We start from the raw sequence: 121896 nt of genomic DNA, 5'->3' as shown, positions 1-121896 counted from the left end.
GGGAATTCAAACCCAGATTTAATTTTATTTTTTAAAAATAAAGAAAGGTAATGTTTCATGTGCAAATTTATGAAACAAAGTTACATTCTATAATATCCAGAAGGAAAAGACAATAATGGAAAAATAGCTCAATAAATCATGGCACACCCACTCAATGGACCGATACACTGTCATTAAAAATTTGTTGTGTGAGGGGTGCCTGGGTGGCTCAGACAGTTGGGCATCTGACTCTTGATATCGGCACAGGTCATGATCTCTCAGTTCGTGGCTCAAGCCCCACGTTGGCCTCCGCACTGACAGCGTGGAGTCTGCCTGGGACTCTCTCCCTCTCTTTCTGCCCCTTTCCCGCTCATGTGTGTCATGTGCACTCTCTCTCTCTCAAAAATGAATCAACTTAAGAAAAATTTGTGGTGTGAAGTCTATATGAGAACACAGAAAATGCAAACATTATAAGTGGGCAAAAGCAAGATACAAAGTTTAGTACTAAGTTTGAGCTCAGCTATGAAAAGATCACAAAACTTCACAGAAAAAGTCTGGAAGGAAACAGAAAAATGCCAACAATATGATAACCACTAAGGAGTGTTTTGAGTGATACCATGGTTGGATTGACATTTAGGAATTCCTTGGAGTCTCTGGGTGGGAACGTGATCCAAAAATGTGAGCCCAGAATAGGTAACATGAGTGGCTTTATTCAGTTCTCCTTTACCCCAAAAGATGAAAGGTAATTACACAGCAACTTGTCACAATCTACTTACTGCTTTTCTGTTTTTCTCCAAATCATGATCTTATCAGTTTCTATTAATATTTACTTAGTACCCATAACTAACTGAGCACGAACTATTATTTGCAGTGGACTCTGACATCTAAGGTGCCACCTATTATCTGGAAAACTTGGCATTTCTCACATCGGTGAGTTTAGTACAGCCCTCATTCACCCAAGCTGTTCACTAAGGTGCAGCCTCCCCCGGCCCTGACCGTCACGACCACCACATGTGAACATGACAGCAAACTTGAGTCGTTTCCAAAGTCGCTAAGATTTCCTTCCATCAGGGAGACTTATGTAGCTTCCAGGAAGGCCCCCTCTCCAGGGCGCTGGAGTTTTATTGTCAGTTCCAACTCTTTTCACCTTCTTCTCCCTCCACTTATGCCGAAAGCCTGGAGGAAAAGAAAAACAGCCACTTGTCACAAAAAGATTGGGGACCCCAGCTCTAGGATAATCTGACCCGTGTCCCATCTACGAGGCAATTACAAATTAGTGATATTAAAGGAACAGGAATACGGTCAATCACCTCCCATTGTTTGGAATGTGCACTAGAATAGAACTGAAAGTCCAGATTTTGAAATCTAAAGAGATCCAATCTCATTAGAAGCGCTAAGGCTGCACTGCCCGATACAACAGCAACAGTAGCCAAGTGGGGCTCTTGAGCCCTTGAAATGTGCTGATCCGAGCTGAGAGGTATTGTAAATGGCAAATTCACACTGGATTTCAGAAACTCAGTATGCAAAAAAAAAAAAAGAGAGAGGGAAAAGAAAAAAGAAAACAAACTCTCATTTAGAATTTTCTATATTGATTACATGTTGAAATGATAACATGTTAGATATATCAGTTACATTGATTAAATCATATATAATATTAAAATTAATTTCATTTGGGGTTTTTGGTTCATTTTTAAGTGTAGCTTTCAGAAAATGTTAAATTACATCTGTGCCTCACATTTGGGGATCACATTATATTTTTTTTTAATTTTTTTTTTTACATTTTTTATTTATTTTTGATAGAGGGAGAGACAGAGCACAAGTGGGGGAGGAGCAGAGAGAGAGAGGGAGACACAGAATCTGAAGCAGGCTCCAGGCTCTGAGCTGTCAGCACAGAGCCCAACATGGGGCTCGAACTCACAAACCGCAAGATCATGACCTGAGCCGAAGTCGGACACTCAAGCTACTGAGCCACCCAGGCGCCCCACATTATATTTTTTTAATGTTTATTTATTTTGAGAGAGAGAGAGAGAGAGAGAGAGAGAGAGAGAGAGAGAGAGAGAGAGAGAACGCATGCGCCTGCATGAGTAGGGAAGGGGCAGAGAGGGAGCCAGAGAATCCCAAGCAGGTTCTGAGCGCTCTCAACACAGAGCCCACCGCCGAGAAGGGGGGGCCATGAACTGTGAGATCATGACCTGAGCCAAGATCAAGAGTCAGACAAGTAACCAACTGAGCCCCCCGGGCGCCCCAATCACATTAGATTTCTATTAGATACGTGCTGTGCGAGATATATTGCCAGGTACCCCTTATACTCCTGTTTCTATAGAAAACATAACTAACACTTGCTGCTGGGCTTCTTTGTGGCCTAGCTGGTTAGGGGCAGTTCCCTCTTTTAATCGACATAGCAGCCCCACAAGGCACACACGAGTTTGCCTACTCACAGATGAGAAACCTGAGGCTCAGAGAAGTTCAGCAACTTGCCCGTGGCCATCCACTGATATATGGTAGAGTCAGGAGATCCAACACTGGATTATCGTTCAGGGAGTTACCCAGTTGCCAAGGCTTTTGTCTCTGCCATGACTTGAAGACCTATACAAGCAGAGGGAGCGATGCCAAACAAATGCAAGCAGATGAGTTCTCTAAAACTGCAATCGCTTTGCACAGACAAGCCTCAGTAAAAAATAAGACTACACCTTCCTAGTCCTAGATCCCATTTGACAAACATATGACTAGTGACAAGCAATACAGTATTGCCTTCCTGTTCAAGCTAACCGTAACTTGGAAAAAGGTGCGGAATGGGTGCTTTTGAAGAGCTAGGCTTTCCCATTCAAAAAAGGAAGATTCGTGTATTCGTCTAAACTTTCAGATGTGGCAGGAAGAAAAACTTGCTACTTAGCCCTATCATTTACAAATAAACAGTGCTGCTGTTATTTTTGGCCAGGTTTATAGATTCCATGAGAATGTTTAACACTATAAAATAATGGAAACTGATTACAGTAATTTATATTCCTAGGGATGAATAAGAGGTTTGGCTAATCCATATCTTCCTCTTCAAAACTCGGTATCGTCAGACAGCTTCATTGACTGCTCCAGTTTGTGGTTTGGATGTTGGGTTCACGGGTGTTCATTTTACCTATGTATTTATTTAAAGAGAGAGCCACGCATGGACCTGATATCTTGAGCCCAGGATTGTAATTCGGTTCTATGTAATGATGGCCCCCCTTCAAAAATAGTACAGTCGCAGCGTACTGATCAGGTTCTATAAATGCATGCTATCGATTTCCATAAACGCCTCAGCCCAATCAGGGGCTCAAAGATCCAGCCTCATTCTAGATACCATTCAGAATTGGGAAGTATCAGTTCCTTCTCCAGAGCACCCTTCCCTTTACGCTGTCTCCACTTAAGAAGTATCATCCTACTCAGCCTGAAAAGCTCTCCTTTGCTCCACACAGTTCCCCTTCCCAAGAAAATACAACTCTTCAGCATTCCATTCCCTCAAGACTCTGCTCTTTCCTAGCCATGACTCCAAGTTCAACCTTTAGGCACCATAGCCGAGGAGTTGGGTCAATATTTTGTGGTGTGGACCTTTGGGCATTCCTTGTGACAGCAGGCCTCCCATCACCTGTCCCCCCTGAGGAGTCGGATCGGCCCTAGATGCTGATAATCCCCACTGGGCCATCCCACAAGATTAGGCAGTTCTACTAGCACTGACAGCGTGGTCTTAGGCGAATTAGCTAACCTCTCTGAGCTTTGGTTTTCTCACCTGGGAAATGGGAGTGATAAGGCCTCCTTTAAAGATTTGTCGTGAGAGGTGGAGAAGGTACCCTCCCGGCCGGAAGAAGCTCTCAATTATGGGCGCTGTGGCTGATTCGAGGCATTCGAACGGGACAGCACAGCCTCGGAGACACCTGACCCCAAAGTTGCAGGCCTAGATCTGCCACGAAGTAGCTCTGTGGATTTGGGAAAATTGCTTCATCTTTCCATGCCCAATTCCTCCTATGTAAAATGAGAGGGCTGCACTTCAGCTGATCTCTAGAAAGAAGATCATGAGTCTCTGAGAAGAGCTCTAACTAAAATACTCAATTATTTATCAGTGCCCATGTAGTCACCTGCTACTATCTTTCATCGGGTACTAACTTATTCAACAGATCCTGAGGGAAGAGTGAGCACAAGCACTTTCCCAGAAAACAAGAGAAAATAATTGTGTGTTCCTTGAGGGAATAATTAACCTGAAGGGTAAAGGAAATGGTGAAGGGGGGGAACAACTACCCCCACTGTACAAATAAAAGCTATATTCGTGTTCAAAACCAAGTTCAGAACTCTGATATTATTCAGAGTGAGTTAATTATTGTGTGAGTCAGAGCTGTATTCTGTCTCCCCTTGTATAACTCCTTGTATAACCCTTTTCTTCTTTTATTCCTTTCCCTCTAATGACTTCATTCTTTCTGTGTGTGTGTGTGTGTGTGTGTGTGTGTGTGTGTGTGTGTGTGTGTGTTTCTTCTCAGGATTCCTATTGTTGCTCTGGTTTCAGCGACAAAGCCACTTTGGTCTTGAGTGAGTTTTATCTGGCTCTGTGGCCGCACGAAAGTGGAGGAGGCTGGACTCCTACACACACCTCGTAGTCGTGGTCAAGGAATTCCATGTGAATTATACGTAAGCTGAATTTCAGTAGACGATAAAAACCAGAGGAACGCTTTCTCTCACCGTTATTTGTACAGGTGCTGCCGAAGAGAGCATTCTCTCTTTGAACGGCAAGATTATTTGCACTTCCAACCTGGAGCAAGTCTTTGGCTCTATCAATAGCCTTTCTGGCTTTCCACACGGAAGAAGACTTAGCCGTATCCTCCCCTCAAGCTTCTCCGTCCAGTCACTTACCTAATATGCTCTTGTCCTCTGTCTGCTCATGGGACTCACCGCGCTCCATGAAGAACCACTGCATACACACTGCAGAACTGCTCTGACGTATCAAGTCACTCCGACTCCCTGGAGACACAAAATCTCTTCAACACTAGAATGAAAGGAAGAGAGAATGAGAGGGTGAGCTCACGGGTCCAGTCTCAGAATAACCAAGAAGGGAGACAGGGATGGCCGCAAGCAAGGAGCAGAGAGCTAAGAGAAAGAGGGAATGATTCCGGCCAGAGGTGACAAGCGTACAAGGAGATGCGGTTAAGGCCCTGCGGGTCTGGAGTCCTGTCTACCACCTACGCGTCTTTCTGGGAAGGCAAAGTACTGGTGCACGTGGGCGGTGGTGGCCGCGCAGCCTTCAGCCACTCCCGGCGGCAGTTTCCTGTCCGACTTCTCACCAGCACGTAGCTTTTCCTGAAGACCCTGTTCTCACTAACGTCTGCCAGAAACACTTAGAGAAGATGACCCCTTCCCTCCCCCACACCGAATTCATGCTAAGGTCACTGACCAACGATCTTCATGTCCAGGGGATACTTTTTAGTCCCTATTTTTCATGATCTCACAGTCACTCCGTCCTTTCTGAAAAAAAACTCACTTTTCCTTTCAGTTCATTGGCTCCACGCCCTCCTTGTTTTTTCCTTTGCTTTCTAGTCATTTCCACGTCTCTTTCTCTGACCTCTGCTCCTCTGCTTCCTTTGAGGTTCCTTAGAGCCCTTTCAGAGGCCCTCCTCTTACCGGCTTCTCCCTTCTTGGGCAATCTCCGCTGTCCCCAGAACGTCACTTACGGTTGAAATTCTAACTCCCCAGTTTAAATCTCCTGCCCCCGGGTACGCAAATGCCTACTTGACATTTCCACATGAATGTCTCAGTGACCCCCTCAGGTTATACATGTCCAAAGTCATACTCATGTTCTTCCCACCAAAATTCTTCTCTTCCAGCATGGTTCCCTTCCTTAGAAAATGGCAGTTCTGCTGACCAGGTTGCTTAAGTATGAACCTAGGCACCATCCCTAACACCTCCCTCTCTGTCACCTCTCACGCTCCATCAATCGCCAGATCTTTTGATTCTCTGACCTATATACCCATCTCTTAAACCCTTCTGCTTCCCTCCATCCCCACTGCCACCATCTTAACCAGGACTACCGTTACTTCTCACCCGGGCTGTTGCAGTATCCTTATAACTGGTCTCTTGCCATCTTCTGTTGCACCTCAGTCCCTTCTTTCATCCACTATAGCCTACGTGATCTTTAAGTATAAATGCGGAGGGGCGGGGGGTTGGCGCCTGGGTGGCTCAGTTGGTCGAGCGTCTGACTTCAACTCAGGTCACGATGTCACTTTTGATGAGTCCGAGCCCCACATCCGGCTCTGTGCTGACAGCTGACGACCTGGAATTCAGAACATGTCCCCATTTTCGTAAACTCTGCTTAGAATCCTTCAACACCTCAGGGCAGCTGGGTGGCTCGGTCGGTTAAGCATCTGACTTCGGCTCAGGTCATGATACCGCGTTTGCGGGTTCGAGCCCCGCTGACAGCTCAGAGCCTGGATCCTGCTTCAGATTCTGTGTCTCCCGCTCTCTCTGCCCCTCCCCTGCTCATGCTCTGTCTCGCCCTGTCTCAAAAATAAACATTAGAAAAAAACTTTTTAATAAAAATAAAACTGTAAATATGGGCATGCCACAATCCTTCAGCGGCCTACAAGGCCCTGTCTCGCCTAGCCCTAGTCACCCCTCCATCTCCTCTTGTACAGCACTAGCCCTTATTCTGTCGGCTCCAATGGCACTGGATTTCTCTTAACTCGTTAAAACACAATGCTTTGCCTGCCTACAGCTTTTGCATATGCTCTACCGATTGTCTGAAAGGCTCTTTCAACCTCAGAGTCTGCCTTAAACATCACATCCTCAGGAAAACCTTCCCTGACCATCCAGAAGAAAGAGCTCTCCTTTTAATCATTTGCATCGTACCATGCAGTACTTCATAGCACACTGCACACTTGAGGTTAATTAATAGCCATTTTGGTTTAATGCCGGTCTTCCTCCTGTGGCTCTAAGTTCCGTATCGGCAGAGCCCATGTCAGTTTGTCCACAAGGGAGGTCTCAGTTCCTAGCTGATGGTGGGCTCCCAATAAACTCTGTACAGTAACTGACTCTGAACACTCCTGCCTGCCATTACCCCTAACGCTTTCACCAAAGCACTCTCACTGAATTGAAAATAGCCTGTTGAATCCTCCTACATTAGCTTCCTGTGGCTGCTGTAACACATCACCACAAACTGAGTGACTTCAAACAGCACACGTTTATTCTCTTACACGTCTGGAGGTCAGAAGCCCTAAAATCAAGGAGTTAGCAGGGCTGCGTTCTTTCTGGAAGCTCTAAAGAGGAATCTATGGCTGGGCCTTTTCTGCCTTCTAGAGGCTTCCTGCATTCCTTGGCTCATGGCCTCACATCACTCCAACCTCTGCTTCCCTCATCATGTCTCCTTCTCGTCTCTCCGGCCTCTCTCCTATCAGAACCTTTGTAATGACACTGCGCCCATGCAGATAATCCAGAATCATCTCCCCATCTCAAGACCCTTAGCTTAATCATATCTGCAAAGTCCGTTTAGCCACGTGAAATAACCTATTCACAAGCTCTGGGGACAAGCAGATGGGCATCTATGCCTCAGAGGGTAAAATCTTTGCCGAGTTTTCTGGAAAAAATACTGAACTTTGCTACGAACTATCACCTACCATACACACTCTGTACACACCATGATATGGACCATATTACAACTCTTTCTCCTAGATCCCCTTGTAAATTAGCTTTGATTAGTATGTCCTTGAGGATGTACATATATTCCATAGTGCCTGCGTATACACAGTACTCAGGGATCCTTAGAATATCCTTCCAGATTTCTGTCCCTTTGGTGAGGAAGACAGAGCCAGAGCATGGGGAAGGAATAAAGCCGGCGAAGCAGCTGACGTGACCTTGCCTTGTTTGACCCCGGAGTCTCCCCTCCCGACTGTGAGTCTCCCTTCCAAGCTGTTGCTTCCTTGAGAAAATGGCTGAGGGGATGGTCACAAGCTGTCTCACGTGGAAGAGTCGCAGCAAGAAGCTGTGGCCGAACATTTTTAGACACATTTATAATCTGTCAGAAAGTACACAAATACTTGACAGGCAGTGTGGAAGCAAAAAGGGTGTCGTGAGCCAAATAATTTGCATCTTAAACACTTGACTTAACGGGTATGGAGATTCTGGAGGTGAGAAGGCCTGATCCCCAAGGTGCTACCTACAGACTGTTCACCTCAGACTTGGGGTGAGTGGAAACACTCAGCCTCAGGCGTGGTCCCGTCTTGTGTCACAGCTGCCCTTACGTGCTATCCTTGACCGTTATGGGAATCAAACAGAAGATGTTGCTTCTGGCAGCAGAGTGTCCTAAGAGTGAATCTCTTGTTCCCAACCGGAACAATCTGGTTTTTTGAGGAAGTAAAGACAGGTTTCTCTCTCTCTCTCTCTCTCTCTCTCTCTCTCTCTCTCTCTCTCTCATGGAATCTATTCCCCCTGGAGTAACCACATCTCAGCTCATTAATCCTTGGTCCCATCTAGACATTATTGCTTTATGGGCATTCTGGTTTCCCCCCAAGTTCTGATTATTTACCCACAAAAGATTTCCAAGGGGACAGGAAGCAATCGGTAACACTTGTTGTGTACTCTACTTACCTTTATCTATTCAAATAATAAACATCACTACTGAGAAAAGTTCTAGGTAAGTTGTTCTAAGTCACCTAACCCTGAGATGGACACACCTTTAGTGGAATCTAGTCATGATGTCTTATAGCTTGGAGGGTAGAGGTCATCTGGTCCACCCCCTCATTTTTGTAGATGAGGAAGCTGAGGTTATAGACACCTAAGGAAACTGTGTGAGGACACGCAGGTCAGGGTGTCGACAGTTTCATAAAGCCATAAAAAGTATCAACCAAGATTCTACCTCTCCAGTTGATAACAGTCATAGATATAGCTCCCATGTAATAAATTCAGTCACAGATATAGCTCCCATGTAATAAATTCAGTCTTTCACAGTTTTAAAGTTTGGTGATAACTCGACCCGAGCTAGGCCAAAGTTTACTTCAAACCTATGAAAGAAAATCTTACTAAGCAACTAATGGTCTAAAAAGGTCACAGAACATATAGTTTACCTATGTCTAGTAACAAACTAGTTAAAGGACGTTTGACTTTAACTACGCGCAACTGTACTTCTGATTTTACAACAAATCGTTAAAATGGGCTTTGCGAAACTTCAGCTTAGAATCATCTTGTCAATTATTTCATCCTCATTATATACTTGCAATTTTAAAAATTGTTTCTTTTACACAATGAGCTTGAGAACTTACATTGATCAAGCCTTATTATCCCTTTATGGACTCAGAGTTAGAAGGGTTTAACCGCAGGGCTGCAAAGCAAATCAGAAACTGTGTGACAAAGCCAACTCTTCCAGAACAACTGCCCTCATTCACCTTGAGTGAATCTTGGACACTTTGGCTTTGATGAATAGAGAGGGCGGAGTGTTCGGGAACTTGTTTTTCCCCACCAGTAATGATGCAGTACTTTTAATGGCAACCCCTATTTATACACATCAAAAAACCGCTTCAGATGAAAACTGACAAGTCACTACCAGGCACTAGGTCTTTCAGACGAAGTCCTTTGCCCTTCCTGCCTGCAACCCCACACCATTATCCCAGGCAGTTTGTGTCACTCAGCTCTCGGCAAAACAGCAAGTGTGAAAGGATTTGGATTAAACTCTGGACCCCTAGCAAGAGATTTAAGAAAAGTCCAATTTTTTCTTCATTGCAAAATTAAACTGATTCCTAGTGCAAAGTTCTTTCCCTCATTGAGGACAGGGAATGTTATCCAATGCTAGGTAGTTGTAAGAGAATCTGGCTTTGGGCTGGATCCCTGCATTGAAAAGACATTTTTCATGTTCCCTGTGATTTTATCTCCCTCTTCCTTCCCTTGTATCTAGGGTTGCCAGGTAAAACATACAGGGTGCCCAGTGGAAGGTGAGTTTCAGATAAACAACAAATTTTTACATATATATTAAAGTTTTTTATTTATTTTGAGAGAGAGAGAAAGAGAGAGAGGACACAAGCAGGGGAGGGGCAGAGAGAGAGGGAGAGAGGGAATCTCAAACAGGTTCCACGCTGTCAGTGAAGAGCCCAATGCCAGGCTCAATTTCACAAACCCTTGAGATCATGAATGGAGCTAAAATCAAGTATCAGACACTGCACCGATTGAGCCACCCAGGTGCCTCACCAACAAATATATTTTGAGTACAAGTATGTCCCATGTACTATTTGGAGCATATTTCTACTTTAAAAACCTATTTGTTGATTATATGAAATTCAAGTTTCAATGGGTGTCCTGTATTGATCATTTGTCTTTTTGGCTTTTTTTTTTTCTAAATGTGACAACCCTACCTGATTGTCCTCTTCCAACGCTGTTTTGTTCTTTCTCCTACAATTTTCTTCAATGGGCTTTCTTCCCAATCTCATTTACCTCTTTAAGGACAGTGGGTTTTTTTCTTTACCTTCTGCTCTTGTTTGGTGGTGGGGGGGGGGGGATTAGTGTTTAGTGATTTTGGATTGAGATGGGTAGTACCAGCCTTCTGTATGAAGGGGCTCAGAGCCACACATCAAGGAAGATTTGAATAGGGCCTGTGTGAAGCCATCTCTTGTGAAGTTCTGCCTTCACCACATACCCCTTGGAGTTAAGCATTGCCTTCTCTAACTGGTGCTTCCAAAACATCCCTGGGAAACATTAACACAAGTTACTAATAGCTTAGTAGAAGCGGTAGTAATGATTTTTAAATTTTGTCTCCGTCTAATTTATAAAGTCTTTCTTGGAAGTATAACATGCATACAGAAGTGGGTCCAGTCAGTAAGTGCACAGCTGGGGGTGCCGGTGTGGCTCAGTTGGTTAAGCGTCAGGTCACGATCTCACAGTTCGCGAGTTCGAGCCCCACTGTCAGTGCAGAGTCTGCTTGAGCTTCTCCCTCTCTCTCTGTGCCTCCCCCATTCACAAGCTCTCTGTCTCTCTCAAAACAAATAAATAAACTTAAAAAAAATGAGTGCACAACTGGATGAATTTTCCCAAAGGGAGTGTACTCAGGTAACCAGCACACAGATCAAGAAATACAACATTAGCAATAGCACTGCTAGCAATTTACCCAAGGGATACAGGAGTGCTGATGCATAAGGGCACTTGTACCCCAATGTTTACAGCAGCACTCTCAACAATAGCCAAATGATGGAAAGAGCCTAAATGTCCGTCAACTGATGAATGGATAAAGAAATTGTGGTTTATATACACAATGGAATACTACGTGGCAATGAGAAAGAATGAAATATGGCCTTTTGTAGCAACGTGTATGGAACTGGAGAGTGTGATGCTAAGTGAAATAAGTCAGGCAGAGAAAGACAGATACCGTATGTTTTCACTCTTATGTGGATCCTGAGAAACTTAACAGAAGACCATGGGGGAGGAGAAGGGGGAAAAATAAAGTTCCAGAGAGGGAAGGAGGCAAACCCTAAGAGACTCTTAAAAACTGAGAACCAACTGAGGGTTGATGGGGGGTGGGAGGGAGGAGAAAGTGGGTGATGGGCATTGAGGAGGGCACCTGTTGGGATGAGCCCTGGGTGTTGTATGGAAACCAATTTGACAATACATTTCATATTAAAAAAAGAAGGAAACATTGAAAAATGCCATTAAAAAAATAAATACAACATTAGAAGGGAAATCCTGTCACGTGCTACAATATGGAGGAAATTTGAGGACATGATACTATGTGAAATAAACCAGTCACCAAAGGATAAAGACTGCATGATTCCACCCATATAAGGTATCTAGAGTAGTCAAATATATAGAAATAGGAAGTAGAATGGCAATTACCAAGGGCACTGGAGAAATGAGGAGTTATTGTTTAATGGGTACAGAGTTTCAGTTTTACAAGATGAAAAAGTTCTAAAGATCTACTTCAAAACAATGTGAATATACTTAACACTACTGAACTGTACGCTTAGAGACAGCCAAGTTGGTAAATTTTACGATATGTATCTTTTACCACAATAAAACAAGAAACACAACATCACCAGCTCCCCCAGAAGCTCTTAAGCTCCTTTCCAGTCATCTCTGCCTGTCCAAGGTAACCACTATCCTCATCTCCGAAGACAGCCCATCTGCTCTAAAAAGATTCTAGAGTTAGTAAGAAAAAAGGTGTACCAGACCCCTTTCCTTCTGACGGGGAGACTCCTTCAAATCAGAAAAGGACCGGCCGAGAGCCTTAGGCTCGCTGCGGTGGGAGGTGCTGAGGGAAGAAAAGGGCACCCAAGAGAGAAGACACAAGCGCTGGAAACAAACACCAGCTACTTTGCGTTCTTGCCGAAGGTGAGCCCTGCATGTTCATTACGAGTTTATTCACTGACGACGCATTGTTTTTCATTTTCACTGTGTTGACAACATGATCTGTAGGTTCATATTAGGGTCCCGCTCAAAGTATGCATTTATTTTTTGTTACTGTGTGCACAGCACTAAGTGCTTATTTTCTTACCGGAGTGTTTATTGCCTCTACGTAAGGCATGAGACGAAACAGATGTGCTCGCTCCTGCCTGCCTCCGAATTCCTCACGGGCAAATTCTAAACTCAAGGAAATTTAGGCTCACTTCATTTTACAACAGTAAAAACTGATCCACTGGCCTTTTTGACTACGTCCTTTTCCAAGAGGTCACCAAATGTTCTGAAGAACGAATGGCAAAACTGTGAACTCTGATCAAGAAAATGGGTCGGGGCGCCTGGGTGGCTCAGTCGGTTAAGCGGCCGACTTCGGCTCGGGTCATGATCTTGCAGTCTGCGAGTTCGAGCCCCGCGTCAGGCTCTGTGCTGACAGCTCAGAGCCTGGAGCCTGTTTCAGATTCTGTGTCTCCCTCTCTCTGACCCTCCCCCGTTCGTGCTCTGTCTCTCTCTGTCTCAAAAATAAATAAACATTAAAAAAAATTAAAAAAAAAAAGGGTAAAATTCCGCAGACGATGGCTTTTTCTCATGATGGCTTTTTCTCATGATGGCTTTTTCTCATGATGGTCAGATGCCGCTGTGGGCAGTGGCAATAATGCCGATGGCTCAGCTGATGCCAGGAAGGAAAAATAAGGAAAATGGGTAAAATTGTTACTTTAGACCACAAATGGTAGTGACTGGGGCAGAGGTGAACAATTTGCTTATAGTATTGAAGCCAAGGGAATGCGATATCAGATGGTAGGAAGATATGCTGGGACCGTGGAAAAAGAAATGGCATTGCCATATCATGCTAAGGATTAGCCACTTAGATTAGTTATTGGGTCTCAGACCCAATGACTCCTTTAATAACACATACTCAGTAGCCCTCCTGTACTAACCTGAAATGAAACTCACAGGTGATACCACATACCCCTACGCATAACTGTAAAAATCAATCAACATAACGCCCTGATAGAAAGGGCAAATAAAAATAAGTAATTTATAATAAAATAACGTGCACCTCAAAATGTAAACTCAGGCACAGCAATACTAGAAGACAAAATAGAGGAGCCGAACGCTTACACTGTCATACCATCACTGTGAGTGACGGTGCAAGACAAAGACTGACACAGGTGTGCCCTAGTGGCAAAATCAGTTACCACCAATGTTGCTAAGACTTCCCAACATGGTGAACAACTTTTGGAGGGTTCGAAGCAAAACTAAATGCAAGCATCCTTGTGCTCTTGGAAACCTGGGTGCTTATTTTCATCAACATGACAGCTCAGCAGAATATCTCTGAAGGTCATGGTGCCTGGGTGGCTCAGTCAGTTAAGTGTCTGACTCGATTTCGACTCAGGTCATGATCTCAGCATCAGGAGATCAACCCCTGCATCAGGTTCCACACTGAATGTGGAGCCTGCTTAAGATTCTCCCTCTCTCTCCCTCTCTCTCTGCCCCTCCCCTGCTGTCATGTGCACTCTCTCTCTCTCTCTCTTAAAAAAAAAGATTTGCAGGTCATTCAGAACATGGGACAATTTCCAATTCTAGCATCTCTGGCCGGACCCTTTAGATTTCAACAGTGCTCCCCAATCACTGCAACAACAACAAAAACTACCACCATCTATTTCTAAAATCTATCCCCACCCCAGGACGATACCACCTCCCATTTAGTATCCCTGATTTAGAGTAAAACATTTTATTTGCAGAAGGATTTTTCAATTAATTTGTTTTTATTTTAGAACACGTGCGAGCAGGGGAGAGGGGCAGAGGGACAGTGAGAATCCCAAGCGGGTTCCACACTCAGCGCAGAGCCCGACAGTGGGGGCCGATCCCATGACCCTGGGATCATGACCTTAGCAGAAATCGAAAGTCGGACGCTCAACCGATTGAGCCACCCGGGAGTCCCACTGCAGAACCATTTTTAAAATCTTTAAATATATCACTGATAAAATGATCCGTTTCCTTAGCAATTCCCCCAATTGTGATTCACATTTTTTTTTTAAAAAATGATGTTGAAATTTACAGTCGCACCAAAAAAAGGAGTTTCCCAAGATCTGAGCCAGTTAGCTCATCAAGGGAGTCAATATATAAAATTACATAGCACTTTTTGGGGGGAACACCTACTTGGTCTTTTAGTCATTAAAATAACAGGTTGACAAAAGGAAAAAAGAGCAAAACCCTGCAGGTTGTCTCATCAAGAAAAGCAATTTAATGAGAAGGTGTCATACAGATGTAGGATAATAATAAATATTATAATTATTGTTTTGTCCCCCTTTTGCAGCTATTCTGTTCAGTTGTGTTTTTCAAAAATACTCAGTAATTATGAAACTTCTTTATTAGCAGCATAAATATAAATCAAAAATCCTGCACGCACTGTCAGTCCCAGTCTAGAGAGCACTGCCCTCAGGGTGGGTTTCACGAGTCTTGGGGCCAGCAGTGTGGCTGGAGCACCTGACTCTAGCTCAGAAAGCTCATTACACTCATCTCTTCCCAACTGTGCATCCAGCGATGTCAAGTTCACGGCCTGAAAGCAGCAGTGACGGAAGTATCAGCACAGAAATTGGCCGGCGCTGCAGATCAGGTCCACCACCACCACCCACACACCCTGAACTCCAGAGAGTTCTGTTAAACATTCACCAGACACCACTGCATGGGGCTGGCTCCCTGGAAAGAAATACCCGTCACAGAAGTACAAAACAAGATTTTGTTACATCCTCTTGGGAGACAACAGTCCATATTGGGCTCTCTAATGTTTCATCCAATTCTAGCAAAGTACCAAATGATGGCTCATAAATGACCAAGGAAACAAAGCTAAACAGAAATATCAATTCACTAGTATCCAAATATTTATTCAGTACTAACTATGTGCAAAACAGTCTTCTTAAATTCTTTCTGCAAAAAGGCAAGACAGACATTAAATAAGTACATAATATGCAATGGACCAATGTATATGCTGCCAATTTAAAGAGATAATTCAACAATGATGCTAATATTTTTTGTCTTTATCAAAGGGAATATTAATATTAAATGTGCATGGTGACAGGTATTAAACAAATATTGTCTTGTTTGATCTTCACAACCACACCGTAAGATAATCACTAGGTTGAGCCACATGAAATTGCCAACAGTGGACCAATTTTGACCTCTACAAATGGTAATTTCCACCTAAATCACTTTCTCTGTTTTATAGACAAGGAAGCCAAGATCCTACCACACCAACTTGTCCAATGTCAAACAGCTAGTAAGTGGCAAACCCAGGGTTCCTTGCAGACCAGAATGGCTCCAAAGCCCCTGTGCGCCCACCACACATGCTTCCCAAACGAAAGAAATGTTAAGCACACGTGACGTGCTGCACACATTGAAAGAAATCTTGTGGTTAAACTGTTTTGAAATAACTCATGGTAATAGAAATTAAATCAAGGACATGCGTTTTGCCACATAACTCAACACTGACTTCCTCGGTTTGTTAATCATAAACGATTAGAAATAATCATACTTGTTGATACGTTTGAGAGACTGAAAAAATATTCTAATAAAGATTGCAACCATTGTTTGACTTGTTCTTAAAAGCTCAAATTAATGTTTATACTTAAGAAATTCCACCAGTGTTCAATTTACACTTGAGAAATTAATGTTTAATTTGTACTTAACAAATGACTTTTTAAAAAATGCTGTGCAAATCATCAAAAGCCTTATATTCAGTGATTCTCAAACTGCTAAAATGATCAGAGCTTCAGAAAAGAATTACAGTCATAAATGTTTGAACCAGAGGGTATGGGCAGGAGTGTCTCAATTTTTAAAAATTGGAACACAGTAAAATCATGACACAAGACACACATGTGTATGGGTATGTATGTATATGTGTGTATATACATATACAATATATATTATAGCAATAATCACGCCTCAGATAAACCTCATTGGCTATGATACTGCCATATATATATATACATATATATATATATGTATATATATGTATATATATATATATGATCTATATAATTCAAACAAAAGTTTCTTGAAAATTTTTACTCTTGGTATGTGGTATTTTCTCTGATATGTTTTTTTCTTTTCTTTTTTTTTTTTTTTTTAGGTAGGCTCCATGTCAAATGTCGGGCTTGAATTCATGACCCTGAGATCAAGAGTCACCAGCTCCACCGACTTGGCCAGCCAGGTGCCTCTCCAATATTTTCTATCCTATCCCATTCCATTTCATTAAAAAATTCTGGCCACAACTTAGTATATCATTCTCACAATTCACTAATGTGTTGTGACCCCCCAGTTTGAAACACATTCTCTTAGAGATCTTTATTTTAGAGACCTCAACTACCTACATCCCCCATTTTATTCCTTTCCTTCTAGGTTACTGTGTTTTTTGCAACTACAGCTTTGAGCCCCCACTGACCAGCTTCTTTCCTTCCCTCCTTGAACAGATGCTTACAAATAACCTGCTACGTGCTATCGACTGGGCTAAGTGTGGTAGATGCAGTGTATTTATATTCACATCCTGGGATCCCAATGTCCATCCAATCATCCTGCGAATTAACAGCAGCTTCCAACCGTGCTTAGTGCTATCAAGGACAGGTTCCAAGAGAGGGGGATTTGGCCTCGTTAGGAAAGACTTCCTGAGAAAATGGTACTTGAGCTAAGATGTAAAGACCCGATCCAGTCTAATCTAATCTAGCCTATTCTGTTCTATTTCATTAAGAAAATGCTTATTTCCATCCCCCAATCTACTCTGAGCAACTACTAACTCTAAGTAGTAACTGTCTCCATTCACTTAGCGTGACATTTTCAAGGATCATCCAAGTTGCTGCACTGCGTGGATATACCGTATTTCGCTTATTCATTTGTCAGTTGATGGACGTCCGCATTGTTGCCACTTTGGGCTACTGAGTAATGCTACCGTGAGTTTTTGGGCACAAGTGTTTGTATGGGCATATGCTTTCATTTCTCTTGGGTATATACCTAAGCGTGAAATTGCTGGGTCATATAGTAACTCTAATTTTAACATTTTAAGAAACTGCCAAACTATTTGCTAAAGCAGCTGCACCATTTTACGTTCCCACTAGCAATGCGTGCGGGTTCCAATTTCTCCATATCCTTGCCAACACTTGTTTATTATCTGAATATTCGATTATAGCCATTCTAGTAGGTATGAAGTGGTATCTCATCGTACTTTTGGTTTGCATTTCCTTGATGGCTAATGATGTTGAGCATCTTTGCATGTGCTTATGGACCATGCGCATGTGTCATCTTTGGAGAAATATCTATTCAGATTCCTTGCCTATTTTTAAGTGGGTTACCTATCTTTTTATCATTGAGCAGTAAGAGTTATTTATACATTTTTCTTAAATATTTATTTTGAGACAGACCATGCGCGAGCAGAGGAGAGGCAGAGAGAGAAGTAGAGAGAGAATCCCAAGCAGGGTCGGCGCTGTCAGCACAAAGCCCGACATGGGGCTCAATCTGACAAACCATGTGATCATGACCTAAGCCGAAATCAAGAGTCAGATGTTTAATTGACTGGGCCACCCAAGGGCCCCAGTTATTTATACATTTTTTATACAAGTCTCATCACATAAGTTATTAGCAAATATTTTCTCCCATTCTGTTGCTTGTCTTTTCACTTTAAAAAGATTTTATTTTATTTTATTTTATTTTATTTTATTTTATTTTATTCATGTATTTAGAGAGCATAAGAACGCAAGCAAGGGAGAGGGGCAGAGGAAGAGGAAGAGAGAGAATCTTAAACAGCCTCCATGACCAGTGTGGAGCCTGACATGGGGCTCGATTCCATGACCCTGGAATCATGACCTGAGCTGAAATTAAGCTTGGGACACCTAACCGACTGAGTCATCCACGTGCCCCTTTAAAGATTTTATTTTTAAGTAGTCTCTCCATCCAACACGGGGCTCGAATTCACAATCCCGAGATCAAGAGTCACATGCTCTACCAACTGAGCCAGCCAGGCGCCCCATGTCTTTTCACTTTCTTGACGGTGTCCTTTGACACACCAAAGCTTTGATTTGATGAAATCAGATAAGACCCTATCTTACACCACATTTCTCTGATCACCTCTGCAACCATCACCTCCATTTTACCTCAGCAATGGGCCTTGACATCACCCAAAGCTGTGTGAACTCTGCTTTCTTAAACCCCAGTATTCTTCTCTCAGAGTAAAACCCTTTATCCTTCCAGCTTTCTCTCTACCTTGTGTCTGTCACATAAGCCCTGTAAACCCTCTGAGGCCTCCAATCCCCCAGCCTTCTGGTTTCTCCCTGTATGTCACACTCTTATCTTCCAACCTTCTCGCCTTCCGGTCTTTTCTTATCCAGCCTGGACTTGAGAACACAACACTACAAACTCTCCATTCCCTCCCTCCTCTACCCCACTGTCTATTTGCTACGCTTGTTCTGCAACCTCCAACCATATATCAATCCCTCCATCTGCCCTCTCTACTCCCGGTGCTCCTAGGCAGTGTTGAGAAAGTCACGCAACCTTATGTGTTAGAACCGCTCCTGATTCATGTTCTCCGATAGCTGCTGGGCTCTCGGAGCTGCCCTGCTGTCCTTTCATTTGACCCGCTTTTGCTTTCCTCTCCGATTCCCTGAGGTCAACTCTACTCCGCTCCCGTTCACTCGTGTCATTCCCACCGTGCTCTTCCTTGAACAAGCCAAGATCACTCCCATCTCCTTGGTGCTTGCTGCTCCTTTGCCTTAAACACTCTTCTACTAGGTCCTTGAGGGGCTGAAAACTTCTTGTCACTTAGGTCTCAGTTTAAATGTCACCTCAGGGCACCCGGGTGGCTCAGGCAGTTGAGCGTCCGACTTCAGCTCAGGTCATGATCTCGCAGTTCGTGAGTTCGAGCCCCGCGTCGGGCTCTGTGCTGACAGCTCGGAGCCTGGAGCCTGCTTCGGATTCTGTGTCTCCCTCTCTCTCTGCCCCTCCCCTGCTCACGCTCTGTTCTGTCTCTCAGAAATGAATGAACGTTAAAAAAAATAACAAAAATAAATAAATGTCACCTCTTCAGAGAGGCGTCTCCTATCTGCTCTTTCTACTGCTGCTGCCCTCCTGCCCTCCTCTCATTGCTATCACATACCCCTGATTCATTTTATTTTCTTCATCTGCACTGTCTGGAAAAATCTTACTCATGCTCCTAAAACCCTTCACTAGCTAGAGTCAGAGACTTGTTCCTCTGCGCCCTCATAATACCCTAGGTAGAACTTTCTTATGAACTGCTGTTATTTATGGACGACAGTTCTGCATTCCTCTTCTAGATGCCAAGCTCCTGGCAGACAGATGCTGTGTCTTACTCATCTTTGGCTCCTTCAAGGTGCCCCACACAGAGCAGGGTCTCAGTATATGCAGAGGAGAGGTATAGAAACTCATCTTGGCATGCCGGGGTGGCTCGGTCAGTTAGATGTCTGACTGTTGGTTTTGGCTCGGGTCATGATCTCACGGTTTGTGAGTTCGAGCCCCGCGTCAGGATCTGGGCTGACAGCTCAGAGCCTGGGACCTGCTTCAGATTCTGTGTCTCCCTCTCTCTCTGCCCCTCCCCACACTTGTGCTTCCCCCCCCCCAAATAAATAAACATTTAAAAAAAGATGATGTCTGATGTCCAACAAGAGATAATAACATAGAACGTGCTTATGCCATGATGAAAATTAAAACACAAAAGCTGCACATAGAAAGATAGAAAATAAACTAACATGTGATGCTGAGTTTCATTATGCAGAAGAAATATTGATGCCTTTCTTCTACTTCTCTGAATTCTAGTTTTCTGTGTATTTGCATTACTTTTATGCTGAAATGAGCTCTAATATTTTATTTCTAAGAAAGGACTACAGTCCCATTCTTTCTTTACTTCATACAACTTCAAATATTAATTGATTAATATGCTGGAAAAATGGAAGAATGCAGAGTCAGTGATTTATACAGCATCTCTCCACAAATTAATGAGAGAAAAAGACACATTACAGTAGTCCTAAAGTGAGGCTGGAGAACAAAACTAATTTCCTGTAGGCTCTGTACCATCGATATTGTATTTCAGATAGTTCTGTATTAGATCCTTGGAAATAGGGTAAATGACGCTAGCAGAAGTAGCATTTAAGTGGGGGGAGGGGCCCCTGGGTGACTCAGTGGGTTAAGCATCCGACTTCGGCTCAGGTCATGATCTCGCAGTTCGTGGGTTCGAGCCCCACATTGGGCTCTGTGCTGACAGCTCAGAGCCTGGAGCCTGCTTCGGATTCTGTGTCTCCCTCTCTCTCTGCCCCTCCCTTGCTTGCTCCGTGTCTCTCGAAAAATGAATAAACATGAAAAAAACATTTTAAATAAAAGAAATAAAATAAAACAGGGGAGACGAGTGGTGGTGCCTGGCTGGCTCAGTCAATAGAGCTTGTGACTCTTGATCTCAGGGTTGTAAATGTGAGCCCTATGTTGGGTGCAGAGATTACTTAAAAAAATTTTTTTTAAATGGAGGAGACTGTAGGTGAAGTCTCATTTAAATCAAGGTAGGTATGGTTCACTTTAAGGAAAGAAAAATACATGAAAATTCATAAATTTGGGTTTGTTTTATAAAAGGACTCACAAGAGAATTAGTTTGAGATCTAAATTCCCCTAATATATTTAAAACATGACGCCACTCACATAATCTATCAGAAAATAAATTTTCCAAGAGAAAGCTCATCTATGATTCAGGTACCAGAACAAGTACGTAATACAACACATCCCAGTCTAGCAAAGAAGTGGCAAAGTTCCTTAAGAATCATGCGAGGACTTTTAAAACTTGGATACGCCTTGTATCAAACAAGTTGGTTGGATAGAGGAGCCACTCCAGCCTGGTGTTAAGTTTGAGAATGAAACATTTATAGCAGAGTTAAACCTATTTAACAAAGGAGGAGAGCAGATTTTAACGAAACGGATAAAGCTAGGAGGATGTTTCAGTTTGGGGTCCCCCAGACCTGGGCGCTGACAGGAGGATTTCGGTGCCAACGGCTCTCGTGGGAGGTTTCAGGAGACATCGGTAGGGCAGTGGGGAAGGGAGGCAAGCAGCACAGTCCTGCTGGGGAACCCTGGGTGACCAGAGACACACTTCCGAGTCCCCCTGCCTGAGAAGCGAGGGCACTGTGTCCAGAGAGAGTCTCAGGCCTGAGCAGCACTGTTGACTGCTGGGAGCTGGGCAGGTGCGCGCGAAAACAGTAAACCCCGGCCGTGGCGAGCGGGGGAGCCAAGGGCTTCTGTGCTTTGGTGCTTTTTACAAAGTGGTTTTAGCGATTCACACTTCCGGTTCAAACTGCGCAAAGCAGACTTTCTACAAACCGTGTTCTTTCATTTTTTTGTGTGCCCAGAGTGCACGGGGGCTGCCCACATGCTGTTGCCGCCACATCCCCGTGTGCCGGCTCGGCCGCACTCCCTAGAGGGTTTTCCCAGGTGCCAGCAAGCTGAGGGCCTTGGTGCCCAAGCAGCTCATTCCAGTCCGACCTGTTGTCTGCGGTGGATGTGGTTCCAGGCGGAACACACAGCCCGCACTGCTGTTACAGCAGAAAGCCTGGAGTCTTCAAAGCACTGCTCTAAACAACCTGATTCACTTTTATACTTGTTGAACGTGTTCCCCAGGCAAGGCACAAAAGACCGAATGCAGTTAGTCACTCTAGAAGGGAAAGTGACAGTTTGCGATCCAAGAGGACTTTGTCTCCCCGTCTTCCTCCTCCCCCTCCTCCCCACACCCTCTTCCCTCCTAAGCAATTTTTAAGGTCCAAAGAATGACTGTAGAGTTCGTAATGTGCAGTTTACAGCATGAAAACACTTGGCAGAGGAAACAACAACAAAGTCAACGCCACCTTGCCCGTTGCGGCGGTTACATAATAAAAGGGCAACCTGCTGTCTCCGGCAGAGCTGGAGGAGGGCTGGGAAGAGAGCTCTGCACGCGCGGTGTCTGTGCCTTGGGGTAGGGAGGGGACACCCTTCCAGGTGTCGGAAGCCTTTGACATGGACAGCATCCGGGCCTCTCCTCCCTGAGCCATCACCTGGAACTAGGGCTGCTCCTATGACACCTCAGCGTGGTTTTTCAAAGGCATCCTCCCCTTCTTCCTGGAGCACACAGCCCCGTGCTGGGCCCTCTGCTTGGCAAGTGGGGCGTGGGCTGCATTTCAGTTCCTGCTCAGTGCCCTTGGTCAGGCGTCCGACTGAGTGCAGGGCACGGCCCACACAACGCACATGGGGACCGTCTCCAGGACTGGGAGAAACCTTGCCGGGCCTGGAGTAGGTCACCCCACCCCAGGTCAGTCCTACAGTTTACTCATCTCCCTTCTCTTTAAGTGTTTGCTTCAAGATCCTGAAAGATCATTCTTTCCACTTCAGAGGACAGCTCCTTATTCCTGCCTCAACGTGCTTCCTTTCTAAATTACCTGGAAACCCCTGACCCTCCATTTGTTAACCTACATCATTTGGCCTGCTGTATCAGCATTACCCGCCAAGGCTGTATCACTCTTTCCCCCACAAAGTGGCATTACTTTGTGGCAGGGTGTCTGGGGAGGTAAAGGAGGCAAACGGTCACATTTGCATACAGGGGGGTGTGGGGAAATTTGCCTAAGAAGCCCGGGTGCCTTCTGGGGGGAAGGTAACCCAGACCCAGCGCCGAGATTCCTTTCCCCAAACTGTGTTAGAGACCACATGACTTTACGACCTTAATAAAGGGCTACAGGCAGGGGAAAGGAGACACAGAGAGGGGGGCTGACTCTGTACCATCTAAAGGGAGAAAGAAAGCAGGATCTGGGTTCAGGATACAGCCACCACCAGACATGCGCTCACTGGGTTCTCCTGCCAGCAAACCACCACCCTCAGGAGGCGGCTGTGTAAACAAACCAGTAAGCTGCCCTTTCAACAGCTGGCCCCAGGGTTGCCAACCTCAGATAGAATCTGGGGACTCACGAAGCCCCTGTTGGAACCACTGGCTTCAGAGGTACACCAGACCTGTTGAGAGATACACGTGCAACAGAAGCTTCCTACCATGCCTCTTTCCCCACTTGCAGGAGGCCAGAATTCGGCTCACACCTGATTGGTGGAACCAAAATTACACAGCTGCCAAGCCGTCTGGGAAATGTAGTTTTTTTATTTATTAGCATCAGCTACACAAAAAGGCATGCTGAAAGGGGGCTCACTGAAATAGATGTTGAATAACCGTTCCCATCATGGCTCCCCTGTTTGAAAACGTTCCGTGGCTCTCCGTCTGGATCACCCTCTTGAGGGAAAGCAAGGCCTGGGTCTACGATACAACAGATTCCAGCAATAAATCCAGCTGAAGACTACAGACCCTGGGGAGACGGGGAGACTACAGACCCTGGGGAGTCGGGGAGATGTCACAAGATGTTCTTGGACCTTCTTGCACTCTAGTCATTTTCTGTGGACTGGAAAAAACCACTGTGACTTCTATACATGTGTTCACCTATGTTTCAAATACGGCAGCAGTGGTGATTCAAAAAATAGAAATCACATAAAAACCTTCCTCACAGATGCCCTGTTCCACACCCACAGACCGCACTCTGCCGGAATGGGAATGTTATCTCCCTCCTCTCTTGCCAATTCCTACCGATCGTCTGAGACTCAGCCCAGCCCACCATGTCCACGACCCTGGCAGGTGATTCTCTCTGACCTCCTCAGCCTGGGGTAAATAATTCTCCTCTGTTCTCTCTTTATATCCTGGTAAGTTATACTAATGATAATAATAAAATAAAAGCAAACCGTTATTGGCTCACTTGGTGCCAGGCTCCATGAGGTATGTAGTCTTATCACCCCATTTTACAGAGGAGGACACTGGGCCACAGAGAGGGTACATAACCTGCCCAAGATCGCATATTAGTCATGGCTGTGACTCAATCCCAGGCAGCAGTCTGGCTTCAGAGCCCACGTCCTTGGCCAGTACTCTCATTTCCTCTTATCCTACCTATTATTACACTGCCCACCCTGCTATTTATCTATCTATCCATCTATGTCTCAATCTGTGCCTCTGACTCCACAAACAGCCAATGTCTTTCTACGACGTTAAAATGGAAAGAGAGGGGCACCTGGGTGGCTCAGCCTGTTGAGCGTCCGACTTCGGCTCAGGTCACGATCTCGCGTTTTGGGAGTTCGAGCCCCACATCTGGCTTGCTGCTGCTGTCAGCACAGAGACTGCTTTGGATCCTCTGTCCCTCTCTCTCCGCCCCACCCCAGCTTGCACTCTTTCCAAAGTAAATAAAACATTTTAAAAATAAATAAAACGGAAAAAAGAAAAAGTCAAAAGTTTTTCCTCTCTTCCCAACACAATGAAAATTCCAGGACCAGGGGCGCCTGGGTGGCGCAGTCGGTTAAGCGTCTGACTTCAGCCAGGTCACGATCTCGCGGTCCGTGAGTTCGAGCCCCGCGTCAGGCCTGGAGCCTGTTTCCGATTCTGCCCCTCCCCCGTTCATGCTCTGTCTCTCTCTGTCCCAAAAAATAAATAAATGTTGAAAAAAAAATTTAAAAAAAGAAAATTCCAGGACCAGTGTCCAAATTGTTTGATCCTTCCTTCTCTCATCCTCCACTGTCTGTTAACATAGGGATGATTTTCTCCTTCAGCAGAGAATACCACACTAAATTACAGAGCAGACGATGAAATTGCTACCCTCAGCTCTCTTTTTTGCCTGTTTTCTCTAAAATAGATTCTTTCTGTTGGTTGTATAAATACAAGACAGAACCCACCACTGCTTTGCAATCATGTGGCCAAGTGTATCAGCAGCTCTGATCTCTGCTGGCACAGACCTCCTGGCCAGGATCCACTGAGCACTCCTCAGGACGGCATGAGGCTCCTGGGAACAGCATTCCCATGCAAACATTTATGAGAGTGATGTTGAACAGAGCTTGCCATTTCCCTGGGAATCAGAAGGTGTTTCCATATCTGTTTTTGCTTCTACTGTTTATCACCCTGTCTAACACTCAAGACACTTGCCCACAATTCCTATGCCTCGGTACCTGGGAGGCTATGCTCGTACTAACCAATTCGTCCTACTGTAAGTCCGACAGTAAGCTAGCCAGTCACTCCCTATACGGAGGGGTCAGCCACTCTGACACCCTGGAAGGGCCAACTTAGCCCAGACCCATCTCTCTTCTTGCTCAAACTCCTTTCTCTTCCTTTTCTACCTTAAGTGTTTGATCTCTACTAGCCCCCATTTGTTTGGGCTCATAAACCAGGCATTTCCCTTTCCCTCTTAAAGGTCACTTATAAAGAAACTCTCTTTAATCATCTTTTGAGTATGCTGTCCAGGCCCCTATACAGGGAAGTCCTCCCTAACTGAGAAGTGCTCTTCCAAAGGCTTGTGTCCTCTGCAGGAAACAGCCAGGGAACAAGCCGGATGGATCAGACATCGCAGCTTTGCATATCTCCCCTGTGTGATTTACACACCTGAGACCATCATTTCTTCCAGTAAGCACACTATTTTACCAAGGCACATCATCTGTAGGAGACATAAGAAAACATATCAAAGATGCTTCAGGGGTGACTTCTGTAACTCATTATTGTTTTAAGACATCTTAATTCCGATTCAGGCTGAATGACCTGACCACAACCATCTTAGAGAGAGTCGGTTCAATCTATAGAGAGAGTGACGTATTGTCAAAATAGTGTTGCACGAATCCTCTAAGGAGAGCCAAAAGAAAAACTAATGTGAACTACAATAATATTACGGAGTCAATGAGACGTGGCATTTAATCCACAGCTGATGCTGACACTGAGTGGCACACCCACAAACGCCAAAAAGAATTCGAGTTTAGAATACAGGTCCTCAGGGGCGCCTGGGTGGCTCAGTCGGTTGAGCGTCCGACTTCGGCTCAGGTCATGATCTCACAGCTCGTGAGTTCGAGCCCCACGTCGGGCTGTGCTGACAGCTCGGAGCCTGCAGCCTGCTTCAGATTCTGTGCCTCCCCATCTCTCTGCCCCAACCCACTCACATTCTGTCTCTGTCTCTCTCTCAAAAGTAAATAAACATCAAAAAAAAAAAAAAAGAATACAGGTCCTCAGCTCTGGCTGCACACTGGAATTACTTGGCTATTTAAAAAAAAAAAAAAAAAAAAAAAAAACGTCCATGTCCAGGCCACATCTCATGCCAATTCAATCAGAATCTTTGGGGGCGGGCCCCAAGCATTATCACATTTTAACCGCCCCCCTTCCCCAGGGATTCCAATATGCAGTCAAGTTGGAAAGCCACTGGTTCAGAACATCTGGCCTTTGCTCAGAACTACCTAGGCCCTCCTTTCCAGCTTCATCAAGTGTGTAGGGTGGGGAGAGGGCACCACATTGCTTGCCCATGCCATTCACCCATATACCAGCCCAACCTGCCAGCTGCCCACTCAACTACTGAAGGTGGAAACTCTAGGTATAGGTGACACTCGGCTGAGGGTTAAGGTTGGTATATATCAGAGCACCGAAAGCAGGAGAGACAAGGCACAAGCAGAAGAGACGTGAGCGTACTTTCGGCGGCAATCTGTGACATCTTTACTGGCCCTCCAAAGCGGGGGTGTTGGATTTGCCAATTTGACGTACTGCCACCTGACAGTCAACTGATAAAGAAAAAAAAACGTGGGGGGCAGAGGGCATGAAGGGAGCTTCTGAAGTGCTGCTCATGTTCTATTTCTTTTTTTTTTAAGTTTTATTTATTTATTTTGAGAGACACAAAGACAGTGTGAGCAGGGAGGGGCAGAGAGAGAGGGAGAGAGAGAATCTCAAGCAGGCTCCGCATTGTCAGCACAGAGCCCGACGCGGGGCTCAAACTCATGAAACCACGAGATCATGACCTGAGCTGAAACTGAGAGTCGGACACTTAACCGACTGAGCCACCCAGGCGCCCCACGGTCACGTTCTGTTTCTTGAGCAGGGTGCCGGTTACACGGCTATGTTCAGTTTGTGAAACAAGTCCACCTGTACATTTATGATATGTATGTGTGATGTATGTACATTGAGCTTTAGTAAAAACTTTAAAAGAGAGACCCTACTCTGATCATTGACAAAGGCCACAGATGCCGTCAAAAATAAAGAGCCCACCAGCCTGTTTACAGCAGTGAGTTTGATAAGAGCTCTATATTAGAAACCATCCAAACAGTAAGGACTTGGTTGAATAAATTAAGCGTCATCCATACATTGGGATACTATGTAGCTATTAAATTTTATGTTGTAGAAGACTATGTCATGACATGGAAAAATGGTCACAATCCATTTTACATTTTTTAAAAAGGTGGATGGGCCCAGACATATCTCCAAAGAAGACACAAAGATGACTGACAAATACATGAAAAGATGCTCACTCGTGATTAGGGAAATGCAAATCAAAACCACAATGAGATGTCACCTCAAACCTGTCAGAATGGCGAAAATCAACAACACAAGAAATAACAAGCATCGAAGATGTGGAGAAAAAGGAACACCCGTGCACTGTTGGTGGGAATGCAAACTGGTGCAGCCACTGTGAAAAACAGTATGGAGGTTCCTCAAAAAATTAAAAACAGAATTACCATAGGATCGAGTAATTGCACTACTGAGTATTTACCCAAAGAATACGAAACCTCTAGTTCAAAAAGATGTATGCACCCCTATGTTCACTGCAGCATTATTTACAATAGCCAAAATATGAAAGCAACCCAAGTGTCCATCAATACATGGGTGGATAAAGAAGAGGTAGTATGCATACACAATGGAATATTATTCCACCATAAAAACAGAATAAGATCTTGCCATTTGCAATGACACGGATGGAGGCAGAGAGTGTAATGCCAAGACAAATAAGTCAGAGAAAGACAAATACCATATGATTTCATTCACATGTGGAATTTAAGAAACAAAACAAACGAGCAAAGGGAGAAAGAGAGAGGGAGAAAGAGAGAGAGAAGAAACAGACTCTTAACTCCAGAGAACAAACTGATGGTTACCAGAGGGCAGGTGAGGGGAATGGGTGAAATGGGGGATGGGGATTAAGAGGACCCCTGTCGTGATGAGCACTGAGTCATGTGTAGAACTGTGGAACCACTATATTGTACACATGAAACTAATACAACACCGTATGTTAACCGTACTGGATTTAAATGAAAAAATTACTTTTTAAAAAGGTGGATGATAAAATGTTTTAGAGATGTAATACATATTACTATTTTTCTACGCACACTATTTTTTGAGATAAATAAATACACCAGGCATATCTGAGATAGAAAGTTACACAGAAAGAGATGTGTGCGGACCAGACCTGGATTTGAGTCCCAACTCGGTTACTTACCAGTAATTCTTTGCCCTTGGCCACGTTGCTGGACTTTGTAAAAACAGTTTTATTGAGATAGAATCATATTCCACACAGTTCACTTATTTAAAGTGCACAAGCCACTGTTTTTTTAGTATTCACGGAGTTGTGCACCTATCACAATGTGATTTTAGAACGTTTTATCACTCCAAAGAGACACCCTGTACCCATTAGCGGTCACTCTCCATCCCCCCTCCCCAATCACCCTAGCCCCTAGCAATCACGCATCTACTTCCTGCCTCTACATAGTCGCCTATGGAATCATAGGATATGTGTTCTGTGTGCGTCTGACTTCTTTTTCTTAGCATCATCTTTTCAAGGGTCATCCACATTATAGCATTTATCAGAATGTCATTCTTTTTTGTCAACAAATAATATCCCATTGTATGGATATATCATGTTTTGCTTATCCATTCATCAGTTGGTGGACATTGGGTTGTTTCTACTTTTTGGCTATTATAAATAATGCTTCTCTAAACATTCACATACAAGTTTTTGCGTGGAGGCACGTTTTCACTTCCTCCGGGTATATATGTACACGTACAGTGGAATTGCTGGATGTAGTACGATACATAAATATATTTGGTCTTTGCCCATGGTTCCTGGTACAGAGCTCCAAGACCTTTGGAATTTTCTGAGCGACAGGAATGTGTTTTTGTTGTTACTCCTAACAAGCCCCTTTCAAGCACACCTGAGTTTATGCTAGTGAGGTGACTTAGGGAAGGACCCCTAGATGGCCATATGATAAGGTTGGTCATCAGAAAGGCTCAGTGATCAGAGTTGGAACTTCCAGCCCTACCCACTGAGCCATGAGAAGGGGAGATGGTGAGTTTCCAGGTTGGTGAACACTCGAACTTGCCGGGAGAATGCCCCACACCTTCTCCGGCTGTCCATACCTTGCCCTTTGCATCCCCCTCATCTGGCTGTTCCTGAGTTGTATCCTTTGTAAGAAAGTGGTAAACATAAATAAAATTTCTCTGAGTTCTGTGAGCCATTCTAGAAAACTACTGAATCTGAGGAAGGGATCATGGGAACCTGTGATTTATAGCCAGTCAGTCAGAAGTATAAGTGACCTAGAACTTGCAACTGGCATCTGAAGCGGGGGCAGTCTTGTGGGACTAAACCCTTCAATATGTGGGATCTGACCATAGCTCCATATAGTTAGTGTCAGAATTGAACAGTTGGAGATCCAACTGGTGTCCAGAGATTTGGAAAACTGGTTGACTGGTGTCAGAGTACACTCCAGATTGGGTCCTATGGTGACTCTGAGTTTAACATCTGGGGAAGTGTGGGGGACTGGGTGGCTCAGTTGGTTAAGCATCTGACTTCAGCTGAAGTCATGATCTCACAGTTCATGGGTTCAAGCCGTGCATCGGGCTCTGCACTGACAATGCAGAACCTACCCGGGATTCTCTCTCTCTCCCCCTCTCTCTCTCTGCTTGTCCACCACTTGCGCGCGCGCTCTCTCTCTCTCTCTCTCTCTCCCTGTCTCAAAATTAAATAAAAAAAAAAAAAACATTTGAGGAAACAGCCAAACTGTTTTCCAAAGCAGCTACACCATTTTACATTCCCCCCAGCAGTGTATGAAGTTTGCAATTTCTCCATATCCTTGCCAACACTTGCTATTGTCTTTTTTTTATCATAGACATTTTAGTAGGAATGAAGTGATACCTCATGTGGTTTTGATTTGCATTTCCCTAATAACTAATGATGTTGAGCATATTTTCATATGTTTATCAGCCACTTGTATATCTTGTTGGGAGAAATGTCTATTCAAATCATTTGCTGATTTAAAAAAAATTTTTTAACGTTTTATTTTTGAGACAGGGAGAGACAGAGCACGAACAGGGGAGGGTCAGAGAGAGGGAGACACAGAATCCGAAGCAGGCTCCAGGCTCTGAGCTGTCAGCACAAAGCCCGACGCGGGGCTCGAACTCATGGACCGCGAGATCATGACCTGAGCCGAAGTCAACCGCTCAACCGACTGAGCCACCCAGTCGCCCCATCATTTGCTCATTTTTAAACTGGATCATTTAACTTTTTATTCTTGAGTTGTATGAGTTCTTTGCATATTCTACATACAAGTCCTTTACCACATATTTGATTTGTAAGTATTTTTTATTTATTAATTTTTGAGAGAGAGAGAGAGAGAGAGGAGAGAGGGCTCAAGTGAGCAAGGGGCAGAGAGAGAGAGAGAATCCCAGCAGGGGCAGAAAGAGAGAGAGAAGCAGGGCTCATGCTCACCCGAAGTGAGGCACGAGCTCACCCGAAGCAGGGCTAAAGCTCACCCTAAGTGGGGCTTAGGCTCATCAGATGTGAAACTTGAACTCACGAACCATGAGATCATGACCTGAGCCAAAGTCAGATGCTTAACGGCTGAGCCACCCCGGCGCCCCTATGTTTTCTCCAATTCTGTGGGTTGTCTTTTCACTTTCTTGATGGTGTCCTTTGAAGCACAAAAGTTTTTAATTTTGATGAAATCCAATACATCTTTTTTCTTTCGTCATTTGTGCTTTTGGTGTCATATTTAAGTAGGCTTTCAGGAACCACAGGTTTTAATCTTCATAGTCTTGGTGCCAAGAACAGAAGCTGGCATACAGCAGGCACATAATATTTGAGAACTGAGATGATAGATCTTTCTCTATCTAAACCTGGGAATTTATTGAGCACTGTATCTATTATGTATTGCTGTGGAATACATGACCCCAATTTAGGCTGCATAAAACCACAAACATTTCATTTGGCTCATGATTCAATGGGTTAATTGAGCAGTCCTTCAGATCTGGGCTGGCTCATGTGTCTATGTTCACCTTACAGATTGGCAGGTGGCTGGATGATCTAGAAAGGCCTGGCTCACATGTTTGGTAGTTCATAGACTGTCAGATGGGATGCATTGGTTCTTCTCCATGTAACCTTTTACCCACGAGCAGGCTAGCTCGTGATCATGTTCACGTTCTAATTCCAAGTTCTAATACCCAAGGATTTTCAAGTCTCTGCTTGTATCACATTTGTTCATGTCCTATTGACCAAAGCAATTCACACAGCTAAGCCTAGATTTAAGAGATGGAGACTCTAGCTCTTATGAGAAAGGGAGAATCTGTGGCCATTTTTGCAATCTACCACAAGCACCTTCTTCCTATTCACCTAGCACTGTTAGGCTCTTATGGAAGATGTAAATGGAGACCCTCTCTTCCTTCTAGGGAGCTTACAATGTCACTGTGGGCATTTAATCATTCAATAAATATTTATGGGGTACCTACTACGTGTTGGGAGTTATGGGCTCTTGAGATACCTTCAATAAGCAGACCAAACTGCAATCCTTTCCCCTGTGGAATTTATATGCTAGTGAAGCTTGCAAATACTGTCCTGACAAGTTGTTCTGGTGAGGTCGACATTTCTTTGATTGCACCTATATGCAATCAACATTAAATCCAAGATTTAGTCCTGGGAGCAGGAGGGATGTAGAAATACCCTTAAGAACACACAGCAAAACAAAAACAAACAAAACCCAAAACCAGCAGAAGCAAGAAAATAATAATGATTAGAGCAGAAATAAATGATATACAAAATTAAAAAAAAAAAATAGAACAGATCAATGAAACCAGGATCTGGTTCTTTGAAAAGATCAAAGAAACTAATCAACCTCTAGCCACAGTCATCGAGAGAGAGAGAGAGAGAGAGAGAGAGAGAGAGAGAGGTCTCAAATAAACAAAATCAGAAATGAAAGAGGAGAAGGGCCCCTGGGTGGCTCAGTTGGTTGAGCATCTGACTCTTGATTTAGGCTCAGGTCATGATCCCAGGGTTGTGGGATCGAGCCCCAAGTCAGGCTCTGTGCTGAGCATGGAGCCTGCTTAAGATTCTCTTTCTGTGTCTCTGTCTCTGCCTCTCTGTCTCTGTCTCTCTCTTTCTCTCTCTCTCTCTCTGCCCTTCTCCCCTGCTCGCCCTCTCTCTCTAAAAAAAAAAAAAAAGAAAGCAAGAAATGAAAGAGAAGAAATAACAACTGACACCACAGAAATACAAAGGACTATATGAAAATATTATGACAAGTTACGTGCCAACAAACTATGCAACCTAGAATAAAGATCAATTCCTAGAAACATATAACCTACCAAACTGAAGCAGGAATAAATAGAAAATCTGAACACACCCATTACCAGCAATGAAATTGAATCGGTTATGAAAAAACTCCCAATAAACCAAAATCCAGGAACAGATGGCTTCACAGATGAATTCTACCAAACATTTAAAGAAGAGTTAATACCTATTCTTCTCAGACTCAGAAGAGGAGGAAAAACATCCAAATTCATCCTATGAGGCCAGCATTACACTAATGGCCAACATCTCTGATGAACACAGATATAAAATTCCTCAACAAAATATTGGTAAACCAAATCCAAAAATACATTTAAAAAATCAATCACCACAACCAAGTTTACTCCCAGGATGCAAGGGTGGTTCAATATTTGCAAGTCAATTAATGTGATACATCATAACAATAAGAGAAAGGATGGGGTGCCTGGGTGGTTCAGTAGGTTGACCATCTGACTTCAGCTCAGGTCAGGATCTCATGGTTCGTGGGTTTGAGCCCCACATCAGGCTTGCTGCTGTCAGTGCAGAGCCCACTTCGGATCCTCTCTCCTCCTCTCTCTCTGCCCCTCCCATGCTTGCACGTTCTCTCAAAAATAAACATTTTTTTTAATTTTAAAAATAAGAGAAAGGATAAAAACCATACAATCATTGCAAAAGATACAGGAAAATTATGTGACAAGCTACAACATATATTCATGATAAAATCCCTCAACAAAGTCAGTTTAGAGGGAACATACCTTAATGTAATAAAGGCCTTATATGAAAAACCCACAGCTAATATCATACTCTGAGATAAACTGAGAGCTTTTCCCCTAAGGCCAAGAACAAGACAAGGATGTCCATTCTCACCATTTTCATTCAACATAGTATTAGAAGTCCTGGCCACAGCAATGAGACAACAAAAAGAAATAAAAGGCATCCAAATCAGTAAGGAAGAAGTAAAACTTCCACTATTTGCAGAAGACATGATACTCTATATAGAAAACCCAAAACACTCTACTTAAAAACTACTAGAACTGATAAGTGAATTCATTAAAGTTGCAGGATACAAAACCAATGTACAGAAATCTGTTGCATTTCTATATACTAGTAATAAAGCAGTAGAAAGAGAAATTAAAAAACAATCCCATTTACAATTGCACCAAAAATAATAAAATACCGAGGAATAAACTTAACCAATGAGGTAAAAGACCTGTACTCTCAAAATTGTAGAACAGTGATGAAAGAAATTGAAGATGATACAAAGAAATGGAAAGACATCCCATGATCATGGATTGGAAGAACAAATATTGTTAAAATGGCTATACAACTCAAAGCAATCTACAAATTTACTCCAGTCCCTATCAAAATACCAACAGCATTTTTCACAGAATTAGAACAAACAATCCTAAAATTTGTATGGAACCACAAAAGTCCCCGAATAGCCAAAGGAATCTTGAAAAAGAAAATCAAAATGGGAGGTATCAAAATTCTGGCCTTCAAGTTATATTACAAAGCCCTATCAATCAAAACAGTATGGTACTGGCAGAAAAACAGACACACAGATCAACTAAACAGAATAGAAAGTCCAGAAATAAACCCACAATTATATTGCCAATTAATCTTCAACAAAGGAGGGAGGAATATGCAATGGGAAAAAGACAATCTCTTCGACAAATGGTGTTGGGAAAACTTGATAGCAACATGCAGAAGAATGAACCTGGACCACTTTCTTACACCATACACAAAAATAAACTCAAAATGGATGACGGAGCTAAATGTGAGACCTGAAACCATAAAAATCCTAGAAGAGAGGACAGGCAGTAATTTCTCTGACACCGGCCATGGCAACATCTTTCTAGATATGTCTCCTGAGGCAAGGGAAACAGAAGCAAAAATAAACTATTGGGACTACATCAAAATAAAAAGCTTCTGCAGAGCAAAGGAAACAACAAACAAAATTAAAAGATAACCTATAGAATGGAAGAAGATATTTGCAAATGACCTATCCAATAAAGGGTTAATATCCAAAATATAGAAAGAACTTACACAACTCAAGACAAAAAACCTCAAATAATCCATTTAAAAAATAGGCAGAAAACATGTGAAAAGAAGATATAAAGATGGCCATCAGACACGTGAAAAGATACTCAACATCGCTCACCATCAGGGAAATGCATATCAAAACCACAATGAGATATCACCTCACACCTGACAGAATGGCAAAAATCAACAACATAAGAAACAAGTGTTGGTGAGGATGTAGAAAAAAAGGACCCTCATGCACTGTTGGTGGAATGCAACGTGGTGCAGCCACTGTGTAAGACAATACAGAGGTTCTTCGAAAAATTAAAAATAGAACTACCCTAAGATCCAGTAATCACCTTAGTGGGTATTTACCCAAAAAATAAAAAACACTAATTGAAAGGTATACATTTTTATTGTATACCTATGTTTATTGCAGCATTATTTAAAATAGCCAAATTATGGGGCACCTGGGTGGCGCAGTCGGTTAAGCGTCCGACTTCAGCCAGGTCACGATCTCACGGTCCGGGAGTTCGAGCCCCGCGTAAGGCTCTGGGATGATGGCTCAGAGCCTGGAGCCTGTTTCCGATTCTGTGTCTCCCTCTCTCTCTGCCCCTCCCCCGTTCATGCTCTGTCTCTCTCTGTCCCAAAAATAAATAAACATTGAAAAAAAATTTATAAAAAAATAGCCAAATTATGGAAGCAGCCCAAGTGTTCACTGATAGATGAACGGGTAAAGAAGATGTTTACGGAATATTATTCAGAATAGAATATTACTCGGTCATAAAAAGAAAGAAATCTTGCTCTTTGCAACAATATGGATGGAGCTAGAGAGAATAGTGCTAAGCAAAATAAGCCAATCAGAGGAGGACAAATATCCTATGATCTCATGTGCACTTTAAGAAATGAAACAAATGAACAAAGGGAAAAAAAGAGAGAAACCAAAAAACAGACTCTTAAGTATAGAGAATAAACTGACGGTTGCCAGAGGGGAGGTGGGCAGGGGACGGGTGAAACAAGTGAAGGGGATGAAGAGGGCACTTAGCGTGATGAGCACTGAGTCATGTATAGAATTGATGAATCACGATATTGCACACCTGAAACTAATGTAACACTGTATGTTAAGTATACTGGAATTCTAGGGGCGCGTGGGTGGCCCAGTTGGTGAAGCATCTGACTCTTGACTTTGGCTCAAGTCATGATCTAATGGTTCATGGGTTCCAGCCCCGCGTCAGGCTCTACACTAGCAGAGCAGAGCCTGCTTGGGATTCTCTCTCTGTGTTTCTCAGCCCCTCCTCTGCTCATGCAATCTCTTGTTCTCTCAAAATAAGTAAATACACTTAAAAAAAGTATACTAGAAGTTTAAAAAAGACTCAGATAGTTGTAAGAATTCACACATTCTGATTTTTCTATGGAAACCCCATAGAAACCCTCTTCACAATAAATGCTCTTACCATTTGAAAAAATAATAATAGTTAAAATAATAAATAAGAATACACAACAAATGGACAGAACAGTTTAAGATAACCTAGGGAAGAAAAGAAGACTCTTACCAAGAATGGAAACTTGTTTATATTCTAAAAGTGGGTTTCTATCCGTCAGGGATCAACCAGAAGCATATAACCAACAGGAGATATATGTGAAGAGATTTAGCAGGATGCCTGAGTGGCTCAGTCGGTTAAGTGTTCTACTTCAGCTCAGGTCATGATCTCATGGCTCGTGAGTTCAAGCCCCACATCGGGCTCTGCCCTTTGGGCTCTCCTCTCACAGGGCAGAGCATCACTTTGGATGCTCTGTCTGCCTCTCTCTCTCTCTGCGCCTCTCTCTCTCTCTCTCTCAAAAATAAACAAACATTCAAAAAAAAATTTTTTAAGAGATTCGGTGCAAGGCAACGCCTTATGTACTTGCGGGGGCTGGCAAGGCGATTCTGGAACCCATCGGGCTGGCTGACAGGAAAAGCAGGCTGGGACTCTGAGGCATGGGCTGAGGCTGCAGTCTGCAGGCAGAATTGCCTCCTCTCCTGGGCAGCCTCAGCTCTGCTCTTAAGGTCTTTCTCCTGAACGAACCAGGGTCACCCAGATTATCTAAAATAATCTTCCTTACTTGAAGTCAAGTGATTATGGACTTTAACCACATCTATAAAACACCTTCACAGCAGCACCAAGATTAATGTTCAGTTGAATAACTGGGGACTGTAGTCTAGCCAAGTTGACACATAAAAATGACCATCACAGGGTTAGATTCTGCGAATATACTAAAAACCACTGTACGCGTCAAATGGATGAATTAAATGGTATGGGAAATATATCTTAATAAAGCTTTAATGGGGGGGGGGTTAATTCCGTGCCTTGGGAGATCAAATTTTAAAAATAAATGTAGGCTTCTTTTAAAGAAAAGTCATTATAAATGTGTTTGACTCAGCCTGGGAAGGCAGAACGAAAGCTGCAATCCAGGAGAAGTATGGGTTAACTCACCCTAAGCCTGGCATCACTCTGCCCTCTCAGCTAGAAGTAATTTCTCCACGGCTTCCTTACTGCCTCTGTGCCATAGACCCATTAATGTTTATACTCCCCAGCCAGTCACCAGAGGAGACAGACACCAGGAGAGCCAAAGAGCAAGTTCTGTGCTAAGAGCCCGTGAAGATCTTCAGGGCTATGGGCTGCTTTGGGGATGTAGGACGTGGCACCACCTAATAAAAACCATGTTACCTCTAATAAGCTCTCTGTCTTCTCTGGGCTCAAGTGGCTCTGGCCTCTGGGAAGCTGTTAGAGTTCAACTACAGAGACAAATAAATAGGTGGAATGTTTCAAAAAAAAAAAAAAGTACAGAGAAGTCTAGACATGTTCCAGGGATTAGGAGCAGAGTGAAATCATTGTGGGCTGGAAGAGCTGGGCAGAAGCCCATGGAAAAGATGAACTGAACATGGATGCACATGGGCAGGAGAGAAGGCACACGTTGGGACTGGAAACAAAGGGCTAGAGGAGGGAAGAGGCCAGGCTGACTGGAACAGAGTGTTCTGGAGAGATTAGGCATGTATGGGAAGATGGGTGCAGGGCAGGGAGGCTCTTGAAGGAGAGGTGGAGAAATGAGGACAGGATGCAAACATACCAGTGGCCTCCAAACTAGGGCTACATGTCACAAGGGGTGGTCAGGACGATCCACTGGGGTAGCAGAAGATAACTTCTACTGGATTTCTTTCTGATTCAAAGAATAAGAAAATAAACTCAACTCGTGGATAACATATGGATTGATGCTGTCACCCTCCCCCGTCTGTGGGTCAGACAGTCACAAGACAAGAACAATACTCTAATTATTTTGAAGACAGAGTGGGAGTTCCTCAGCTAAGAGGATGCTAAGATGATAAGCCTCGTCACTGGCTTTCAACATTTTCCAACATCTCAACGTTTTTTTTCCTGGCTGATTAAATGTGTTTACACATTTCAGTCTCTAGTTATAATGAAACCAACCCTCACAAAATAAACAGATAATTTTGAAGAATCCCACAAAGGAAGCCCTGGTTGGAAATAACGTTAACAAAGCAAAAAGAATCAAACAGCCAGAAAATGTGAGATTTCTCCTTCTGACAATGTAACTAATGTTGCATTTCTCCTCCTTCCAGAACCTTCCTTGTCTACCATATTTGACATCAAAACAAATACCACCTATTCATACCTGAAAAGAAGTTGTTCAAAGAACTCAAAATTATCCAGGTACCTACTGGAAATAGGGATCTAAGTCTTGCCCAAGTAATAGCCTGCGACTTAATATACTGGTTAATGACAGTATGTCATATATAAACAAGTATGAACATAATAGGGGTGTGTACTAATGAAAGTACACAAGTAAAAACTTTGGAGCTCGCTGCCATAAGCAATGGGAAAGGCTTTTTTTCTGAAAATATCCTTTAGTATACAGGCTGTTCTAGGTTGGGTTCCCCCAGAAGCAGAAGCGGAGATGAGAATTTGAGTTACAAGTAGCTTGAGAGATGGACCCAAGAAACACTGGGAGGGGAGTGGGGACATGAGACAGGGAAGAAAATCAATACAGCGTGTGTCAGTGAGCAGGTTGTCACTGTGGGCAACTGAGGCAACGGACATTGGTGTAGAACCTACTTTATTGCTGTCTCACCCTAAGGGAAAGGACGATGGAACAACTTCTGCCACCGTTGGTTGAGAACCACTCCTGGGGTATTTATTCCCCATCCCGCCCTGTGCTTGGGTAGGCCTCAGGCTCACAGTCACAGGGGCTGAGAGGAGGAAGTCACTGGCATGCATGGATATGGTGTGGTCCAAGAGATGTGGGTGGGGCACCCACAATGTCTCCTATGTGGGCTTGTTTATGGTTTGACTTTTTACAATAAACAGCATTTACTCTTTGTCTCAATCTTTGTTTTTAAACTTTTAACTTGTTAAAGTCTAGGCAGGGCAAGGAGCCCATGCATGTGGGTCCTGAAGGCCTTGGAACAAATGTGCTACCAAAGGGAGAGAAACAGTGCAGGCAGCTTCTTGTGCACACTTCAAGGCCACTGCATGGTACTCTGAGCCCATCATAAAGGAGCTTGTGAGCTGTTGGGCTACAGAGAGGAAGGTGGTTTTTTTTTGAAAACGTCGCCTCAAAGTCTCACATGTAACTGAACTACAACAAGTCTAACTGCAACAGAAGATACTGAAAGGAAGGGTTGGGGATGGGGGTTCTCAGGGAGGTTCAGAAAGTTCAAATCAGCTAGGAATGAAGCTAAGGCCCTCAGTGTAGCCTTAGTTCAGAAGTCAAGATGAATGAATGCCAGGTCTGTCCTAGAAGAACAGGAGTTGCTGTGGGTCAGTCAGCCCAGAGAGGTCTGGGCAGCAAAGGAGACATTGTGGGGGGGTCTCCAGCACCAGAAAAGGTGGACTTTGCCCACTACTTGCCTACACTAAGGCCATCCTGTCTACCAAACACATCCTTCTAACGTGCTATGCCTGAAGCATGTGTGCTTAGAGGGATAAGCAAGCCCTATTCTATTTGGTCAACCACTTTGGTGCAAGTAGAACTTTAGGCCCAATCTAGAAGGGAGGGACTGCCACTGAGAAGGCCGTGCTAAAAGGAAGTTCCAGAGCAGCATGGAAAAGCAACTAGAGCCAATGAGACTGGGAATCTCATCGCTCCTACTCCCAGCTTCCCAGGGCAGGCCCATCCTATGGGAAGGAAGACTAGGCAGCTAAATACAGAGTAGACACAAGGAGCCTCCACTGGCATGTCCTCCCTGACAAGAGGCTCTATTAGGGGCAGGGGAGAGACAGCCGAGGGCTATTCTTCCCACTAGTAAGAGGGTAGAAACAGAAAGAGAAACAGAAAGGGGACTTAGAAGTGTGCCAAAGGTAGTCCACCATTTCATGATTTCTTTGCACTGTTCCATTATTAGAATGACTTACAGGTTATGCCACAGAGGACCCCTGTTAAAACACTGTTATCATTAGTATATTATTAACACAGGTGAAGGGGGGCCATTAGCCCTATGACACCTCGGGACCTGAAGGGAAGAGCTACAAGATACGTCCATAGTGACAGAGTGTCAGTGGGAAGGAGGAGGGGATACCATAGAATGCAAATGACGGGAATTAATGATCGTTTCTGTGTGACAGGATGCCAGACACTTTTCTCAACTTATTTACATTGAACTTCACTGCAACCCTACAATTAACAGATGAGGAAACTGAGTCACAGAGCTACTAGGTGACTAGTTGTGTTAATTCATTGGGTCCTTCGAGAAGCAGATGCCAAGATGGTACTGGATATGTAAGAGATGTCGGGGTGGGGGGCGGTGCTGGAAAGAATTCAGGGGGAGGGAGCAGGACAATGCAGGGCCGAGCCCTCAGATGGTGATGCTGGTCTGGCCCTCCTAGAGGAAAGACAGAAGGAAGCAGAAGTTCAAAGGAAGAGTGTTGGGCTGTGGCATGGCTGTAAGAAAGTCTCAGTCAGGCCAACAGGGAGTCCTCAAGCCAAGATGGCCCATCGGAAGAGTCCTGCATGTCCCAGGAAAGGCCTGTACAGATACACTGATGTGCGCAGTCATTGGCAGGGAAGCACAGCCTGGGTGCAAATGCAGCAGTGGATCTAGAAGGGGCAAGAGTTGGGACCTCAGTAAATCAGGCTCTGAAAGCGAGAGCCCCAAGTGGAACACTTCCATGGCCGCCATGATAGCCTAAAACCAAAGAGCCAGTCAAAAGTGGGGCTAGGATTTGCACTGAGACCTTTCTGACTCTACACCTCACTGTTTTGCCACTGTGCTGGGTGCTTATGGTCTCCGGTATGAACTAAGTGGCATCAGAGGACTGAAGACAAATGTCACAGACATCCCAACTCTGCTAAAGGCTCCTCCCACGCCAAGGAGTGCAGTGGTGATAAAAGAGCCACTGGAAACATATTCATAACATCCTCAGATCATCTGTAGAGGCCATACGGACTCCTACTGCACAAATTTCTAAAACTGAAATCTAGCTGGGTAACATGAATTTTTATGAAGACATCAGAAAGAGGAAAGAAGATTTTAAATCCTATTAAAATTTTTTTAAAATTCTTTCCCATTCTTGCCATTTCCCCCACAAGAACACTCAAATCCACAAATATTTCTTGAGCACTTACTCTGTGCCAGACTCTGCATTAGGGGTTGGGTACACCTGGAATTTACAGTACAGTGGGAGAGGCAGACACAAGTAATGATGGAAAATTATGGGTAAGGTTATGAGGATAAGTTCAAAGTGCCTTGAGACGGAAAGCAGGAGAGGCCTAATAGAGACTGGGGTATGCACGGGGAACGTCAAAATGTCTAAAGCAACGAATGTCCCAGGGAGGAATGGAATTGGTGTCAGTAGACCTAAGGCCTAGCCCAAAGCGCGTGTTGTTGGCTCCCTCAAACATGACGAGAGCTGGAAGCCGGGCCCCTGTGCTTAACTTCCTTTCCATGGTCCCTATGTGTATCTTCCAGTGGGCTTAGTGTATCATTTTGAGGAGAGGGTATAACTGGACTGTGATGTTTATAGTGTTTGAATTCTTAATCCCCTGCAGTAGATTTGAAAACATACAAATAAAATAAACACACCACATAGTTCTAAACTTACTTTTTTCCCCTGGGAATCAGGTAGATTTGAGCTTCCTATCGGCTGGCTGTTCCAGCTATCACAGTGTAATGATTAAAACCCACGTACTTTATGTTGCCAGTTGGTAAGATGGCAGGGGGTGTTCTCCGATTATATTGTTTAAAGGCTGTAAAGCTCCCCTATCTCCTGATTATGAAAATGTTTGCCTTTTGGTTGACTAACTGATTTTGAGGCTCACTTGTTATACTGCTTATTCAGGTTGGAAATCATTAAACAAAATGATAGCTCATGGTTTAAGAGACCGCCATCTAAAAACAAAATGCTTCTTGCTATTGAGTGCTCATCAGTTTCTCACTCCTATTAAAAATAATTCTTTTCCCATATGGAAGCCCACGAGATCAAGCTTTTATTAAACAGGCTCAAAACCCTTACCGATAATCACCTCGTTAATCTCCACCCTGTTCCGTGTTAGACAGGGCCAAGTGTCATTACATCATGGTGGGCCAATTCCAGAAAGAACACACTTTGGCGGGCAATTCTAGGTCTTCCAGAAACAAACAGGGTATTCAATTCCCACTGAGGTATCAAGGTTGAATCAGAGAACAACAGAGTATCAAAGCTAGACTTTTCCCCCCAAGATGGAGAGGCAGGGTTTAAGAGCATGTGTCCTGGTGTTAGCCAGGGCTCTACTCAAATGGGAGCTCTGATTTTTACCTCTTTGGGCAAGGTTCTAAACCCCTTTATGCCCAGCTTCCTCATCCATAAAACAAACTGAAAGAAAATGTCTGCTTCACAGTATGGTTATGAGGATTAAATGAGCCAGCCTACATGTGGTACTTAGTGGAACACTCATTATTATTATTATTATTATTATTATTATTATTATTATTATTAAAATAAGCTAATAATAGCTTATTATTAGGCTCAAGCTTGATTTTCCAGGGGTACTAGGGATAAGGATACTGAAGCCAGATATTGCCTGGTTTTCCCAAGGTCCCTGAGTTAGTTATAGACAGGTTAAGGTAGGGAAGAGAATCTAAATCTCATGTTTCCAAGGACAAAATAGCGAAGGGAGTCCAGTAATGGTATCAATGCCCACCAACAAAGTCTTTCATTCAACGCCTGACAGACTGGAGCAGACCGATCCCTTCCTCACCCTCACCCTCACCCTCACCCTCTATACTGGCCAGAGAATCAAGACCTTGCACAAGCCATGTCAGCTACTTGGGTCTCCATTCCTGCTCTTGAATATGAGGAGCTGGCCTGACTCAAACAGACTCGTTAGCAAGGAAATTTTATAGACCATTATATATTAAAGACCATTGTAAGGCTTTCAAATCCAAATTCAGCATTTAAAAAAAAATAATGATAAACTGAGCTGAGTGCCATGGACTCAGAGCTGAATGGTGTGTATCTAAGGTCAGGAGTACGTTGGCAGGGAGGTTCCTGTGGAACAGGTGCACGAAGCAGTTGGGAGCTTTGCCTGCCTCTCTACCCGTGTAGCCTCCAAGTCTGAGTCTTTGACCCTCCCAAAGACTCTAAACACGCCTTAATATTTTGAATAAGCCCCTTAAGCTAGAGGGAGTGAATTCTGATGTTGGCAAGTAAAAATTCTGATGGAGTCAGAATGGGGTATGTTTAAAATTAACCCAGTGATGTTGCCACAATTCCCAAAAGGTTCAGAATCAATGTCTCAGAATATATTTCTCAAAGTTAAAAGTGACTCTTTCAAATTTTAGCAAAGTAAGAATATTTTTGTTTCTTCCACATGTGCATTTATCACTGAGAATGCCAATAATCTCTAAGCTGAAGAATGCTTATAAGCAAGGATAGAGATCCCTACTTTGCAATGAGATTTGCAAATATGTTTCTGGCTGTTTCTTCCACAGTATGTCTAAGAGCATCACCAGAATATGCCGGGCACTGACCTATAAGATGAACCTCGAAATCAGACCTTTTCCTTTACTAGTACCACTGACTCTTACTCTGAACTTTGTAATTGTGAGGCTGAAATGCCTGCCTCATATACAACACACTCACTGTAATCAGAAATCTCCAGAAGCCCTAATACAATGTTTTATAATCTGCACTGGCATGATGAAAACTATTTGGGGTTATCATAAATCTCCCTAGAAGGGTAAGGGAATAGAAATGTCATTGAAAACAAAAATGTCACAAGCATGAATCTTTTAACAGACATAAGTGAAAAAGTCTGCCCACTTCCTTCCATTATATAACGGACAATGGTAACTATTATGCAATCAGTCCAGTCTTTTTTACCTCGAGGGGGAAAAGACATGGTGCCATGAATTTCAGGTTTATTGGAATCTGGACAAAGTCTCCCTAGTGAAGTTTCAACTTATTTTCACAAGAACTATTTAGAGACCCATAATTTCAGTCAGACATTAATATTTTGTCTTACGCTGAGGCTGCCTTTTAAAAAATCTGTAATTCAAAACCCTGAAGATTCAATATACCAAAAAAAAACTGTTAAAACTAATAAACAAAGGCAGAAAAGTTGCAGTATACAAAATGAACATGCAGAAACACTGCTGCATTTCTATACACTAACAGTCTGAAAAGTCAAGTAGGCAAACAATTCCGTTTACAACGGCACCAAAAAGCATAAAATACTTAGGAATAAACCCAACCAAAGACATGAAAAACCTATACACTGAAAACGACAAAACACTGATGAAAGAAATGAAAAACACAAATAAATGTAAAGACATCCCATGTTCATAGATAGGAAGACTTAATATTGTTAAGATGTCAATCCTCCCCAAAGTGATTTACAGATTCAGTGTAAATCCTACCCAAATCCCAACAGCATTTTTTGCATGAATGGAAAAAAATGCTAAAATTCATACAGAAGCCCAAGGGACCTGAAAGAGCCAGAACAATTTTCAAAAAGGACAAATTTTGAAAAAGTATGAAGGACTCACATTTCGTGATTTCAAAACATATTTTAAAGCTACAGTAATCAAAACAGTAAGGTCTGAGATAAAGACAGGCATGTCAATGGAATAGAGAGCCCAGATATAAACCTTTAACTTATATGGTCAAATCATCTTTGACAAAGGTGCCAGGACCACTCAATGGAGGAAGGACAGACTCTTCAAAGTATGTGTTTTTTTTTAAGATTTTTTTTTTATGTTCGTTCATTTTTGAGAGACAGAGAAAGACAGAGTGTGAGCAGGGGAGGGGAAGAGAGAGGGAGACACAGAATCCAAAGCAGGTTCCAGGCTCTGAGCTGGCAGCACAGAGCCTGACACGGGGCTCAATCTCACGAACTGTGAGATCATGACCTGAGTCAAGGTCGAACGCTTAACCAATTGAGCCACCCAGGCATCCCAAGAAGAATTGTTTTTTAATGGGTACAGAGTTGCAGTTTTGCAAGATGAAAAAGTCTGGATAGCTATCTCACAACAATGTAAATATATTTAACTCTATTGAACTGTACACTTCAAAACTGGTAAGGTGGTAAATTGTGTATTGTGTGTTTCTTGCCATGACAAAAAAGACAAAAATCTGTACTTCAATACGTACTTCTACCGTAAGAGTATATGCCATTAGCATCTGAGAATATACGAATGAAGACATTTCCATATTGATATTTTTTTCTTGCCCTGTATTTACTCAATACCTGGGGTATCAGACTTTGATTTCCAATTCAAGTGAACCTCCCCTCCCCTCAGTGCTGTCTAGAATGCAATACTTGAGCCTTTATCTGCCCAGATCCATAGAAGTCCATCTATTCCTGCTCTCCTGTCATCCCTTCATATGATAAGAATCCTTTGGGATTTTCACTGTTCAGCCTGAAAATGTCTGCCTTTGTGGGAGTCAGAACCCTCCTGACATTGGAGAACACTGCAATCACCACCAGTTGGCCACCAGATCACCAAGCCAGAAGAACAGTGCAGTTGATGGGACCACTTGTCCCCACTACAGCTGCCAAAGAAGGAGGGTAGACAAAGAAGTTATGTGATATGAAAAAGAACAAATCCAGGGGCCAGGGCTCTTTGAACCTATTCACATGTTCACTTTACCAGGCTAAGCTTGTCCCCAGAACTACACTGGGACAAGTTCATTGGTACCCCATACTGTAGACGTAGAAATACCACTAATTTTTTTCTTTAAAACATTTTTTATTAAAGTATAGGTGACACACCTATACTACATTACATTATATGTAACTACGTTACATTAGCTTCAGGTATACAACATAGTGGTTCAACAACTCTATACATTATGCTATGTTCATCACAAGTGTAGCTACAATCTGTTACCATACAGTGGGGAAGGTGGTGGAGGGATGGGCAAAATGGGCAAAGGGGAGTGGGAGGGACAGGCTTCTACTTAGGGAATGAGTAAGTCATCAGGATGAAAAGTACAGCACAAGAAATACAGCCAAAGTTAGTGTAAGAGGTTGTACAGAATACCATTTCTGATACAGAGCTGCAGCCAGCCCACTGCTCTAGTCTTGCCCACCACTGCACAGTAACTGCACTGCAGGATCCTTGTTGCCATTCTCCACCTCCAGTGTGTGCCTTGTGTCGCTTAGGTCCACTTCAAAAGAATTTAACTCCAAATCTAAAGAAGCTTGATGCTGACAGTACCTTCCCTTCCAGAAAGCCCTTGGCCTTCTTATGCTAATTTTCCCATCCCCCTGCCAGCAACCTTCAAACTCTGTACATCATGAGTTAAGTGAAGAAGTAAGAAGGAAAATTTACCAGGTAACCAATTATAACCCTTCTCTCTTTTTTTGTGGAAAGGGTGGGATGGAAATAGAGTCAGGTAGAAATATCAATGTGGGAATATTCACAGAATATTCTTCAGCACAGTTTTTTCCACCAGCCAACTGGTTTACCACCTCTGAAAAGCCCAGTGACCTTTCTTCAGGACTCTAATCTTTCTCACCTCTATGCTTCTTTTTGGATCTCTAGTTCTGTCTTTGAAGATTTCCTGTAAGTGTCCAATGAGTTGAATTACACGTGAAGTTGGAGAGACAAGGATTATTTCAAACTTCCTCGGCTTCAGGTCAACTGTCAATGTATTTTAATAAGGCACAATTATGGCACAAAAACAGACACTCAGATCAATGGAACAGAACAGAGAACCCAGAAATGGACCCACAAGCACATGGCCAACTAATCTTTGACAAAGCAGGAAAAAATATCCAATGGAATAAAGACAGTCTCTTCAGCAAGTGGTGTTCAGAAAACTGGACAGCGACATGCAGAAAAATAAACCTGGACCACTTTCTTACACCATACACACAAAAAAAACGCTCAAAATGGATGAAATACCTCAACATAAGACAGGAAGCCATCAAAATCCTCAAGAAGAAAGCAGGCAAAACCTCTCTGACCTTGGCCACAGCAACTTCTTACTCAACACATCTCCGGAGGCAAGGGAAACAAAATCAAAAGTCAACTATTGGGACCTCATCAAAATAAAAAAGCTTCTGGATAGCAAAGGAAACAATCAGCAAAACTAAAAGGCAACCGACAGAATGGGAAAAGATATTTCCAAACGACATACAAGATAAAGCATTAGTATCCAAAATCTATAAAGAACTTATCAAACTCAACACCCAAAAAACAAATAATCCAGTGAAGAAATGGGCAAAAGACATGAATAGACACTTCTCCAAAGAAGATATCCATATGGCCAACCGACACATGAAAAAATGCTCAACATCACTCATCATCAGCGAAATACAAATCAAAACCACAATGAGGTACCATCTCACACCTGTTAGAACGGCTAACATTAACAACTCAGGCAACAACAGATGTTGGAGAGGATACAGAGAAAGAGGATCTCTTTTACACTGCTGGTGGGAATGCAAACTGGTGCAGCCACTCTGGAAAACAGTGTGGAGGTTCCTCAAAAAACTAAAAATACAACTACCCTACCACACAGCAATTGCACCACTAGGTATTTATCCAAGGGATACAGGTGTGCTGTTTCGAAGGGGCACATGCACCCCAATGTTTAGAGCAGCACTATCAACAATAGCTAACGTATGGGAAGAGCCCAAATGTCCATCGATGGATGAATGGATAAAGAAGATGTAGTATAGATATACAATGGAGTATTACTCAGCAATCAAAAAGAATGAAATCTTGCCATTTGTAACGACATGGATGGAACTAGAGGGTATTATGCTGAGTGAAATTAGTCAGAGAAAGACAAATATCATATGACTTCACTCACAGGAGGACTTTAAGACACAAAACAGATGAACATAAGGAAGGGAAACAAAAATAATATAAAAACAGGGAGGGGGACAAAAAAGGAGACTCATAAATATGGAGAACAAACAGAGGGTGACTGGAGGGGTTGTGGGAGGGAGGGTGGGTTAAATGGGTAAGGGTCACTAAGGAATCTACTCCTGAAATCACTGCTGCACTATATGCTAACTTGGATGTAGATTAAAAAAATAAATTAAATAAAAATACCAAAAAAAAAAAAAAAAGGCACAATTACACTTCAAGGCAGTGGAAGATGGGTTCATTTCAGATTTGTCAGTGAGGAGTCATTCTAAGCCTTAAAGGTCATAACCTCCCAGAATTCCTTGCCTGGGCTTTAGTTGAGAATGTTTTCCATTTTGGAGAAGATATAGCCATATGTAGAAAAGGTGTGTGTGTGTGTGTGTGTGTTATGGGTAGAGTCACATAACCCAGCTATGGAGAGGAAGAAAGATGTAGAGGCTGAGCACCAGAATAGGGATGAAAAAACCCTTGCGTATCTTCCAAGTGCAGAAAAACCAGTTACAAGTTCTTCACAGGGCAGTTCAAGGTCATCTTGACACTGACTTATGCCTTAGACCTTCAGGAAAGACAATAGACATTTTTCTGGAAAACAGCTTACAGTCTAATGTACCTCTACAGGTTTTGAAGTTATAATCTGGATTTGAAAATGTATCCAACGTATTTTGTGCCATTGTGATGTGTGACAAATGGTGATGTTGTCTTCCAACTAAAAACATTTATTAAGTGCCTTCCATGTGCTAGGCATCATTTTAAGTATTAACAATGTTGATCATTTAAACCACACAACATCCTATGAGATATGTAGAATTATCTCACTCCACGAATGAGGGAACTGAAATTCACAAAAGCTTCCTCCAAATTCATATGACTAATTAGCAAAAAGTATGGATTTCAGACCCAAGTCTTCCAAGCATTTGGGTGCCCACTGTACCGTGACACTGCAGCACCTAGAATTTCCTGCTTTCTTCCTTCACCCCTGTTAAGAAAAAAGTATTTGGACACTTGTTGGAGATGGTAAGGAAGGCTGCTCAAGAAGGGGCCTATTGCAATGGGAGTTTTGCAGGAGAGGAGACAGATTGGGCTCAACTCCAAATACAATAAGGATAAGTGGAGATTTATAGCCAAGAAGCAAGGCGAGGTCAGTGAATGGAAAATTACTAAGAGGATACATCAAGGCTGGCAGGATTTTAGCTAGACCAACTCAACAGGATTCTTGCTGAAGGCAGGCAAGGATCATAAAAGAAGATATCAAGAGTATAGATTGAGAAATCTGACCAGAGATCAAGGATGATCAGATACCAAGGATGCAGGTTTTAGGTAAATTGACTCAGCAGGATTCTTGCTACAACTTGACTAACCAGGCCAAGGACCAAGCCTAAGGCCAAGGCCTAGTCAAAAAAAGAACCTGGAAGAAAGTGATTCAAGTTTGGTCAAGTAGAGAGTCTCCGTCACCCCATAACATGGAGGAGGGGGTGGCCATCATAGGTGGAAAAAGATCGATGACAGGTGTATAGCAAAGGAAATGGGCAGAAAAACTGGCCAGACCAGTGAACAGATGACCAATGATGGAGACATGAGGAAGGGCCGACTCCCACACATTCCCAGATGTGTAGGGTAGAGCCTAAAAAAGCTGGAAAAGGTTTGCTCTAAGATACCAGATTTGAGGGATGATATCTTCTGTGGTATTGTATATTAAAATAGCAATTATCTTCCTTCTCTGTCTATATAGTCCAAGGCTTCTTAGGCCAACAGATTTGAATAATGAGTTCAGGGTCAAAAGTTGATCCCTGGGTGATTCCATTTGGTAAACATGTGGTATGGCAGTTATTGTCCTCAATTCTTCACCCTTTCCCACATCATACTCTTTGTCTTGAGGCTCTGTAATTCCTCTCACTAGAAGCAGAGTATTTCCCCATCCCATCGATACTGGATTTGGCCATGTGGCGTGCTTTGGCCGATGGGATGTTTGCAAATGTAACGCAAATGAGGCTGAAATGCCCCTGTGTGGTTGGGCTTGTTCTCCTGTGTTTCTGCCATTATCGTGAGCAGAACACGGCCCAGGTCTACATACTAATTCAAAGAGGATGAGGAACACCTGGAATAGACCTAGACTCAAACTGCATCTTAAATTCACACCCAGTCATCACTGGCCTGGATAAGCCAATCTGCAGATGCATGAGGAGGAGTTTTGGGGTGCTTTATTATACATCGTAATCGTGGCAATAGCTGAATGATATATGAGGACACGCAGGCACAGGCAGCAGCTGGCAGTAAGTATTTAGTGGGGTGTGGGAAGGTTTCAGCCTACATCCTCCACCGTGATGAGATAAAATACTTATTCTGGAGTATCATCTTCATAGCCAAAAGGCCCATGCATTTACATACAGATCAATATTAAGGATATTTCTCTGCTTCCTTTTTCTTTTTTTTTAAGTAGGCTTCATCCCAGTGTGAAGCCCAACACAGGGCTCGAACTCACGACCCTGAGGTCAAGACCCAAGCCGAAATCAAGAGTCAGATGCTCAACTGACTGAGCCACCCAGGCGCCCCCCTCAGCTTCCTTTTTTTTTTTTTTAAGTTTATTCATTTATTTTGAGAGAGACAGAGACAGAGAGAGAGAGACAGAGACAGAGAGAGAGAGACAGAGACAGAGACAGAGAGTGAGTTGGGGAGGGGCAGCGACAGAGAGAGAATCCCAAGCAGGCTCCGTACTGTCAGTGCAGAGCCCAAAGCAGAGCTCAATCACACAAAACCATGAGAGCATGATCTGGGCTGAAATCAAGAGTCAAACACTTAACTGACCGAGCCACCCAGGGGCCCCTCTGCTTCCTTTTATAATTTTTTTTTCTTTTTCAAGTTTTTATTTAAATTCCAGTTAATTAACATACAGTGGAATATTAGTATCAAGAGTAGAATTTAGCGATTCATCACTTACATACAACACCCGGTGCTCATCACAAGCGCCCTTCGTAATACCTATCATCTATTTAACCCATTCCCCCCTCCCACCTCGCCTCCAGCAACCCTCACTTGGTTCTCTAGAGTTATTCACCTGTTTTCTGGTTCGCCTCTCTTTCCACCCCACCATGTTCATCTGTTTTATTCATTAAATTCCACATAAGAGTGAAATCATGTTGTATTTATCTCTGACTTATTTCGCTTAGCATAATACTCTCTAGTGCCACCCACGTCACTGCAAATGGCAAGATTCCATTCTTTTCTAGGGTTGAGTAATACTCCATATTCTATATACCTCACACATCTTCATCCATCTGCTTCCTTGTTTTCAAACTAAACTGTAGGACACCTGTTTCTACAATGCCCGTAACTAGAACGTGGTGACTGACATACTTCTAGCTGTTTCCCTTCTAAATGGGTGACATCGAAGGCCCCAATTTCTCCTGGATATTCAAGTGTGACTAGAAGCTTCCATGATGTACAGACAGCTGTGGTGAGTATACAAAGAATCGGATAGGAGGTCAGACCACTGGCGTGCTATAGCAGACACACCAGCCTGCAAGGGCCGACCGTTAAATTTTCAGGAATTTGGCAGGTCAGTTGTTAAACACAGTCATTATGAAAAATTAAATCACAGAAACTTACCCTGGACCTCACTCTGCAGCTCAACCCTGCCCTCAGTTCCCAGGGCCCATCCTGCAAGGTGGCCATTGTAGCAGGTCACCTGACTGTGGGAGCATCCTGGTTATGGTTCCTGGACTTCTCCTTGTGCCCAGGCTCTGCTTATACAGGAGACCCCATCTAGTAGGCTGTAATCCTGAGGTTCTCCTGGGTGTGGGATCTTGCTTCGCTCTTGAGAATCACCCTCCCAGATTTTCATGTCTTCTCTCAGACCCAGCAAGCCGTGAGAGCTTTCAGCCTCAAAAGAGCTAGATGTTGACTGCTTTCCCTGACTCTAACACGAGCCATAACTCCTAATCCTAATCTCTAACCCTACAGCTTACTCTAGCTCCTAACAGCTAACCCTAACTCCCAACCTCTAATACTAACCAGAAACCCTAACTCAAATCGTTACCCAAACCCCTAAAGGTAATCCAAACAGCAAACTCTGCCCGGCTCTTTAACCCCAGGCCCTATTACATGACTCTGATCTCAACCCAAACCCAAACCCCAATGCCTTTCTCCAGGGTCTTCTACTCACCTGCGGCAACTCCTTCCTCATGTTATCTCCCCAGGGTCAGCAGCTTTCCTAGAGAAGAAATCACTACTGCCCAGAACTCTTTCGGCCAGGCAAAGGCAACCAGCTGGAAACTCTCTGGTCTCCGCTTGGAGATTCCTCCAAGTAACTGAGCCATTTGCATTTGACTTTCCAATCCTAGCATCTCCTTTCCTGTGCCATCCTGCTTCAGGAATGGACCACTCTCTGGCCCAATCCTGAGACAGAATGACAAGCTTCAGTTACTTGAGAAATTAATCTAGGAGGAAAACTCTTCCTCCATAATGTCCACTAAATTAGGCGGCTCAAACTCTAGAGCCAGCCTGCTCAGCCACTTAAATCCTGATGTAAGCCAGGCAAGCTACTTAATTTCTCTGTGCCTCAATTACTTCCTCTATAAAATGGGTTTAATAAGAGTCCCTCTCTTATAGGGTGGCTGGGAGAATTAAACAAGTTAATATATAAAAGCACTTAGAAGAGTACCCGGCACTATAGTAACCACCAAATAAGCGTTTGCTTTTGTTAACATACTAAGAGTATTGCAAAAAATAAAAAATAATAAGTATACATTTTCCTCTTCAGACTCCCACTTGCTTTTAGAGTGAGGGCAAAAAAAAAAAACCACCTAAACATGCTTATTTTAGAAATTTTACATAGAACAGTAAAGTCTAAAAAAGAAGAAAAATAGCCCACATCCAGCCAGTTACTCACATTTCAAGGACAAAGGACAATTTGACTTTGCTAACAGTGTGCATTTTAGATTTTTCAATTGCTGCAGCCCTGCCCAGCCAGCCAGAGCTGTACTTTATTTTTATTTTGCTTTTGGCACTCAAGTATAATTCCAGGCATAACATAGGGTCTCTGTATGTTTGTCTTTCCCACTAGGTTGGAAGCTTCTAGAGGAGAGGAACAGTGTCTCTTTAATCTCTGCGTTCCCTGTAACACCCAGCAGAGCCAGGCCAGGAAAGACGCCTTCTAAATGATGATATGCCTGCTTTGCCCTAGCTGAACCATTTTGGGATTCTGTTCATGCCTCTTTGCTCAGAAAGCCAGGTTTCTAGCAGAATTATCTTTGAAATAAAATGTTAGAAGAAAAGAATCTCCCATTTTGAACTTGGTGGGGTTCTGCACTACCTCTCACAGATCTTGGAAAGAAGGTTTTCCTCTACTGGGTAATTTCAAACATTTTTTTTTTCCCACAGGGTATGTGGCTCATTAAAGTGGTGATTTTCCACTTGCAGGTACAAAACAGAAAGGAGGGCTGGCCAAAGCCATGCCCCAAAGAAACACGGCATCTGTTCTGAGCTTCTTATTTCTGCTAGCTGCCTGCTCAAGACCACAAACCAATGGACGGTCCTTTCTCAACAAAGATAACTGTATTAAAATGGCCATCAGGGGCGCCTGGGTGGCGCAGTCGGTTAAGCGTCCGACTTCAGCCAGGTCACGATCTCGCGGTCCGTGAGTTCGAGCCCCGCGTCGGGCTCTGGGCTGATGGCTCGGAGCCTGGAGCCTGTTTCCGATTCTGTGTCTCCCTCTCTCTCTGCCCCTCCCCCGTTCATGCTCTGTCTCTCTCTGTCCCAAAAATAAATAAAAACGCTGAAAAAAAATTAAAAAATAAAATAAAATAAAATAAAATGGCCATCATTCTCTCACTTAAGTAAGCTTACCAACTGGCAGCAAACACCACACCAAGGAGTAAAGTAAGAAAGGGAAACATAAGACTTAAGGTTGCATGAGCATGTTTTTTTTTTAATCTTTTTTTAAGAAAAATTTGGAAAGAGCAAGACAGAAGATGGAACAGCTATGTCAGTTTCAGGGATAATCCTGCTTTCCACGCAAGCCTTCTGCCCTCTCCTTTCTCTTTGATCTTTCCAGTTGGCCTCGTGTTCACAGCAGAGAGAGCTGATCTAACCAAGCTATTCCCTTCCCAGAAAGGCCTTTTGCGATGCTTCCGTGCAAACTCAATATTCTTACTGGAATTGAAGTAGGGAACAGACGCAATAAGAGAATGAATGTGCAAGTTTATAATCCAAAAGAGGAACAGGTTCTTCCCCCAAATGATGAGCAGCTTTTAAGTCAAATGGAGCATCAGAAGAGGCAGAAAACGTATGTATTTGTATGAAAGAAATGCTTACGTATTACATAAATCTATGCATCAGCCTCTAAAAGCTAATCATTAAGAAGTAGAAAAAAGTAATCAAGGCTTGCCTCTGTATACCAAAACTCAGGCAAGCGCAAGGGCTGTCCTGTCATTGGTGTTTTTCGTCCCCCCTAACAGATCCTCTCCCCTCTTCCCCAAGCATTTTACCAGGCTATGTTTAGAACAGACGTCAGACCTAAGAAACCAGCCTGGAAGCAAGACTTTCCCAAGAGTGCCATCTGGTGGTGCTTCTACGTATTACAACATTGCTTTGACCTGACGCTGACAGAGCTGAAATCAAGAGGCAAACAATTTGGAATCGGTCCTTTCCTGATTTAAAAAGTTGAACCTTTGGGACTTGGCAGTGGATGGTATATGTTAAGTGTCAAGCACACAGGTGTTGAGAGAAAGTTCTGCCTAAAGGTGGAAATCAGACATTTAGGAAACAGAAAATCTTGGGTTGGCCTGAATAATCAGCTGGTTTCATGAAATTAGCACTCCATTCTTTTTTTTTTTTTTGTCTGAAGCCATGAACATATTTACAAAAGGCTACCTGGGAGAGATCTGCGAAAATGTAGCTTCTAGGGAAAGGACTTTGAATCACTACATTTTAGAAATAGAAGAATCCTTTGAGTTGTGGTCTTCTTAACCTGAGGAGCATGATCCTGCTTTAGGGGCAGTGAACTCCTCGAAGTTGAACATAGAAAGTGGTGTGTTGGCACATATGGGCATTTTCCTGTAGAGAGGACCCATAGTTTTATTAAGAAACTTCTGGGGGCACCTGGGTGGCTCAGTCGGTTAAGCGGCTGACTTCAGCTCAGGTCACGACCTCGCGGTCTGTGAGTTCAAGCCCCGTGTCGGGCTCTGGGCTGATGGCTCAGAGCCTGGAGCCTGCTTCGGATTCTGTGTCTCCCTCTCTCTGACCCTGTCTCTCCCTGTCTCAAAAATAAATAAACGTTAAAAAAATTTTTAAAAAGAAACTTCTGTCTACAACAGCGTTGACAAATTCAGTTACTCTCACTTTGGACTTTATTGTTGTGGAGACATCGTTGCTTTGAGGCAGATGTTCAATGGTAATTGCTTCTAGACATTTGGAAGTTGGGGGTTTTTTTAATTTTTTAATGTTTGTTTATTTTTGAGAGAGAGAGGGAAACAGAGTGCGAGTGAGGCAGGGACAGAGAGAGAAAGACACACACACACACACACACAATCCGAAACAGGCTCTGAGCTGTCAGCAAAGAGCCCAGTGCGAGGCTCGAACTCGGGAACGGCAAGATGATGACCTGAGCCGAAGTCAGACACTTAACCGACTGAGCCACCCAGGTGCCCCTAAACATTTCGAAGTTTTAATACGGAATGTCAACCCACTGGGCTTAATTCCACTCTCTACCCTACCATAGCACAGTCTAGTTTTTCCTAAAGGGCATCCCTTCACACGTGTGGTGCTAGCATGAATGTGCTTCCTCCAACCCTCCCCCATTTCCTGGCTAAAGCCACCTGGCACCAACAGCTTTCATTTGCCATGGTTTTCAGATCCACCGTTTCTCAGGTGCCCTCTCCTTTTTTTTGAGACAAACGTTCTTTGAAAACTTTACGTACAAAACCGAATGCACCACCCTCCGTAACAGCCCCTTCCACCTACAGACTGCCTGACTTGAACTTGTTCCAAACACGCAGTGACTCTTTTCTATTTCTGCACCTACCTCTGGTTTAACCAAGAGCCTTTTACCCTTTCCAGTTTCAAGAGCGCTCCCGTTAGTAAACAATAATAAAGGGGGAAACAAACCAGGAGCTGTATGGTTCTTTCTCCCCGCCACTTGTTTTTACCATTTCACTCGCCCCAAGAGGACCTATCCTTTCCTCATTTTATTTCTGGCTCAAATATAGCATAAAAGCCTTTTTATGGCCACATTAATGTCACTCTCAGGTCTGAGCTTATTCTAGTCTTTTGATTTCTGATACGTTTATGGCATGCTTTGTGCTTATCCTTTATTGATGCCAGGTTTCTGTTTTTGTACGTAGCCCTTTAAAATGAAGGCTACAGAAGAGCCCTCTCTGCAGCCTGGATGGGTTCCTGAGATCAGCCCATTTTCTCTCTTCTCCAGATTCCTCTGTGGGTAAGTATCATGAGCAGGTTTTTTGGCACCCATTTTCTCTTGCTCATCTCTATCTTTTGGACTTTCTGGCCAGGGGCTCATGCCCACGTATCTTTAAAGTTTTTACAAGTCTTCTTCCCTAAACTTTGGGGACGTGCCTTTCTTGACTAAGTCCAATTGTCTTTGTCATTTTCTCCTGTTTCCTATCACGCTTCACTGACGACAAGGATCGGTGTATCGGGTGTGGACCAGGGGGCCCGCCTTCATCAGCACCATAAGGTAATGAGAGGTAAACAAAAGAGACAGTGGTGAAGGAGCAAGACCAGAGATGACGCTGGGAAGAAATGGATAGAAAAGGCAGTTCCAGAAGGAACTCCACAAATGCTGACTGCACCTCACAGCTTTCCCCGTGAGCTCAGCCCGGCACAGTAGGGGCAGGGATGTATCTTCTGAGGACCGGGTGGCACTCCAAGGTCCATCGATGGAGTGAACAGAAAATGTACACGGCGAGGGGGTGGGGGGGAAGCTCTTGCCTCCTTACCTTGGGAACACTAGTTTCTGAGCACCACCAGCCCAAGGGTCCCGGAATCTGAGGCACCGGAGGACCGGACCTCTGACAGTTCCCTGGCTGAGGTCAGCCTGGAAATCCTGCCAGGCTGAGCAGGCCCACTGAAGGCAGCAGGGCCTGCAGCGGAGGGACGAGGGACGCAGCAGCGCCTCGGACAAAGCCCGCCCCCTGGCCGCGAGGGAGCAGGGCCATCTAAGAGCGACTCTGCAGGTGGCAGGCGACTGAGTGTGAGAGCCCGTCCTTACAGTGAGACGACCACTTCCCAGCCCCCCGCCCCCACCGCAGACACGTTTGGTGTCCTGCCTGATTGACTCAGCACTCACCAGGCCCGCACTTGCAGGTGGCTTCTCATTGCCAGCGTCCATCACTCCGCCTGGGCTCGTCCGCTGCAGAGTGTGTTCGCCACAAATCTAGGGGCCAGCAGTTCCAAGGGGCAGCCCTCAACTACGGAGAAAAGGGACTTCGCGGCAAAAGACCCCAGCTTCTCACTACCAAGTGGGACAGTTCAGAGATACGTGCAACACAGTCTCCCAGGTGTCCCCAGCAGATGTCCCCAGCGCCCGGTGGCGCCCGGTGGCCACCTGCTCACGGACACCAATCACTGACCCTGTATTGGGGGCTCCTCGCCACTTCCCTGCTGGGGCTTCCCGGCACCACCTCCCAGGTAAACCGCTTGCACCTGAGTCCTAGTCTCAGGGCTTCGAGGGGAACTCAGCTTAAGACACCTGCTAATTGTACTTGTGTAAATCACATCACCCCTTCCCTCGAGGCTCACATAATGACCAGTCAGGGCAATTGTTGTGCAGCTTCCCCAATCCCCGACTAGCCATCTCACTCTGCGCCTCCTCAGGAAGGGGGTCTCGTGTAGTGGTTTCCGTGTTTTTCCATGGCTGTTCCTGAGTGGACACCTGATTGCACTGATTAAGCACCCCCGGGGACCCTGCCTACAGACCGGCCTGACCACTCACCCTCACTACCCTCTTGCCAGCCTCCACCAGCCCCTAAGCAGTGGTTCCCAAGGAGCCCTGCACCTGAATTGCCTGGGGAACATGTTGAAAATGAACTTGCCTGGGCACTATCAACTGAATCAGAATGTCTGCAGATGAGGTCCGGGAATCTACACTTGAGACAATTTCTCAAGGGATCTTTTACAGTCTGAAGTTTGAGATCCGCCGCTCAGAGGTGCGAGCAGACAGCAATCGGCATCATCAGTTTACCCCAAAGACTTAACATCTCACCCTTGTTCAGCAAAAGCCATAGCACTCAGTGGACAACAGGAGGTGCTTCCTCCAAACAGTCCATCCCTTTCACTGTTCCGGCGTGCCCTCCCCATGGTTCTATGTGCCTTTCCCGCTCTCCTGGCTTCGACAGTGCTTCGCCCATCGTGCGGAGGGCAGACGTGCCTGGGGTCTTAGGTTCCCCGAAGTAGAGCTTAGCCAATGACTACCAGGTGTAGGCTTCTGAAAGCACAGGTGATTTACTTGCATCTGGGATAAACTCGTGGGGTGTAAGCTACCCTCTGAGCTCCTCTGAGGCTAGGACTTCACTCAAGATCACCCCTTGCTTACGTTGAAAGAGAACGTAACTCGAGGTATCATAACCCCAGATATCAAGATAAACTACAAAGCTGTAGTAACCAAAACAGTATGGTACCGGCACAAAAACAGACCCATAGATGAATGGAACAAGATAGGGAGGCCAGAAATAAACCCACGATTATATGGTCAATTAACCTTCGACAGAGGAGGCAAGAAGATGTAATGGGAAACGCACAGTCTCTACAACAAATGGTGTTGGGAAAACTGGACAGCAACATGCAAAAGAATGAAATTGAACCACTTTCTCACACCACCCACAAAAATAAACTTAAAATGGATGAAAGACCTAAATGTGAGGCCTGAAGCCATAAAAATCTTAGAAGGGAACACAGATAGTAATTTCTCTGACATCAGCCACGGCAATGTTTTTCTAGATATGCCTCCCGAGGCAAGGGAATCAAAAGCAAAAATGAACTACTGGGACTTCATGAAGATAAAAAGCTTCTGCCCACCAAAGGAAACAACCAACAAAACCAAAAAGACAACCTACAGAACGGGGGAAGGTATTTCCAAATGACGTATCTGATAAAGGGTTAGTATCTAAACTATATAAAGAACTTATATAACTCAACACACAAAAAAACCAAAATAATCCAATTAAAAATGAGCAGAAGACACGGACAGACATTTCGCCAAAGAAGACATCCAGATGGCCGACAGACACATGGAAAGATGCTCAATATCTCTCATCATCGGGGAAATGCAAATCAAAACCACAATGAGCTATCACCTCACACCTGTCAGAATGGCTAAAATCAACAAGAAACAACGAGGGTTGGCTAAGATGTGGAGAAAAAAGGAATCCCTGTGCACTGTTGGTGGGAATGCAAACTGGTGCAGCCACCCTGGAAAACCCTATGGAGATTCCTCAAAAAATAAAAATGTAATTACCACATGATCCAGTAATTCCACTACTATTTACCCAAAGAATATGAAAACACTAATTCAAGAAGATATAGGCACTCCTATGTTTATTGCAGCATTATTTGCAAGAGCCAAATTATGGAAGCAGCCCAAGTGTCCATTGATAGATGAGTGGATAAAGATGATGTGGTAGGGAGATATAATAGAATATTATTCAGCCATAAAACAATGAAATGTTGCCATCTGCAATAACATAGATGGATCTAGAAAGTATAAAGCTAAGTGAAGTAAGTCAGTCAGAGAAAGACAGATAACCATGATTTCACTCCTCCGTGGAACTGAAGAAACAAAGAAAAAAGAGACAAATGAAAAAAGAGACCCTTAACTACAGAGAACACACTGGCGGCTGCCAGAGGGGAAGTGGGTGGGGGCGGATGGGTAAAATAGGTGATGGGGATTAAGAGTGAACTTGTCACAGTGAGCACTGAGCAATGTATAGAATTGTTGAGTCACTATATCGTACACCTAAAACTAATATGATACTGTATATTAACTACACTGGGATTAAATTTTGAATGCAAATAGCTAATGACACCATAAATAACATTTCTGCTCAGTACCAAATTGTTCACAAGGGGTCTCAGTTACATTTAAAGAAGGTGCCCACAGGGGCACCCGAGTGCCTCAGTCGGTTAAGCGTCTGACTTCAGCTCAGGTCATGATCTCGTGGTTCGTGAGTTCGAGCCCCACATGGGGCTCTGTGCTGACAGCTCAGAGCCTGGAGCCTGCTTCGGATTCTGTGTCTCCCTCTCTCTCTGCCCCTCCCCCACTCGCACTCTGTCTCTCTCTCTCTAAGATAAATAAACATTTAAAAAAAATTATATAAATAAAAATAAAGAAGGTGCCTGCATGCATGGAGATCATGAAAGCTGGTGCCCTTTTCCCTCCTCTGTCATCTCTTGTCCCCTTTGGTAACAGCTAAGACTTAATTAGCACTTACTGTATCTCAGATACTGTTCGAAACACTCCACGAATAGTATGTCATTTCATCCTCACAGCAACCCAGAAAATTGGCAATTTTATCATTTCCGTTTCACGATAAAGAAAGTGAGCACACAGGTAGTAAGCGACTTGCCCAGAATCACACAACCAGAAAGTGGCAGAACTAGCAATCAATCCGGACAGTCTAGTTCTCATATCTGTGGCTGACCTGGATCCCTCCCTCCTCTGATCACATTGTATTTATTCATGTGTTCGTTTGTTTGGCTAACTTTGACCTGTCTTGCTCCCCATGCATTTTATATGGATCGATCTTGTCTCAACCCCATATGCTGGACTAACTTCACGATGACAAGGAGGACCTAACCCTATATAAATCTCCTAGTCCTCTGCGGCGAGTCAAGATAATTTGGCAAACGTTGTTGTGTTGTCTAAGTTGGCGGCTTGTAGCCACGCGTGGCTACTTAAATTTAAATTAAGATTGAATTAAATTAAAATGTCATGTCCTCGGTCCCATTAGGCACATTTCACGTGCTCGACAGCCATTTGTGGTTAGCGGCTACCAGAATGGACCAGCACAGATACAGAACATCGTCATCACTGTCGAAAGTCCTGCTGGAGAGGAGAGTGAGTGCTACTTCAGAGGCTGGCACAGCCGATTTTTCTCTTGAAGTCTAAATAAAATTAATTCTCTTTTGCCAGCTTCTCTAGACTCCTACACATTGCTACTCAAATCCCATTCACGTCTGCCCGGATTCGCAGGAAGGCTAATATGCTGCCTAGGACGTGGGCTGGAGGATGCGGGTGAGGGGAACCTCTCTCCTGGCCCGTCTGACTCCCAGACAAGGTCACGGCTGTAGCCTTGCTTCTGCACGTGGAGAAATGTGTATCAGGCACATTCAGGCACATCCCATTTTGTTTGCCGGTACCCACCTGCCCCTGAGTCCCTGGCCCTCAAGGGACACAGGAATGTGAAGAGGCTTTTTTTCTTTCCTTCTAGCACCTGTTTTTATTATTTTTAATATAATTTATTGCCAAATTGGTTTCCATACAACACCCAGTGCTCATCCCAACAGGTGCCCTCCTCAATGCCCATCACCCACTTTCCGGCCTTCCCCACCCCCCGTCAACCCTCAGTTTGTTCTCAGTATTTGAGAGAGAGCACACACGAGACAGCCCACACGAGCAGGGGAGGGGCAGAGAGAGGGAGAGAGACAATCCCAAGCAGGCTCTGTGCTGTCAGTGCAGAGCCCGATGCGGGGCTCAAACTCACCAACTGTGAGATCACGACCTGAGGCGAAATCGAGAGTCTGCCGCCTAACCAACTGAGCCACCCAGGCGTCCCAGCCTTCTGATGTATTTGACGTCTTCCAGCCCTTGAGACAAGCTCTACTTTCTGGACATGCCAGTTTCCTGAGCCAATAAACCCCTCTTTTTGCTTAAACTGGCTTGATTTAGATTTCTGTTACTTGCACTAGAAATGATGTTGGCATAAAAGCCCTAACAGAAAACAGATACACACCAACCGACCCTACTCTCTCCAAAGATGGCCAGTATCGATCCTTATAAAGTGTATTCACAGAAATTTGTAATCTCAGGGCACCTGGGTAGCTCAGTCAGTTAAGCATTCGACTCTAGTGCTCGTGATTTCACGACTCATGATGTCACAGTTCGTGAGTTCGAGCCCCGTGTCGGGCTCTGTGCTGACAACATGGAGCCTGCTTGGGATTCTCTCTCTTTGCCCCTTCCCTGCTGTCTCTCTCTCAAAAAATTAACTAAAAAAAAAAAAAAGAAAGAAACGTGTAGTCCCATAGCCTCCAGGGAAATGCTAGATCACTGTGTTATTTTAGCATGATATATAACAGGAAGCAACTTAAAAATGAATTTAGATCTGAATACTATTAAATATTGTATTATAATTTCTATTTTAATATATTCTTTAATAATACTCATAATACATGAGGACAAAGTTTGACTTTCCCCCATTTAGCAAGCGGGGGATGCTACTTATTTTCAATTCAGTATACAGGAAAGAGCATGGTTTAGCTATAAATTCAAAATGACATATCAATATTGTGTTTGGGGACCAAATGGGTATTAATATCTAGATTGATATTTAACTGTGTGTTACTGCCCTCCAAATATCTTCCATGAGCTGGTATTTGGAATTCTTGAGTTTTGCACTTTAAAAAAATCAATTACTTTATTCTTGTAATTTTCATGGTTTGTTTCTAAAAGAGGAGTCATGAGCACTTTCTGGCTGCTATTTGCAAGTACTTCTCCAGAAATAACACACTGTGGGTTTGGATAATTTTATTCCCAATAAAAGAAAAGGAAAATCGGATACAAATTTCTCCTTTTAACTTTTGTTTAGAAGAACTAGAGATATCTTGATGTATTAAGAAACGATAATATGAATATACCTTATAGGTCTGAGGTCACAAGTGAGAACTATCATTTTTATGTCCCTCATTAGATCATTCCATTTGTTTTTTACCATCTTAACCATTTTTTATATATTTTTAATGTTTATTATTTACCTTTGAGAGAGAGAGAGAGAGAGAGCACGAGTGTGGAGGGCAGAGAGAGAGGGAGACACAGAATGTGAAGCAGGCTCCAGGCTCTGAGCTGTCAGCACAGAGCCCGACATGGGGCTTGAACTCACAAACTGAGAGAGATCATGACCTGAGCCAAAGTTGGATGCCCAAGTGCCCAAGTGACTGAGCCACCCAGGCACCCCTTAACAATTTAAAAAAATTTTTTTAATGTTTATTTATTTTTGAGAGACAGAGACAGAGACAGAGCACGAACAGGGGAGGGGCAGAGAGAGAGGGAGGGAGACACAGAATCCCAAGCAGGCTCCAGGCTCCAAGCTGTCAGCACAGAGCCCGACACAGGCCTCGAACTCACAAGCTGTGAGATCATGACCTGAGCTGGAGTCGGACACTCAACTTATTGAGCCACCCAGGCACCCCACCATCTTAGCCATTTTTAAGTGTAGAGTTCAGTAGCTCACTCTATTCTAAATCATATTCATAATGCCTCCTCTCTTTAACCAATAATCCATCATGATGGTAAATTACACAAGTGAATGAAAAAAACTGAAAGCTGTAAAATGGTGAACGCCACCAACCGTAAGGCTAAGTAGTCAGCTGGGTGATAAAGCAACCAAGGGACTGATGCCAAAACAGGTCCAGATGATCTCCACAAACTGCCCCAAACACCTAGTCCACATCTAAGGCCTTTACGGTTGAAATTATAACAGACTCCATTATCATTTAAAAAAAAGTCACCAACCTCCGAACACTTTCACAAATCTCCAGGCATTGTTAGTACCAAAACTGAGGTTGGAAATCTTCGCATCCCGGTTCCACCTCTCACTAGCTCTGTGACCCGGGGCCAGTTATTTCCTTTTTCCCTTTCTGATGCTTAGTTTGTGGGTACGTAAATGAAAACTTAAAAGATCTACCCAGTGAGCATGGCCAGACCACAATCTGGGCACACTAGGGCCACAGCAAAGACGGAGGAGAGCATCAACTTGGACTCAGCTGGTGTTGCTTTCACTCTGATTTATTATCAAACCAGCAGGGGCGCCTGGGTGGCTCAGTCAGTTGAGCGTCTGACTTTGGCTCAGGTCATGATCTCGCCGTTCGTGAGTTCAAGCCCCGCGTCGGGCTCTGTGCTGACAGCTCAGAGCCTGGAGCCTGCTTTGGATTCTGTGTCTCCTTCTCTCTCTGCCCCTCCCCTGCTCACACTTTGTCTCTCTCTCTCTCTCTCACTCTCAAAAATAAATAAACATTATTATCAAACCAGCAGATGGATAAAAGCCGCTCAAAGGATAAAAGTGATAATGATCCAAATGAGCGAAGAGATGTAGCTTGTTACGGTGGCCCTAAAAGAGCGAGGAGTCTGCCAAGTCAGAGAAACGAAAAGCCTTGACTGACTGTAGCACTAGGCTGGGGTAGGACCATGACACCACAGCAGTGGTCTACAAAGTGCGGTCCCTGGACTGGCATTTTTGACCCGGGGATTTGTGAGAAATGCAAATTCTTAGGCCCTAGCCCAGACCAACTGAATCAGGAACTTTGGGGGCGGGGTCCAGCAATTTGCATCTGAAGAAGCAAGCCCTGGTGGGGGGGGGGGATTGTGATGCCTGCCCAAGCGTGGGACACCTGCACTGCAGCAGGAGACAATTCCTTCTGCCGTGGGTTTCACCTTCCCGTTGTCGTTTCTCTCCCGGGCCTGCTCACCACCCAGAGTTACTGCGACGACAAAATCCCACGTAGACTTGGTAAGTGCTCTGTTATCGGAAGGATCCGTTTTTCTCGGGAGCAATGCTAGGCCGAGAATTTAACTGGTTCTGCCCGGGTACTGAGTGATCAGCCCCACTAACAGGCGCAAGGCTGGGCTATCCCTTTCCCTCTGGTCTTCGGGGATCACCTTCATTTTTGTTCGTAAAGGAGGAAGAGATGGGATGTCGAGGGCCCGCTACCAGACACCATCTGCCTGAGGAGCAGCCTCCAGGAACATCGTCCCGGCTCACTCAGAGCAGCACTGTCCAACAGAACTTTCTTTGGTGCTGGAGATGTTCTGTAATGTGTGCTAATCTGCACCGTCCAATACAGTAGCCACTAGCCGCGTGCATTTGACAACATGGCCAGTGAAACTGGGCGATTACATTTTACATTTTATTTAATTTTGATTAATTTAAATTTGAAGAGTCACATGTGGGACAGAGTTATACTAAAAAATTATTGATTGTATACCTGGAATTCGAATTTAATTGGGTGTCCTGTGTTTTAATTTGCTAAATCTAGCAACTCTACTTTACAGATTCTCAGTGATATTGACCTTGACTCCTCCAACGGAAAGTCTGATTGAAAGGGTCTCTACCCATGACCAGAGGAAGCAGATTTGACATTATACTGACCAGAAAGGGCACCTGGCTGATGTTCTTCTTCTGGAGACAATTTTCAGAGAAATATGGCTGAGAAAATCAATATAACTGATGACTAAAAAGACAAACTTGTACTATCATTCCTACACTCATACTTATTTCTCTGCAACCGAATCCATCTTCTTGCGAGGTGAGATGGAAAGCAGTAGTCCAGAAAGCCTAATTTAGTCAAGGATCATTCTGGATTTGGGGCATGGTCCTATGTACTAGGACTGCAACAGGGAGAAATGGTACTATGGGTCATGCTACTGATTTATTTTAAAACTTTTTTTAAATGTTTACTTATTTGTTTTGAGAAAGAGAGAGAGACAGACACACACACACAAACGGGGAAGAGGCAGAGAGAGGGAGAGAGGGTCCCAGCAGGCTCTGCACTGTCAGCACAGAGCCCAACCCGGGGCTCGAGCTCATGAATGGTGAGATCATAACCTGAGCTGCAGTCAAGAGTCAGACCCTTAACTGAGCGAGCCACACAGGCACCCCTATGCTGTTGATTTTAAGGCAAACCCTACCCCCTTCATTACTTAATCCCTTAATCCCCTCAATGAATGACTACCATATTAAAGTCATCATAGGAAATGAAAAAAAAAGACCCAGAGTCTTTCCTTATGACTATACTTAAGCTTTGCTTCAAAAACAAATCAAAAAAAAAGTATAGCAACCAGAATACTGCCAGTTCTCAGGAACACTTGATAATATTTTCCCCACAACCCTATAATTTCAAGATGTGATCAAATAGAGGTGCCTTTATATCTCCATTCACTCTGGCCCTCACTCTCTGCCATAACTATCTCGTCTCTGGCATCTTGAGGTCTCCAAGCTCATTCCTGATGTAATAACATATTATTTTACAGTTACTTATTAAGTAGATATTTGATAACATCATTTTTAACTAGAGGAAAGGATTTGGAAATTGGCACTCGTTCCCCAGGAATAGCAAAGAAAACACACATGGTGTTTTTATAAAGTAAATGGTGTTCCAGAAGGCAGACTGATTCTTGTAAAACCCAGGCCCCTTCTGTTTCCAAGAATGTCCAGGTCAAAGAGTAACGATCACGGTTTTTCCCTTTCAGCAGGTTTTAATGTAACAAACAACCAGCAGGTTTAAAAACAAATCTTAATAGCATCGTATCTAGACCATCACCTTTGATATTCTCCTATTTTCTCTATTGCTTAAAATACTCACACGGATATATATTTAGCTTTGGAGATCTGGCGATTTGGGAACCAGTGGGTCTCTGGAAAGAGATTATTAGGTGACCATATTGCTCTCTGCCGCCTCCACCCTCCCCCGGGCTCCTTCTCTGTCTTTGCTACCCACTTCACTAAGAAAAGGTATTGAGACTGGGAAACAGTCTCAGAGAACCTGCCAGAGAGAATCTGCCCAAATTTTTGAAGGGGCTCCTCTAAAAATAGCTCAAGTTTAAATCTGAAAATGGGGCAGTCACCCTCGAGGGCTGCCATGTAACTGGCACACAGACTGTGGTTCCCAAAGTGTGGGTGGTCCCTGGCCCAGAAGCAGCAGCAGCATCTGAGAACTTTCTAGAAATGCTAATTCTCAGGGCTCACTCATGCAGACGCATCTGGATGACAGCGGTTACCTGAGTATTCTAGCCTTCTTGTTTTCTTTTTTAACCTTTCACGCTTCTCTTTCTTTCTCCTGAAGCAGCGCCCCCCTCCCTCAGGCACATTCAGACCTTTCCTCAGTCAGAGTACAGCAGCATTCTCAACGTGTGGTCCCGGGACCAGAAGCATCAGCCTCAGCTGAGAACATGTTAGAGGTGCACATTCTCGAGCCCCACCCACTCGGGTCTACTGAATCAGAAATCCAGAGGGTGAGGCTCAGCGGTCTGTGTTCTAACAAGGCCTCCAGTGACTCTGGATGCACACCAAAGTTTGAGAAACGGTGAAGCGTAGTCCCTGCTAGTTTGCCTATTCTGTGACTTGGAAGCTTGCCCAAAAAAGCCCTGTGATTTTATTCTCATGGGATTTTATTCCTTTGTCAGTCTGCCTTATCCTCAAAAAAGTATTAAAAATTGAAAATGCCATCCACAGTATTATCTGCAGATATAAATCTATGTTTCTCAAGAGAATTCATTTCAGGAAGGGCGTCTCAGCAGGCCGTGTGGGCTCTGTGCGATGGGAAAGCAATCATGGAGAGCCGTGGATTCGAAGATGCCTCCTTTCCCCCTTGATGTAGGTAAGAGACTGTTGCTGTCGTTGTTATTGTTGTTTTAATCAAGTTGGTAGAACAGCTTGCCAAGATTTGGATCTACTGGAGCATAAAAAACCATTCTCACAGCCCGCCCACCCACGGAAGCCTATCTCTAGGGAGACATTTAAACTCTCCATCTTTAACTTAGAAGGTTAGTGCAAATTTAGCTTCTCAATCGTTTGGTACTATGGATGCAAAGGTAGAGGTGTATTTCAATTCAATGGGTATGATAGTCAGGTTTAATCCAGTCTCTCCCCCTCCAGTCCCTCCTTCACATTCCTGCCGGACCAACTGTGTTAAACCAGCTCCAATCATAGCATTTCCCTCCAGGGGTGGCTCCCCAGTACCTACCAAATTAACTTCCTATTTCTCACCGGGCATTCAAGACTGAAACTGTAGATACTCAACTGAGTCATATGAAACTGCCATTTTAATTGGGCAAAAATGGTCGAACATTGCCAATTTCATGTTATCCATTTCATATTTAATTTGTTAAACTTCTCTATGACCTTTTTCTTTTTTCTATTTTAAGATTTAAGCTTCTTGGACTTGTAATGCTTAATCTTAAAACTGCCACCCCGACTGCTGGTGAAAAATCTCAGAAAAAAATGTTGCCTTCCTACAGGTACAGAGGCAGACGCTATTGTGTGGCACAGAGCCAGTGCCATGTCATAAACTTAGAACTGGAACATTTACTCAAGTCTCTGTCCCACCGTCCTGGCCAGCCAGGATGGTGGTGTGAGTAAAGGCCATGATCCTGTTTTGTTTTCTGTTACTATAAAGCTGTCCTTTAGAGTGTTATTTGTAGAGAAACCTATCTCTTAAGATACGTGGATACCAGAGTCGGTTGCTATGTGTGGTAAAATAGAACCCATAACGTTCCTCTTAGGTGCACAACATAATGGTCTGACATGTGTATACACTGCAAAATGATTACCGCGGTGAGTCTAGTTAACATCGATCACCGCATGTAGTTACAAACTGTTTTTCCTGAGTAACCTTTAATCCCACTGCAGACGGAACAGGTGCCTGACTCCGCCAAGTATGAAGCAAAAGGCCTTGCATGTAAGCATGCTCTCAGTATTTAAAAGATGACACTGAAGAAGTCTCCCACAACCAGTATTAAGGGATATCTTGGGTCTAACTGACCCCTAAAACCAAACCATTCTTCTTCCCCACTGCGGGAAGTCAACAACATCCCTGCACACCTTGAAGATTCTAGGGTCTGGCTCATCACTACACTGTAAGAGTTCTTGGTGATTTCCAGCCACGTAGATAGATGAGCCTGCCAGTAGTCTGGCCCCTGGTTCCCTTGACCTCTCTTCCAGTGATTGTGTTCACCACCTGCACCAGGAGGCCACTCCGGTGGTTTTACCCTAGACCTCATCATTACCGATAACCATAGGCCCCCATAATCGCACCTTCAAATGCCACACTCTCCAAACAACGCCAAAAATAGTAATTTCAAAATAACTCTGGTTTCTCAGAGTGTAAAGAAGATGCATAGCCCCAAATACCACTTCTTATAATCACCCGCTTCCCCCTCCACCTCTGGCACAGAAGCTCCAACACTTCTGGAAAGAGCTGCTTAGAACCCAAGAGTAAGTCTGCTGGGTGGGGGCGGGGCATGAAGGGATTTGCTGTGAAGCTATTTTTGCGTACCACTTCACAACTCTTCCAGAACATCTTTTTCATATCAAAGAATGCCCCCCATAGCGGTAATAGGGGTGGAGGGCGAAAGCTTCCCGAGCTGCCCCCGCCCTCCCCCCTCGCCGCCTTCGCCACGGACTTCTCAAGTCTCAAACACTTTAGAAAACTCACCCCGAACATTCCTTCGAAAAACTGTCCCACCAGCTAGAGACCTCTCCCATTCCCATTGGAAACTGGGACGGCAAAGCCAGAGACCCTGGATCGAGACGACAAAAGGCGGCTGGGAAGCTGTGGGTGCGTGCAGGCGCGTACGTGTGCGTGCGTGTGTGGGCGTGCGTGCAACAGGACTTGTCCGGTGGTGCCAGAGCTGCTAAAGCCCAACGCTGCGATCAGGAAGCATCAGGTGCGCCTACGTGCTGAGGAGGGGCTCCAGCCTTCCAACCCAGCAGACGCGTGCTCTCAGACAAAAGGACCGAGAAATGGAACAGCTGGCCCCCATTACGGCTCCCTGCGACCTCCACCCCCCCCCCCCCGCTCGCCACCCACCAACCTATGTCGACACGACAGGGCCGGGGAGGGCAGGGAGGGGAGCTGAGTGTTCCTGGTGAGAGGCTGCTTTCTCCAGGGGAGAGGAGATGTACCGGTGCCCTCCTGCTCTCCCAAACCGAGAGACAGGTAAGGGACACCCCTGAGAGAGCTGCTCGAGGGCAGTGGGAAGGTCTGCAGGACAGGCAGGTTGGCACCCGGTTTCCTGCCTGGACCCTCGCTGAGCTGCACAGACCCGCAGGCCCACTCTGCGGCCCTGGGAGCTCTGGGCGAGGGAATTTTTGCCCGGGCTTAACAAACACGCTCAGTGATGAGTTGTGCGTGAACCTGGAGTCTGGTGCCCCCTGGTGGTCAAGAAACATCTAAACGTCAGAAGCTCCAAAAGTACTGAGGCGTAATGTGCCTGGAAAGAAAATGGGACCATCACTCCCAGCCTTCAGAGCTGGGAAACGTACCTTAGCAGCTCCTCCTGTGGAGGAGCACAGGGCTTACGTAGAGGGCTGTCCAGGAGATGGGAGACAGAACCGGCAGAAGGGCGTGGGAATCAGCAGGCAAAGCTACCCTTTGCTGAGGGATGCCCCAGGGAAGGAGGAACCCAGACGAAAAACAGCACGGCCTCCAAGGCAGAGACCCCCCCACCCCAACCCGCCGACCTGCAGGGCACCTCACAAGATCATGGCATCAGACCTGGAAAAGGACCATATCCACAGGAGTTCTCTGTCTCCCTTCTCTCTCTGACCCTAAAACCAGAAGATATAATATTGGGATTGGGATTGGGATTGGCCAGCTTTACCAACCAAGATAACCCTCAAAGTTATGAGATATGCCCAAGGTGTCATTAAAGAATGGGAAAAGAGGCTTGGTGCCACACAGTTGAAAGCAGTGATTGGAAAAAACAAAAGAGTTACATGTATACAGTCCACCACTGAGTTGAGGGCTGTCAACACATCAGTTACGTGTACCCAGGCACAGGCATGGATTTAGAAGGACACGGAAAACAGCAACTGTGCCACTTACTACTTGTACTGCTTCAGGCCAGGCCTATCTGACCCTCAGTTTCTCCAGCCCTCAGAGGATAATAATAGCTAATGGGCAACGTTATTCAAAGATTAGAGGCAGGGTATGTAAACAAAGAGAAGCTACTATGTATTTATACATTTGTTTGCCATGGTCGGGAGGCATTAGTTTCCCAGTTTCCTTTGACAAAAGATTTGAAGCAGTCTATGAAAAAAGGTAAAAAGAACTACTAAAATAGAAAGAAAAAAAATTTCAAAGAGCAAGGGAATGCTGAAGAGCTAACCATAAATGTAAACGTGGTGGTTCCAGCTTCACATTTGGTTTTGAGTTTCCTGTCAGCTGAAGTGAAAAGGGAAACCTGAGAACTTGTACAATTCCCGTTACCAGAAAGGGGCAGGGTCGCTGCCTTCTCAGGGGAGACAAGCTCTTCCGGGCTCCAAATTCGAAAAGCAAAGCCTCAGGAGGAGTGTTTCCGCACTGGCTTGTACCTTACCTGAAACCTTGTCTATTCTTTACTACAGGGTTCCAAATGCCCTGAACTACTAACAGAGAAGTAGATTAGTAATTGGGACCGGACCAGATTTCTACACTTCAGAGCATGGTGGTATTCTCCAGCAATTCTTACCCCACAGTTCTTCAAATGCTTTCAGATGTGCTTTCCCTCAATACAATCCATGGCAAAATCACCCAAAGGACATTTAGACCCACCACTTCCACCCCCAAGGAAATGTTTCCATTTGTAACTCAAGCAGAAGCTTTAGACTGATGACAAATGAAAGCAAAAGTATAGATGTATTTTCAGATGAAAGAGCTAAATTCAAAAGGCTCTTCTCTTTCCAGAACCAATTCAGCCCTCGAAAGGCCACACCGCTCTCCCTTCAAGGCCAAGGTCACCTTTCAGGAGCATTAGCACATGAAGTAAACAGCTTTTGCAAAACAGTGCCACAGGTGAGCCTTCCCACCCGAAGCGCAGAGGCACCGCAGCTAATCTGCATATGCTAACTCGAGTTACCGGGGAAGAAGCCCGAATAAGCCACCGTCCTCCCTCACCTTTACTTTCATCCCCACATAGGTTTTGCTTTTACCATATGGTAATTATTTCCAAATCACAAGTGCAAACACTCACTCTGATTGGAAAATTAGCAGATTTCAAACTCGGGTAATTTGTCCCTAATGAGGAACTTGTTGAACTGAATTTAACAATTAACTCGCACACCCTTTGCTGCCTGCGGCTTACGAGAGTGAAGCGGGAAAGAAGGAAGGGCAAGCCGAGGGCCAGGCCTGGCAGGACTTTGGCACAAGACGAGGGTTGGGATGGGGCAAGGTGTGTAATGGGGCTGTGGGGACATCAGGAACTTGACTGTTCAAATGGATATATATAGCCAATCACAAACATATGCCAAAGTAGGGGCGCCCGAGTGGCTCAGACGGTTAAGCTTTCGACTTCGGCTCAGGTCATGATCTCATGATCTCAGGGCTCTGTGCTGACAGCTCCGAGCCTGGAGCCTGCCTCCGATTCTGTATCTCCCTCTTTCTGCCCCACCCCTGCTTGCGCTCTGTCTCTCAAAAATAAATAAATGTTAAAAAAAAAAAAGTTTTAAAAAAACAAATATATGCCAAAGTAGTGAGAATAACATGGTGATCCTCCATGTACCCATCACCCCAGCTCCCACAATTACCAAGTCATGGTTGCTGTGACTTCATCCATGCTGAGGAGCAAGAGATCAAGAAAATGGACAGGGAAGAAGAGTGAAACAGCAGGGGGTGGGTCTCCTGTCTCGAATTCCCAAAGGTTCCAAGATCTCTAGGGGCAGAGGTGGGATGGGTGAATATAAACTGCTGGGATGGTTTCAGCCCCCTTCATTAGCATTTTGAATCTGGCGCGGCAGACCCTGGGAAAGAGCTGACCCGTTTTCCGTTTTCCGGGTCTCTGCTACCCCACCCTGCCCCAGGGCTGGGGTCGCTTGTTCTCTCCCCGCGGCTACAGGTCCAGGTGACCAGAAGCCCTGAGCGTTTCTGGGAGCTCTGGCGTAACACACAGTCAGCAATGGTCACCCCCCTCCAACCATGTGCTCCGATGGTTGGTTCCTGCCTCTTCTCCAGCACTGGGGCCAGTTCATGCCTGAGGCTTAGTCTCTATGATCTGCTCTGCTGTTTGTCCCTCTAGAACTGCCCTACCCAATTGGCACCATAGGCAGATGTGGCAACTGACCACGTGAAACGTGGCTAGTGAGGCTGAGGAAGTATTTTTTTTTCACTAATTTAAATTGAAAAACTGGTCCTTAACCCAATTATTGGAAAACTTCTAAGTATATTTGGAAGGTGAATCTACATTTTGAACCGTAGAATCTAAGTACAGATCAAGTATTTTTGGTGAAAATCTAGCATCTGACTTGAGAAAGTCTTTAACTGTCTGGATTTTGAAGATTTAGTAAAAATGAAACAATGTAAAATATCTCATTAAGTATATTAAAATATTAATTACATGTAGAAATGATAACCTTTTCAATATATCAAGTAAAATTAATTATTAAGGGCAATTTCTCCTGTTTCCATTTACATATTAAAATGTGACTACTAGAAAATTTAAAATTATATATGAGGCCCAAATTATACTTCTACTGGACAGCGGTGACCTAACCAGACTCCTCCCTGCACTTGCAGATAGCATCAAAAAATATAATTCTGTTGCCAAACTTCTTCCTGTGACAGAGGCCCCAACTGCCAGACATGTCCTGCTATACTAGCCTCACCTGGATTTTCCTGGATGACCATCCCCTGTCCCATCTTCTCTGCTCCCTGTGCATTCTGAGGCCACCTACTTTCACACAACCATGGACTGTGGTGGGCCCTAACCTCATAAAGACAGAACCTGCGTGACCTAATTTCAGACTAAGATGATGAATTTGACCTGGGGTAAGGAAGAGCCTCCAAGCTCTCAAGATACTCAAATCAATGTAAAGGTCCTTCACAACACACAGCCAGTTAATATCCTCAAAAGGGAACTTGGCTGAAGTTGCAGCCTAAGGAAGGATCTTTACAAGGAAATAAAGGCCACCAAATGGTGAGTTGACACAAAGCTGAATTTATTTGCTTGTCCAGGAGGCAAGCATCACATTGCTCAAGCACAAGTTCAGTTGGTGTCTCCCTGCAAAATGTTCAACCTTGAACAACATGAGTTTGAACTTCATGGGCCCGCTTATATGCAGATTTTACTTGATACATGCCACACAATATTTTCTCTTCCTAATAATTGCCTTAACATTTGATTTTTTCTCCGTACTTTATTGTAAGAATACAGTCTATAACGCATATAACGTACAAAATATATTACTCGACTGTTTAAGTGATCGGTAAGCTGTTTGGTCAACAGTAGGCTATTAGGGATTAAGTTTTTGGTTACGCAAAAGCTACACACAGATTTTTGACTTCGTGGGGAATCGGCGCCCCTAACCCCCACCCGGTTCAAGGGTCACCAGTACAAAAACAGGGCCAGATAGAGGGCAAAAGGAAACAAGTACATCGAATCAGGTGAGATTCTGAGCACGGGCGTCTGGCTGGTTCCCAAGGCCTAGCACACACTCTCCTGAGCAAGTTCACTTCTTCAAAGCGCAGCCACCACACCCAAAGATGTCCACGATGGGTTACACAAAGCTCTCAAGGGCTCCCTGTCCCTCACGTGGCACATCTGACTTGTTTGCTTGAAGTTGGCCAAAATCCTCCGTCGCCAGGATCCGTAGCACATTAGCACAGCCGGGTCGATCACGTGGGAGTCACCCACCGGTTACCCGCCTTTTCACTCATCTCTTTTGGAACTGCCAGGCCACATTTCCCTTCCTTCTTAGGGCAAGAGGCAGGGACACATGCGTGTGTACGTAGAAAACACATTTTATGCGGACAGGGTGCCCTTTGGAAATGGCAAGGGAACAAAATAGACGAAGCTCCCAAACGCCAATGGTCCTAGCCACGCCGTTCACAATGCCCAAAGGCTGGAAGCAACCTCCGTGTCCATCAGCGGATAACGGAGGAGCTAAATGCGGTCTATGCTGACAAGGGAATATTATTCAGCCATGAAAGAACGGACGAAGCCCGATCCGTGTTACACCGAAGAGGAACCTGGAACACTATGCCAAGTGAACGAGGCCAGACAAAAAAGGTCACCTACCATTTGACTCCATCATTGGCAAGCATCTAGAACAGGAAAGTCCACAGACCAGAAAGCAGATTGGTGTTTCCGGGGCTGGGGGAGGGGAGGACGGGACCCCCGTGCTTAGTGGCTACAGAGATTTCTCTGGGGTGATGAAAACGTTTTGGAAATAGAAGAGGTGGTCGCACAGCAACGTAAAGGCACTCAATGCCACGCGGCCGTAACTTTAAAATGGTTCCTTGTCGCTTCTGTGAATTACACCTCGATAAAAAGAAAGGCGAAAGAGAACGAACTTCGGGGATCTGCTGAGCCCCACTGACACAAGACAGAAGGAACAGACACGAGGGAGCAGGGGCTGCCGAACAAGTGATGATCACCGGGAGGGCACAGGCAGGAATGGGTGGGGGGCCGGGGGGGGGGTGGATTCCAGCTCAGAAGTGACCAAGGTAGCAAACGCTTGAAAAGCAAACAAACAAAACTCATTTTCAAATGTTCAGCTGTTCAATTTCTGCAAATAACCTGGAGTTCTAAAACAAGCAAATGATTTGATAGGGAGAAAGCAAAGACCTCCCACAAGTGCCTTTTCAGGCCCAGTGATTGTACCTGGAGGAGAAGGGCTGAGCTCAGCCTGTGGACCGCCCCCAACACGGGCGCCCCTGAGCCACTCTGCACGTGGGGAGGGCTCCCACGTCCTCCATATGAGCCTGACGAGCATCATCTTTTGGCAGTTTTCACAGTTTCTTTCAAAACTAATTCGTAAGGATTGCATTTAATACGCTGCACGCGAACCTTTTTGACACACACCAAACGACGTTCTTCTGAAAGGTGTTCCCCCTATTTAACAGGTCACTTCAGGGGCGCCCGGGTGGCGCAGTCGGTTAAGCACCCGACTTCGGCTCAGGTCATGACCTCACAGTTTGGGAGTTCAAGCCCCGCCGTCGGGCTTTGTGCTGACCGCTCAGGGCCTGGAGCCTGCTTCGGATTCTGTGTCTCCCTCTCTCTCGGACTCTCCCCCCACTCGTGCATTCTCTCTCTCTCAAAAATAGATAAACGTTAATAGGTCAGTTCAGTACCGATTATGTGCAGTGACACCATTAAATTTTTTTTTTTAACGTTCGCTCATTTTTTGAGAGAGAGACAGAGAGACGGGGGGCGGGGGGAGAGCATGAGCAGGGGAGGGGCAGAGACAGAGGGAGACACAGAATCTGAAGCAGGCTCCAGGCTCCGAGCTCTCAGCACAGAGCCCAACGCGGGGCTCGAACTCACAAATCGCGAGATCATGACCCGAGCTGAAGCCAGACCCTTAACCGACTGAGCCACCCGGGCGCCCCATAAAAACCTATGGCCTTCCCGTCCACGCTACAACGCGTCAGGGGTGAGCCTTGACGGTGACGACGTTACGCTAAGTGAAGTAAGCCAGTCACAGAAGGACACCTCCTGTTCCACGAGTGCACTTTATCCAAAGGCTCTAAAGCAGTCACACTCGCGGACACAGAAAATGATACCGTGCATGCCTGGGCTGGGGGACAGGGAAATGGGGAGCTGGTGCTTGACGGGGACAAGAGCGTCGCTTCTGCAGGACGAAAGCAATTCTAGAGACGCGCTGCGCAGCAGTGTGAATGTACTGAGCACTACTGAACTGGGCACTTCGATCACTTTAAGCAAAACGATCCCGGTTTCTTAAATCACTGCCTTGTTTCTGTGCAAAACTCACGAGGTTGTGCTTCTGTACAGAGTTCGTACATCTAAAGGTAAGATGCTGACACGTTAAAAGAGCAAAAACCAAAAAACCCCAAACGAAGGAAAACCTCGGAGTTCACTTGGGCCGACGCTCTGGTGTTTTTAAAAAGAGAGGAAATGAGCGAGACTCAGGATCTGGGAGGGGAAGGCGGGCCTCTGTTCTTTTTACCTTCGGACTGGCTTGCGGCCCGCTGGCCCCAAGAAGGCTGAGCCGTCTGGGTGGCTACGGTTGTCACGGCCACCGGGTGCTGCAAGATTCTATGCTGTTGCGCCTGCTGCTGTGGCCACGGCTGCGAGGCAGGGGACAGCTGCAGCGTGTGCCAAGGGCCGCTCGGCCGGGCTCTTCCCTGGTTCTCTGCAGCACAGCCAAGCAGAGAAAACACAGCTGCCTGGGGCTGCAGCAAACTCCCCTGTCCCTGTCCCCGTCCCTGTCCCCGTCCCCAGCCCCGGCCCCGGCCCCGGCCCTGTCCCAGGAGGTTCAGGACAACGGCCTGCTGAACAGGTGAGGCCGTCTCTGGAGGGGCTGGGCCTCGGGCACCGGGACCCCGTGGCACTGGCTGCCAAGGACCAGAAGCGGAGGCTTGCCGAAGTTGTTCTTGTGGAATCAACTGATAGAGCCGCTGCTCTGGCCGCTGCTGGGCGTTCAAAGGGGGCGAACCTTGCGGAAGCTCCAGCAGAGTCACGGGCTTGAGGCCTGAAGCATTTTTTAAAAAAAACTGAACGCGGACTGGAGACGCAGCCTGTGCTGCAGTGCGCACTGCATTTGGTGGCCGAGCTCCCGAGGGCAGGCTGCCGGGCTGGATTCCCGCAGGATCTGTGGCCCCAGCGGTAGAGCCCTGCCCGGGGCTGGAACCCCTCGCCAAAGCCTGGGCTCCACAGACCGGGCCCGCCAGCTGGATGATGTTGGGGCCAGGGGAGCGGGCCGTGACCTGGGTGGCCAGGCTTCTTTGTGATGAGCCGGTAGTGGGTAGGGTGGCCACGGGAAGCATGCTAAGTTGAGTCACCTGCTTCGCAGAGGGTTTCCGGGAGCTGGCCGTGACCGGGGGGGCCAGGGTTGTCTGTGATGAGCCGGTAGTGGGTAGCGTGGCCGCGGGAAGCACGCTACCTCGAGTCACCTGTTTCGCAGAGGGCTTCTGGGAGCTGGCCGTGACCGGGGGGGCCAGGGTTGTCTGTGATGAGCCGGTAGTGGGTAGCGTGGCCGCGGGAAGCACGCTACCTCGAGTCACCTGTTTCGCAGAGGGCTTCTGGGAGCTGGCCGTGACCGGGGGGGCCAGGGTTGTCTGTGATGAGCCGGTAGTGGGTAGCGTGGCCGCGGGAAGCACGCTACCTCGAGTCACCTGTTTCGCAGAGGGCTTCTGGGAGCTGGCCGTGACCGGGGGGGCCAGGGTTGTCTGTGATGAGCCGGCGGTGGACAGTGTGGCTGCAGGAAGCATGCTAACTCGAATCACTCTCACAGGGGATTGCTGGGAGTTGGCCGTGACCGGGGGGGCCAGGGTTGTCTGTGATGAGCCGGCGGTGGACAGTGTGGCCGCAGGAAGTGTGCCACCTCGAGTCGCTCCCGCAGAGGACTGCTGGGAGTTGGCCGTGACCGGGGGGGCCAGGGTTCCTTGTGGCGAGCTGCTGCTGGACAGGGCGGCTGCGGGAAACATGCTCACTCGATTCACGTCCACAGACGAATTCTGGGAAAGACTCGGGGGCTGAGGAGCAGGAGCGGGAGCAGGAGCAGGAGCTGGAGATTTAAAGAAGCCGCTTGCCTCCACTGGGGTGAAACTGTTGCCTGACCGAGTCCCTCCTGAGCCCCAGGAAAGTCTGAAGCGTAGAGGTGGATGGCTGACTCCCTTCCCCAGGACTGAAGACCAAACCGACACCGTCTCAGGCTGTGCTGTTTCTTTCCCGGGAGGCGGCTGGCTGAGGCTGGCTGGGCCACTGGAGCCGTGTGACGCGGTGGCGGGACACTTGGCCTTGCTCTGGACCAAGACAGCTGACCGAATGGCTTCCGTCCCAGCATCCGTCTTTGAGCCAGGCCGGACACTGTCTGGATGGTCGTCTGTGGAGGAGTGCGGAGGAGACCCCTGTCCCTCACGTCTGGCTTCTTTGCAGGGCCTTCTTCTTCCAGACAAAGGTGGGTCATTCGGCGGCTGCACGGAAGTCAGCTGCGCTGTCTGAGACTCACCGCCAGCTTCATAGCCCAATACGGAATCACCTTCTACCTTGTGGGCTGGCCAGGCCGTCGGTGGCGAGCCGTCGTATCTGGCGGACTTCTTCCCCCTGGCGTATTTCTGCACGTCCACTCCGGAAGGTACGGCCAAGTCACAGGGTCTCTGTTTCCACATATCGACGCAGTTCCCCGCTTTAGAAATTTTGAGGTCGTGCTGCGGACCTGCTTGCCTTTCTCTGCTTTTCTTGCAAGAGGCCCATACTCTCAGCTCAGGAGGAGGTGGACGATGAGACAGCTCCTGCTGCCGGTTCAGGGAGGGTGCAGAATACCTCTTGAAGCTCCTTTTCATGGGGCCAGTGTTCATCTTTTGCTTGTTATAGAGCAGCCTGTTTGCAGTGCAGGCTACGGATACAGAAGGATCAAGACACAGCGGTTCGGCCGTGGCTAAGATCAGCTGGCTCTCCAGCAAAAGCCTGTCTTCCTGGGTCCAGGTCTGGTCATCGCTGGTCATGGACTGCACGTCGCAGGCTAACGTCTGCATCGTTGGCCGCAGGAGAACATGCCTGCTCGCGTAGCCGGGAGGTTCCCGACTGCACTGCCGGTAGTCCCGTACCTGGGCTATGACACACCCAGAGTGAAAAAAGTTAACCTGAGATTTTTCCAGGAGATCCACCAGAGCAGGAGGTAATTGTTCAGCATCCAAGTATTCGAGCAACTCCCCTTCCTCGTAAGGCAGTCGAATGGTCTCCGAATAGGATCCATTTTCGCCCTCGAGCATCAGCGAATAGCCCTCCTTTCCTGGGTATAGGTTGACCACTAAGCACGGCAACGACTCTCTCCTCAGGAGCTTCTCCAACAAGTTCACGTTGCTTCTTAATTCCTCCGCAGCCTCAGGCTCTTTCCCGCATTCTTCCACATACAGGTCATAAAGTTTTTCATCCAGAGATGCGCCCCCACTCGCTGAGCCTTTCCTTTTAGGAGGCCTCTGCTGGGCACTGGCAATGACATACTCCGCACGGTCCAGAGCTCGTTCTAAAGCCTGCTGCATCGTGGCACAACAGGGGCCCTAAAGAGAAGGGCAAGCGCAAGTGCAAGCGCCTTGAAGAGCCGGGTGAAGGTCCCGTCTTTCACGTGGAGGTAGAGGTAGAGTCTTGCAGACGCCGCCACTCCACAGTGCAGCCACCAGCCTAACTTCCAAATGGACGGCAAGAAACGCGCGCCGGGAAAGCACCGCACGACATACCTGCGATCCGGGCCTCCAAAGCCAACAACACGTGTCGGAGCCGCCACCGCGCGGCTCTGGAGCGGCCGCGGGCTGGGCCGGAAGTGGATGTGAGCCCCCCCGCCCTCCCCCCGCTCTCCCCCCGCCCCCCAGCTCCCCCCTCCCTCCCGGAGCAGCCGACAATCCGCTCCTGCGCATGCGCGCTCCCTGCAGGCCGCAGGCGTCAGGCCTCAAGCCTCACCCTATTGTCGCCTGCGCCTCCGGGCCACGAGGCCCCGCAGCCCGCACTTCCGCTGCCGCCGCAGGGCCGGACCTTTCCTTTCCCCGTAACGCGGAAAGCACGCCACCGAAGCAGAAGCGACGGCCCGACAAATAACCTGCTTTCTGCCACGGTTCGAGTCCACGCCAATTCGCGCAGGAATGCGGCTGTCGGGGAAGCGGCGCAAGCTGTGCGCTTCTCTTCTTGGCCCGCGCCTCACCCAGAGTTGTGCACGGTTTCTGCGTCTCCCGTCGGGAACGGCAGGGCTGCTCCCGGTGCCCGTCGCCGCTGTGGCACACCCCGCCCCCAACCCCCAACCCCCAACCCCGAGTCCGCGTCCGTAGCTCCTGCCTGCCTACGTGGAGGCTCGCCGAATCTAATCTGGTGCAGGCGTCAGATGTCCTCCTTCCTTGAATCTGCCACTGATCTCCTGCCTGACGGTCGTCAGACGTGCACCTGGCATGCCTTCCTGACACTCAAGTCTTTACCTTGTTACTTCCCCGTGTGTCACAGGAAGGGCGTTTTACAAACGATGCGGTAGGCAAGTCGTATCGTCTGTGAATTGCACTTCGGGATTAAACTATTTGTTTGGAAAGGCGATGTGCATGTGATGGAGCCGGGGCCTGTTGTCCCGGCTGATGGCAGCGCACTTCCGCGATCACCCTCCCTGTAAGACCACCGCCAAGGTCCTAAGGATGGCTTTGGGGTGAGGTGTGCGGGTCGTAGATCGCGGATGGGCCCTTGTTTTCCACTAACGTTGTCGCCTTGAGGTGTGCCGGCCTTTTGGGACAGGTTTTGAAAAGAATCTCTTGACGTTTATGTGAGACGTGGCGATAATAGGGGTTCATGGAAAAGCCTCACAAAGGAAAAGAAGACAAGACAGACCGGCGAAAGTCCCGAATTTCACACAACTATGAAATCAACGTGGATTGGGGCGCCTGGGTGGCTCGGTCAGTTAAATGTCCCACTTGAGCTCAGGTCATGATCTCACTGTTCGTGGGTTCGAGCCCCGCGTCGGGCTCTGTGCTGACGGCTCGGAGCCTGGAGCCTGCTTCGGGTTCTGTGTCTCCCTCTCTCTCTGCCCCTCCCTTGCTCGTGCTCTGTCTCTCTCTCTCCCCCTCAAAAATAAATAAAGATTTTTTTTTAATTAAAAAATAAAATAAAATCAATGTGGATTTTAACCAATGGCAATTATGACAATTACATGAACAGTAGATCCATTGTATTGAAAGAGGACTAAAACCTTTTTCACTCAGAGCTCCCGAAAGATGACCCTGGTTCAGGGACAGACAAGAATACTTTTCTACTTGCATATCAACCATCTTTGGGCAAACGGATACTTGGGGAGCGCCTCAAGGGGGCTTGAAATCAAGTTTAGTCTCTTAACTCTTTTACACATCCTCCCCGTGTCTCTTTTTCCCACCCCCCACCTGCCCGAAATTAGGCTAAGTACCAGACTGGACGGCCAAAGCATAGTTTTCTTTCTTTCTTTTCTTTCTTTTCTTTCTTTCTTTCTTTCTTTCTTTCTTTCTTTCTTTCTTTCTTTCTTTCTTTCTTTCTTTCTTTCTTTCTTTCTTTCTTCCAATGTTTATTTATTTATTTTGAGAGAGACAGAGACAGAGAGAGACAGAGAGAGAGACAGAGAGAAAATCCCAAGCAGGCTCTGCTCTGACAGCACAGAGCCCAACGACACGGGACTCGATCTCACAAATTTGTGAAATCATGACCTGAGGCGAAATCAAGAGTCAGGCGAAATCAAGACCGAAGCTCAGTGGGAGAAGCGGGCCATCCCTTCTCGGTGCTGCAGAGACGCGTGCTCCGTGGTATATCCGGCTGGACGGACAAGCGAAACGGTCCTCCATCCGAGTGAAGCGGACGGTTTCGTGTGAGTTGTGTGTGCGCCGCAGCGTACGCGCACACTCGCGTCACCTCTAGAGCCACCACGGCCCAAGACGGAGGTTGTGGCCCGCTCCTTACCCGTCACCAGGTGAACCCCGAGGCCTCCTGGCCACAGGTGCACTGCTCGAGGTTCTCAGCCTGGCCGCGCGTGTATCCGAGCGTGCGTCAGTTGGCCTGGCAGCGCTTAGCGCGGTTGTGGTTCAGCCATCCCCCTCACTTGCGCCCCCTAATTGCCCGGTCCTGCCACAAGATGGGGGGTTTAAAAAACAGTTGCTCTGAGTGCACACTGTCCTTGGAGCCTTCCAAGCGCGCTAATGAGCACACTGGCTGATTATAAGGACTCCGATGGCTGCCCTCCCCTGCAGCCGCCTGACCTAGATGCACACGCTGAGAAAACTCATGGCCAGCCTAAGATACGCTCGTGGACGAAGAGAGTTAAGTTAATTGCAAGGTAATTGAGCTAATTTACAATTAGCAAACTGGTCTGTGCCATACCCATCGAGGGCTAGCTCTGGATTTTGCCACCTCTCCCCTGCTGCAGCTAGTTAGAGGCACCGGCCAGAGAACAGGGACCTCACGGAGCACGTGAAGGTGAGGACACGTTGTGTGTTGGCCTCACCTCTGGTTAACCCTCCATCGCTTGCCCTGAGACTTGATGTGTCTTTCCCGTGATCAGGCCCCGAGTCACATGACAGCAAATCCCTTGGGGATGCTGTAGCTCTGGGAGATCATGTGACTCAAGGCCCCTCCCACAGCCTGTTACAAAGATGGAAAGGCAGCCCTTATTCAGAAGCATCGCGACAGGTCTAGGGACCCCTGCAATGGGATTTCCCGGGGGGGGGGGGGGGCGTGCGGGGGAGACAGATGGGGCTCAGCTCCGAATACAGCATGGGCACGTGGGAACTTGTGGCCAAGGAGCAGGGTGCAGGTCAGTGGGTGGGAAAAGACTAAGAGGAAGCATCGCGGGTATGGGGGATGCTGGCTAAACAGACCCAACAGGATTCTGTGCCAAAGACAGGCCAGGGTGATCAGGCATCTCCTGGGGGATGGTGGAGGGTGAGAAACGTGATCAGGAATGGAGGTGGGGGAGGGGGGGTTCTGGTGAAACGGACTTAGCAGGGTTCTTGCCAACACTGGATTCTACAGGGAAGTGCACAGATGGGCCTGGGAGAAGGTTCAGGGGCCTGACGAAAGTTTGGTCAAGAAAAGAATCTCTGTCACCATCAACTTTTAATTATGGAAAGCTTCCTTATAGTAACCAAGTGTTAGATATGCTAGAGGAAGAAGAGAATTGAATTATTTGCAAGACAATTACCCTAATTGCAATAGTAAACCAGTTCATTCCATGCTGAGGTCAAGCATGAATGTTTTTTATTAAGTATCATATACAGAGAGTAAAATTTTCCTTTTTCAGTGTACAGTTCTGGGAGTTTTGAAAAATGTTTTCAATTGTGCAACGCCACTGCAATCAAGATATAGAATTTTCCATCATGCAAAAAAATAAATTACCTCATGCATATTTGGTGTCAATTCCTCCAGGACCCAGAGGCCATACACTCTGTCTTAATTACTGTAGCTTTATAATGAGTTTTGATTCAAGTAGTGAGAAAGCTCCCACTTGGTTCCTTTGCAAAGTAATTTTGGCTACCCTAGTCATTTTGTCTTTCCGTATACATTTTAGAATCCTCTTGTGAATTTCTACAAGTTGGGGGCCTAACCCCCCTAGTTCCCCTAATTATCTGTGCCCTTAAGCAAGTCACTTAACTCTTTTGTGCCCCTATTTTTTCATTTATAAGTCAGAATGATGATGATGATGATACTTTGAGGTTTAAGTGGCATAGTCTATGTAAACGTTGCCTGGCACATAGTGAGCGCTCAGTAAAGGTTTGTCACTTTTTCCTCACAACCCTCTTATGATTGCCTCAGCACCCTCCTTTTATTCCTTGGGGACAGTGGGGAACTAATGAACAGTTTGAAGAGAAATAGTAACTATTTAGCCTGTTAACTGGAGCTGTGGTGAAGGCAATGGCTAGAACGGGGTGAGATTGGTGACAGAAACAGGTGAGGAAGCGACTGCAATACCATAGTGGCAGCTGATGGTTGGTGTTAGTGAAGATGTCAAAGAAATGCTTGAGTTGAAAAAGCCTTGATAAGTAATTGTTCATCGGAGTTGAGAATAAGAGTTGAATTTGGCTTGGATTGCGAACTTTAAGAGATTGAGTGGCTTCTGGTGACTTCTATGGTATCATATATAATTCACAATCGTTGTATTTTTGCCAGAATTGTAGGAAGTTGGGGAATGGTGACATTCTTTAAACTTTAAACTGCCATAAGAGCAGGGACTGCTATTTTTGCTCACTACAGCTTACCCAGGGCATAGCACAATGCCTTGTGTCTAACTAGGTAGTTGTAGTGGTCAGAGTAATGGGCCCCAAAGACGTCCACATGCTAATCTTTGGAACCAATAAATGTGTTACCTTCCAGGGCGAGGGGGACTTTGCAGGTATGATTAAGCTATGGAGCTTGAGATGGGGAGATTACCCTTGTTCTTCTGGGGGGGGGGATCCGATATAATCACAAGGGTCCTCATAAGGGAAGGAGGGAATCAAGAGAGTAAGAGAGCGAGGGAGGCACCAGAAGATGCCTTGCTGCTGGCCTTGAAGATGGAGGAAAGGGCCACGACGCAAGGAACACAGGTGACCTCTAGAAGCTGTAAAAAGCAAGGAAATGGATTCACCCTAAAGTCTCCAAAAAGCAATGCAGCCTTGGGGTGGCTCAGTTGGTTAGGCATCTGACTTCAGCTCAGTCATGATCTGGTGGTTGGTCTGTGAGTTCATGCCCCGTGTCAGGCTCTGTACTGACAGCTCAGAGCCTGGAGCCTGCTAGGGATTCTGTGTCTCCCTTTCTCTCGGCCCCTCCCCCGCTCATGCTCTGTCTCTCAAAAATGAATAAATGTTACAATTTTTTTAAAAATAGAAATTAAAAATAAAAAAAGCAACGCAGCCTTGGCGACACCTTAATGTTTGCATAGTGAGTTCAGTTTCCGACTGCTGACTTCCAGAACTCTAAGATTATAACTTTGTGTTGTTTTAAGCCAGTATGTTTGTGGTAATATGTGCTAGCAGTGCTAGAAAATGAATACCTGCTGTATGTGATGGGTGGTGCTGAGAATTAGTGAAGACCTGTATTGCACTGCCCCAGCTCATGGAATCTAAGTTTGCAGAACTCCGTACCTCTCTAACAAAATCTGCTTGTCTGGTATCTGAAATTGTGAGGAAAAAAAGATGCACACAAAAGGTGTGTGCAGCCTTTCCCAGAACATCTAATGGCATCCTTCTTTAATTCCATAAAACGTTTTGTTTCCGAAATCTCAGATCTCAGAAACAAATAAGTAAGAGGTTTAGGGTCTCCGGGAATGCAAAACAAACCTAACAAAACAATATGGTGGTAAGAACTCAGGCTCTGAAACCAGACAGGCCTGTTCCATTTTCCTGGGTTTGCTCCAGTTATGTGAGCTTTGAGGAGTGTTAAACCCTTTCTGAGTCTCTATTTCTTCAACTGTAAAATTGAGACTACATTAGACTTTGAGAGATTAAGGCATGCAAACACTCTTTATACAGTGAGTGCTCAATAAATGTTAGCCATTTTCATTCTCTGAGGTTAACTGGAACTGAGGAGCTGGTAATGTCAGTTTTTGGTAAAAATTTAATTGGCACAAACTCTGTTTTCCATCGTGGGATTATCCGTGTCTCTGGTTACACCCAGGGCAGGGAGATGGAGTTGTTCAGGGTCAGCTGTGGATTGAGGGCAGAGAGGAATTGGCAGTGTATGTGCTGGGAAAGTGAGCAGGCCAAATGGCCTACGGAAATGGAATATTCCCCCACAGACCGTAAGGGAAAATGGGAAGCTAGTGGCCTCCACTTCCTCCATCCGATCATCAGTGGCCTGGAAGAAGCACACTCTGAAAATATCATGAGCAAAATTGGTTGCGTTTGGTTTTAAAAGACAAGCCTTATCTTTCCTCTGAAATGAAAATGTGCTGCTAGAAGCCTTTGGGCTTCCTAACATTTGTGTGAAAATTGGCAGATATTGAAGCAAGGACTTTGGGAATGACAGCTTCTGCTTTTTTTCCTATCTCTTATTCTTCCCAAGGTGAAGCACTTATTCAGGTGAGGCTTACAGTTCATTAGAACCTCAAATAGCAGACCCTCAAAACACTAGAAAGAGGAAAATTACAAGAAAATGAACAGGTCCAAAATGTATTCATATCCAGGAGACTTATAATGAAAACAGCATTTAGGATCAAGATCCAGAAGCAAAGCAAGATCAGTGTCATCATTCAAAGACTTAGTTATATCTACTGTACCATAACTGCTGAGGTCAAAAAGCACACTCAGGCTACTCCTTAGAAAGATTTGTAAGGACAAGGGCTAAAACCAAAATCTTTTTCATTATCCACAACACTCTAATAGCTACACCAGACCATAGATTGCATGGTTTTACAAGAATTACCAAATGTAGCTCAGAAAATAAGTATACTTTGTGCTCAGAAAAGTAGAATTGTATTTATATGTATGTACGTATATAATTTTATAGCTCAAATTCTACATTTTTCTATGTAAATGTCATTTACTATGTATAAGATATATAAATATGTATGATAAATATAAAGATATAAAGGAAAACGGTAGGCCTCAGTATACATATAATTTTAGTGTTTATATAATATATTCCTTTATTAAAATTACATGTATTTTCAAACTCACTATCTTACCTTACCTAAAGAAGTTCTTATAGATTAAGTACCTCTTATTTAGTCATCCTACATTTTGAAAGAGTAAAACACTTAAAATATTTTTGAAAGAAAAAAATTGTGTCATCAGATCCATTTTAATAAGGCTGACTAATGTTACTAAGTATATAGCACTGTCTAATACCAAATTACAGTCAAAATGCATTACTAAGAAAAGATGATAACCCCGACTATAATTTTAGTTTTGTCAGCTATAAAAGCTAGATATGATTCCTGGCCTACATTTTTCTGGAAATATCGTTCATTATCTGTTCATCTGTCTCAGAGAGTCAATGCCTTGTGCCACCACCATTTTGATAACAATCTGGTCCTAGCAAGGCCGAGGTACAAAGGTGGCATCTCTTAGAAAAACTTCTCACATCCGGTGTGATACTTAAACCCTATGTGTAATCCAAACACTAGCTTCTCCCTGCTCTCCTTAAAAGGGCCTTTTTTCTTTTATTTTTAAAGAAAAGGGGATTTGTCATCCGTCTACTCCAGAGTCATCCACTTGGCACCTCCTTTTCTGCTTTGTGAGTTCCTGCTCTAGGCCACCCCCTGCGGCCATGTCTTCCTCCATGTGACAATGCTGTCATGGAGCAGGGAAAGGTGATACAGGGTGGGCCACACTCCCTGTAGAGACCTGCCCTCGATTCACCCACAACGGCAGGTGAGAATGTGTTTTAAGACTTTACTGACCAGCTGGGGCTAACCTAATGGCATTATAAGGTAGAAAATACTTTTTAACTAGATGCTAAATATGACTCCTCTCCTAGTCCAAAGAGCATTAAACACTTCATGGAGGAGGGTGGGGTCCTTTTGAGGGCACATCCCAGTTCTCAGCCCTACTCCCCGGCCCACTCTCTTCTGTCCCTTCCAGAGAGAACGTGAGACCCACTTCTTCAAATATGGTCAGTATACAGCTTTCCTTCCACAGTGGGAGAACTCTACCGCCCGCTCTCAGGGTTGGCCCTATGCTAGGGCAAATCACCTTCTGAGGTGGGTGCTCTTTGAGCCCTACCCAAGTCCCCTGGGATCCTGTCTACAGTTTCTCCACCCTCTTCCCTTGGCTTCCGTGTGCTTTTGCTTCTAATGGCCTGTACCAGAGACTCTTTTCGGAAGACAACTCTCAGGTTATTGGAACAGCTTTGAAGAGCTAGAAAGAACCAGGGATAGACAAGGACAGGCGTGTGAAAACCTAGCTCCCTGGCCTTACATTGGGACAAACTCTGAGGCATAACTCACACTTCAGAGGTCCCCCTCAGGGCTAGGCGGAGGCTGGGTCTGGCTGAGGTCACATCTTGGCTTCCTCCTCTTCCCTGTCCTGCATCTGTCACCCCTTTACGGTATCACTGGAAGCACTTAGTTCAAAAAACCACTTGCAGATGAATCCTCATTTCAGGGCCTTCTACCAGGGAACAGACCTAACGTACCTCTCCACCCATTTTCAGGTATAGTCAAAGGCTCTATAATTCTCTAGCAGTACATTCCCAAAGCCCAGCAGACCAGCCCAGGGGCCCTGGTGTGATATGTCAAATCCTTTTGAGTTCTCTTTCCATCAGAGTGAGGTGAAACTGCGCCCCTTTACGACTCCAGTCCCCAGTGGGTTAAATTCTGGGTAAACATTTGTCCCTAGGACAAAAGATACTTCTTAGCAATAGTAGATTTAAATTGTATTATAGAGAACAAACTTTCCCAAATCCAATGCAACTTGCAAAGAGGTGCTCTACTCAAAATTAGATTATTTAATTAGGCAGAGCTGGTTCGACTCCCCTCCTCTCCCTCCGGCCCAGATACCGGTGGTACATAGGAAATATACAGAGAAAATAAGCCCACTGCATGCCCTACTGGAACAAGCCATCTACCCTGAGGGCCATTTTTATTTTTTATTTTTTTTAACTTAAAAAAATCCTTTTAATGTTTATTTTTGAGAGAGAGAGACAGTACGAGCAGGAGGGGGGCGGAGAGAGGGGGAAACACAGAATCCGAAGCAGGCTCCAGGCTCTGAGCTGTCAACACTGAGCCCAATGCAGGCTCGAATGAGATCATGACCTGAGGCGAAGTCAGATGCTTCACCGACTAAGCCACCCAGGTGCCCCTGAGGGCCATTTTTAGTAGTGCAGAGACTCAGTGGGGGCTCTGAGCTCAATAATTCTCTTTTGTCTGGTCCAGTGGTTCTCAAAATGTGGTGCCAGGACCAGCGGCATCTGGGAACTGGTTAGAAACGTAAATGCTCTGGACCCTACCCCGGACCTATTGAATCGGAAGCTCTGGGGATGGAGATGGGCCCAGTGATTTGTGTTTTAACAGGCTCTCCAGGGATTCTGGAGAGCACGCTTTAAGTTGAGAACCACTGCTTTGGTCAAATCAGGCATCTTCTCTCTTTAATCTCTGTAAATATTTTTTCAAATTCTCAGGAGAGATAGTGTGACTGTTACCAAGAGGTTTCAATCCTTGACATAACCATCCCTGTCAGAGAGACAGGGGGAGTAAATCCAGGGGAACTCTGTGAATTAGGAAGCTGCCACGGCATGTGACTGTTGCGTCCACCATTATTCACTGGTCTGGGAGTCACAGACACAGTCATCTGTGAGATACTGGAATACAATCAATGAGGTCTCCATGACAGTGATTTCAAAAAATAGAAATGCAGCAAGTTTCTCTGCTTTAGATTGTTTGGTAGAGCCTAATATTGAGATGAGTACTCCTCTAGTGTGTGTGTGTGTGTTTAACTTTATAAATGTTCATTTATTTTCAAGAGAGAGAGACAGAGACAGAGAGAGAGAGACAGAGTGCAAGCGGGGGACAAACAGAGAGGGAGACACAGTATCTGAAGCAGGCTCCAGGCTCTGAGCTGTCAGCACAGGGCTCGATGCTAGGCTCGAGCTCCTGGACCATGAGATCATGACCTGAGCCAAAGTCGGAAGCTTAACTGACTGAACCACCCAGGTGCCCCATAACTGGAAGTTTGGCCATCTTCCTCCAGTTCCCCATACAATACAATACAATACAATACAATACAATACAATACAATACAATACGATATTCCATTGTATGTATATACACAGCTTCTTTATCCATTCATTCATTGATGGACAAGAAAGGTTTTTCACTGAAATCTTAAATTGATTCTCCCTCACAAAGGAGACGTGTGTGGTAGCTTTTTCTGGTCTCAGAAAAAAAATTTTAATCATTAAAATCTGTTTTACTGAAAGGAATTTATACTATTTCCTGGGCTCTCTAACCCTTCGTGAAGCTCCAGCTGATGGGAGGACAGGGCATGTTGTGAGGGGAGGTATGTGAAGACTGAAAAGTGAGAGTGTAGAGGGGTCGGGGGAGCAGAAGAAACATGAAGAAAAGGGGAGCTTGTGCCGGGCCAGGGCATTCTGTACCTTTGCCAAGCAAATACATTGGGGATGGGAAGACAGAGAATCCTATATGCCTGCTTAGAAGGGGTGTTTTAAGTTAAGAACCATTTATTTTAAGAGGCAGAAATGTAAAACTATCATTTCAATCACCTCCTAGGAGTGGAAGCATACAGCTAATTTATAAGTTGAAAAAGTAAGACACATCGAAGGAAACCATAATATGGAAACCACGCCAAAATATGCCACCTTGACGTAAGAATTGTTCTGAGCTGAAAGCAGGTAAGAAACTACAAAAGAAGAAATAGTTGTCTGTCCTCCCCACATCCACCTCAAATTAGGGCATAAGTTTCCCTTTGTGGGGGTGTTTCCCCTCCCTCTCCCATTCTAGAGGAGAACAGCCATTACCACTGGAGACAGATAGTCAGCCCTGAGGTGTACCAGCGGAACAGCCCTTACTAACTAACCCTTATCTTTCACTTGTTGCCCCTATATAGTTACCATCCCACAACTTACTGCTCCCAGAAGCCCAAACTTCTTTTCTTTTGTCTCATCCCTTTTCCACAAACTCATTTTGTTTTGTTAAAATGGTATACAAGTTCCTGGGTCTAACTGCCTCCTTGGGATCTTCATTTCTTTTTCGGTGAGGCACCCATATCACGTATGTAATAAACCTTTCCTCCCGTTAATCTGCCTTTTGCCAGTATAATTAGCAGGCCACAGACAGAGGGTCTGAGAAAGTAGAGGAAAGGTGTCTCCTTCCCTACAATATTGTTTGGGGTACTAGAGAAGTGGTTTTTTTTAAAGAAGATCTTTTTTTTCTTATTTTTTTTTCAACGTTTATTTATTTTTGGAACAGAGAGAGACAGAGCATGAACGGGGGAGGGGCAGAGAGAGAGGGAGACACAGAATCAGAAACAGGCTCCAGGCTCCGAGCCATCAGCCCAGAGCCTGACGCGGGGCTCGAGCTCACGGACCGCGAGATCGTGACCTGGCTGAAGTCGGACGCTTAACCGACTGCGCCGCCCAGGCGCCCCGAGAAGTGGTTTTTCTTCAGGTGTGGGAAAGAACACACTCAAGTTGTTGTTGTTTTAATAAGTTTTGGAGTTTATCTTCCTTTTCTATTTTGTGTGGGTTCATTCTGGGGGGTTTCCTTGATTTTTCCAGTTATTGACGCCTACATGATTCAGACCGTCCCAGGCTTCCCTGCATACAGCCTTTGGGGGGAACAACGATAAAGGAAGTATGAAGACTTTGAGGCATAGCTCTATGTTGAGTTCACTGTTGGACAAGACAGGAAGAACCTGACTGACTCCAGCAGGCTTATGTCCTATGTGACAGAGTCCCCAAACTGTGAAGGAATACTTCAAAGAAAACTGAAGCCGTGAGGATTTACTCAAATTAGAAACCACACAAGGAAGAACAGCTCACATGGTGACCCTCTCGGACAAAAAGCACGGGTGGTACTTATGGAAGCAAAGCCGGCAAGTTTCCTGAGGGTGGACTGGTTGAATAATACCTAGCTTGTCAGTTCAAGATTGCTTCATTGGAATGAAGCTGCTCAAGGGCCCTTTACTGAATCCCAAGTCTGGTTGTACTTCTTAGGAACTGTGTTTACCCTAAGATCTTTTACATACAAATAAGCTCTACGCCCAATGTGGGGCTTGAACTCAAGACATCTAGATCTAGAGACTTATGTTCTACTGACTCAGCCAGACAGGCAGCCAGGATGGCAGAGATTCTTTTCTTGACCAAACTTTCGTCAGGCCCCTGAACCTTCTCCCAGGCCCATCTGTGCACTTCCCTGTAGAATCCAGTGTTGGCAAGAACCCTGCTAAGTCCGTTTCACCAGAACCCCCCCTCCCCCACCTCCATTCCTGATCACGTTTCTCACCCTCCACCATCCCCCAGGAGATGCCTGATCACCCTGGCCTGTCTTTGGCACAGAATCCTGTTGGGTCTGTTTAGCCAGCATCCCCCATACCCGCGATGCTTCCTCTTAGTCTTTTCCCACCCACTGACCTGCACCCTGCTCCTTGGCCACAAGTTCCCACGTGCCCATGCTGTATTCGGAGCTGAGCCCCATCTGTCTCCCCCGCACGCCCCCCCCCCCCGGGAAATCCCATTGCAGGGGTCCCTAGACCTGTCGCGATGCTTCTGAATAAGGGCTGCCTTTCCATCTTTGTAACAGGCTGTGGGAGGGGCCTTGAGTCACATGATCTCCCAGAGCTACAGCATCCCCAAGGGATTTGCTGTCATGTGACTCGGGGCCTGATCACGGGAAAGACACATCAAGTCTCAGGGCAAGCGATGGAGGGTTAACCAGAGGTGAGGCCAACACACAACGTGTCCTCACCTTCACGTGCTCCGTGAGGTCCCTGTTCTCTGGCCGGTGCCTCTAACTAGCTGCAGCAGGGGAGAGGTGGCAAAATCCAGAGCTAGCCCTCGATGGGTATGGCACAGACCAGTTTGCTAATTGTAAATTAGCTCAATTACCTTGCAATTAACTTAACTCTCTTCGTCCACGAGCGTATCTTAGGCTGGCCATGAGTTTTCTCAGCGTGTGCATCTAGGTCAGGCGGCTGCAGGGGAGGGCAGCCATCGGAGTCCTTATAATCAGCCAGTGTGCTCATTAGCGCGCTTGGAAGGCTCCAAGGACAGTGTGCACTCAGAGCAACTGTTTTTTAAACCCCCCATCTTGTGGCAGGACCGGGCAATTAGGGGGCGCAAGTGAGGGGGATGGCTGAACCACAACCGCGCTAAGCGCTGCCAGGCCAACTGACGCACGCTCGGATACACGCGCGGCCAGGCTGAGAACCTCGAGCAGTGCACCTGTGGCCAGGAGGCCTCGGGGTTCACCTGGTGACGGGTAAGGAGCGGGCCACAACCTCCGTCTTGGGCCGTGGTGGCTCTAGAGGTGACGCGAGTGTGCGCGTACGCTGCGGCGCACACACAACTCACACGAAACCGTCCGCTTCACTCGGATGGAGGACCGTTTCGCTTGTCCGTCCAGCCGGATATACCACGGAGCACGCGTCTCTGCAGCACCGAGAAGGGATGGCCCGCTTCTCCCACTGAGCTTCGGTCTTGATTTCGCCTGACTCTTGATTTCGCCTCAGGTCATGATTTCACAAATTTGTGAGATCGAGTCCCGTGTCGTTGGGCTCTGTGCTGTCAGAGCAGAGCCTGCTTGGGATTTTCTCTCTGTCTCTCTCTCTGTCTCTCTCTGTCTCTGTCTCTCTCAAAATAAATAAATAAACATTGGAAGAAAGAAAGAAAGAAAGAAAGAAAGAAAGAAAGAAAGAAAGAAAGAAAGAAAGAAAGAAAGAAAGAAAGAAAAGAAAGAAAAGAAAGAAAGAAAACTATGCTTTGGCCGTCCAGTCTGGTACTTAGCCTAATTTCGGGCAGGTGGGGGGTGGGAAAAAGAGACACGGGGAGGATGTGTAAAAGAGTTAAGAGACTAAACTTGATTTCAAGCCCCCTTGAGGCGCTCCCCAAGTATCCGTTTGCCCAAAGATGGTTGATATGCAAGTAGAAAAGTATTCTTGTCTGTCCCTGAACCAGGGTCATCTTTCGGGAGCTCTGAGTGAAAAAGGTTTTAGTCCTCTTTCAATACAATGGATCTACTGTTCATGTAATTGTCATAATTGCCATTGGTTAAAATCCACATTGATTTTATTTTATTTTTTAATTAAAAAAAAATCTTTATTTATTTTTGAGGGGGAGAGAGAGAGACAGAGCACGAGCAAGGGAGGGGCAGAGAGAGAGGGAGACACAGAACCCGAAGCAGGCTCCAGGCTCCGAGCCGTCAGCACAGAGCCCGACGCGGGGCTCGAACCCACGAACAGTGAGATCATGACCTGAGCTCAAGTGGGACATTTAACTGACCGAGCCACCCAGGCGCCCCAATCCACGTTGATTTCATAGTTGTGTGAAATTCGGGACTTTCGCCGGTCTGTCTTGTCTTCTTTTCCTTTGTGAGGCTTTTCCATGAACCCCTATTATCGCCACGTCTCACATAAACGTCAAGAGATTCTTTTCAAAACCTGTCCCAAAAGGCCGGCACACCTCAAGGCGACAACGTTAGTGGAAAACAAGGGCCCATCCGCGATCTACGACCCGCACACCTCACCCCAAAGCCATCCTTAGGACCTTGGCGGTGGTCTTACAGGGAGGGTGATCGCGGAAGTGCGCTGCCATCAGCCGGGACAACAGGCCCCGGCTCCATCACATGCACATCGCCTTTCCAAACAAATAGTTTAATCCCGAAGTGCAATTCACAGACGATACGACTTGCCTACCGCATCGTTTGTAAAACGCCCTTCCTGTGACACACGGGGAAGTAACAAGGTAAAGACTTGAGTGTCAGGAAGGCATGCCAGGTGCACGTCTGACGACCGTCAGGCAGGAGATCAGTGGCAGATTCAAGGAAGGAGGACATCTGACGCCTGCACCAGATTAGATTCGGCGAGCCTCCACGTAGGCAGGCAGGAGCTACGGACGCGGACTCGGGGTTGGGGGTTGGGGGTTGGGGGCGGGGTGTGCCACAGCGGCGACGGGCACCGGGAGCAGCCCTGCCGTTCCCGACGGGAGACGCAGAAACCGTGCACAACTCTGGGTGAGGCGCGGGCCAAGAAGAGAAGCGCACAGCTTGCGCCGCTTCCCCGACAGCCGCATTCCTGCGCGAATTGGCGTGGACTCGAACCGTGGCAGAAAGCAGGTTATTTGTCGGGCCGTCGCTTCTGCTTCGGTGGCGTGCTTTCCGCGTTACGGGGAAAGGAAAGGTCCGGCCCTGCGGCGGCAGCGGAAGTGCGGGCTGCGGGGCCTCGTGGCCCGGAGGCGCAGGCGACAATAGGGTGAGGCTTGAGGCCTGACGCCTGCGGCCTGCAGGGAGCGCGCATGCGCAGGAGCGGATTGTCGGCTGCTCCGGGAGGGAGGGGGGAGCTGGGGGGCGGGGGGAGAGCGGGGGGAGGGCGGGGGGGCTCACATCCACTTCCGGCCCAGCCCGCGGCCGCTCCAGAGCCGCGCGGTGGCGGCTCCGACACGTGTTGTTGGCTTTGGAGGCCCGGATCGCAGGTATGTCGTGCGGTGCTTTCCCGGCGCGCGTTTCTTGCCGTCCATTTGGAAGTTAGGCTGGTGGCTGCACTGTGGAGTGGCGGCGTCTGCAAGACTCTACCTCTACCTCCACGTGAAAGACGGGACCTTCACCCGGCTCTTCAAGGCGCTTGCACTTGCGCTTGCCCTTCTCTTTAGGGCCCCTGTTGTGCCACGATGCAGCAGGCTTTAGAACGAGCTCTGGACCGTGCGGAGTATGTCATTGCCAGTGCCCAGCAGAGGCCTCCTAAAAGGAAAGGCTCAGCGAGTGGGGGCGCATCTCTGGATGAAAAACTTTATGACCTGTATGTGGAAGAATGCGGGAAAGAGCCTGAGGCTGCGGAGGAATTAAGAAGCAACGTGAACTTGTTGGAGAAGCTCCTGAGGAGAGAGTCGTTGCCGTGCTTAGTGGTCAACCTATACCCAGGAAAGGAGGGCTATTCGCTGATGCTCGAGGGCGAAAATGGATCCTATTCGGAGACCATTCGACTGCCTTACGAGGAAGGGGAGTTGCTCGAATACTTGGATGCTGAACAATTACCTCCTGCTCTGGTGGATCTCCTGGAAAAATCTCAGGTTAACTTTTTTCACTCTGGGTGTGTCATAGCCCAGGTACGGGACTACCGGCAGTGCAGTCGGGAACCTCCCGGCTACGCGAGCAGGCATGTTCTCCTGCGGCCAACGATGCAGACGTTAGCCTGCGACGTGCAGTCCATGACCAGCGATGACCAGACCTGGACCCAGGAAGACAGGCTTTTGCTGGAGAGCCAGCTGATCTTAGCCACGGCCGAACCGCTGTGTCTTGATCCTTCTGTATCCGTAGCCTGCACTGCAAACAGGCTGCTCTATAACAAGCAAAAGATGAACACTGGCCCCATGAAAAGGAGCTTCAAGAGGTATTCTGCACCCTCCCTGAACCGGCAGCAGGAGCTGTCTCATCGTCCACCTCCTCCTGAGCTGAGAGTATGGGCCTCTTGCAAGAAAAGCAGAGAAAGGCAAGCAGGTCCGCAGCACGACCTCAAAATTTCTAAAGCGGGGAACTGCGTCGATATGTGGAAACAGAGACCCTGTGACTTGGCCGTACCTTCCGGAGTGGACGTGCAGAAATACGCCAGGGGGAAGAAGTCCGCCAGATACGACGGCTCGCCACCGACGGCCTGGCCAGCCCACAAGGTAGAAGGTGATTCCGTATTGGGCTATGAAGCTGGCGGTGAGTCTCAGACAGCGCAGCTGACTTCCGTGCAGCCGCCGAATGACCCACCTTTGTCTGGAAGAAGAAGGCCCTGCAAAGAAGCCAGACGTGAGGGACAGGGGTCTCCTCCGCACTCCTCCACAGACGACCATCCAGACAGTGTCCGGCCTGGCTCAAAGACGGATGCTGGGACGGAAGCCATTCGGTCAGCTGTCTTGGTCCAGAGCAAGGCCAAGTGTCCCGCCACCGCGTCACACGGCTCCAGTGGCCCAGCCAGCCTCAGCCAGCCGCCTCCCGGGAAAGAAACAGCACAGCCTGAGACGGTGTCGGTTTGGTCTTCAGTCCTGGGGAAGGGAGTCAGCCATCCACCTCTACGCTTCAGACTTTCCTGGGGCTCAGGAGGGACTCGGTCAGGCAACAGTTTCACCCCAGTGGAGGCAAGCGGCTTCTTTAAATCTCCAGCTCCTGCTCCTGCTCCCGCTCCTGCTCCTCAGCCCCCGAGTCTTTCCCAGAATTCGTCTGTGGACGTGAATCGAGTGAGCATGTTTCCCGCAGCCGCCCTGTCCAGCAGCAGCTCGCCACAAGGAACCCTGGCCCCCCCGGTCACGGCCAACTCCCAGCAGTCCTCTGCGGGAGCGACTCGAGGTGGCACACTTCCTGCGGCCACACTGTCCACCGCCGGCTCATCACAGACAACCCTGGCCCCCCCGGTCACGGCCAACTCCCAGCAATCCCCTGTGAGAGTGATTCGAGTTAGCATGCTTCCTGCAGCCACACTGTCCACCGCCGGCTCATCACAGACAACCCTGGCCCCCCCGGTCACGGCCAGCTCCCAGAAGCCCTCTGCGAAACAGGTGACTCGAGGTAGCGTGCTTCCCGCGGCCACGCTACCCACTACCGGCTCATCACAGACAACCCTGGCCCCCCCGGTCACGGCCAGCTCCCAGAAGCCCTCTGCGAAACAGGTGACTCGAGGTAGCGTGCTTCCCGCGGCCACGCTACCCACTACCGGCTCATCACAGACAACCCTGGCCCCCCCGGTCACGGCCAGCTCCCAGAAGCCCTCTGCGAAACAGGTGACTCGAGGTAGCGTGCTTCCCGCGGCCACGCTACCCACTACCGGCTCATCACAGACAACCCTGGCCCCCCCGGTCACGGCCAGCTCCCGGAAACCCTCTGCGAAGCAGGTGACTCAACTTAGCATGCTTCCCGTGGCCACCCTACCCACTACCGGCTCATCACAAAGAAGCCTGGCCACCCAGGTCACGGCCCGCTCCCCTGGCCCCAACATCATCCAGCTGGCGGGCCCGGTCTGTGGAGCCCAGGCTTTGGCGAGGGGTTCCAGCCCCGGGCAGGGCTCTACCGCTGGGGCCACAGATCCTGCGGGAATCCAGCCCGGCAGCCTGCCCTCGGGAGCTCGGCCACCAAATGCAGTGCGCACTGCAGCACAGGCTGCGTCTCCAGTCCGCGTTCAGTTTTTTTTAAAAAATGCTTCAGGCCTCAAGCCCGTGACTCTGCTGGAGCTTCCGCAAGGTTCGCCCCCTTTGAACGCCCAGCAGCGGCCAGAGCAGCGGCTCTATCAGTTGATTCCACAAGAACAACTTCGGCAAGCCTCCGCTTCTGGTCCTTGGCAGCCAGTGCCACGGGGTCCCGGTGCCCGAGGCCCAGCCCCTCCAGAGACGGCCTCACCTGTTCAGCAGGCCGTTGTCCTGAACCTCCTGGGACAGGGCCGGGGCCGGGGCCGGGGCTGGGGACGGGGACAGGGACGGGGACAGGGACAGGGGAGTTTGCTGCAGCCCCAGGCAGCTGTGTTTTCTCTGCTTGGCTGTGCTGCAGAGAACCAGGGAAGAGCCCGGCCGAGCGGCCCTTGGCACACGCTGCAGCTGTCCCCTGCCTCGCAGCCGTGGCCACAGCAGCAGGCGCAACAGCATAGAATCTTGCAGCACCCGGTGGCCGTGACAACCGTAGCCACCCAGACGGCTCAGCCTTCTTGGGGCCAGCGGGCCGCAAGCCAGTCCGAAGGTAAAAAGAACAGAGGCCCGCCTTCCCCTCCCAGATCCTGAGTCTCGCTCATTTCCTCTCTTTAAAAACACCAGAGCGTCGGCCCAAGTGAACTCCGAGGTTTTCCTTCGTTTGGGGTTTTTTGGTTTTTGCTCTTTTAACGTGTCAGCATCTTACCTTTAGATGTACGAACTCTGTACAGAAGCACAACCTCGTGAGTTTTGCACAGAAACAAGGCAGTGATTTAAGAAACCGGGATCGTTTTGCTTAAAGTGATCGAAGTGCCCAGTTCAGTAGTGCTCAGTACATTCACACTGCTGCGCAGCGCGTCTCTAGAATTGCTTTCGTCCTGCAGAAGCGACGCTCTTGTCCCGGTCAAGCACCAGCTCCCCATTTCCCTGTCCCCCAGCCCAGGCATGCACGGTATCATTTTCTGTGTCCGCGAGTGTGACTGCTTTAGAGCCTTTGGATAAAGTGCACTCGTGGAACAGGAGGTGTCCTTCTGTGACTGGCTTACTTCACTTAGCGTAACGTCGTCACCGTCAAGGCTCACCCCTGACGCGTTGTAGCGTGGACGGGAAGGCCATAGGTTTTTATGGGGCGCCCGGGTGGCTCAGTCGGTTAAGGGTCTGGCTTCAGCTCGGGTCATGATCTCGCGATTTGTGAGTTCGAGCCCCGCGTTGGGCTCTGTGCTGAGAGCTCGGAGCCTGGAGCCTGCTTCAGATTCTGTGTCTCCCTCTGTCTCTGCCCCTCCCCTGCTCATGCTCTCCCCCCGCCCCCCGTCTCTCTGTCTCTCTCTCAAAAAATGAGCGAACGTTAAAAAAAAAAATTTAATGGTGTCACTGCACATAATCGGTACTGAACTGACCTATTAACGTTTATCTATTTTTGAGAGAGAGAGAATGCACGAGTGGGGGGAGAGTCCGAGAGAGAGGGAGACACAGAATCCGAAGCAGGCTCCAGGCCCTGAGCGGTCAGCACAAAGCCCGACGGCAGGGCTTGAACTCCCAAACTGTGAGGTCATGACCTGAGCCGAAGTCGGGTGCTTAACCGACTGCGCCACCCGGGCGCCCCTGAAGTGACCTGTTAAATAGGAGGAACACCTTTCAGAAGAACGTCGTTCGGTGTGTGTCAAAAAGGTTCGCGTGCAGCGTATTAAATGCAATCCTTACGAATTAGTTTTGAAAGAAACTGTGAAAACTGCCAAAAGATGATGCTCGTCAGGCTCATATGGAGGACGTGGGAGCCCTCCCAACGTGCAGAGTGGCTCAGGGGCGCCCGTGTTGGGGGCGGTCCACAGGCTGAGCTCAGCCCTTCCCCTCCAGGTACAATCACTGGGCCTGAAAAGGCACTTGTGGGAGGTCTTTGCTTTCTCCCTATCAAATCATTTGCTTGTTTTAGAACTCCAGGTTATTTGCAGAAATTGAACAGCTGAACATTTGAAAATGAGTTTTGTTTGTTTGCTTTTCAAGCGTTTGCTACCTTGGTCACTTCTGAGGTGGAATCCACCCCCCCCCCCGGCCCCCCACCCATTCCTGCCTGTGCCCTCCCGGTGATCATCACTTGTTCGGCAGCCCCTGCTCCCTCGTGTCTGTTCCTTCTGTCTTGTGTCAGTGGGGCTCAGCAGATCCCCGAAGTTCGTTCTCTTTCGCCTTTCTTTTTATCGAGGTGTAATTCACAGAAGCGACAAGGAACCATTTTAAAGTTACGGCCGCGTGGCATTGAGTGCCTTTACGTTGCTGTGCGACCACCTCTTCTATTTCCAAAACGTTTTCATCACCCCAGAGAAATCTCTGTAGCCACTAAGCACGGGGGTCCCGTCCTCCCCTCCCCCAGCCCCGGAAACACCAATCTGCTTTCTGGTCTGTGGACTTTCCTGTTCTAGATGCTTGCCAATGATGGAGTCAAATGGTAGGTGACCTTTTTTGTCTGGCCTCGTTCACTTGGCATAGTGTTCCAGGTTCCTCTTCGGTGTAACACGGATCGGGCTTCGTCCGTTCTTTCATGGCTGAATAATATTCCCTTGTCAGCATAGACCGCATTTAGCTCCTCCGTTATCCGCTGATGGACACGGAGGTTGCTTCCAGCCTTTGGGCATTGTGAACGGCGTGGCTAGGACCATTGGCGTTTGGGAGCTTCGTCTATTTTGTTCCCTTGCCATTTCCAAAGGGCACCCTGTCCGCATAAAATGTGTTTTCTACGTACACACGCATGTGTCCCTGCCTCTTGCCCTAAGAAAGAAGGGAAATGTGGCCTGGCAGTTCCAAAAGAGATGAGTGAAAAGGCGGGTAACCGGTGGGTGACTCCCACGTGATCGACCCGGCTGTGCTAATGTGCTACGGATCCTGGCGACGGAGGATTTTGGCCAACTTCAAGCAAACAAGTCAGATGTGCCACGTGAGGGACAGGGAGCCCTTGAGAGCTTTGTGTAACCCATCGTGGACATCTTTGGGTGTGGTGGCTGCGCTTTGAAGAAGTGAACTTGCTCAGGAGAGTGTGTGCTAGGCCTTGGGAACCAGCCAGACGCCCGTGCTCAGAATCTCACCTGATTCGATGTACTTGTTTCCTTTTGCCCTCTATCTGGCCCTGTTTTTGTACTGGTGACCCTTGAACCGGGTGGGGGTTAGGGGCGCCGATTCCCCACGAAGTCAAAAATCTGTGTGTAGCTTTTGCGTAACCAAAAACTTAATCCCTAATAGCCTACTGTTGACCAAACAGCTTACCGATCACTTAAACAGTCGAGTAATATATTTTGTACGTTATATGCGTTATAGACTGTATTCTTACAATAAAGTAAGCTAGAGAAGTAATGCTATTAAGAAAATTATAAGGAAGAGAAAGTACATTTACAGCCCAGTACTTATCTATGGAAAAAATATGCATATAATGGACCTGCACAGTTCAAATCTATGTTGTTCAAGGTTCAGCTGTACTACACGGAGACATAGCTGAGCTTGTGGTTGAGTAATGTGGCAGTCCCCTCCTAGGCAAGCAAATAAATTCAGCTTTGTATCAGATTACCGTTGGTGGTCTATGTTATTTCTTTCTAATCATCCCCTCCAAGGTTGGTAGTTCGATGCCACTGCAATTTGATGCAAGGGTAAGCACTTCTCAAGTAAAATCCCAGGGTATGTATTTATTCACAGAACTGTGTAAGGAGGACTTCCCGTGTGCCTCGTACCGTCTTAGGGCCCCAGCTGGGATAGGGAGAACAGAGACAGCAAGGGAAAGGAAAACACCTCTGCAGAATCTAGGTCCTATTCACTCTCAGATCATTTTGTCCTTTAGCAATGTAAGCTATGTTCCCAATATGATAAAGTCTCAATAGAATCATGAATGTTAAACATACAAAGATAAGTACACAATAAGAGATTGGGAAAGAGAAGGCTCAAGATTTTAGTGGCTTCACACCCTGTCACAAGTCAGAGGGCAGAACACAGACCAGGAGATGACGGAGGTACGATTAGATGGAAAAGTACTGCTCAGCCCCTGAAGTCCAGGCACGTGGACTTCTGCACTGAGAGTTGTACTTTTCTATAAGTGGCAAGTTAAAAATCTGTCCTCCCATTCTCGATTTCTATTTTGAGAAAATCTGGGGGAAAATACCCAATTCTAAGAAGCTTCTGTTTTCTTACAAGTGCCACACACACGTTAGGTTCCTTACTGGACAGGTTGTCTCCAGGGTCCTGTGCCCACTTCTCCCCACCTTCCAGCCGATACCAGTCTTGTCTTTGGTTTTGTGTGTTGCCACCTACGGTAGCACCGTGGCCACCTGTTCATTAGAGAAAGCTGAGTTTCTTCTTACCGGAAAGGATGAGGACAACCTTGATAGAGTCTTAGCAGTGTTTCAGGTAAATATTGTTTCCAGGAAATCATCTTTCACCTCCAGAACTTCAGTACTTCAGCTTCAGGGAAAATGTACTTAGCTGCTTTAAGTGCATCTTGAAAAGCACCTAGGCTATAAAATACAGGATTTCTCCCCCTCTCTCCTCACTACATGCTAGGCTAGGCACTGTTCTGTTGTACATTTTAACTCACTCAGCCCTTGAGAGGACCATGTAAGGAAGGTGCAAATATGGATGAGGAAATAAGGCATTGGTAGCTAAAGGTCTTCACCCACCTATGAACCGTCAAAGCCCAGATTTGGACCCAAGCCTCTTGGGGTAAGAGACCATGTCCTCTCCCAAACTGCCGTCTCCACTGCCTCGCTGAGAGCAAGACATAGACCCATCCACAGTGGGCTCACCATATGGCTGGAGAGACCCCAAGGCATGTAGATGAAATGCCAGATTACAGCCTGTCACTTAACTATGTGCTGGTGTTCGAGGGGAGCTAATAACTGACATTTCTACCATAGTTTGGAACCATCTGAAAGAGAGAGCGATTCAGGAGTCAGCCAGACACCAATATATTCTCTTTGTACGTGACACTCATATATTAGAAGATGTCATTGAGATCTGGGCCAAGCAAGTGTCATACTACTGCGCCATGGGAGTAGGGACATCCTGGGAGAAGTGAGTGGGCAGAACAAGGCTGAGGTTAAATTGTACATAGTGGCCAGATTACTGAATGGTTATGATGGCAGGCTGGAAAGGAGCTGCTTGCAAGGCTGGCATTACTCATTTAATCCTCAAAATGACCCTATTGGTGGTCAGTGTTGTGAACTCCATTTTCTTTTTTTTTTCTTTGTTTCTTAAATGTTTGTTTATTTTTGAGAGAGACAGCACGAGCGGGTGAGGTGCAGAGAGAGAGTGAAGGGAACAGAGGATCCAAGGCAGGCTCCGGTGCTGACAGCAAGGGCCCGATGCGGGGTTCAAACTCACGAACCAGGAGATCATGACCGGAGCTGAAGTTGGACGCTTAACCTACTGAGCCACCCAGGTGCCCCCCTCTCCTCCATTAACTCCATTTTCAAGTGAGACAGCTCAGAGAGAGGGTGCTGTGACTGATGTAGCTGATGGAGGGCCCAGGATTTGAACTTAGACAGCCTGGCTCCAGAACCCATGATCTTAACCACATTGAAGCTGCTTAATACATTTGCAGGGTCAGTCTGGGAGTAACTAGGACTAGGTACAAATGCTGTTTATAAAATTCCTTCCATAGGAAAACACTTATAAATCATACTTAGAAAACGTCCCTTTCATAGGGCGGGACGTCCTCCATATAGACGACACACATTATTGACCTCCCTGTAGTTGCGAGTTACCTGCTGTATTGAAATGAGCACACTTATCCCAAAGTGACCTCATTCTGCCTTTCCGGGACCATGAGTCCGCTGAGGCTGGAGCAGAGTGGAGGAAGCTTCCACCGAACTGGGCTTCCTGACTGGGCAGGACGGCACTTCTAACAGGCTCCAGGGAGGACTGTGAGGGGCACGAGAATCCACCTGCCCGCACGCTAACAAGTGAGTCTGCTTTCATCTTGTGGGTGCTGGCAGAAATCACGAGAACGGTGGGTCAGAGACGAAGGATTGCAACACTCGTAGCACAACAGGCAGCATGAGCTTCATGTTTGCATTGGTTCTCTTGCCCTCCGCATCCCACTGGGGCAACACAGAGGTGGGCCCATGTGGGTGCTGCATGCACAGTGGCTGTGTGTCACTGGGGAGGAACCAAGCTTTGGAAATATTAATATTTAAAATTTGGTTACGTTTATTTATTTGAGAGAGAGACAGAGAGACAGAGTGCACATGGGAACGGCAGAGAGAGCAAAAGAGAGAGAGAGAGAATCCCAAGCAGGCTCTGCACTGTCAGTGCAGAGCCCAGCGTGGGACTTGAACTCACGAACTTTGAGATCATGACCTGAGCCGAAAACCAAAAGTCAGATGCTTAAGTGACTGAGCCACCCAGGTGCCCCTGGAAACACCAATATTTTAAAGAGGGCTGCAAGCAAATCTGCCGCATTTTTGACCTAAAGAGAAACCTTCTCATACTAGTCAACAAACAAATTTTTCTTTGGCTCCATATGGAGACACGATCTCTATCTCCTAAGGCTGTTCACTATACAAACTTCCTTGGAAAGTTAGTTCAGAAGAAAAGCTGCCCGTGCCTCTTCTCACAAGACCTGCAGAAACAAGAGAAAGCCATGGAAAAGTGTCTCCCAACAGACCGCAGGTGCTGGCGGCAGGAATTCCCAGCCAACTTCCTTAAATATCTAGTGTCCGACTCCAGCCTGCGTGGCACCCAAGCAGTTTGTGTGTCCCTTCATTGATAAGGTGGTTTTCCCACGCTTGTTCTGAAGGAGAGCGATAAGGGCGCAGGTTCCTCTGCTGGAACGTGGACCCACGCTATATATCCGGGAAGGGACGCTGGCACTGGTACTCTCCTCTACCGGATATTGGGAGAAAAGGGACCCATGCCTTCTCTTCTCTTGCTACCTTGGCCTTGGAAGTCTTTCTTTCTCCCAGTAAAGCTAATGACTGAATTCATTTTAAGCCCTGGTATATGTCAGTGAGACCCAAATGGTCTCAGCACAGTAGATAAAGAGAAATAAATAACATTTGGGGCGCCTGGGTGGCTCGGTCGGTTGAGCATCCGACTTCAGCTCAGGTCATGATCTCACAGCTGGTGAGTTCGAGCCCCGCATCGGGCTCTGTGCTGACCGCTCAGAGCCGGGAGCTTGCTTCCGATTCTGTGCCTCCCTCTCTCTCTCTCTGCTCCTCCCCACTCATGCTCTCTCTCTCTCAAAAATAAATAAACATTTAAAAAAATTTTAAAAAAGAGAAATAACAAGACATTCTAGAGTTCCCAGCAGCCAGAAGGAGAAAAATCAAACAGGACAGACAGCCAGCGAAAACAATTGCTAGAGAAGACTTGGGGCGCCTGGGTGGCTCAGTCAGTTTAAACGTCTGACTCTTGATTTTGGCTCAGGTCACGGTCTCACCATTCCTGAGTTCAAGCCCCACGTCAGGCTCTGCGCTGACATCGCAGGGCCTGCTGGGGATTCTTTCCTCTCTCTCTGCCCCCTCCCCCTTGCACTCTTTCTCACTCTTGAAATAATAAACTAAATAAAACAAAACTAGGATTTAAACAGATTCAAATACAGCATGAGGGTGACCAAGTGCCCCAGTTTGCCCGGGACTGAGACAACTCCAGGGATATGGGACTTGCAGGGCTGATACCAGGACAGTACTGGGCCAACTGGGATAAGTTGGTCACCCTCTACATGCACATATCTTCCCACACATGCAAACTTTCTGAAACTAGATGCTATGATTTCAAACTTAAAGATACATCAGGTGAATTAAAAGAGAGGATGGCTACTCTTGCAGCCATACTTAGTAATCTGAGTGAAGGGAGGAAATATCTCAAACCATAATATCTCAAAAATACAAAAATATGGAACTTATAGGGAAAAGATAAGAGTCTTCGTGGAGGATAGATCTAGGAGACATAACAAGCAAAAACGGGTGATCGAGGAGAGGGAACTGGTGGAGGAAAAGCATAATTAAACAAATAATAAATGAAAATTTCCTTGAACAAAACAAAGGCCCAAGTTTGCAGACTGAAAAAGTGCACCAAGTTCCCAATAGATTCCATTGACAGTCCCAGCAAATAATCTACCAACTATCATCGATTAAATTACTGTTCACCAAGTACTGATTCCCTTTCCTTTATCTAACATGGGTGAGCAGATCGTGCATCCCTAGCTCCTGACTTGGGGTCGCCTGTGTGACTCACTTGGGCCAATGGACTGGTAGTGGATATAATACAAGCAGAAACCTGAATTATACCTGCACGGTGGGCTCACCATCTTCAAACTCAAAAATAAAAAAGCCAGTTATTTTACTAATCAAATGAGTTTCCTGAGGAATAGCAGAGCAATTGCAGCTTGGGACATGCAAGCTCTGGGGAGCCGCGGGTAAGTCCGAGGAGATAAAGGGAAGGTCAGCTTTTATTAGGTTGTTTTTTATAATTTTTTTTAACGTTTATTTATTTTTGGGACAGAGAGAGACAGAGCATGAACGGGGGAGGGGCAGAGAGAGAGGGAGACACAGAATCAGAAGCAGGCTCCAGGCTCTGAGCCATCAGCCCAGAGCCCGACGCGGGGCTCGAACTCACGGACCGCGAGATCGTGACCTGGCTCAAGTCAGACGCCTAACCGACTGAGCCACCCAGGTGCCCCCCAAAATTAGTCTTCTTTTTTTTTTTTTTTAATTTTTTTTTCAACGTTTATTTATTTTTGGGACAGAGAGAGACAGAGCACGAACAGGGGAGGGGCAGAGAGAGAGGGAGACACAGAATCGGAAACAGGCTCCAGGCTCCAAGCCATCAGCCCAGAGCCCGACGCGGGGCTCGAACTCACGGACCGCGAGATCGTGACCTGGCTGAAGTCAGATGCCTAACCGACTGAGCCACCCAGGCGCCCCCCAAAATTAGTCTTTTTTTTTTTTAATTTTTTTTTCAACCTTTATTTATTTTGGGGACAGAGAGAGACAGAGCACGAACGGGGGAGGGGCAGAGAGAGAGGGAGACACAGAATCGGAAACAGGCTCCAGGCTCCGAGCCATCAGCCCAGAGCCCGATGCGGGGCTCGAACTCACGGACCGCGAGATCGTGCCCTGGCTGAAGTCAGACTCTTAACCGACTGCGCCACCCAGGCGCCCCTAGGTTGTTTTTTAAATGGTGGTTGGAATTTTTTTATGTGTATGTAGGTATATATGTATGTATGTACGTATGTATGTAGTTTCTACACCCAACGTGGGGCTTGAACTCATGACCCCAAGATCAAGACTCATGTGCTTCTCGGACTGATCCAGTCAGGCACCCCGTTTATTAGGATTTAAGAGGAAATTGGGGAGGGTTGTTCGAAACAGAAGTTCACTAGAGAACAAGAGTTTCAGGTTGTGGCGATTTCTCATCGGCTACAAACCGTGGTTAGTACTACTGCTGAGGCAGGAAGGGAACTTTCGGGAAAGCAGATCATGAAAACCCTATGTGCAAAATGTCCTTCCCTTGTCAAGATAATTCTTACCTTGCTTCTTGCTGCTGGTTATGCAGGCGGTAGTGGGTGGTACATGCGTGAGAGCCCCCCGCCCCACCTTCCGGGCTTCCTAACTCCTTTTCTTTTTTTTTTAATATAATTTATTGTCCAGTTGGCTAACATACAGTGTTTACAGTGTGCTCTTGGTTTGGGGGGTAGATTCCCATGATTCATCGCTTACATACAACACCCAGTGCTCATCCCCAAAATAGTTTCCTAACTCCATTGTAAGTGAGGGTTCCTTTATTTTCACATCCTCCTGTCCTTCTGCTTTGTGCCCCAAGGAGAGCAAGCTTTGGGAGGCTCCTGATTCAAGGACGAGAACTACATCAATTGGACCTGGAACCAATCTGAATCTTAGTGTCAAGCCCAGCATAGATTTGTCGAAGTGTCAGTGACCGATAAATGCTCTGTGTTTAATGCAGATGGGATTTTTGTGGTAGTTTGTTACATAGCATTATTGTGATGCTAGCTGATATATATACAGAGGCATACCTTGGTGAAATTCTAAATCTCAAGAATAAAAAATAGATCTTAAGTTTCCGCTAAGAAAGAGTATGTTTTCTATAAATAGAAAATAAGATGAGGGGTGCCTGGGTGGCTCATTCAGTTGAGCGTCTGACTTCGGCTCAGGTCATGCTCTCACCATCTGTGGGTTCGAGCCCCTCATCGGGCCCTGGGCTGACAGCTCAGAGCCTGGAGCCTGCTTCGGATTCTGTGTCTCCCTCGCTCTCTGCCCCTCCCCGACTCGTGCTATGTCTCTCTCTCTCTCTCCCTCTCTCTCTCTCTCTCTCTCAAGAGTGAATGAACGTTGGGGCGCCTGGGTGGCTCAGTCGGTTGGGCAGCCGACTTCGGCTCAGGTCATGATCTCACGGTCCGTGAGTTCCAGCCCCGCGTCGGGCTCTGTGCTGACAGCTTGGAGCCTGGAGCCTGTTTCGGATTCTGTGTCTCCCTCTCTCTGACCCTCCCCCGTTCATGCTCTGTCTCTCTCTGTCTCAAAAATAAATAAACATTAAAAAAAAATTTAAAAAAAAAGAGTGAATAAACGTTAAAAAAATTTTTTTTAATTTTTTTTTCAACGTTTATTTATTTTGGGGACAGAGAGAGACAGAGCATGAACGGGGGAGGGGCAGAGAGAGAGGGAGACACAGAATCGGAAACAGGCTCCAGGCTCTGAGCCATCAGCCCAGAGCCTGACGCGGGGCTCGAACTCCCGGACCGCGAGATCGTGACCTGGCTGAAGTCGGACGCTTAACCGACTGCGCCACCCAGGCGCCCCAAAAAATTTTTTTAAAGAGAAGAAAATAGGATGAATATTGGACTACTCTTATACAACACTGGAAGTCCTAGAAGATAGAAGATGTTGACATCACCTCTAGAGACTTCTGAGAGTACAGGACTGCCACCCCAGAACTCCATACCCAGATAGCATTTTATTTATCCATTAAGGTAAACAATTTTTTTTCATTTTTTAAGAATTAAAATATATGAACAGCCACAAGACCTGTTTGAGAGAAATACTTAAATCATTCTAACCAAACAATGATTGAACAAAAACAGAAGCCTCAAGTCCTAAAGTTTAAATGGATAATGATTGGGTTCCCGAGAATAAGTAATGTGTGCTTTCATCTAAATCAGCCATAAATGAACATCTTGGAATATGTACTATGAGTACGAGATAAGGATTCTTTTTTTTCACATAAGGATTCTTAAAAGAACTTGCTGCAATGGTAATTTTAATAATAGTCTAGAGCTAAACTATTTCATAGACACCTAGGCGTTGATGTGGTGAACATGAAGGCAGAGGAGGGAAAGAGCATTTTAAATTCCTCAGCTAGGGCCAGGGGGGAGGGAAGCTAAAATAGTGTAACGACCTCATCTCATTGGGGTAGACGATGCAAGGAAGAGTAAACTGTCTTGGTAAGAAGAGTTAGAGGTCTCGTGTCAAATAACGGTAACAAAATATGGAATTAAGCATACCAGAGAATAAACTGCCATTAAAAGAATGGAAAAGCAGGGGCACCTGGGTGGCTCAGTCAGTTGAACGTCCACCTTCAGCTCAGGTCACGATCTCATGTGCTGACAGCTTAGAGCCTGGAGGCTGCTTCAGATTCTGTGCCTCCCTGTCTCTCTGTGTCTCTCTCTCTGTATCTCTCTCTCTCAAAACGATTTTTAAAAAGAGTGGAAAAGTATGGGGCACCTGGGTGGCTCAATTGGTTAAGTGTCCGACTCTTGATCTTGGCTCAGGTCATGATCTCACAGTTAGTAAGTTCGAGCCCCGAGTCAGGCCCTGCGCTGACAGTGCAGAGCCTGCATGGGAGCCTCTCTCTCCCTCTCTCTCTGCCCCTCCCCTGCTCATGCTTTTTCTCTCTCTCTCTCTCAAAATAAATAAACACATTTTTTTAAAGAATGGAAAAGTACAATGGAATGTCCAAATTAGCAAGGGCAAAAAATAGACCAAATAGCAACTTAATAAAACTTAATAAAAACAGAAAAGGGGAAGGAACAGAAGCAACATCAAAAGTAAAATGATTGGGGCGCCTGCGTGGCTCAGTCAGTTGAGCATCCAACTTCGGCTCAGGTCATGATCTCACAGCTCGTGAGATCGAGCCCCACATCCGGCTCTGCACTGACACTGTAGAACCTGCTTGGGATTCTCTCTCTCTCCCTCTCTCTGTGTCCCTTTCCTTCTCTCTCTCTCTCTCTCTCTCTCTCTCTCTCTCTCTCAAAATAAAGAAATAAACATTTTTTTAAAAATAAGTAATTTTTTTTAAAACCGTTCAAAAACGGGTAACAGCATCCACTCCAGAATTTACCCTAAAAAGCAGCAAGGAGAATTAAAATCTAGAGCCATCCAACTACAGTATGGTCTCCCAACCAGCAGCACTGGCACCTGTGAGAGCTGGTTAGAAGTTCAGATTCTCGGGCCTCATCCCAGACCTACTGAATCAGAATGTGCATTTTGCCAAGATCCCCAAGTTTGCCAAGCGCTGCTGTAGAAAGTCTCTTGGCAAGCTAATAACGAACACAGAGTCTCAGGCTTGTCGAAGTGGGATGCAGCCTGGACCTTTATGTTCTTACCAAGTTCCTCAGGTGGCTGTGATGCCAGCCGAACTTTGAACACCACTGCACGGAGAGCTGTGCACACGAGGCACACGCCGTTATTGACAGTTCAATTTGAACTTCAAAGTGAACAACATTCAAAATTCACGCACACTAGCCATAGTCCAGCGCTCAAGAGTCACTCTACTCTATCAGGCAGCGCAGGTAGAACATTTCCATCATTGCTGAAAGTTCTGTTGGACAACACTGGCCTCCTAGGCTCTCAGTCTTGGCTACACATTAGAATCACCGGCCATAGTTTATTGCTCTTAGTGTGTTTTAAATTTCAAGGCAGCATGCTACTTTAAGCCTCATCCTACAGGCATTGTACCTTCATAGAAACCTGACTGACCTACCATCTTCCAGTAAGAACACCATTAGGAAAGCCATGACCTCGGCCTTGATAAAACCGCACATTATTTCCTGCTCAGATGACCGTGTGAGACATTGTCATTTAAGTTTGGGCCAGGTTCTACATAGGTAACTTTGTGGATGTGATATTTCTTCATTTTCCCTTTCATCAATTGAACATATCCCATAAAACCGCTAAGAAAAACTTTACAAGATTCCGTATGACTCATACTCCTTCTTTCCGCCATGGTGATTTTTGTTTAGGGCCATTACCCACTACTCATTGCATATCTACATACAGAATCGATTTTTCACCGGCGGCCCCGGGCTGCCTGTTCAATAGGTGTACAACAATGACCAAACTGTCTCTCTCTAGATCAGCCCCCACCGCCAACCTGCAGAATGTACAGAAATATCATCTCCGAACGCCTGACTTCCAGCTGATCGGGTTCCGCTTTGTCCTGTACACGTTTTCGCACAAACCTAATGCACCTCCTTCGGCCTCTGCTTTTACAAGGACCGTGAAACCCCAGAGACCCAGGCTGCTGTAGCGATGTCCTTTGCGGCTTCTGACTCATAGACACGCCTCCGTTTCAGACTCGAAGAATCTCCAGGGGTCACTCAACGAGGTTACTTGAATGGAGCAGTTCTTTATGGAGATTTGCATGGCGGGGCGCTTTCATGTGCTGTGTCTTCTTGTCCCTGCCCAAGGCCCCGGAAGATCTGTTTGACATTCCACTACATGCAAACACCTCTCCCCCGACCAGCCATTACCTAACCAAGTGTGCATCTGGATTCTCCCTCCTTTGGGGGTAAGGAGCGGCCCTTATTCTGAGTGTTCAGTCCTGGAGGTGGGAGGGGCCAGTGGCCCTACATGGCTAGTCATTGTCCTTACCAGGGCTGGGACGAGGGTGAGGCGGTGAGGCACGCACTCTCCAGGTCACACAAGAGCAGTTAGGATTTTGACACTGTGTTCACCATGGTTTTTTTGCCTTAATTCTGATTTTTTTTTTAAATATTACATTAAGTCATTTTCGTCTTGATGACTGAAGTTTGTTCGCTTGGCACTCTGTTAGATTTTGTGCAGGTGCCTCGCTCACCTACCCTAGTCCAAAGCCCTGATCCTCTCCACCAGGCTCCTTTGTCCCTCATTTAATAGAGCCTGGACAGGCCTACCGCTCAGGCCATCACATCGTACTTAGTATAAATCCTGCCTGGTACCCAGTGTAGACCCTGAGCTCCATACAGATGATCGTGGCCTCGTAATCATGCTGTTCACCATCCATCGTACTATGCTTCGTTTTCATAAATCACTGCTTCATAAACAATTTTTCTTGTTTCTAGGTTGCCTTAATGGCTTCTTTTCACAGCGGGAAGATAGTCTATGTGGCTGATGCACTGTACCTAACTATTCTATTATTGGATATTTGGGTTAGTTTCCATTTCTCATTCATAAACGAGCCTTTAGATCTGCAAAGAAGCAAAGGTAGAAACCTGAATGAGAGAGAAGCTCCTCTGCCTCATCAAGTAGGAGGCTTTTTTTGAGGCCATTTTGGAGTCTGGGGGGTTGGGGATTCTTCTGGTTTTCTGGGGGGGGGCTGCAAAGAGGAGAAGAGGGTGAAGCAGCTCCCTGGAAAGCTGGAGCCCGAGGTGGCAGCAACAGCGCAGGGGCATTGCAAAAAGGGCATTGCAAAAAGGTGGCAGCAACAGCGCAGGGGCATTCCGTGCTGTGGTACGGAAGGTAGCAACTACACGGAGCCACAGGGGAGACCCCACCGTCACTGCCACATCTTCAGGAACGGTCTACGCCAGAATGAACTGACTCATGGACGCATATGAGGGCACTACCAGCACACGACTTTGCACATATACAAAGAAGCCACGACACAGATCAGTTCTATCCAACAAAGGCAAAGGCAGGATTTATGTCGGATAAAAAGGGAGAGAGAAGAAAAAAGAGCAGACATTTGCAAATGGTGGCATTTGTCGTCTTTTCCTTCGAGTGTCTTCCAACGCTAACAGCTGGCAACAAGCGGAGAGGCCCACGGAGGTGCCTACCGAGGGAAGACCAGCAGGAACACACCTGTAGTCAAAACCAGCCGGCTCCAGGTGGCTTTGCTGTGGCCAGTAAGGATTCAGTCCAGGCCCCGTGGGGCACTGCGGGAAGGAGCGGGAGGGGCTGTTGCAGGATTTCAGGGGTTGAAGGATTCTTTTTAATGTTTTATTTTTTTGAGAGACAGAGCGTGAGCAGGGGAGGGGCAGGGAGGGCGGGAGACACAGAATCCCAAGCAGGTTCCAGGCTCTGAGCGGTCAGTGGGGCTCGAAGCCACCAACGCAAGATCATGTCCTGAGCCGAAGTCAGACGCTTAACCGACTGAGCCACCCAGAGGTGTTGGGTTCTAAGCAGGGTTTAAGGAAATGGGGACATGTTCTGAATTCCATGTCGTCAAGAGGCAGAAGCAGTGCAGTAATTGGGTGACCTTCATTTTTATCTGAGAGGTGGGAAAATTAATAAGGGGCTAGAGTCATCATTGATAAAGGCACGGTAGTGAACCTCGTCACTCCGAGGTGGGGGGTTGTTAATCATTTTCCTGCTTGAGGAGTGGCCTCGTCTCTGTCTACTTCCACCAGCAGTCACAGAGTGGCCTTCTCTGGACATCATTCTCCATGAGAGCTATGTAGCTTCAGGTGGGAATATCACTGACCCGGCTGCCAGCAGGGCTGTTTCTCACTATCGCAGCGCCTCCTTGCGGCCAAGGGCAGACTAGGTCAGCCTGTGGGATGTACATCGGTAGAGTCGGGTCCACACAAGTTAGGGCATTCTGCCCGCTCACAGCAGGATCAGTCACCAAGGAAGTGATTTCGGTCATTCGTGGACGCGCCAGGAGATCCGGGGCATCTCCTCCGCCGTGTTTGGGACAGGCTGCTTCTGCTCTGTGTCTGCCAGCGTCTTTTGATGGCACGCACGTTTCAGTTATGCCCTTGCCCTCATCCGGTTTTTCTTCGTCCGGTCTTAGCTTCCCTTCCGTCCAAATGCAGCTCCCTTGGTGATAGCACGTTCCCTGTGGAAAATTACCCTTTCAGCAGGCGTGGCGGCTCATCCACACTGGGGCCCGCCTGACGGCCTGTACGGGATCCACCTCGGAACGGCCCGCCTGAGACCCAGGAAAGGAGAGTCTTGACCCACCAGCCCATCCTCACGGCCGATGGTTGCCCGTGAGCCCCTCACCGTGCCAGGTGTATGGAGTTGCCACAATGACTGGGCGGCTCCCACAGGCGTCCCCTGCCTGGCAGATGTGAAGCATTTGCTTGACATGCGAGAGATGAATGAATAAATTGGGGGGGGGGGGATCCAGCATTTTGTTCCTGGGAGTTTTCAGAGATTTCTGCGGTCACCACATGAAGTAGGATCAAGTCTCAAAGAGGCCGTCTCATACTGATGTGGTGAAAAACCCTACACCTAACTCAGGTTGCCTGTTCTACCTAGAGGATGCCCGTGGCCCCTTAGAGCTTCTTTGAGTAATAAGCCAGAGTTCTGCCTGGCTCTCCCAGGCCGCAGAATCTTCTGTCCTTAGGGGTGAAGGCCCTCAGTCAGTGCGTGGCCCCACTTACTGGAGCCCACAGATCAGATGCACCCTGGGCCCAGTAATGAGAAAAGGAATAAAACAAAGAAGCAAGACAGATGAGCTCTAGGCTCCTCCTATGCCCCCTGTTGGCTGCACACCTTCCTGGGAAACCATCTGGACAGTGTACAGGTTCCTCCCACTATCTGAAAGTAGAGCGTTCCGATGAAACCTTTTCTAACTCGAAATGGCGTAAATCAAGGAAGTAATTATTAATTTATATGAATTTTTTTAGCTTTCTCAGACCCCAAAAATAACCTCTTAGGCTTTTCTGATTCCTTAGGACACATCTTGCAGCTTGCTGATGGATACACAAAATAAATCAAGATAACGCACACATGCTCACAGACCCAGCGCAAAGCTCAGATCTTGATGGCGAGATGCCCAGTGGAGCCCCCCCCACCCCCGCCCGGGGAAGGAGCTGGGTGGCACCGTCCTCGCTGCTCACAGCGCAAGCTGCCTCTGTCAGGCTCACTGGCGAATAAATGCCCAACGCTCTTTTCACTTTCCACTTTTTTCCAATAAAAGCTAAAATCCTCTTCGGATTTCTTTCAGTTGGGGAAAGCAGGTACTACTGTAGGTCTTTCCTAACAGAGAAGTGTCATAAGACAAAGTTTTGAAAGGCAGGGGATACCTGTACGTCTAATTTTAGCAGTATAACTCCAGCAAAACTCTGGACAGTAGAAGATGAAATATTCAGGAGGTTAAGACTGGCCAGAACTGAAAAGGACCCCAAAATGTAACAACTGAAACTGGTAATGTACACAGATAGCTAGATCAGTTTCAAAATCCTCTCTCTCCGTGAGCAATTTTCTTCCACTTCACAATCCCTCATTATATACCCTTTCATTCAAAATGTGAATTCTCCCTCCTCTTGTAATTTAACCATCTACTAATCATTTCTGGGATGGAAACACATATTCCTAAGTGAGACGCTTGTGAAGAGCTGAACTAAGCAGACAGCAGGTTTGTGTCTCTAATTTCTTGCCTAATGGTTAATAGGACTGCCAAGGAAGAACTTTTTTAAAGCCTTAAACCGTGATTATGTTTTTGTGCAAACTGAACTTTTTTGGGCCACACAGAGGTTTGTACCTCAGTAAAGTGGAAAAAAGTCCAAAATAATAAAAACACGTTGCTCCAAAATGGTAATTATGAAAATGATTAATAGTCTACAAAAATTCAGTGCCACTCGTTCCAAACAAGAGGAAAGCTATGGAGATATGGACTCTAGCCTTGGGTCTTCCGGTCACTAGCTACGTGACCTTGGGCACGTGTCTGCATCTCCCACCAAGTTTCTGAGTCCCTTTATTACAAAAATGATTGACATGAGATCAAGAAACAAAAAGAAGATAATAGCACGGAAGTGTGATGTAAAGAAGAGAATATCAGTGTGATGGGACAGGGAAGAAGTCGGACATTTTCTCTGCTTGATTTCCTCTACCATCACTTCTGGCCAGCCCTCCCCACTGCTCAAGCTGCTCTGTAACCAGGGTAATTTATGGTCTCCTTTCACAAAACAACCGTCTCAAGGATGTCGGCAGCGAGCAAGACCAGCTAAGACTTTCCTGTGTTTGAAGTTGAGAGATAAGCAGTTGGCTCCAAATGAGATCTCATTTGTAAACATAAAATAGACTCCGCATACGGTCCACAGTTCCTACTGAACCCAACGTCATCCTTTATCACTCTCAAGAAGAAGCTTTAAAGATCTGAGCATTTTGAGAGCCTCCACCCCTGCTGTCCTCCCAAAGTCAAAAAATTCCCAGGCTATCAAATGCAGGGTGTGGTAAATTACACAGAGGGCCCAATTCTTCCTCCCTCCCCATGTCCATATCCTTTGCCACGTCGTCCTGTAGGGCCCTCCGGCTATAGCAGTCAGCCAGGTACGGAGCCTGGGATCGTGGGGACCAGTGCAAAACAAAACTGTGGGACCCCTTGTTCAAAAAGTAGCAAGTGAGGGCCATTACAGCTGCTGAAATATATAGCTTTTTCCTTTCTTCCACAGTCTGTCTTTCTCTTTCAACATGTCATGGCATTATTTGCTATTTCATGTCATTCTAAATAAAGAAAAATTTTTAATTATTAGCATGAATTTTACAGTTCATCTTTATATTTTGCAAGAAGGGACACTTGAGGCTGGGACATCCACACAAAGGGCGTGAAGCAGGCACCGCTGTGCAAAAATAAATGTGCTGCGTCTCCCCTAGGCTGAGAATTTCTAGAGTATGGACACAGTGGCATATTTACCTTTGAACTCCCAGAGGTGGGCATGGTGCCTGGTAAACAGTAAGCAGTCAAAATGTATTTAGGAAAGAAAGAGGAAGAAGAAGAAAATGAGTTTGAAAATCAGTTTTGCTTGGGAAAATGTCAAGAAATTGGCACAAATATCACTAGTGAGAATATAAAATGGTGCACCCACTTTGGAAACCAGTTTGGCGGGTCCTCAAAGAGTTAAACATAAAGTCCCCATAAAACCCAGCAGCTCCACTAGGTACACACCCAAGAGAACTGAAAGCACATGTCCACATAGAAATTCGTACATGAATGTTCACAGCAGCATTATTCGTAATGGCCACAAAGTGAAAACAATTCAAACATCCATCACCTAATGAAGGGATAAACAATGTGGGTTCTATCCATAAAATGGAGTATTATTTAGCTATAAAAAGGAATGAAGGGGGGCGCCTGGGTGGCTCAGTCAGTTAAGCGTCCGACTTCAGCTCAGGTCATGATCTTGCAGCTGGGGAGTTAGAATCCCGCACCGGGCTCTGTGCTGACGGCTTGGAGCCTGGAGCCTGCCTCCGATTCTGTGTCTCCCTCTCTCTCTGCCCCACCCCTCTCGTGTTCTGTCTCTCAAAAATGAATAAACATTAAAAATTTTTTTAAAAAAAGGAATGAAGCTTTGACACCTGGCACAACATGGATGACCCTTGAAAACACTACACCAAGTGAAAGGAGCCAGTCACAAAAGATTATATACTGCATGATTTGGGGACACCTGGGTGGCTCAGTCGGTGAAGCGTCCAACTTCGCCTCAGGTCATGATCTCGTGGTCTGTGAGTTCGAGCCCTGCATTGCGTCCTGTGCTGACAGCTCAGAGCCTGGAGCCTGCTTTGGATTCTGTGTTTCCTTCTCTCTATGCCCATCCCCCGCTCATGCTCTGTCTCTACCTCTCTCTCTCAAAAATAAATAAAACATTAAAAAAATAAAAGATTACATATTACATGAAATGTCCAGAAGAGGTGAATCCATAAAGACAGAGAGCAGATTGGTGGTTCGCAGGGGATCGGCAGAGGGGGGAATAGGACTGACGGTTAAGGGGGAGAGAAGAGAGTTCCTTATTAGGGGGATGAAAATGTTTTGGAATGAGATAGTGATGATGGTTGCACAACTTTGTGAACATACCAAAACCCACTGAATTTCAGAAGTTTTATGGTACGTGAAATATATCTCAAATTTAAAAACACAGTTCTGGGGCGCCTGAGCAGCTCAGTCAGTTGAGCGTCCAGCTCTTGATTTCCGCTAAGGTCAAGATCTCGAAGTGTGTGAGATCGAGCCCCGCATCGGGCTCTGCGTTGACAGTGCGGAGCCTGCTTGGGATTCTCTCTCTCCCTCTCTCTCTCTGCCTCTCTCCTGCTCGTGCTCTCTCTCTCTCAAAATAAACAAGTGAACATGAAAAAAATTAAAAAAAACACAGTTCTGTTTGGGTCCATTTCTTTTTTTTAAATGCTTATTTATTTATTTTGAGACAGAGCAAGCAGGGGAGGGGCAGAGAGAGAGGGAGACAGAATCCCAAGCAGGCTCCATTCTGGCAGCACAGAGCCCCGTTCGGGGCTCCATCTTGTGAACCTGAGAGGTTCACATGACCTGAGAGGAAATCAAGAGTCAGACACTGAACCGACTGAGCCACCCAGGCGCCCCAGGGTCCATTTCTTACTTAGTAGTGTGACCTTTGAAAATGTATGTAACCTTTCTGAACCTCAGGTTCCTCAACTATAAAGTAGGAAAAAATAATACTTAACACAGAACTGTTAGTGGAGATGATCTAGTTAGCTATTAAAGGGAAAGCAGTTTGCACCAGTCTTCAGGCTCTGCGCTTACCTGCTGCCCTCAGTACCTGGTGGGGTTGGGGGGGGGGTCTCTGGTGAGATTCAGGACAAAAGCATACAGTGGAGTCCCTCACTCACCCTCTATCCTCAGGGGAGTAGAATGTGAAGGAACATTGAGCCAGGGAGTGGAGTGGTGAAAGTTTTCCTCCTCCTCCCGTAAGCTGGACACCACTCCTTGGGAGGGACTCTCTGCCTTAGGGGGACCAGGTGAGACCCCAGGGGAAAAAAGGTAGGACAATGCGTCCCCAATTTTGGCCGGTCGCTAGGCTGTAAGGGGCAGAGTAATGGGACTTCTGGGGATTTCCGCTTGGTCTAGCGCCTTAATGCGAAATTGTGTGAACAGCGTGCCTGATTTCTTGCTGGACCCAGCCATTCAGCAGGAATACAGTTTCAGGGAGGAGAGGGAAGCCTCAATGTCTGGCACATCCAGGGCTAAAGAGATCCCTGCGGCACTCCAGGCAGCAAGGAATACCTGCTCAAACAGAACGATCTTGAATTGTATTCGTTCAAAATAATTTAGCGAGGGTGGGTGGTATTGACGAGGAGTGCTTTCATATTTCCACCAGGGGGCGCTGTCTGCCTCCTTGGTGGCCACGTCCATGTTGTAAAGGAAACAGACGTGGAGTTAACTTGTACCATAGGACCAATTTTTTTTAAGTTTTAACACCATGAAAGTGACTCCCCAGTCTACACTTCTGATCCTGAATTTCCCTCCAAACACTGGTCCTACATTTTCAGCTTTCTGCTTCCCATTTCCACCCGGATGTCCTGCTGACACGGAACTCGCTATGCCCCAAACCCAGCTCACCAGCCTCTCTCTCAAATAGAGCTTCTTATCGTGGTGTGTGGACCGAGGACAGCTAATTCTATTCTGCAGAATGTGAACCGCAACAGGATCTCTGGCTGAAACCTGGTCACACTGTGCCTACCGCGTCAGGCACTCAGGAGAAAGCAAGGTCTTTTTCCACTGTGCGCAGAGGCACCGGAATGGCTGGCGGCGGTCCCGGGCACCACAGGCACCTCTCGTGCTCAGCCTGGCCGTTTGCGTGTACGCGCTTCTCTCTGTTCCACGTCTGCCGCCCTCCCTCAATGTCAGAATCATAGTTTTGTCCCTGAAGAGCCATCACGATTGTTGCCACTGCCATAAAACCTTCTCTGGACTGCTTCCTCTCCTGCGCTCCCACCACCCTTAGGTCAACTCTTCTCCCTCTGAATTTTCAAGGCACCTTACTATACTTTAACTGTGGCATGTGCCCTTTCTGCCTGTGAGTCAGCTATTGTGTTTTATTGTGGTAAAAGCCGCTTCACATTAAATTTACCATCGTAACCATTTTAAGTGTACCGTTCAGGACTGTTAAGTATATTCACACCGTTGTGCAACAGACCTCTAGAACTTTTTCATCCTTTGATACTGAAACTTCATATATATGTTAACCACCAATTCTTCCAGCCCCTGGTAACCACCTTTCTACTTTCTGTTTCTATGATTTTGACTACTTTAGATACTTCATGTAAGGGGAATCATACGGTTTTTGTCCTCTTGTGACTGGTATCTTTCCCTTAGGATAATGTCCTCGAGGTTCATCCGTGTTGTAGCATATGACTGCACTAACTTGTTTTTAATTAATTTTAATATTCCATCGCAGGCATAGACCACATTTTCTTTATCCATTCATCTGTCCGTGGACATTTGAGTGTATTATTTCTGCCTCTTTGCTACCACGAATAATGCAGTGATAAAGACAGGTGTGCAAACAGCTCTTCGAGATTCTGCTTTGGATTCTTTGGGATAGGTAGCCAGAAGTGGGATTGCTAGATCATAGGGTAGACTTATTTTTAATTTTCGAGGACCCTTCATACTGTTTTCCATAGCAACTGAACCATTTTACATTCCCACCAACAGTGCATGAGGGTTCCCACTTCTTCATGCCCTCATCAACAGTTGTTATTTTCCATCGTTCTTTTGATAATGGCGCCCAGCCATTTCAGTACAGGTGGCTGGGTTAGTTTCCTAGGGCAGCTGTAACAAATGGTCACAAACTGAGCAGCTTAAAGCAACAGAAATGTATTCTCCCATAGTTTTTGGAGCCTAGAGTCCCAAATCAAAGTGTGAGCAGGGCCGTTTCCCCCTATCGTCTCCCAGGGAGAATCCGTTCCGCGCTGTGCTGCTGCCTTAGCTTCTGGCGACTGCCAGAGGCACTTGGCAATCCTTTGTCGCTGCATGAGTTCAGTCTCTCTCCACTCCCATCTTCATATGACCATCTTTTCTCTCTGTCATCTCCTTTTCTCTTACAGACACGGTCCCTGGATTGAGGGTTCACCCTGATGGGGTAGGGGACACAGTTCAACCCACTACAGTTGTCATAATACACTGAGCTCCTTGAGATCAGGATATGATCAGGATCATATGTCTTGCCCACATTTGTTTACACCCAAGTGTCCAGCACAGTGCCCTAAACACAGTGCTCAATATGCTCATGGAGTTCACAGTTGGCTGCACTGGTGCTCAGTCAGGTGATGGATGCCGTCTAACCTGTTGGAATGACACCTAAGGTGGTCAGAATGCAGTCAGAATTGGGAACTGCACATCAGGGATTCGCACACCCCACAGGAACTCGATCATCATCACCCCAGGTAGGACTTTTAAAATATAGTGCAGAGGGTGGCTCAATCGGTTAAGCGTCTGGCTCTTGATTTCAGCTCAGGTCATGATCTCATGGTTCGTGAGGCCGAGCCCTGCATCAGGCTCTACGCTGACAGGGTGGAGCCTCTTTGGGATTCTCTTCCTCCCTCTCTCTCTGCACACCCCTCCCTGTCTCTCAAAATAAATAAATACACTTTAAAAATAAATAAAATGGGCATTTAAAACAAATAAAATAAAATATAGTGCAGAGA

General features: G+C 46.4%; 2 protein-coding genes, 1 long non-coding RNA gene and 1 other non-coding gene across 9 annotated transcripts; 2 read left to right on the top strand and 2 right to left on the bottom strand.

The window, feature by feature from the left end:
• Window positions 1-669: 669 nt before the first annotated feature.
• Window positions 670-69823, bottom strand: LOC102902350. Of its 6 annotated transcripts, none has more exons than XR_006593018.1 (5): window positions 69577-69823; window positions 4852-4984; window positions 3740-4008; window positions 2418-2565; window positions 670-1155 (listed from the first exon to the last, which is right to left on the bottom strand). It is a non-coding gene; the product is annotated as an uncharacterized LOC102902350 (long non-coding RNA). The 6 variants fall into 6 exon arrangements; XR_006593019.1 differs by lacking the exon at window positions 69577-69823 and adding an exon at window positions 57446-57964; XR_002152485.2 differs by lacking the exon at window positions 69577-69823 and adding an exon at window positions 6037-7594 and having other exon boundaries at window positions 4891-4984.
• Window positions 12957-13040, top strand: LOC111558853. Its single transcript, XR_002739979.1, has one exon. It is a non-coding gene; the product is annotated as a small nucleolar RNA SNORD35 (small nucleolar RNA).
• A 6747-nt stretch (window positions 69824-76570) lies between the features above and the next one.
• On the bottom strand, window positions 76571-80324 carry LOC101098691 (transcription factor SPT20 homolog). The gene is made up of 2 exons (XM_045051099.1): window positions 77025-80324; window positions 76571-76770 (listed from the first exon to the last, which is right to left on the bottom strand). The coding sequence occupies exons 1-2, from the start codon at window positions 80059-80061 to the stop codon at window positions 76571-76573; spliced, it is 3237 nt and encodes a 1078-aa protein (XP_044907034.1). The 5' UTR covers window positions 80062-80324.
• Window positions 80325-95558: 15234 nt separating this feature from the next.
• LOC111558669 (transcription factor SPT20 homolog) lies at window positions 95559-99310 on the top strand. The gene is made up of 2 exons (XM_045051098.1): window positions 95559-98858; window positions 99111-99310. Exons 1-2 carry the CDS (start codon window positions 95822-95824, stop codon window positions 99308-99310), a joined length of 3237 nt encoding a protein of 1078 aa, XP_044907033.1. The 5' UTR covers window positions 95559-95821.
• The last annotated feature ends 22586 nt before the right edge of the window (window positions 99311-121896 follow it).

Source organism: Felis catus, chromosome X (genome assembly GCF_018350175.1).
Source record: "Felis catus isolate Fca126 chromosome X, F.catus_Fca126_mat1.0, whole genome shotgun sequence".
In the NCBI taxonomy this organism is placed as follows: Eukaryota; Metazoa; Chordata; class Mammalia; order Carnivora; family Felidae; genus Felis; species Felis catus.
The sequence above is the reverse complement of the archived record's forward strand: the minus strand, read 5'-3'. Positions and strand labels throughout refer to the sequence as shown.

Bases quoted from the DNA above. Each gene is read 5' to 3' on its own strand.
- LOC101098691 (XM_045051099.1), bottom strand. From the start codon at position 80,061: ATGCAGCAGGCTTTAGAACGAGCTCTGGACCGTGCGGAGTATGTCATT. The intron at 76,771-77,024 runs GTAAAAAGAACA...TTTTGCTTAAAG, and splicing joins GGCCGCAAGCCAGTCCGAAG to TGATCGAAGTGCCCAGTTCA.
- LOC111558669 (XM_045051098.1), top strand. From the start codon at position 95,822: ATGCAGCAGGCTTTAGAACGAGCTCTGGACCGTGCGGAGTATGTCATT. The intron at 98,859-99,110 runs GTAAAAAGAACA...TTTTGCTTAAAG, and splicing joins GGCCGCAAGCCAGTCCGAAG to TGATCGAAGTGCCCAGTTCA.